Genomic DNA, 144,179 nt, shown 5'->3' with positions numbered 1-144,179 from the left:
GATTATTAATTTTAGCCACAAACAAACCAGAATGATAGAAAACATCCAAGCTGTGATCTACCTTGTGCAGCTTGTTCAGAAAGGTGGGTTTCTCATACAGGCAAGTCTGAGCCTGAGCAACACAGATGGACACAGACCTAGGACACAGATCAGACTCCACAGTGAGTTACAGTGATTATGCTGGCTTCATTTTCAGGTAGACAAAATCCATCCTTTCTCAGTCTACACATAAATCTATATTTAATACTGTGTGGAAATTAGGGTTGAGCGCTGTAGCATTATCTAACATTAGACAGTATTCATGTTGAAAATGGAAGAACATTTACTGCCAAATTCAGACAGCTGCTATCCTTGTATCAAGTCTTTATCATTTATAGCCAAAACCATGAATTTAAATTTTTTGTAACTGTTGAAATTTGAACATTTAGGTGAACATTTCAGGTGAACATTTGAACATTTTAGGTGAACAGTGTTAATCTTCTTAACACTGCCCTTAGTCTTAAACTGGAGCATTTTATGTAATTATATACCAAGAAGCACATGGTTTGTCAGCTTTTTCATTCCCTCAAATAGTTACCTAGTATCAATTTATATTTAATTTTCTTTCTTTCCATCTCCATAAGAATTTCTACTAAATTTCCTTCAGAAGTTGGTAGAGCATTATATATATTTGAAGTTTAAAACTTCATTTATTTCTAATTTTAAATATAGTTTTTATTACTCCATAGTTGAAACATTTATATGTAAGAAATACATTGGCTTTTCAGTAGGCTGTACTACATTATTCACTTTCATATAAATACAGAAGTGTAAGGCATTTCTGCCTTGCAAGTATTTGTTTATATTTAAAGAGTAATTTTAAGATATTAGGATTTTGAGGACAAATTTTAGCTATGGACTAGCTGTTTGCTAAGAAATGCTCCATCTCCTAAGCAGGCAAGTCTGCTGTTTCATGGTAAGAATTTTATTTAATTCTGTATAGATTCCTATAACACAGTTACAATGTGAACATTAAAGGTCACACTGAAATTTAGTAGGGAGATGAGAAATGAAATAATAAATAGAAACATGCATTAAGGTGATGGAACTGAGTTAATTCTTAGTGTAGTACTAAATGACTGTGTCTTTCTATAGAGTCTGTTTTACTGGCAGCTTAGTAGTTTCTTGGTTTCACTTGCAAGTAAGATGATTTCCTTAAAGGAACATACAATTAAACAAATCTTTTGGATAGTAACTGAACATATTTTTAATCCTCTAATATCTCCCATCTATCTGTGTTGAGAGTACTGATAATTTCTTTTTCATTTAATCTCAATGCAAAGTATTTCACATATTAGCAAGCTAAATTTGCTTGGGCTGCTTGGTATGGTGCTGTAGTCATTGAAGTCATTCATGCATATGCCATGCACATGGTGCATCTACCAGCACCATGGTAGAAGAATATCAGGATTTGCTGAAAAACAGTCTAGTACTTACCTGCTAATTGTCATCTCTCAACTGTTACTTGACTATGTGATCACTTCTAGTCTGTCAGAACTCACCTGCTTGGCTTTGCAAATAAAATGGAGTAAGAGCTCTCACCATCAATATTGCCTCTTGGCTGAGGCCTCTGCTTCTTAAAAGCTGCTTAGCTGCTACCCTGCCAGCTCCCAGATGTTCATTTTGTGGAAAAATAAACAAACAAACAAACAAACACCTCACAAAGTAAAGTAAAACAAAAACAATTAATTTAAACTACTATTAAATATTTTAAACTATCAAATGTTAAGGAAGTTGCGTCTTAATTTCCCTTAGATCTTAGTTTTCATCCAGTCTAGAAGGAAGAAACTTAAGAAATATAGACATATCTTCAGCATAACTGTGAGACACTGACAGGAAGAGTTAGAGAGAGTGCGGAGAGTGAGTCATTAAATCAAGGAGACATACCCTCACATGCAGAGATAGGCATGTATACATATATATATACATATACTTTTTAAATAGCTGTAGCTTAATAGAGTTGCTTTGGAAATCTGCAATGATATGGTAAAGGTTTGTCATTTTTGTTTGTACTTCGTCATGTTTGTACTTTGAAGAAAATAGACTCAACAAACTAGCATTTCTTTCACGAAACTTTGCTTAGCAGACAAATTGGAGACAAATTACTCTCTCCCAAGATTCACTCTAACCACATTAAATCAAAGAATTGACTTTTCCACTATCTATCAGAAATAGATCCATGGATATAAAGTAAAAGTGAAATTATGACTGTGATCTGGGGCTTAAATTCCTTTGCAACTGCTGAATCAATATTTGTTTATTCAGCCAAAAACTCATATGGGTTCAATACAAAAAGAGCAAATTACTGTATTTACACTCAATAAGAGCTACAGCAACTTCATAGAGTCATGCCCCCATGTTTCTTTACGTATTTTTCATCTTAAATTTTATTTAACTCCTGTTTAGATAGAATGACAACTAATCAAAAGATACGCCTGGTTCCAGAATGAGTAAATTTTATCTTACTGAAATCCTTAGGGTATTATTGCTTACAGTGAAAACAGGATCATATCCAATATTTTTAATAATTTTGTAAACCTCATATTCAATTGTAAGTATCTAGAGCAATTTTATTGGATTGACCATGATAAACATTAAGCTAAATTTTACTGACAGGAATTGATTGCTTTGGTCTTCATCACACAATTGCAACATTAGTACTTGAGGAGAAAATACAACCTATATCAGTCTAGTTATTTAAATTACTTGCTGCGTTTCCATCTTGATCCTGTACAGAACTACTCCAACTGGGTCAACAGAAACCTTTTCTATGTTGTCATCCACATTTGTTTTTGATACTATGCTGGGCATTTAGCTTTCGTGTAGTAACAAGTATGAATGTGATACTAACAATTAGAATATCAACCAACTAATCCAGAAAAATAAATTTAAAAACTATAGGATAGCAATTTAATTATGTGAAATGTATTAAAATTCTTCTATTTAGATGCACCGTCCTATGCATGCTTTTGCATTGGTGTCAAAAGGACACATTCGAACCTGCTTATTTCTCTCCTGCTTAGTAAAGTGAATATTCCAGCAATATGAAGAGATTAAGTCTACATGTCAAGAAGTTAAACTAATATCTTATGTATATTTGGAGTAAAGAGCATGCAAAAGTGAAGTTTAACCTGGGAAACAAACAAAAAAAGGGAAATCAAATCAGGAGATAACAGTAATTCAAAACATACTTTCTTTTAATGCAAACTCAATACCTTTAAACTAACTGATCCAAAGAAAAGACCTTTTCATTAAGGATTATCTGTCTCTTTTACAGAGACATTATTGAAGATTAATGAATTTAATGAAAAACCCCATGTAAGCATCAAATTAAGAATTCTGTTGCTAGGACAGGTCAGCTGACTTCCTTCAGTTAAATCACATTGTTGCCTTATACATGTAATCCCAAGCAGATGACCATATTGTTTAATGAGGAACAGTTACATCTGAATGGCTATCTCATAAAAAGATTTGGCCTGTGTATCCAGGCAAGTAAGAAAGTAAAAGTAAAAACATTTACTGAATTGCTGCTGATCTTTAGAGAATTTGGTGGTAGAAAAATGTTTAAAACAAACTGTAAAGGAACTCTTATTTATTTCTGTATTTCTGAGATATTGTGCTGTTTTTCTTAGGATATAACTGTGTACATATATATATATGTATTTCCTATCACAGTTCATATTTTTATTTTGATTCAGTTCCAAAAACGACTGTCGGAACTGTTTTTCTTCCCCGCTTATTTATTTTGGAATTGAACTGAGTGCTAGTGAAGGTGACAGCAATCATCCAGGAGGGCTGAAATCTTCCAGTACCGCACGACCAGTGAAGTGTGCTTCCACAGATAAACTACACTCCTGCTCAAATGTCTGTTTTATCTTTGGAAAGCGGTTACTTGCACTTAAATTTACTTGAAAGAGAAGATTGGTTTGTCAGCAATGGCAATTGAAATTAAAGTGTTAAAGCAGAAACCTGTACAGCTGTAGCTGATTCAGCCTGTGGATGGCCCACCACCAGAAGGGTGACCTCTGAATGGGCATAGCAGTCTAATAAAACTAGCTTTCAGTGTATCTATGTATCTGTTATAAAACCTAATTTCACCCAAAGTGCTGAAAATTATTCTTGTTATGTTACTTGGACAAAAATCTTTACTGTCTGAGATGGAACTTTTTAAAATTAGGATCTGGCTTGTACTGTTCCCTCAGAATGGGTGTCTTTGCTTTTTTCCAACTCATATGAGTAAATAACATGAACCCTGCTAAGGCTCCAAATACTTTTTCTCAGCACGGGCATGATTTACTGCCATGGCCTAGCTGTGGTCAATGGAAACCAGGAACAATGAAGGAAAACCTGTCGGTAAACATAATTTCATTCTGATAATTTTGAATAATGCATTGAATGTATTTCATTAGAAAAATTAAAGCCTAACTTTATACCATGTCATAAGAATTACTCAAACTTCATAAAATCATAATGACTCAAAAGCTTATATGTAGCTTGGGAATATAATATACATTAAACCTAATACAATAATACTGGAGCTGTTTTTTCTGTCTATTTTAGTTTTTAAATAACGAAAGATTTCACCTACCAAAAGTCAGAAGAAAGAAGGGAATTGAAGAGAAACATTTCACCCTCAGCTGAACTTTCATACTTTTCTGGCATCAAGTTATCCCCTTAATTGCCTGGGAATTTCCTCAGGGGCTTAATATTATTTATTTTTAGTCCATACAATTCTCAAAAATCCAGATGTTTGAGGTAATGCGCTATTGACCCTAATCTTCAGTATCAACAGATATGTTGCATTGATTTCGGTAAGTCCAAATGGTCTTTTTCCTTTACTCCCTTTTGTAGTAGCAGAAAATCAGTTACGGCTAGATTATTTTTGTATTTGTTTTTTTAGCAACTGCAGAAACATGTACTACATAGCATTAAATTTATATCATTGCATTAACAGTGCTTAAATGAATCCAATTATTCTCCTATTTCAGAAGCCCAAATAAGACAATAACCTCAAGCTTATTTTTTAAAATTCTCTGTCTTCTGCAAATACCTTTTACCAATGTGCCAGCACAGAACATAGAAATAGTCTGTATAATGTATCCAAATAATTTGTATAATGTATCCAAAATAGTTTAGATATTTTACTGTGATATTTAAATACCTGTTATTGTCCATTACAGCAAAAACTATTGAATACCTACTTCTAGCTACTACCTACTACCTATTGAATCCTAACTTCTCAGCAAGCATAAGAGAATAGTGAAATAGATCTCTGGGAATTAATTTTAAGTTATGCACATACCTTTGTGTAGTCAGACCATCACTTTCAGAGATGAGACAGACTGCATTTTGATAAAAATGTGTCTGCAACTCTTGGGCTGTGTTTTACTCATGTATATTGAAACTATATTCAGTAAAGCAGAGGTCATACACATAGTTGAAAACTCTGCAAATAGGTTAGGCAAACACTGGGAAGCAATGCAGAAAAAGTAATTTTCTCAAATGATTTTTTCAATGCCTTAATTCATAACTTTAATTCAGATGTTTACTAGGCAGGCATTTGGCACTTTTAAATATCCCTCTAAAAGCTGATGTTTTGACAATCTTGAGATACTCCAAAAAATCTCAGATCAAGCTTGCTGTTTGGCCTAGGCCAAAATGCTTTCAATCTATAAGCCATTCAGATGAAAGTAATCTGATTTTACCAAAACATCTACAGAAGAGCAGGAGTCACAAAAAAATAAAGAAATAGTCCCTCCCAAGGGACGTGGTACTGTTTTCCGCTGTATCTGGGGAATCTCTTGCACTAAATTCCGATAGAAATTTGTATGAAGTATGTTTAGCATAGCTACCAAATGGATAAACTTTCAAAAGGTTTAATGTGACACAAATCAAATTTTTTACATCTTATTAAGTCTGTAGTGACAGTAAAGTTTATCCACCCAAATAGCTATTACATATTTGATTTTCTTCTCAGCATTTCTTGGAAATACGTGTTCTTACAGAAATCATTAACTCTATTTCTGATGATTCAAGTCTATGCTAGCTATAGTCATTTAAAGTGTATGTTAGAACTAGAACATACAAAAGCAACAGTGGATAGATAGATATATCTAAAGATAGATATAAAGGTAATGCAGCATAATTTTTGACTGTTTTCTTCAATGATTTGTGCCTTCATCCTTTCTTGAAATCAAAGATTCTGATGAAAAAACTCCTTCAATTACTTGTAGTATAAACTAAAAATTATCTAAAAATAATTGTGCAAACACTTTTTTATTTTTTTTCCCATCAGCTTTATGGTAAGTTGGAAAGAAAAAGAACCAAACAATATTGGATATTTAAACTGAAATAAGTAGTCAAGGCATCTGATTTCATTGTTATTATAATTATAATTATTATTAATTATTATTTTTAAATCTGTGTGAAACTTGAAGCTAATTAAAAATTCCATATTATATTTAGATTTTTGGAGAGCTTTTTACTGGGACAATTTCTTAAAATTGCCTCGAATTCATAGAAAATTTCTGATACATTGATGCTACAGCTTTCAAGATAGTTGCTAACAAATGCCTTTTGTAGGTCTACTTGTAAGCTTTAGAAAAATGCTTTCAGTAAACTTATCCTATTATTATGACTGTTCTGTGTTGCCAGGTCGGAATAGTAGTGAGGTTTCTTTTGTACTGGTAAAGGCTGACCACAGACCATGACAACAGCATACAGTCCTTCTTGTACAGTGATAGCAAGGATTTTCCTCTGCATTAAATGCTAATTATGCCAATTATTATGCTTGTAGTCAATATGCCTATTGACTATGTACACATATAAATGTATGTGCCTCTATATGTGAACATACCATATATATAGTGTGTTAACGTTTTTTTCATTGGCAATATAAATATTTTTCTATTTGTCTTTTGAGCAGAAACAAAGGAAAATGATACATATTCTCCAATATAGCATATCACATGTAAAAATAGCTTGGTGATTTACAGTATCAGTTGTTAAAATAATTGAAAAGAAATGTGTTGTTTTTTTTTTTTTTTTTGTTTGCTTTGTTTTTGTTTTTGTTTTTTTTTTTGAAACCATTTTAACATGTGGACAACATTCATGGATTTTTTCTTAAGTGGCCCTTAGTGTTTGGCATGAGGTGGGTGTTTCAACAACACGTGATAATACTGTGTTTCCCAAGCTTCAGTATTAACCCCATTTATGACAGGAGCAAATAGTAGTGAATGACAGTATGCTGGCCATCTGAAAAAGTCAGTGCTCAAAAGGTTAAAGAAAGAATAAAGGGTTAATGTTGCACGCTCTTGCGCTGTATGCAGTGTTTTTGGAACATTATTCAAAGGCTAAGCCTGTCCCCTACTAATTTTTTTAAACAAAGCCTGCAGTACTTGAACCTGTCTACTTCAACCCTTGATTAATGTTGTTAACTGCTATTCTAGCTCTCTCCTCGTAGCTGCCAGATGGAATGCTGAAGATTATTCTGCATCACTTAATTGGAGTTTATAATTAAAAAATGGTGAGTGCTATGGACTACGTTTTGCCCCTTTGATCCCTACCCAGATAAACAAGCTTCTCTAATCAGTAATTCCCCCGTGTCCTCTTTCAGAGATTGTCTGAGATCATATGTCACTGATGTCTAGAGTATACATTAATATTACGTCATTTACAGAAGTGTAGAAACAAATTCTGGTCATACATGCTGTTTCCCTTTCAAAAATGTAATCCCACACTTAGAAATATAACTATTCATATGGCTTCCTGTGCATGCCTCCCACAAACATGCAGAAATATACTCCCTCTGCAGAAAAATAATAATATATGCCAAACTATACATATGGGTCCTATACAGCCAGTTCCAGGACATATTTTTATAGTTCAGTTAAGGACAATTTAGAGAAGTGACTTTCTGCATCATTTTTCATGTGCTTTTTCTTGTTTTTAAACAGGCTGACATCAGGACGAGGTTCTTCATCGAGAGGGTGGTTGCATACTGGAACAGGCTCCCCAGTGAAGTAGTCACTGCACCAAGCCTGTCTGAATTTAAGAAGTGATTGGACTGTGCACTTAGTCACATAGTCTAAACTTTTGGGTAGACCTGTGTGGTGCCAGGAGTTGGACTTGATGATCCTTATGGGTCCCTTCCAATTCAGGATATTCTATGATTCTATGATTTTGGAGGACAGCCAAACTGATCAAGGGCAATTATACCTCTGCTTCCATTTGTGAAAGTAGTCAAAACGGATATGTGCATGCACAGGAACATCTATGTATGTGGACAAAAGCTTGAACAGGGATTTTAAAGAACACTTCCTATGTTTGTCTATGTAAGAAATGACACTGCAGTGAGAGACATTCTACAGAGGGGATCATGCAACATGCATTAGTTATAACAAAGTGGTCCAGACCTCTGTTCCTCTTCTGAAAACACAGTGCAATCCACAAAACCTCCTAAAAGCCTTCTAACACACATATGATCTTCAGCACGACAAGCTCTTACCACCTAAAACATGCTCATTCAGAAAGAGAGATGAAAATATGAAAGATGTTGTCATTGGCCTTTAATCCTGCAGTAGCAAAAAGGCTGATAGACTGTAATTCTGAGGTGAGGTAGATCAACTACTGAAAAAAAGAAAAAAAAGCAGCTTCATAACCCAAACCTGCCACTGATTCCTCTTACTGTTTCCTGAGGTGAAATTGTCGAAGGTGACAGAAGGAGTCCAATGTGCTAATGCCTGCCTGAAGTTGAAGCACTTGCATAGTATGGCAGTGGGGAAGAGTCCTCTGTCTAAGACTGATCTTTTTAAAAAAGATCTAAATCTACTTTATTTTCTTAAACAAATTGTATTAAATGCAGAGACCTACCTGGATTTGTTTGGCATATGGTTATTCTGTTCTAATGTGTAGCAAACCATCAAATAGCAGATCCTGAGAAAGCAAAAAAAGAAAAATGATACTACTGTAATATTAGTGTGCAGATTATTTTTAAACTAAATGTTATATTCTTTGGAGGGAAAGAACAGAAAGTCACTTTTGTAAACAAAGCAAAAACCACAGAAATAAAATTTGGATACATTTTGCAGTGGCAAATGATTAGCTATTTAATTACATAATGAAGAGAAACCTTTTCCCTTAAGGTTCTGTCATGAAATCACTTTGTAATGACTATATTTTGTTGTGATTCACTTTAAAATGCTTTGGAAATATGACACAATGTGATAGTTTTTCTTTTGTTAATCAGGCTTATGATTGTTAAAAAACTTAACTGCCATATTTATTCCAGAAGCATTTTTTTTTCTTCTACATTTGCATCATACTAATTCACCTCTTTTATAGTTTGTTCTATTACTTAAGAAAAAGAAGTACTTCCAAAGAAGTGAGAGATGAACTGCTCAGTGGCATATGGAACAGCAGAAGCTATGGAAAGGTTGACCACTTATTTGTAATCTCAGAAGAAAGACTAGGTAAGTACTTACATGCCCAGTGCAAGCTTGACCTCTGTCCCTCAGCCCTTGGTCATGAGGGCTGAGGAAACAACCATCAGCTCTTGTATATTTCACAGTGTCAGCAGATGACAAGGAATTATCCAATACCAGCATTTTCCTGGAAAAGAAAAGAAAATGGTCCTGGAAGGAGTTCCCTGTGATATACAAATCACTAAGAAGCTATCTAAGTACCTAGGGTAGAGGTAGCAAACCTCGTCAACGCTGTGCCTATAGGCTTCTACAAACCGCAGTGAAGTATTACCCCAAAATAGATATACCTTTACACATTTAGGGCCCGTAACTGATTCTATTGTTCTTATGATACAGTATAAAAAGAAAAAAAATAATCCTAGAATGCCGAAATGATGATACTTATAGCTTAATAATAGTGTTTTCAAGGAAAGGTATTCAGCTTTCATCTATAATATTTAGTGTTGTTGAAATATAATGATTAGATACTTGAAATTCAAGTCTTTATGTGTAATTAAGCTTAATCCATAAATTATAATCCATGAAGGTAATAAAAACAGTCATTCTGAAAATCGACTAACAGAGCCCATAATTTTCTGCAGTAACTGTGTTCTGTAACAGCAGCACACAAAAGTCAAAATGCTGTTTGTTAAGAAATTCTGCTCATCTTTGCCCATATTAAAATAAATTACTTGACAAAAGTCACTCTCATGTTACACATGTGGTTTATTTGCCAAGTTATTCCAGTAACTGGAAAACTAAATAAAAAGAAAAAGAAATCAGAAACACACAACGACTACTCCTAATCCTCCCTTGGACAGAGTTTATGTAAATAGCCAAGATCCTAACTAGAAGCAGACTTTTCCTCCTGAAATTACTATTATTTCACCATTTTATATTTTTCTCTGAGTAGCTCTGCTTGGAAATAAAACTCAGTACTAACCTACACTTAGCAAAAAGAGTGTTTCCTTGTAACTAGGGTGTTTCATTCCAATTTAGGCCAGAGCTATGACTGAAGTACTTTTTGATTTAATTCACTGCTTTTCCTGCTAATCATCTGTCCTCATATATATATATATATATATATATATATTTTTTTTTTTTTTCCTTTAACTTTTGCAGTCAGTAAAATACAGTTTTATAACAAAGAGAATATGAAGAAGGAAAACTGGAAGTGTGTTTATTTGGTGAGTCTATCACCCATAACTTAAATGGGAACGCTGTGCATTTTTTTCCCACTGTTTTGTAAGAAGCAAGAACACACTATAGTACTGGGGTTGTTCTTTGTAAATGATGAAAATGAAACAACTTAATGAATAGTTTAGTCAAAAATAGTTTCCTAGGCTATAATCATGGCATACAAAGAAATCAATGTGCCTCCTTTGCTCCTCCTGCAGAATTAATGGATTTGTGGCACAGCACTACCCTCTGGAAGTCATTATGGCAAATTGTGTCAGTGCTTATTAAATTGCAATGTATAAACAAATGTTTGATTATAATACAACATCTCCTTCACACGTCATATATTGTATTTTTATTTTTAGAATATACAGGTTAAAATTTTAAACTGAGTGTTGCTTACAAGCTCATTAAAGTTATTCATATGAATGAATCATTCTTGACATACATAGAATTAAGTTTCAGATGGGCATATGCAAAAAGTAGAGTTGTATGTTTAAACTCACACCATTTAGTAGGTATGGTTAAACACCCAGACTAATTAAAATCAATGTGTGTTTTTTTCTCCAAAGTCATCGAGACAGGATTTCACACATAATACTTCAGTATAACAAAACCATAAGTAGATGTGCAGAAACATTTAAAAATACTTTGCTGAATTAGGTTTAAAGCACATGCATGATACTCTCTATGTATAAACTTCAAAGGAGAGGGGCTTAACAGGAATGCTATGTGAATTATGAGGTGTTTACAGTTGACACTCTCTTTGTCTCTGATGACTTGGATTATCTGATTCTAGACTGTTTCCAGTTACAATCACATTTTTATGGTGATCCCCAAAACGAAAATAAGCAATACAGTTTTGTCAGATCTGTGATCCATAATAATCCTTGTAATCCTTGCCTTAGCTAGGACCTTAAGAGGTGTGGCTTTCTGAAAACTTCTACGGGATGCATACGAGGTTCTGACTTTATGAAACTTTTCCAGAAGAGGTGAGATAGGTGAGATTCAAGAATTTTGTCTTGCTCTTTTCTTCAAAAAAAAAAATAAAAAAAAAATTAAACTGCTGACAAACATGTCTCACCTGTTTGAACAGAACAGCTGGCACATTACCTTGGGGTGCAAGCCATGGAGAATCAGGCTGAAACAGATGTGGTCAATGATCTGCCACAGCATTCCTATTGTATTCAGGACTCCAGACTCAGGCAGTACAACATAGATGACAGCCTCTGTAACAGAATGAAAAACTACATGGAGCTAAAAGAATTTTAAAAATTCTTGTTCCAACATAACTAAGGAGAAAAAAAAAAAAAAAAAAAGAAGAAGAAGAAAAAAAGAGGTCACTGTGTAGTAATGATTGTAATGATTGATCAAATTGTCATATTGATTAAATTTTCCTGTCCTCAGTATTTTTTATACACCATAAGAAACATGTTTACTTTGCTCATTATAATATGATATGCACAAATCTTTTATTTAAAATCCCTCAGTAAAGCTTCTGCATAATTAAAGTTCCCAATGCTTAAATAATCTTTCTGCACAATTATACAAAGCAAGTCTAGAATGGTGCAGTCTACTTTGCTGTGAGAATTAGAACAAAACACTGCAAGACTAAACTTTTTTTTTAAAAAGGCTGTGATGAAATACATTTTTTAGTAAGACATTTCTTTGTCTAAAGTATTTTAAAAATGCTGCTTTTTTATTTTAGAATAACAATATAATTTCTATTTTTCTTACATTACTCAGTGGTAGCTTTTAAAGAATTTTAATGTCTAACATTTACTTTTTACTATTTGTACCTGTGTTCTTATACTGTGTTATGCTGTTACAGATAAACAAAGGGGCTCAATGCACTATCATAACTGTTCTTTATATGAAAATCAAGTTCTGCAAGAACTTCAGCTTTTGCAAACCCTTCCAAAGATTAAACATAAAAACTAGAAAAACATGCATTTTGCTATTTGGAGATGTGCTTTTTAACACTATAATTGTTACAATACATAAATTCTGTAAGCTGCTAAGAAAATAACTGTTATAATCCTAGATCTTGAATGCCAGAAAATAAAAACAGAAAACATGCTTTTTGACACTTGCAATCACTAGTTCCTGTTTTCCTTTTGATAGATAGTAATTTAAATCTGTGGTGGAAAACGTCATATTAGTGGCCTCATATCTACATTTTTAATCAGAAAATGTTTCTTCATCAACTTTTTATTCAGTGAGTTTGCTGGAAAGAAAGAAAATGGACACACTCCTTGCTGTAAGACTGCCTTTTCCTTTCTGCTAGAGAATTTTCAGAATCCTTTATCCGAAGAATTAATCTGTTCATTCTGCTGTCTAACAGATTGGTTGCATTTCTCACAAAACAGTTATAGGAAAAAATCAGAAAATAAAAATTATTTAAGTGAGAGTATTTATCACACTGTTTTGAGCTGATTTCCTTTAATTTGCAGAAAGGGCTGAGCATTGCAAAAGAGATTAATAATTTAAAAGTCACACTAACATGTGCTATGAGGCAAGCAACAGCTTGCAATACAAATGTTGACCCATCTGAACTTTGACTTCAATATAGTATTTGTTTTGCAAGGCAGAAAGAAAAGATCTGGCCCATGGTTTTCAGTTGCAACTTTCTGCCTTGGCAATTTGTTGGTCCTCATTGCTTCCTCTTGTTAAAGAGAATTTGTAAGAAAATATGGTTCTGGGTTGAGGGTGGTTGGATACCACAAAGGAATCTGACACAAAGGACAGGAAAAAATGCATGAATACACTTGGAGGTTAACACTACTAGAAATTGGCTAATTCTTTCTGGTTAGATTGCTGTCATTTGCAGTAAAGCATCTGCCTACTGCTGTAAAATTACAGGAAAGCAAGACCTGTTGTCGAGACCAGCCAATTAGAGTTATGTCTGCCTCTGTAGGGTGCTTGCATAAAAGGCTGAGCCATTTTCACAGATAATCCATTTATAAATCACTGTAATAAAATGGCCATCTTGACAGCAGTTCTGTAGCATTCTTTCACGTGTTCCAGTTGTATCTAGGCAACAGAAACATGTTAGATAAAAGCTGAGGTGGGGATGTATGGGTAAGGGTTCTTGCACATTTTCAGTGACTAGGGTGGAAAGGGCAAAGGACTAAAGATAGAGTATTGATTAACATTTGAATCTATTAACATATTATTATTATTATTTAATACTAAATGTGACATAAGTAATGTATTCAGAAATTTGGAAAAGTATTTTAAACGAATAGCTAATGATAAAATTACATTGCTATTTGTATATATATATATGTTTTTTTTTTTTTTTATTTTTTTTTTCCCTTCTCTCTTCCACTCATCCTCTCTGCTACTTTCTCTAATTTTGGTTGAATATTGAGTTTATGGTAAGTTCAGCCCACTGTATTACCTAAGACTGTAGGACCAGATGGCAGAAATTCAGGTACACACTATCCAGCTGTTAGCAAAGGTGTTTCGGTTTCCTACACATTATGGAATACTAATTATAAACACCTTAGAACAAGCACAAAAGCAATTTTTCAAGCACTATTATAGTGAAAAATGATGACAAGCATATCCCTTCTTGAAGGAAAAACTTTTGCAACTTCTCTGTTTTATCACAGAGGCAATTCAAAATCAATGGGAATTTGTTCTCTTATCCACATATTCTTATGCAAAACACAGTATCAGGCTTCACTATCATATAACACAGTATAGAAATCCCAGTCCTAAGGATGAAGCTAGTGGCAGTGTTACATGCCAGCATATAAGATATACCCACTTAAAATATTTACTCCGGGTATTTTAGACACCAGTTATATTTAGTTCAGTATGAGGAGAATGAAAACTTATTTTCTAATTTTGAGAAACAGTTCTTATGCAAATAAATAAATAAATACGTAGTGAAGTACTTGTAATACTATGCATGCTGAAAATAGTACGTTTATTTAGATTGCTATTAAATAGCCTTCTTTCATATTAAATAACCTTTCCATATATAAATGATAATAAACCAAAGAAAGTACCTATATGATGCAATTCACCTGCATCCTTTAGAAAAGAAAATAAGAAATTTAATCCCCTGTGCAATACTATAGCACACTCAGAACTGTAAGGGAATATTGCCTACCATGACGTATACAGCCTAATACCTGTGAAATGAAAAGAGTCTTCAAAAACTGCTAAACCTCAGCAGAATCTCAGCTCAGCAGGGAGCAAACCCAAGAGCTCTCTTGGAGGTGTCTCTTCAACTTTAAGACACTCACTCTCCAGACATGTATCACTGCATATTACTGCTAAACTGTTGAAAATACATTTAGTTCTTATTTTATCTAGTATATTAAAACATTATGTGGATTAGAGAGCAATTTCCGTAACCTGACTTTGGCACCAGATTCTAATAGCATTTTAGCTGCCTGGTTTTGGAGTGAAAGACAGAAAAAAGGTTTCGGATCAGATCCTGCCTGTGGCTACAGAGAGCAAGCTGGAGGGTTGAGATTTAGTTGGCAAAATTAAACCAGCTAATCAAAAAGTGCTGAAGCAGCATAAGTACAAAAAAGGCTGTTCATACTGTAGGAAGTGTGCTGTTCCATTTCTAATGTCTACAAAACTTTTAGCTATACATCCCTTGAACTTTTCTCATAAAAATGCAACCTAATTAAGTACTTGTGCTTTCATGTACTCTTTGTATTTTAAGCAGAGCATTTTAACTGGCTGGGTCAAACCTGCAGTTCAAGCCCAAAACAAGGGTTTTAAAAATGCAAGGTTGCACACAAAATACAAAAAATAAAATAAATAGTGTAAAATACAATTCTACAAAAGACATTGGAGAAGAATGGTGGCATGAATTCCTGTTAATATAAACATGTGAAATTATCTGCAAAAAGGACAATAGGAATGGGCTTTACTACATTTTTCATGCCTTTTTTTTTTCTTCAATAGTTTAAATTCTTGAGCAAAACAGGAATTGTGCTATATTGGTTAAGAGACAATACAAGGCTGTTGCTGTACATTGTGATGTTCAGTGAAGCATATCTTTGCACTTACATTTTCCTTTCAGAAAAACTCCAAGGCTGAGTTAAATGCCCTAAACATAGGTGCTGATAGCCATTTCAGATGCCCTGACATATCCCTAGACTAAAGCTGTTGATCCAAAATGGCATACATCTTCTACAAGTTCTGCATCATACATGCCAGATCCTTGTTGATGTTTCAGATCAATGGGATATCCAACGTATAACCTATGATAAGGCATATGCATTGATCCCTGAATTTTGTATGGGTTTCCTTCATGAAATGTATCCCATATATTAAATTTAAATATATAGTTATTATATATAGTTATAAATATAATAACCATTACATATACAGTTATAGCTACCATGTGCTACAGAAAAGTGCAAACAGTACTCAACAGCATGAACAAAAAATTACAGAAAGAACAAGAAATACCAAACATGGAAAATCAGAGGAACTGCTAGAAACAATCTTTCAGAAATGTAAAAAGTATGGTTACATATCTTTAAAATATTCACTGAAGAAATAAGACTCAAAAATTGAATTATATGTGGGTAATTTCTGAATAGAAGCACAGAAATATAGTACTTGCAATGAAAAGTCTCAGTTGATATATCAGATAGATATTAGCTGTCTGAACACTTTATATGTTTACAGCCTGTTTTTCATGAACACTGACACAAAGTATTAGTTTCATTCCTTTCTTGTCTTGTCAAACTATTTGCTTATTTTTTAAAGTAAGCAAATAACTATTGTCAATCATATGAATTGAGTATCTAATTACGTACAAGCAGGTTTTAAACAGCAAAATATGATCATGTCAAAAAAAGGTTGCTAAACTACCAGTTTTGTCAAAGTCATGATTTGAATATCCTCTCATAGATATCCCAGCAATACATGTCTTCCTATGTCTTGGGTGATGTGATTTCCCCTGTGAGCCTCACAAATGGAGAAAAAAAAAAAAAGCTAGGATTTTTTTCTTTAAAGGTTTCCAGTAAAAAACATAAACAACAACAACAAGATTTAGAACTGTTTTGTCCACATTTCTGCTTTCAATTCAGTGTCAAAATCTGTTCCAAGTGCTTCCTGTTTATTTTAGTGGTTAATAGGAGAAACACAATATTTCTACTTTTTTTTTTCTTTTCTTTTTTACTGAGGACCTCTATTCAACAACTTTTCTTACAGACTTGTTTTTCTGAGCTCTAAAATAAATTGGTTCCTGAGCTCCAGTTCATCCAGTCATCCATCGTGCAACAGCACCACAGACCAGTTCCATTCAAAGTAACATTAACAACTTTTTTTGTCTCCAATAAGACTCTGTATTGCTTGTAATTGACAATATTTCTAATGTTTTCTTGCTGCCATAGCACTTAAAAAGAAGGCCCGGAAAAGCTCAAGTTGGTGCCGGCTGCTTTGTCTACCTGGGTAAGACAAGCAATGATGGAAATGCTAATGGCAGCTCCTTATTCCTCACTCAGGAAGGGAAGGGAAGATCTCAGAGGAGCACAGCATGCCAGGGATGATGTGATATTTTATCATGGTCTGTGAGTGACAGGCAGAGAGTCATTGGCTTCTACTTTTACCACTAATATGAAAGCATCCACACACAAAGCTGAGAGCACATTCAAGGTATGTCAAGGAGTAATAAAGCTCAGAGAGAAAGAATGTGAGCGACGTGTTGTTGCGTTACTTCTCCCAGGTAGTGCTTAGTTTGTTATGAGAGTTTGGCTAAGCAGCACTTGGTCTTGATTTCTGTTTACCAGCTTCTTATTTTTCCAGGACATTTTTCAATGCTTTGGATAAAACTTTCTTCTTTAAAACAAACTATAGTAAACCTAAAATAATTGAAAAAAATTGGGAGGAAAATGGTGAAAAAATTAACTTAATACATTTTAAATATTTTGTGTTATCGGATTGAGAATTGGCATACAGTCCCATACAGAAGGGACAAAATGAAGCATAATCTCTAGGGCTCCTTAACTAGGCAAGAGTTTCAGTCCATATACTATTAAACAAAATAACGCACGTCAGCTGTGCTGGTCTGGCATACACTCTGCAATAGAGAGAGAAACACCCTGATGATATTTTAAAGCACCACATGTGAAATGAGTCTCCTTCCTGTCTTAATCATAGAATCATAGAATCATAGAATATCCTGAGTTGGAAGGGACCCTTAAGGATCATCAAGTCCAACTCTTGACACCGCACAGGTCTACCCAAAAGTTCAGACCATGTGACTAAGCGCACAGTCCAATCTCTTCTTAAATTCAGTCAGGCTCGGTGCAGTGACCACTTCCCTGGGGAGCCTGTTCCAGTGTGCAACCACCCTCTCTGTGAAGAACTTCCTCCTGATGTCAAGCCTAAATTTCCCCTGCCTCAGCTTAACCCCGTTCCCGTGGGTCCTGTCACTGGTGTTAAAGGAGAAAAGGTCTCCTGCCTCTCGACACCCCCTTACGAGGAAGTTGTAGACTGCGATGAGGTCTCCCCTCAGCCTCCTCTTCTCCAGGCTGAACAGGCCCAGTGCCCTCAGCCGTTCCTCGTACGTCTTCCCCTCCAGGCCTTTCACCATCTTCGTAGCCCTCCTCTGGACACTCTCCAACAGTTTCATGTCCTTTTTATACTGTGGTGCCCAGAACTGCACACAGTACTTGAGGTGAGGCCGCACCAGCGCAGAATAGAGCGGGACAATCACCTCCCTTGACCTACTAGCGATGCCGTGCTTGATGCACCCCAGGACACGGTTGGCCCTCCTGGCTGCCAGGGCACACTGCTGGCTCATATTCAGCTTGCTGTCTACCACGACCCCCAGATCCCTCTCTTCTAGGCTGCTCTCCAGCGTCTCATCGCCCAGTCTGTACGTGCAGCCGGGGTTTCCCCGTCCCAGGTGCAGGACCCGGCACTTGCTCTTACTGAACTTCATGCGGTTGGTGATCGCCCAGCTCTCCAACCTATCCAGATCCCTCTGCAAGGCCTTTCCACCCTCATTCGAGTCCACAACTCCTCCAAGTTTGGTGTCATCAGCAAACTTGCTCAAAATACCTTCTATTCCTACATCCAGATCGTTTATAAAAATATTGAAAAGTACCGGCCCTAAAATGGAGCCTTGAGGGACCCCACTGGTGACCTCCCGCCAGCCTGTCGCAGCCCCATTTACCATAACCCTTTGGGCCCTGCCCGTTAGCCAATTGCTCACCCATCGTATGATGTTTTTATTTAGCTGTATGGTGGACATTTTGTCCAGTAGGATCCTATGGGAAACCGTGTCAAAAGCCTTGCTGAAGTCCAAAAAAATCACATCAGCTGGTTTCCCTTGGTCCACCATACGGGTGATCTTATCATAAAAGGAAATCAGGTTAGTTAGGCAGGACCTACCCTTCACAAACCCATGCTGGCTGGGACCAATGACTGCTTTGTCCCCCAGGTGCGCCTCAATAAGTTCGAGAACCATCTTCTCCATGATTTTACCAGGCACTGACGTGAGATTGACAGGCCTGTAATTGCTAGGGTCTTCTTTCTGACCCTTCTTGAAAATCAGCACAACATTTGCCAGCTTCCAGTCTACCGGGACCTCTCCAGACTCCCAGGATCATTGAAAAATAATTGAGGTTCCGCGATGACGTCCGCCAGCTCTTTTCAGCACCCTTTTCAGCACCCTGATGATATTTTAAAGCACCACATGTGAAATGAGTCTCCTTTCTGTCTTCTGCACTCCTTTTTATTTATTATTCCAGCCAGTAACAGCATTGTCCTAGGCCAGTGAGTCATTAAGACACTCACTGTTCCCCACCATTTAGTCCAGTTGGAGCAAGGGAAACCGACACACCTGACTTTTTCTGGAGTGCATGCCCACAGATCTGGCTTGGATCCAGAGCACGATTCCAGTTCAGCACAAATTCTGTTAATCTCTTGGGAGCTGAAGGTGCCTCCCTAGACAGCTGACATATTTCAGGCCACTGATATCATTATTTGGAGGTACTTGTTGGTGTCTGCCTAAGATAATATTTGCAACATGGTGCATCTAGCCAAGAAATTTCCTTTCAACAAAGCATCAAATACTTGAAGTGAAGTAACGCACATAAAAGAGATAGGTTTTAACAACTGTTCTGCCTTGAGTTTACATGTTTGAATATAAATGTTATAGGCTGCTGATTAGCTCTCTGATTAGATACTACTGACTTGTGTCATTTTGGAAATCTGATACACCATAAATTTCTGAGCATTAAAGAGAGAATCACCTCTCACTTTTTGGAAGCAATAATTCTTGTCAATAGGGGTCTTTATAAAAGATGAGTGTGCAAGAAAAGGCTGAATTGGCAGTAGTCTATTAAATCTTTCAGAAATAGTGTATTTCCCTTAGTTTAAATCCATGCAATCACTTCCAATCCAGGCCAAACAGGAAAAAAAAAAAAAAAAAAAAAAAGAAAAACACACACACACACTAAAACGTCAAGCTATTATGTTAACATTTTCCAGTTTCAGGTCTTTATCAACTTTCTGAGACAATGACCAAATCGAGCTTTCATGTCTGAACATGGCTAGTGGGATACAGTTGGTATAGCACTACTGTCAGACATTCGGATCATTCTTTACCAAGCATAGAGAAAAATGTCAGCTGAGTTGTTCACACAGAACTTGACATTTGGGTAAGTGAATATAACCTTCAGATCTGGCTTTCCTTTAACAGGCAGCAGAAAAATAAAAAACTAATGGAGACAGGCAAAGCAGAGTTTGAAATAATCATCGCACAATATCTTCTTAGTAGTCCAGATCCTGCCTACACAGTCCAATCTATGTATTTGCACCAGGAGCTATATGTCACCTTATAGAAAGAGTATTATTATTATTTTAAAATAGAGAGCAACATGGTGTACTTTTCAACTCCAGTCTAGGGAGGTTGTGATCTCTAAATAGGTTCTACCAGTAAGTGATAAACCTGTATCAATTACCCACAAATGCAGGACATGCAGAACATGGAGGATATGTTCTTTGCCTCTCTGCATGATAGTGGTACTCTGGCACTCTCCAAAGAGGAGATGCTTCTGCCTTACAGTGTGTAATTATCTGCCCCAGAGTCTGTAAGCTGGTAAGCTTAGCTTCACCACCTATAATGTACCCTGAGAATTATATTACTAAATTCATAATGTAAATAGTATTGAAGAGTGATAAAAATCCACCAGTGCAGTTTTCCAAGTCTGAAGCACCAAACTGCATTGTCCCCAAAGTTCTGTTGTCTCAAGAGACTAAGTAGACGCAAAAAGTGGGGAAAAAAGGGTGTGTGGGGGTAGGGAGGAGTGCTATTATCAGCAGTGACACTTGCTAGTGCTTTGGAAGAATGCTATTAAAAAAAAAAAAAAGCATGCACAGAGGACAATACTTTATAGTAGGTTTGTTTCTGTAATTTAGATAATTACAACTCATTTTCTTGGAACGCTTTAATAATTTGTATTACATCTTTGATGGGGTTTAGTGTTAGAAGTTATAAAAACAAAGCCTGGGAACTAAATGTCAGTTAATATCTACTTTGTCCATAAAACTTTTGATAAGACTTTATTTGAGGATTCCTCGATGATACAATTATTTTATTCTCAGAAACTCACTTTAATTACTCAATTCATTCGTTTCTTTAGCCTTCTTTCTCACATATTTTTTGCTAGTACAATTCCAAAAAAAAAAAGTCTTTACTAAGGTTTATGATAGCAATAATAGGATTATGGACATAAACCAGTAATACCAAATCTTATTCCCCTAGAAAAATCACAGAAATGCTACCAAAATCAAGTAAGAGTAAAATACTGATCAAAATTTATTCCACTAAAATACATACTCTCAGCCACTACCATTTTTGGGTGAAGGTGAGAGCACAGCACCTTATAGCGGGGCTCCACAGCCTGCACGACAAATCTACAAATAATTTTCAGGATTCTTGTCAGCAGTAAAGGTTGGGTGATCTTGAGCACTATTGAAAATTATGTTCACTAACTGAGATTTAAGCTTTTGAAAATCTTAAATGTTCAATATATTCAAGAAAGTTCAAACAGATATGCTTTTCCATAGCTTTTCTCCAAAGTAGCAGTGTACTTTCTGTTAAAGATTTACCCTATGGAAAATACCGTCTTGCTTTTACTATAATTTTCCATTCAGAAGAAAAAAAAAAGACTTTGCTGATGATAGTAAATTCTGCTATGTAACCTCACAGACCATGATATAGATCACTTCACCATGCAATCAAAAGAACTTCCTCTGCAAAATAATCCCTAACCAAAATATTAAATCAAAAAACCATCTCTTTTCATGCATGACTGACCAAATAATCTGGCCTCCATTTAGCAATGACATAATCATACAGAATCTACCAGTAAATAAATAAAAACTTCTGTCCTACCAGGCACTGAAATCATCATGAATCAGTCTTTCTCTGGAGTTTTCAACATCTAGGGACAGGAAGACCAGAAAAACTCATTAAGGGCAATTCTGCTATTCAGCAAACAAGAAAAATATCAGATTGGTCAAACCAAATATGAAAGAAACAACAAATCCTGGAGCAATATTGCATATATACTAATGGTTTAAATTCTCAGTGAAATTAAATCTAAATGACTCATTATTTTTCAAACTATATCTCCTCCAGACTGAAAAGACAATTGGTTAATAAGGAATAAATCTATTCATAACACATGTAACAACATAAAGCAAAGAAACAAAAAACACAAAACATCCTGCACAATAGGAGCTGTATATCCACCTAACTTTATGACATGAGGTTATTTCAGAATTATAGCAATCTTTTCTCAGAAAACTATGTCATTAATTACAGAACAAAGATATCATAATCTTTGGCCACATATTGTAGCCTGTAGCATCTCCTTTAAATCAAATAGACATTGCTCACTTACATTTCTCACTGTTTTTTGTTTCATTTTATTATTTTTATTTATATGGTGGTCTGACACTATTTCTTTCTGACTAGTCATATTTTAGTCTCCCTGTATAATTCTGTTGAATTATTTCTTTGAAACAGAAAAAAAAAAATCTAAGATATTTCATTTAAATACTATCCAAACATTCACTTTTTTGTTTTATAGTAATACATTCAGTTGCGTTTCCTACTTTCTATATCAGGAAGAGAAATGAAACAAAGCACCTTATTTTCCTTTGCTTCTTTTCTGCTTAGCTCATGAGCTTTGAATATTAGACTTTGTGTTCTCGGCTCTAGAGAACTAGGACAAAGTACGTATATGATGACGTAATCTTCCAAATCTGACTGAATTATTCCAGAAATGACAAATGTTAAGTTTAGACCTTTCATTTGGGTTATATTTTACTTCAACTTCTCTTGGTGGAGATGAGGTTTAAAGAGCATTTGTATTTCTTTTCCTCTTTAAAAGTTGCTATTGCTTTCGTAACACTGCTTGTGTAACGTTGCTATAGCATGACTAAATCAGCCTTTTCAATCAGTAGTTTCAGAGACATGTAAAGCCCACTTGGCTTTAAAGAAAGGTACGTTTTATTATTATTATAGACCACAATATGACTCGGATACTTTGTTTTGTATGTTGCCTGTTAATATAAATTTCTCTGTAATCATTGAAAAATCATCGAGCAACATTTAAAATACATATTTTCCTGAAGCCATAAAAATCTAATTCTTGATACTGAGTTGCTCTAAAAATTTCTCTGAAAACTCAGAATGAAATAACTTTTGCTTATAGTGTATTCTATCTTTAACCACTAACAATTGACTTATTTCATCCTGCAGAAAAATCAATGTCATTTAGAGCAGTAAACCAAACAGTCAAGGCCTTAGCAAACATTCCTAGTTCCTAAACCTGTTAGGGGCAGCAACTGATGAACTCGCAGAACACAACCAATGCTCAACTCTGTGGACAGAGTAGAAGTTTTCATTTTGTATCAGAAGGTCTAACTCTGGAGATAGTCTGAGCTGAATTGCCATGAACCAAGAAAAATGATTGACTTTTTGTTTGTATCTTTGTTCTACTGTTGTCCCTTACGTAGGACATCAGTAAGAAAGCATTTAAAGCATCTAAATAACCACATCCAAACCTCCCAACCAGTTAACATTGAATTTAAGACAAATGGTTATATTTTATCAGCTGATGATTAGAAAATCATCATTAGCAAATCAAACATATATTATCTATGTGTTATCTATCCATTGGCAAAATTGCACAGACATGCATATCCCTGTATACAGAGAGGAAAATACAGATATGATGGTATGATATACTGAAGTTGACAATGACAGGCTGTCCACTCTTGAATAAATACAATTTTTTAAAATAATATTTTAGGATGCTTCAGGACTAGAAATTTACAACATTGCATTGGCAAAAGCCAATGTGTAATGCTGACCATGTTCTACACCTGCCACAGACTAGGGAGGAGAGCTGCCTATGTCAGTGTGCCAGGCAATACATTTTACTCTTCATGCTAATTTACCAAGAACTTATACTAATACTGAAAATTTTATCTTAGTGTCCAAACCTAATTTAATTTTTAATTCATTCAGTTTGTGCCTCTTCCTCTGTATCATATACACCTCTTGTAGCACCTCTTTATGTGCCTGAAGGTCAGAATTACTTATCCCCTTACATTTCTTTAGACTAAGGACCCCCCAGTTCTCAGAAGCTTTCCTCGCAGTTCATGTCTTAAATCTCTGATTTTTCACATTGTTTTCTCCTGGTTGCTCTCCAATTGACAACTCTCTTGTCATTATTCCTTTTTGGGCCATATTAATTCTAAGAAAAATGGTCTCACATAGCTTAAAGACAACTATTATTTGTGCATCTCTTTGAAACATGTATATATATTTTCCATATATATATATATATATATATACATATATACACGCACACAATATAAATGCACTACCAAATTTTTATCAGCAGAATGGTTCAGTCCTTAATTTCAAGGTCTAGAAGGACTCTAAAAAAAGTACAATTGTAGCCATACATATTAATCTGGAGACCTAGTTCCAACCATTGAACAAGAACATCTAGAAGTTAGTCTGATCTTTTGGAGTGTTCCTTGGTGTACAGTTATAATACAGCCACATGTGTGGTTCCCCCTCAATATTATTTTATGTGAGCAGCAAAGATGTCTGCGCATTTTTTCCTTATGAACTCTAGAAATGAACAAACTGCTGCTCAGGTTAATGAGAACCATGTTTTGAACCCACTAAATAGTAAAAACTTGCTGAAGTATTTGAAAAAAATTTCTGAGTATCTCAAGTCTCAACTGAAATTACTGCGTGCTCAAGATTATTTATTTCTGCTGCAGTTTGCTAGATATAAAAGAGAAACACTGAAGTTGTGCCAGGATTCATAAATTGATAATGAATATCTGTTAAACATATCTGATATTTTTTTTCATGCTCTGACTCTTCAAATCCTGTTTTCTGAAATTTTGGAGGCGTTGAAATTAAATTTCAAAGAGAAGCCTGGAAGCAAAAATCCCAAACTCTATGGAGCCAGTAGGCAGATTAAGAAAAAAAAAAAAAGTCCAAATTTTCTAAACCTATTCTGCAATCTCCACAACTAATTCTTGGATTTAAATGCTTGCAGCTATCAGTTCTACCTTCTGCTGCAAAATACTTTACAAATGTTACAACAAAAATGTTGTGACACAAAGATGCTAAAGAGGAAATTAATCACTGTGTTCAGTGTGGAGTTCAAATGGTGTGTGATAAACAAGATCAGCAGTTGCATATTTAGCAACAACAAAAAGATGCTTTCAGTGCATATCAGTAAAAAGAAATATACAGCTAACTGTTAAGTAAGTAAAGTTTTTGCAGTAAGCAAAAGGAAGAATACCAGAAAACTTAGAAGATGATTAGGTAATAAATGACACTTTACACTATGTGCATAGATAGTGGGAGTCAAATTAAATTTATATCTGACATCCAGTGCTAGGTGTAAAAGTTGTCTATGATTACACTACGATTAAGCATTAGGTGCTCTGAGTGTCCACTCTGTTCAAGGCAGTATCATTCAAAACCAATGTAGTGCCAGCAGTGTGATTTAATGATGATATTAAAAGGACAATATTTTATTTTTTATTTATTTATTTTTTATGAATATTATCCCCAAAATAAATTTTAAAAAGTTACATGAGAAGTTTTCAGTAAAAGCTACTGGAGGACTAAGATCACAGGAGATAACATTCTGTAAAATTAAATCCTTATAAAGAGTTTGAGATGAGGTGTAAAGTCATTTGGAGGTATTCTCATTTTCTGTTCTATGTGCCAGAAAACACACAGCAAAGAAGTTCAGATGTGCTTCAAATAAGATTTAATTACTTTCACAGTAGAATAAAGGTATTAAAATATGTTCAAGGATTATTAAGAAATGAACATTTAAGCAGGTACCAGTTTTAGCTACAAATCATGAATTTCATGAAAAAGGCAGCAAAGCAAAAATATCTCTCATAAATAATATAATGCCATTCTAAATTTCTATAATATACTAGGTTTACAGCAAATTAAAGCTTGTTCTGGAAGACTTGCTTAGATCTATAGTCACTAGAGGTCAGTATTAGAGTTTTGAATCTTTCAGGTCTGCTGCCTATTAATATTTTCTTCTGTATGATTTAAATATTAAAAGTTCTCTCCATTTAAATAATTCACATTTGGATAATGGTACTTGAATATATATATATTCATATATATATATATATATATACACATATGAACAAGGGTATTCTTCAGAAGAATAAGTTCAGGAAATCTTAGTTAAAAGTACCGTTTAGGAGATAATTTTAAAATAGTTAATTTACTGCAGTTCAACCAGAAAATTTAATAGTGACAGGTTTATTCTAATAACCCCAGCAATAAGGATATTGACATGAGCTGCCCTCATAAGCAGCAAAAACTACCTTGATACTATGCAGCTCTCTCATTCAAGCCATAACCCACCTGAAAATAAATAAAAACCAGATAGTCGCTAGTTCTTGAGATGCTTAGATACTAACTCATCAGAAGTCCTTAACAAAACAGAATGAGGAAAGATGATAGATACTCAGAAAAAAAATTGTATATTGAAAAATAATGGTGAAAGAAGTTTTTTTTTACATGCTGTCTGGACCTTGCCTAATATCTATCATCACTTTGACCAACATTACAGTAATTAGCATGTAGGATGTGCTGCAGAGCAGTCACAGTTGCTGCCTCCACACCAGATTTCTGGCAAAGATGTTGCCTCTTTCTTCTATTTCCATTTCCAGTAGAACATTTGTTTGGGTAATGACTAAGTGAAAATAAAATTAAAAAATATACATTATATTATATTATATTATATTATATTGTATTATATTATATTATATTATATAAATAAATAAATCCACCTTTTAAAGTATTTTCCTTTTAGAAATGGAAACACAAGAAGACAGGGAGTTACTGGGTCTGATCAAAATCTCAGGTACATCCAAGTATCTCTCCCTGTCTCTCACTCAGGTGACCTGACAGTTCAAGCCATCAACCTACCATCACAGTGGTCATGAACACCAGGCAGGGTGGCTGAGAACAGATGTGGCATCACAGGTCAAGAATGAACCACATGAGCACCAGCACACCAGAAAAACACACGCAAACCAAGGGAAATCAAATGTGGAGGTGTGAGGATAAGAGAACATCTATATATTCATTCAAGTGACAGGTGAGCTAAGACTGGGGTCAGGATAAAGGTCAAACTTTCTGTTTACAAAGAACGTGTTGTGAATCCATGTGGGCTTGAGGCTGGAGTTAGGATTCAGAGTTCAAAGAACAGAAACAAAATTTCAGAAGTGATTATGATCATTGAACAAATTCCCTGCCTGAGAAGGGCAAACACCATCAGCAGTTAAAGCATAAACCAGGTCTGAGCTGGAAGTTCCCTAATTACTGCCAGCTGCCACATTGGAATCCAAAGATGTCACATGAGCAGATTTTGAGTGCTGAAGAAAAAGATGCAGGTGCTCTCTAAAAATGTACTGTTCTGTGAGACAATTTACAGAAGAAAGAGGTCTCTTTCACCTCCAAGGCCTCCTTGGATGGTCTGTATCCATGTTTTACCTTGTTTATGTAGGATAAAAGACTCTATGAACAAGAAGATATTCGTATGTTTTGGTGGTGGTTTTATCTGTTTGTTTTTTTTACTTCCTCCTCTTTTCTGTACTTGCAATGAACCATTATCCAGCTATTGACAATATTTGTCAGGTTTCTGACTTCCCCTTTCAGCACTAAATTCATGTTAATTTTCCTACCAGGAAAAGCAAACAACCTCAAAAAGAAAAGCAACACAAAGCCCACAGCTAGCATCAGAGGCACTCCAGGTGCCCAGTATTACTTTGTGGGTCTGTCATGCCTTTCATGAGACAGTGTCAGGAAACTGTGCACTTAATTATTAAGCTCAGCCAATGCATGAGTTCTAAACCTGCTGTATTTATTCAGTATATGACTTAATGACATGCCACAGGCTGAACCCAGACATCTTAGTATCCTGTTCAAAGTTTCCACACTGTCAGTCCCTTCCTCCCGAAGTGCTATATTTCTTTCTCCTTTTTTTTTTTTTTGCCCATTTAAACTTAGGATAAGAATATAAAATTATTGAAACTAAAACTGTTTATGTTGCTGGAAAATTAAATCCTGCCCAATTTTTGTTATGTCTCTAAACAACAAAGGGAGAACTTTATGAAGAAGTCCTTTTACAAGAAAAAGATTCAGCCAGATGCACTCGGTTTGCATAACAACTGTTTTATGTGCTTATGCTCTCAAACAACAAATGCTTAAAAATCATAAATCTAAGAATTAATTCCATTTTCACAATAGTGGAAAATGAATCTCTTCTTACAAAGGACGAGAAGAGCCACAGAGTCTGAATGCACACAGCTAAAAGAAATGAATGGATGTCTCACCCATTCATAAATTCTTTGTGCGGCAAATCTAGTGAAGAAGGAAATTTAGAGAAGGAACATATTCACAGATGAAGAGCAAAGAGACAAAACATGCAAGGAAACTAAAAATATTCTGTCACAAAACACTCCTGATTGCAGAAAATGTAATCCCATAATCAGAGATTTGCAATCCTCATGGCTGGCATAAAAACATTACATTTCTATTGAAGACCAGAGTTCATAGCAAAGCATTTTGTGTATACAAATATAATTGTATATGCATTCAGCAAATGTTAATGCAATTCTAAGAAGAATTAAAGCCAGACAGTGTGGTGAATATAAAGGTCAATCAGAGTTACATTAAAAATATTCTCTTCCAGCTTTTATCCATTCAGCATCCAGGAGAGATCATTATGACTTGGAATGAAAAGAAAGAGAAGGTATGGGGGGCAATCATTTCTTCTTACCAGAAGAGCTGGTGGCAAGAAAAAAACTGCTAAATGGCTTTATTTGCAGAAAAATGAAAGTAAGAGAACAGCTGTGCTAAAAGACTGTTTGTCTTTGTTATTAAACAAAGCATAATCACTATACATGGTGGATGTAGAGAGCAAATAACCAAAGTAAGGCCTTGTGCAAGCCTGTGCTCATTTCCAAACCATTTTCCCATTTCATGTCTGTTCATTTAAGGCTCCTGTTTCCAACAGAACTATCATTCCTCTCACAGTAAATAGATTTTTCACTTTAATAAATTCAACGGTTGACACTACTTCAGCAATGATTTTACCCTGTAGTAACATTTTTGCCTTCTGGTTAACCCTTGCTACATAAGATTAAAAAAAAAAAAAAGTTTATCTTTTTTTTTTTTTTTTTAAATCTCCTTTTTCTTGTTCTTGAGTTTGAATAACATTACCTTGCTTCAAATATATATATATATATATATATATATTATTTAATTACAGGGTTGAAATTATGGTGACAGTAGTTGCAGAAATAGACACATCAAGATCAATAGTCAATTTGATCTGGAGAAGCTTTCTTCTTTTGTGCAATGTCAGATAAAAAAGAATATCCATGGTTACAGCTATTAATATTTATATCACTCTCCAAAAGGAGAGAAAAATGCTAGACAACAGAAGACGACATTGATTTCAGGTGTACAGGGCATTGTGCAGAATTAAGAAGATGGGACCTTATGATGGGACTGAGACCAGTTTTCTACTGTTCTTAAAGCCCACAAAATTGACTGAGTTAAGTTTGTTTGTTTTGATGCAGAACTTCCAATACTTAGTGTTAAAAAGGCTTCTTTCAGTTTTCTGTCTCCAAAGCACTGTGAAACCTTCTGGAGGAGGTGCTGCGAGGGCACGATATGGGAACATCAGATGGCCAATGCTCAACCCATTTGCATCACAGATTTTCCTCCCTAGCGTGGTCTGAAGCTTCCTTCAAGTGAAAGAGTAAATTTGCTTTCTCATGTTACCTTGTGCTGAAGTGCAAGTTCAGGTCCACAGTCACAGGCACACAGCATAGATGAGTCTAAATGACTACAGATCATAGATGACTATACATGACGGGATGAAAGCATGAAAGAAGGCAAAACTAGAGAATGGGTTCACCTACATTTGCTTGGCTTCAAGTTCAGGTCGGGCTCTTTCACTAGAGGTGGAAGTGCCCATGCCCCCCCCACCCCCCCCAAACTTTCCTGAGGGTCATCTCAGTAAAGTCCTGCCCCTAGAAACACTTATCTTGCACTAAGAAGAGACAGTAGTATCAGGCACGTGACAGCACAAAGGCCAATGTACTGTACCTGCCTGCTGAGATTCCCAGCAATGTTTGAGCTGCCACCAGGATTAGGTCTTCTAGAGGGAAGATTTTACATACATTTACTTTTCTTTTCTTTTTTTTTTTTTTTTTTTTTTTAAACACATCTACACAGAAAATCTGACAAAGGCTGTCATATCATAATATCAATAGCTCTAGAAGAGTGGTAGAATGGAAGACTGGCACAAGATCAGATAAACATCCTGAATCCAAAGTTGTTGACCTTGAGTATTAGTGAGTACAGCTGAGGGCTGACAAATAGACAAAAAACTTTTTTTTTTTTTTTTTTTTTCCAGGAAAGACAAGATGTAAATTCTGCTCATTGAGTGATTTCTTTGTATGAAACCTCTCTTTTACAAAATGTTTTGCCCCTGGGGGGTGTTGTTGGAGAACTGCACTGGACAGATGGCACCAGATATTTGAAAGATACACCTGCCTTATTGCCTTCTTACTAACATCTACCTATACCAAGAACAGGATGCACAGTCTTTGAAAATTGTCCTTTTAGTACGTAGATCTTAGCAATAGTAATGAACACATAGGATAGATGTGTCTATGTCAACAAATAAGCAATGAGCACAAGAATATGTGTACTAATGGTACACGTATGGCGGTTATTTATACATCCTCTAACATAACCTTCTATAATTTCCAAGTGTGTTTTAGGATGGTAGTTACAATACCATCACTGATGCTACCTCTTTCCTTGGCAGGACTGCAGAATAGGCAGTTCTGGTTTAAGCAACATACAGATCAGCAATTAAGAGCATTATCCCAACAACTTCTGCTTCTATAGGAGCTGCATCATCTGTTGGATTTTGTGCATTGATTCAGCTTCTGTGACAACCAAGCAGAAATGACACGTTTTAGATGCACAAATGCAGTACATATATCACAAGCTCAGATGGCAAAAGTAGACAGCCAAGGCAAAAATGGCTTGTTGTATTTACAAATATACATCAAGCCTAGAATATAAATAAATCATTCACAGCAGATACCTGCCTTGCTCCTTCCACCCCAAAATCTCATTCTGCATCAATAAAAGCCTAATTCTCAGTAAGAATTGATTCTTCCTCCAAGAACTGATTCCAATAAGAGAGATTAAGCTGAAGGAAAATTCTCTGCATAGTCACCTCAGCGTCTCTCCAGTGACTACTGAATTAGAAGACTAACAATGCATTTCAACCTTTCTGGGAAAAATCAAATCTCACCTGAACATGGAGAAATACTTGTAGAACTAGGAGTAACAGGGCCATCTTATGTCTTCTGACATAACAGTATATTAAGTTAGGGCAGAATAGAAATGAGTTGGAAATGATAAGGGAAACAGCAGGAAAGGAGACAAGAGCAGCAAAAAAGAAACACCATTAGGAGACAAACTAGAAGTTGGTGACAGACGGGAGATTTGTTTCTGTTGTTGCAATGAGGAATGACAGGATGGTGGGAGGTGAAGGGGAGATGTGGACTGTGAGAAGACCGAGTGCGGCTAATGCTGGCTGCTCTCCAGGAAAGTAGCCATAGGGAGTGTCACCAGTCCCAACAACCCTAATGCTGAGAATAACTAAAAATAAAATAAAATCAAGCTTCAGCGACGCTATTTTATTCAGGAAATCACAAAAAATAATTGGCATTTGGGAGTCTAATAGATTTAACAACACACAGCAGTGCCGTATGTAAATTATGAAAAGATGAGCTTTTCCATTTAAGAATGATTTTTAGTTGTTGATGTAGAATGGATACTACTCTAGTACAACAATGGGGAAAAGAGAGCATTTATTTTCTCTCTCACCTTTGTAATTGAAATCTCAAACTTTAAGCTGCCAGTTTATTAATTAATTAGTCTAGCTTGTAATTTTAGCTAGTCTATTTATACTGTCATTTCTTGTTCATGTTTTGCACTTTGTGCTACTTGAAAATTTACAGCAAATCTGGGCTCATGGGCACCAAATATTGCCGCTAGTCCTTTAAAATTAAGATTTGGGTAGCTTTCAAAATCAGTGGCCAGATGTCAAATCAGGGGCCAGGAAGTTTTTATTAACGAGTCAGAAAAGACCAAGGATTCTTTTCTTATGGCTTGGGAGAGTAAATGGTTATTTATTTAATCAGCTCCTCTGACCACAACATACTATTTCTTAGCTTTTCAGAAGGCTTTCCTACTTTAAAGGGCAAGGAAAGAAGTGACCTCCAAAGTTTTAAAAGATAGATGAATACATTTAAGTCTCCAACTACTTCCTAACTTATTTTCTAAAGGTTTTTTTTTTTTTTTTTTTTAAATTCCAAATATATTACATTAGGAAACCAATGTAAGAACTATATAGATCGCTGTTAAACAAGAATCAAAATCTTCAATCTTTATTTCAATACTTCTATTTCAATGGAACTTCATTAAATTCTGAACTCAACAATTCATTTTCTTACATAGAATTCTTAGATAATCATCTCATTTGTTATAAATAGCTTAGGTATACCTGGAAAATATCAGCATTCATTTTCAAAACCTGTCTTATTTTGGCTAGGATTTGGCTTACACGGCTCTCAAAGACTATCTGTAAATTTCTCAGATCAAGGTTTTTCACGATGATAAATGCTCTTACTACATATATCATCCATTTTAAGAAGCGCTGAACTCTCTAAGGAGAAAGATGTGTTTTGACTTGAACTCACAAAAATAGTGAACAGAAAGCCACTTGTCACATTGGCAAAGCTTGGCTAATATTTGTTTAAATTAAATTAACTGTAATGACTTTCGTCTATCATACTTAAGCTGGCACTGTACAGGTAATAGAAATTTTCTTTTTGTTTTCATGAGAGGTAGAGAAAATTAATCCTAATTATTTTAAATGGAACTGTGCTGACTGTTTAATATGCTAGTACTTCAGCAAAACACCTACTCAACATATTGCACATTAAAAAAGTTACCATTCTTTATAGGGCCAGTACTGTAGCATTTGGAGAGAAAGACAGATAACTGTGCAGGGGTACAAACTATCAAACTTCTCTACATTTAGAAGGTGTAGAAAAGAGATCAAGGGAGTGGGTGTACCGGATGGGTAACATTAACTTTATTAGTTTGGGCAATTTTCTATATTTTATGAAAAATGCCACTAGTCATCAATTTACAACATAGAGAAAATGGTAGAAAAACCTGATTGAGACCAAATATATAGTATATTTAATATACTTATGATAATCAGCTTGTTTAGAAAATATTTAGATTACATTACGACACCTCTTTTCAAAATGAGTTCTCTTCAAACAATCTGCTAACAGACTCCAATAGTAATCATACTCCTAAAAATAATTATTATACACTTTTTGTATAACCTTTTAAGCTTCTCAATTAGCATTAGTACTTGGGTAACTAGAAATAAATGACTTCCTTAAACAGTGACATTCTACGATTGCCTTCTAGATGTAACACAATTGATACTCACTGGGAAGCAGTGAACATACTCTGGGTGGGAAATACAAAATCACAAGTATGCCTACATGCAGGGTGGCCTTTACAGTGCTACCATGACACTTTCTAGGGTTGCTGTGGTTTTAATGGGAAGCACAACCTACATATACTGAGATAATAAAAACACATGTTGGCTCACAGGCTTTTTAAAATCATATTAATGATGGTACATACTACCTAGAAAATGCTCATAAATTTGTCCTACTGCTTACCTGATGTTGCTTCCCAGTACACGCTTGAGAATTATGAACTATAATGTTCATAATCTGCTTTCATCATTTTAAAAAGTTGATTTGATTTGCTTTATGGTTTGCAATTGCCATTTATGAGATAGTTAGACTGGCTCTTAATTGACTCTGCTGTTTTTCTTTCTACTTAAGGTGATTTGAATTCATTTTTTTTTCCTGCTTAAAACAGATGATGAAAATAAAAGAAGCCCATGAATTTATGCATGTGAAGATCTTGTATTGTATGACTTGCCTTAAAGACATTCTTATTAATGTCATTACATGTATTGCAACATCCATACTCCTTTTCTTCAACTCTAATATACAATTGCCTTTTAATAAATCTGTGATTTGGTCTTAATAATACCAGTAACTATTGCATCTTTTCACTGGCTTTTTCATATACTTTCCTCAGTGGCTGTGCTGGAAATCATGTGCAAAGTAATAACATTGTATGGGAAGAGAAACACAGCCAGGTGTATTGCTTTCAGGCTCAACGATGTTTTCTTGCTGATAGGTTCTATTGCCTGACAACAGGCAGTTTAAAACAACCATTCTTGTTTTGAATTGCAACTGAACTGTCCTGAATACAGTCTCTTATTGCAGAAAAAAAACACATTGACAGAAGTTTGCTTAGATTAATACTTATGAAATGGTACAAAAAAAGGAAGCAGTTATTTTTTCTCTGACTTAGGAAAGATCCTGAACTTGTAAATATGAAACAGAATATAGCTTCCTCTGAAATTAATAAAAAATGAGCTCATTTCTCCATCTACTGCAGCAAAGATTATTTAACTGAAAGAGAAGAAATGGACCTTCTCCGACAATAAAAAACCTGGTAATTTTCTCCTATAAAATGATGAAACATCTGGCACTCGATTCCGCATCTGTCAAAATATTTTGACAGTTTTAAAGGCAAAGATAAGCCAGTTCAAGACACACCAAGAAGAATAAAATCTGTTCTGTTCTCGCAGCTGGTGGTGTTGGGATAACTCAAGTGAGTTATTTAAAAGCATGTTGGAACTTAGGAAAGCTGCAGAAGTACTTTGTATTTCCATATGAATACGGCATATCTGTGTGAGCCTGTTCTTCTTGTAATTTGTTTAATATTGATCAGACTTCTTGTGACAAAACACCCCTAATGGGTAGAAGAAGAAAAAACTACTTGCTTGAGAACTTCTGCTATTCTTTCAAGAAACAGAAGTTATGTTTCTTTCAAGATTTCTTGAAAGAAACATTACTGCATTTAATATCTAATAATTATTTTCATGTTAAGGAATTTTTACTGAGAATTCCATATGTGTTTGTACAGACAGAGGAAGAGAAATCGAAAGTAGTCCAACAATAAAAGCACACAGACTGACACAAAAAATCAGTTCTTCCATAAAAGGAGCTGCATTTTAGTACTTCATATCAAATTATCACAGAGTAATTCTAACTATGAAAAAAATATATTTTAAAATGTCTTTTCTGAGTACAGGAGCAATAAACACACAACAGTGATGTAGCATATAAAATCATGGACATACCTGCTCTGACAACAGATTACTGTGGATCTAATAACATGACAAAAAAGCCTCTGAAAAAACTAGAGCAACCCCATGCCCATCCAATCCTTTGATTTTTTTTCCAACATCTGGAGTGTTAGAACAATGTTTTACATGACACAAAACAGCACTGACACCACCAACTGCTTTAATATCAGCCATCAAAAATAGCTATTAGACTGACCTATTAAAACCATCTGACCAAGCAGAATTCACGGTCAGATTATCAGCTTTACTATAGAAAACAGACTTTGCAAACACGTTAAACTCCATCACTTAAAGTTTCTTACAATTCTTCCTATTATTTTATGTTGACATTTGTCATATAAATCACAGACTGGGGAAAAGGTGTCAGATGCTGGTATCTTGTTTCCAATGTGTTCTCAAAGTTTGTATTTCCATTTTACCATGTAGTTTGAAAAATATGAATCTTGGATCTTATATATGTGAAAATTATAAAAGTCACAGCAGTTGAAAAGTAATTTTTTTTTTCCATAGTATATGAATACCAGACATTGAATACGTTAAATAAATGTAAAGAGAGAGACTAATCAATTTCTAACATTTCAAATGATTGCTATTTTTAGGTTTAGAACAGCAAAACATAGCACCAATATAAACGTAACATTCAAGATAGCAAGAGATATTAAACTTCCAAGAAACATTGCTATAAAGCCTTCCCAGGTCCTTAATAAAAACATTCATCTGATCTCCAAAATGTTAAGATATTGCACACAAAGTTCATTGGTAAAAAGACTTTTCTAACTTTTCCTCTTTTTCACTCCATCATTTGTCACTTCAGTTCTACTAACAGAAAAGCATTGCTGTCCAATGTCTTTAGCATAATTAGAATTATTGAAAAATCAGGTCTCATGCTGCTCATGTTTTCTTTATGCCATTTTATAACCATCTGCTATTTGTACTGTTTTGTGCTATATTTTCCTCTGTTAATTAGAAACAGTGATGGTTAGGTTGTTGTTAATTAGAAACAGTGACAAGTAAGGTGGTATCTTTCTTGTATCGCTGGAAAGTCTTCCAGACTTTAGTGATGTATCTCTCTTTTTTCTAAACTCTCCAGGATGCATTAAATACTATTCTTTTTCACCTGACTATCATTGCAAACCTCAAGACAAATCATTTGATATTAAAATCAGATAGTAAAAAGAAGGTCTATTTTCTTCAACCATTCGATAAATTAATTGTGTAAAAAATGTATTTTAGAGATCTTTAAGAGTAGGTAGGACCAAGCTTGCTGTAACATAGAAAACTGCTGAGTTTTCATGACTTGTCCCAACCTGCTAGATGCAAAGGGACACGTTCAATGTTTTTGTTTGTTTTGTGTGTGTGTGTCCTTTTTGTATTTGTTTGTTTTTAAAAAACATTTTGTTTGTAGTCTATCTTACATATTAACGCTGAGCTTTCTCTCAATTGCAGTCAATTAAACTTATATTGTCATTAAACCTACTACTCTCTCTCTCTCTCATTCTTTTAAAAGTTGTTCTTACTGTGGCAGAAGGTCAATTTATAAGCACCTCAAAGCTCTGGCTGACTCAGTTTCCCATCACAAACAACTTGTTCCAAATTCAATGTTACACAATGCAATCATAGTTAAATCAATAGGTTATTATGGATTTTGTCAGTAATGAGTAAAATTACTGAGTAAAGTCAGTTTTGGTTCTGACTTTACCATGCTGCCATTTGAAAGTTTATTTAGATCAGATTCTGAAAGTATATACAAATTCCAAAAATTTAATGATAACAGATCTACTATTGCTGAATGTGGCCACAATAAATTACAGTTTCAGAAATCATAAAATGTTCCTGTCTTGCAGGATTTAATCTATTGAATTAGTGAATCATAGGAGAATTCAGGAGGACAGAAGGAGGTACAGGGCTGAAGGGAGCACACTGGGATGTCCCCAAGATAGTGGGAAAATCTGAAAATGAACCCAGTATTTCACAGAACAGTGAAATTCTTACTTGCTTAGGTCTAGGAGAAAGTATAGGAGAGTCAGAATTGATATACAATTACTCTTGTTGTGTTTCTCAGCAGAACATATTCTACAACTGTAATACCTTGTTTGTGTGTATGAGCTGATCTTTGCACAGATAATGTAAGCATCTGCACTGCAGTTCCCTATGCTTCCAGATCTGTTGCCAGTTCCAAGATATGGACACAATTTCTGCTGCTTCTTGTTGTCTTCCCTATTTTTTCATTCTAAATTTTTTTTTCCTTAAACTTCTATTATATCTTCCACAAAGCTCAAAAGTAAATGGAGGAAAAGTTTAAAATAATTCCATTTAAAAACTGACAAGTTCACATCTTCCCCTGCAATTTGTGTCACTGATTTTTTTCAATTCACAAGTCAGTGATAAAGCACAGAGTGATTTGAGCTATGGAAGCTCTGGACTAGTGCTGTAACAGCTGGCTCATTCTTCTTCTGCAAGGCAGTACCATAATTGGTAATTATAAAGTCAAGAACTAGATTTTCACATTGATTTTGTTTTCTTAGGACAGATCAGATCTTCTACGTATTTTTAATTCCAACACTATTCCATATAGTTCCGCCTTATTAAGGAATAGACGTTCAGTCCAAAATTACATTCATTTAATTTCCATTGATTGCAACCCTTATTTGTCTAACAGACAGGTCAGAGAGGCTCTGTTCATTTTACTGGGGACTGTTTAGAGGGACAAAAGACAATTCAACTGATTTTTTCCTTGACTGCTGGTTGCCAACTGCAGGTTCTACAGATTATTTTTCCTGCAGTATGTAGTAGGAAGTGCACATAAACAATCATTTTTGAGCACGCTGAGAAATTTTGCCATCTGGCAAATAACTCACCCACTACCATTCTCAGTTGGATTTCACTACATAAAGATACAGAATTCCAAAACCCATAACTCATCCCTTAGAATTAACTATCCCCATGAAAACTGCTTTAAATTATTTCTCCCATGAGTAAATTACAAACATTTTGCACAGAAATCAATATCTGATTATGTGTGTACACACACATTCATCTTTGGATGTCTCTGAAAATAAATAGAGATGTTATTTGGGCAAGAGAAAGATGTCAACAGGTTTACTGCAACAACATTAAGAAAGCCTCAGTGACTCACATGGCATCTGGCACAGTGTTACTGAGCTGCCTGTCAGAACCCAGGGTGACTTGATGAGCTGAATGACACTGGGGCAAAAAGGAGTGTACTGTCTCAGGCTAGGCTTACTGACCAAAGCATTATAACAGCCACTGATGGCAGGGGAACAGCATAGACCTGGTTTATGAGAAGTCTGAACTGATGGGATAAAACAGAAAAAAAGAATTATGATAAGCAAAATGAGTCAATGTTTTTACAGTTCTGCATATATTATGTTAAATAGATAACAATAGTTTTGTAACATTAAGACATACTTTTTGCTTAAAACAATGTTTTTGCCTAGTTGAAAAAGATCTAGCCAGTAAAACAATGAAAACCAAGAGACAAAAGTGTCAGTGACATTGCTATTTCTAACCTAGACTGATTTGTTTTGATAGAAAACTGTTTACCCTGGCTGGATAATGTTCTTTATGGCTATGTTCGAACTAAAGCTGCTAATTTAAAGTGACATAACATTAAGGTCTAATTCAAAATGGTGCCATTAAAGAGCAGAGCTGGACGTTCTAAAAAAAGATTGTTTGACAGAGGTTTACTGATGAGTGACCCTACCTCATCTCATTTACGAATGAAAATTGATCTAGTTTAAAAAGTAAATTGGCTTTCATGGCTCTGTATGATACAAACAAAAGAAACTGTGTGGTTAACACACAGTGTACTGTGTATACCAGTCTAACCATCAAAGAAGGCATATTTTGATATATATATTTTTTAATGTATTCTTTAATTCACCTTGTTGGATTTCACCTTGTGCATTTTCAACCTTTTTTAGTCTGCTTTCCTCCCCTTTGGCTGACTGCAATTGTTGAATTTTCTGCCAAGAAAAAAGAGTGTTATCTAAAGAATGTGTTATTTCTCTTCATAATTTCTAATTTATGACCTCTTTCTTGAAACAGTTTAAAGCTAATCAAGTATTTATATTATTATCTATATGCTTGACTTGCATATGATTATAAACCACGTGAAAATTAATGAATTACTTTTAACAGATTTCTAACATAGCACACATTTTTTCTAGAATAATTCATGAAGGTTTCTATAACCTGGAAGTGAATTTTGAACAGCAGATCATGTCTGACAATGTCCTAAAGATAGATCTCAGACCTAAATTCTATCTTCATCAGTGAATCTACAAGCTACAAGAATTTCAAGAATGTACAAGAATTTCAAGTCTTTATCTTTGTGGGTGCCTTTAGTTCCTCGCATAGGTCAACCCAGATATGTTCAGTTCAAACTATAAGGTTTTGAAAAACTAGATCCAAGCACGGCAGCTTGAATTCTTCTCTACCAACAATACGTTTTCAGATTTGGGAACATTGCATGAGACAGCATAGCAAACTGACCTTATGAACAATAACAAATTACATATTAGCCATTCTTCACCTAGTCACACACTTATTTAATTTGTCCATTATCCTGCTACATCTCCTGACTCTACACCGTCAAAGAGGTTTGTGCTTTAGCTAGTATAAAATCTTCCTTTTCTATATTTTTCCCACCTTATTTAATTAATGAAAAATTATTGAAATATAACAGAAAAAATAAATCAGATCCAACTAGAAATATACAAAATTGCAGATTAGCTCTGATTAAAGAGCAGCATGACACATGGATTACAAAAGACTTAGTCACACAGTAATATGAAAGTATCTGATCTAAAATTGGATAAATCATCAACTGCCAAGTATTTGGGAATGAAAGCTTTATGAGACGGGACTCAAGGTGCTTCCTATCTGTGTCTTGACCCACTGTGAAAGGAATGATCAATTCACCCTCACAGCCTTGAGTGCTATTACACACAAGACAGAGATCTATATTCAGTCATAGTGTTATGAGAATAGTATTAGCTGTGCAATCACTGTAACATTTAACTACTTTCTATTCCCAATTGCACTGCCTTTTAAAAATATTTATTTATTTAGATTTATCAATGTTTTCAACAATCAAGACATCAACAATTAAGATGATGTCTTACAGGCATCATCTTGCAACATCCTGAGGAAACTTCATGATTCTTTGAAGAACAGTGTATTGGAAATGAAAAATAAGATCAAGAGTCTGAACAGATAAATATAGGTGTGTAATAGATTATCCAATAGCTATCAGAATGGCTGTTTTATTCTTAACATTTTATAGACTAGATGCACTTACCTTCAATAATATTTTTCACATGGATTCTTTGATGAATAATGAATCAGGCACAATTATAATCTTTCTTGTAGAGTTCAAAAAGTTTCTGATACCTACCTTTTAAGTCTCCTTCACAGTCACATATAATAAAACTTCAGCTTTCAGTATCAATTGTCTTTTTTTTTTTTCTTTCCACTGGCATCTGTCAAAATTTTTATGAGATCTGTATTTTCTATGCCGAAGTACTGTCATTCGATGAACTACAAAACACAATAATGCGTGAATGGGCTATTTGAGTATCTTGAATATTCAGAATATATAGCATCATATGAATATTTCAAATATTAATTTAAGAGATTGCCTTTAAAAAGATGAAATAAAAATCTACAAAATAGTCATCTGTGTGTTTCTATGTGTATTTTTTCTGTACATCACTCAGATTATGTAAATTGACAACTAGTTTGTGGTTTATCTTCTCCAAACTTGATATTTACCCCCAAAATATCATTATTCAAAAATAATTACAGTCCTCTGGTAAGCTGCCCTCCATACATCTTTTAGGTATATCAGAGAGAAACATTCTTTTTTTTTTTTTTTTCTCTAAAACTCAATCTTTCCAATAAAAAAAAAAATTCTATTCAATTTTGAGAATGCTTAACTCAAAAGATATGTACAATATCCAAATCCCATTCATGTACAATATTCAAATTGCTTCAGAAAAAAACAACACATACACACATAAATATAGCATGTAAAAGAAAACAAAACAAACAAAAACCAACAACAAAACAGTTCAAAGCATTGATCTAATAGATTACTGAAAAGAAACAAGTTGGATTGACACAAAAATGTTGACTGGTTTCAAGTTCATGCAAATGACGATAGCCATTTAGAACAGCAAGAGAAAAAGTCAGAAAGAAAACAAGCATAAATGTAATGATGATAATTGGCAGTGAGGCAAAAGTGAAATATATCCCATGTTCACAGATCTTAGTCATTTCCATCTAAAATGCCATGGATAATATAACAAAATATATATTTTTTCAGATTTTAAGAGCAAGGTATTCATGGCAGAAAATGCACTGTCAATGATCATTATACCATCATAATTTTTGATAGATTATTTTACTACTAAGAACAAGAGCTATAAGATAAATATACCAAAACATTAACCTGTGGAAAGAAATTATGAAGTTTTCCAGAGATAACCACAGCAAAGTAATCTCTTACAGCCTGTGGAGTAGCAGTGGAATTCAGCATAAGAGAAGGACCGTATGTCCAAATTATTAATTTGTGCTTCTTTTAGAGCACTTGTTATGCATTAAGTAGTTTAGTTTTTCAAACTCCTGCATTGTTGGGAAATAAATGCTACATAGAAACCACATTTCTAACCTTCCTCCATATATTTCTTATGTCCTCATAATTAATAAGTGGTTATTGCCTTCCTTTGATCTATTTAACAAATACCTAGAATCCTAGAGCAGCAATATCTTTTAAAGGAAGCTGCCAGAAAATTGTCTTTGGGTCTTTGAACATGTCTGAGAAGCAGCTGCAATGCCATTACTGTTGGCCACTGAAGAGGTGTTTCCAGAAGGCAGGATATTTCCTCTTCCAAATCAAACAACAGCATGATTATTATATATCATGTGGGTGGTCATCAAGTATTTGGAAAGCAAATATAGCTGAACAATGTTTCTGAAGTGATTTTGGAGCCATGTTCCTTCCAAAATACACCACTCTGTCAGTGCGGAACTGAATTGGACTTCAAACACTTCTAAAATATTCGTGGATATCTTTGGAAGGCTCTCTATTCTTTGTCTAAAATACACTTTTTTTTTTTTTCTTTTTTTTTTCTATTTATCAGCAAATGAACAGACAAAACTAGCAGGTTAATAAGGCCTATTCTATTATGAATTGAGGATAAGACACATTTGAAATTGACAGTTTATTTTTCCCCCTCCATTCCATTCAGCTTGAAAATGGATTCAGAATAGATTATTTTAAATGCACATTTCTTTCATCACAGAAGTGAAATGAATATATTATTGTACAAAAACTGGACAACATGAAAATTTTGCCTCAATAAACATACAAAACCAGAAGTTTCTATTTATTTTTTTAATAACAGCATTTCTTATGGAAGCATAACAAAAAAGTAGCTTACAATGCTACTTGATACTTGTGAGCAAGGGGAATTTCATTTTTTCAGGTTTGAGACCATTTAACATCAAAATTAGTGTTTATTAATATATTATATAATTCTGAAGTCATTTGGGAAAAAAATAATTGTGCAAATCAAGCATTTAATAGAACATCTGACATACAGAAAAGCCATTTGAAAGTATGCTGTAAGAATCAGTCTTACAGCTTTTGTAAATTCAAAAAAATGGAAGCTTAACTTATCAAACAGTTTTTTGTTTGTTTTAAATCTTTAAGGGGACTCAGTTGTGATACCCTGTACGAAGAACCCATCTAAAGAATTAAATCTAATTCCTGTATTTTAAGCAAAGACAGAAGTAAAATATCTCTGTCAAGCCATTTCTAGCTGTATCCAGAAAAAAAGCTATGAAAACATATGCCCCCATTTAAACTGTCAAAAGATTTTAGAAATTGTTTAAATCATAACCAACATTCTTAACAAAATAAGCATCAGTGTGCTTCCCATACAGACAGATCAGTAGTAGTAAAGTAAGTATAGACTCTTAGCCCAAAGATTATTAATAAAAATATCGCAAGTATTTTGAATATTGAATTTTCAGGACTTCCTTTTTCTGTATTTTTTTTTTTTTCATTTATGTCTGTCTATAGTCACAAGAGAATAAATATTCACATCATCTGGTAAGCAGTTTTATAAAATAATTATGTCTGTATATATATACCTATATACACATCCCAGTGCACTTCCCAATGAAATTCTTAATAGGACAGAGACTATTATCAATATTATAGTCTATCACACAGATTTTAAAGTTACTGCTTGAATGGCATACACTGGATAATATCTGAACCTTTATGATCAAACTAAAAAGTCCATAAAAATATGGCATACTTTTTTTTGCAAAATACTTAATACTTTACACTGCCAGAAGCAGCAGACATTAAGTATAGCATACAAGAGACATTAGGAAAAGAATTTTACACTGTCTTCACAATGGAAACCTCCCAGATATGTAGGGTTTGATAAACCAATATTCAAAGAAAAAGACAGAAGATGTTCATAAATTATTAAAACCACCGAGATTCAGAAAGTACAATTAGACTATCCCATGATATTTCCACATGAAAATGCATGAAGTTAAGGTTCTGAAAATGAAATTCAAGTTAACAAAATGTAGTTCAATATAAAATTTTAAATGTAGTGCCCTATTTCAGCTTATGAAAAATTACATATTCATATACAATTTCAGTTTTGATTATAACATTGTAATGCATCATATAAATGAAATTTACAGCCTGAGTGATATACATCAGTTACCCTAAATGGTCAATAAATTGTCCATTAGTACTTAATTAAAAATAACCAACCCAACTTCAACAAAATGTATATGGATTGCTACTGAGGGCTGTTCTAAGAGTTAAAAATTTACTTAAACATACATTTCCTCACTGTTACCTAAAAGATATGCCAATCACGCAAGAAAGCATTGTTAGGTTTTTAATACCCAGCTTCAATGGTATGATAGCATTCCTTTTTAGAGTTCCTTTCTAAACATGATAAGCCTGGAGATTCTAAATGTCAATCACAGTCCATCATGTGTAAAACCAACTCTCTGGTTTTATTTTTTTTTCCCCCAGTTGGTATAGTGGTGACAAGAAACCATGATCAACACTTCATGAATCCCACAGAGCTAGGAATAGATGAGCTTGCAGCAAGTATAAATTGATAATTAACTCTCTCCAAATTGTCTAACTCATTCAGACCAGTGAACCCTTACAGTGTTAAATATCTTAAATTTCCATACTCATTTTGTCCCTTGACAATCTTAGAGGAGTTTATTGCAAACAAGGGATGTGATTAACTAATGCTGCAAAGAATACTGAGGTTATCAGCAACAGCAATTCTGAGGAAACCAGTTAAATTGGTATTTAGAGTGCCACATGATTTTCTAATTGTTTATCCTAATAGCAAAGACTGGACAATGTTATAGCATATGCAGTTAATTCTCAGTGGCATGCTTTTGTTTTGCATCATTGCCTGCTTACTTAGCTGTTAGCAAGTAACAGAGAAAAAAAGAAACAACATGGGAAAAAATATTATATACCCAACAAAACAGAGAATCTTAAGCTAGGCTTTGCCTTGAGCCAGAGACTGAGAGCCTTGATTTAGTCTGTTTAAAACCAAATGAACAGGATAAAAAAAAAAAAAAAAATATTTATATCCATGCATGTACTTGAGTTACGTTCATAGTAATTTAGTAATTTCTGAATTATTCAAGCTAAAAATACCTTAACCTTAATTCTGAACCTATTGAGTCTTCTGACTATTAAGTAATATTAAAAGATAACATGTCTGAACACTTGCAGAGCAGAAAATTACAAAATATACTAGTTACAGATGTGTTGCATACTTATGTTATGACAACATACTCATTTACTAAGACAAGTGAGTTGACTTTCAGAAAATTGTAATGAACATCTCTGCCAGTTAAGCATGACCTTTGAAAGAAGGCATGTGGCCTTTAATCTTCAAGACTATATGTTGAAAGGTAATTAAAGAAAAAAGGAAGAAATGGGTGTCACTAACATGACAGCTATTGAGGAAGATGTAAATAAACATTTGCGGCTGACAGTAGAAATATAAAGTTTAACATTTGAGGACTTCTTAATGATGTGAAGTAAAATGTCTCTCTGTGTATCCTCTAAGCTGCATCACTGTAATATCAGAAAAAGGTTTTAAAGTCAACTTAATAATTTGGAAAATTTTTGTTTATTCAGAAGGAAGCACAACAGAAGCATTCTTAATTCACTGGCCTTGGGATGTGAAAACACATGAATGATTCTGAAAAGGCCATGAATTAATTTTGAAGAAATAAACAGAAAATGGATAGGTTGAAACTCAGGTAATAGGGATAATGGTATTAGGAAGTTAGGCCCTCCAAGGGAAGAGCAGTATCTTCTATTATAGGAGCTTTTCAATATCTTTTTAGATCAGCATTCCAGAATTTTCAGTTTAATTACTGACTGCACAGCAACTTTAAGCACAACAACTGGCTGGTTGTGCTTGAAGTGGTAATTTTGTTCAAGAAAGTACTGGTAGTCTGCCTCCTGGAAAGAAAGCAATTCTGTTTTCACAAAAGTCTATGGAAATTTGCCATGCACAATATCAAAATAGCTGGGTCTGTCACAGAATTTCAAGGTTGGAAGAGACCTCAAGATCATCATGTCTTTGTAAGAGATTCTGAAAAGCCTAATAAATCAAGGCATTTTGTTTCTTCCTTACTGCGGAATAGCCTAGACTTGGACTTACTGTCCTCCAGTCACAATGCAAGTCTCAGAATCTGGTATTAGTTTTCATGCTGAACTACTGCTTTGACTTCAGTAATTTGCTTTCAAGTTTTACACTAACATAACTTTAGAATTCCTTTATCAATAGTCAAACTTCATAGAGGTATTTTCACTTTCACGTTATCTCTCTAAATAATATTCACGGATAGTATGGTACATCAGAAGCATTGATTAATAATCTCATATCTTTACAAGCAAATGATAAGAGCTGACAGAAAAGAGCTGAATAAAAATGACTAACTGCATGTGGAGATATTCACAAATAAATTCCAATATAAAACAAAAAGAGGAAAAAGAGAAAATATAGTCACTGGACCAGATCCTGGAGTGCTATACCAACGAATAGATCAGAAGCGGCCCACTTGTATTCACTGTCACATCCAGCACCAAGAGACCAACAAAATGCCACTATGAAATACACAAAATAAATACAGGTGCAGGCTTTAATATATAGCTTTGATATGAACCAAACAACTCCCTGATGTGTTTTGAGAGTTACAAACCTTTAGATGATTATTCATGAAGTGGTTGTATCTATCATTTTGTTCCATTTAATGTAGACATGTATTGTGCTTATTTTCCAGGGCAGTTCATTTCAAAACCTTAGGTTTTGAACATTTATGTTATAAATATAATCACATAGTGCGATATTGCCAATTTTGTTACTCAGATGAGAAAAAAGGCTATGAGACAGATAAGGACATCCAGATAGCCTGCAAAATTCTGAAAGCCCACCAGGGAAACAGAATAGTGCTAAAAATACATTTCTGGTATTCCAAAGTGAAATGTTTCGAAGTTCTAAGAAATACCAAGTGGCCACTTGTTTTTGGATCAAGTATTGCCTTACCAGCATTCAGCACAGCATGAGCACTGAAAACACGAAAAGGAAAGAAGAAATAAAAGGAACACATAAAGGTAGAGAGGCGTGGGGGAGGCGGAGGAAGCAACAGTTCCTGTGCAGTGCTTGCTTTTTCTCTAAAATACAGCCACTCCATGTACTCTAGTCAATTAACTGTCAGTAATCATCTTCAGCAGCTGGACAAACAGCAGCACAATTTAACAAGATCATCTAGAGATGTTTCACTGAAAGAGATTTCAATTTCCAAATAGATAATCAGATTCTTCCATTTATGCAGATCATGCAGCATGATTTTTTTTTTTCATGCTTCATTCCAGGACAAGAAATATTTATAAAAGAAAATAATCTCACTGTCAGTCTCATGAAGTCTCACTACCTGTCCCAGATATCTTTGGAAGTGAAACATCTGTCTGATTGGTTTCCAATATTCAATTTACCTTAAATAATCTTGTAAAGCTTATAAAAAGACCAGGCACACATTCTCCTCTCCAGAAGCTACCCACAGACTGTTCTAATTGGCTGAAGATATACTCTGGATTCACTTCCCCAGTGACTCCTACTAGTAGCCTATTTAAAATAGTTTGGGGAGAAAGTTAATGCACCCCTGAACTGCTAGAGCTTACTTGCCTAGATTTCAGGCAGAAGCCTGGAATAGAGCAAGACTCATCTTAAAATTCCCTTAAAGATGATTGCCTCATTTCAGCAAAAATTTTATTTTGGAGCAGAAACAAGGTGCAAGATAAAATCTGTATTTTGACTGTTTTTTTGTTTGATTGTTTGTTTTGTTTTGTTCTTTAACAGACAAGGAACTAATTGTCTGTTCTGATGTGGATTTAGTCCTTTTGTAGCTGTATTTTTAAGTTATCTGTAACAAGGAGACAAATTTAAGGTTGATATTATTCAATCAGCACCACATAGCTTCTGTGAGAAATACAGAGCCTGAATTGCTGCCAGACTAGATGTCATTGGTATAACCTGTACTGTAGCTTTGTAGTTCTAATCAGCATTCAACAACAACAGGACATTTCCTGCATTTTCTCTATAGATGGTCTGGTTGGAATTATAAAAGTAAGCACTCACAGAAATCTGTGTTCTTGTAAGCAAAAAGAACACACATTTTTACACATGAAGCATTTTGTTAAGATATCGAACGAAATTTACAAAATGAGTTAACCCATTTTCAGCAATAAGCCTCACCAAGATGATCAATGAAACCATACCCCATGCGTCTGCATTAAAAAGCTTTAAAGAATCTAGTGCAGCACATGTTGAGATCTTGTGACCACTGGTTTGGCCAAAACTTAAGAGTGAACAAGTGGTACTGGACAGAATGCAGCTTCACTTGGAGACTGACAGATGTTTCACCGTGTGAGAGTAGTTTGGCAGAAGAGAACTCAGCCCACAGAGTACTGTTCCACAGACTGCATTTTAAGAAGCGCTACGCTTCCAACAGCTCCAAGAAATCACTTGGAAAACAACAAAAAGCTACATTTGCTTATTTTCTTACACTTCCCACAAACAGTATACGTAAGAATACTAAGGTAGAAAAGGCTTTTATATTGATTGTTTTTCCCTCTTTATATTTGACAGCTGGAGTGTTAAAACAGAATTCTGAGTAAATTAAAGCAATAACAAAATTACACAGGGCAGCTGTTTCAGCTATTTCCACAGAGCAATGCTCTTTAGAAGAGCTAATGAATCTAATGGAATCTAACAGACACTGCCAAAGCAGCAATAAGTGATTTAAAATGTAGGGGAAGGTCTTATATAAACAGCTTCACCAAGCACTAAATGAAGTAATGCAAAACTCTTGGGGCTTCTCACTTTTAGAAAAAAAAAAAGAAAAAAATCAAATAGATCTCTGTTAATTTATTACAATGATGTGCACAGGCTCTCTGCAGTACAGGACCTGACAGAATTTCTATTATACCTTTCATTATTGAAGTTTTTGTAACTTAGCTAATTACAAATTTGCTTGAGGCTGTAGCTTGCTTTCACTTACTGCCTACTTAATCCTCATTTCCCATACCATACAAATTTTGAAATGATTTTTTTGTTTATTCTTTGTAAAGGAATGAACATGAGAAATTTGTTCAGCTACTGAACTTCTGGGCTTTTCCGTTTTGCTTTAAAATACTGCTTACAAACATTGACATGTGGGAAGTACTGCACTGTAAATCATTCAAATGTGACAAATTGGTTTTCTTTACTGGGGGAGGAAGTAATGATCCTCATCCAGCCAGCTTTCAATTTGCAATTTGGGGAATAGGCCTGTGGTATGCTCTAGTTTCCTTAAGGGGCCTGAATGTTTGTTTTATAGCACACTGTTGAGTTTTTTTTCCATTTCTTGCAGGGTCTATTGGGTGCAGGGACCCCACTGCTTAGGTTGATTCTGGGGACCATACGCTTCAGCATCTTAGAAAAGTCCCTCGCAGTCCTAGCACTGATCAGAACCTGAACAGTACTAATTTTAAAAGTAATTAGGTCCTGTTAGACTCCTGTTGAGACTCTCAATATTGCTAAATGCTCTTTAAAGCTCCTCCCAAACACATTCCACATACTACCTTCACTGGATGTAGACATCTGGCTCCTTCCTCTCTACATAGGGCTGCCAAAACAATTTGGTTTCCTGAGTGGAGTTCTTGCCGAGAGATGAACTGTCCCCTTATCTTGCTCAAAGGAAGCCAAAACTTAGCCTTCTGGTTTGATGGGCTGTGAACATTGAAACCAAAAACTCTAAAATGAAAAGTCAGATTTAAAAAGCCTACTTCACTGATGCATGCAGATCTTCCTTAGGAATAATTGGAAGTCCTAATAACCATTTTTCATGAAAGAATCCTTACTTCAGTGGGAGCTAAGAGTACTGTGCGCCTTCACAGATCATGGTTTGCCATTGCTAATACTCCCAGTCTGCTGGTCTGGAAGTCCCACGAATGCAGGCTCTCTAACAAAAACAAGAGAGAAATCTGATACTTTCACTCATCTTTGTGCCAGATAAATCACTTATTTCCTTCTAGGTCAAGATTTTTCTTTCTGATTTGTATTCAAACAAATAAATAACATTATTTTCTTACAATTATAGACATTTTTTAAACAGTCTTAAGTGAGGTGTTTCATGTCACATGTAGGAAAGCTCAATGATTTCAAATATAAAGGATGGAATTTAAAGGTAGCTTTTCCTTTTTAGCTTAAATTTTTATGCAGCTAGGTTTAACTCAGTGTATTTACATTTCTTGGACAGAATTTATAGTATTTAATTTAGGCTGTTCAAGTACAAAATAACTGGATCTGAGTACAAAATACGCTTGCACGCATTGCACTTTTATTACCTTTTTCATCAGAAAGACTCATGGCTGTATTTTTTACAAATTAGTTTCATTCATTTTTCAAAGTAAAGCTACTAACAAATTAGTTTCATTCATTTTTGAAGTAAAGCTACTATTGTGCTCAGATTTAGACACTGACTAGTTCTACAATCTAACACACACAAAACTAAAAGAGAAAACAACCCTCTTTAATGTTTAAGATTAGACAATGTATATCAAAAAGGCAGATGTGTTGTCCCATTGACTTCTGAATCATATTGACAATTGTTCTCTATAATACATAATAATCTCAGCATATACTACAAGTTGTGGCCCTGGGCCACATGTAAAACATGTGAAAGACAGGCTTAGTTGCCATGTAAATACAGGAAAATTATGTGCATGTCTAAGTAATTTTGTAAGCAAGGTTTAGAACTTTGATTAGTATCTGAACAGCTATAACCTGCAACATGCTAATCAGATGTCAATTACTTGCTAAAATACTAACATTTATAATATTAATTGAAACTAAACTTACTATAATGATTTATTATTCCTAGTTTTCAAACTCTTTATTATCTCACCCATAGAACCACGGTCATGATGAAAATGGTTCTATTAAATTAACCTCTTAAATGGGGATGCTGAGAACATATATTCAAGAACTGTGCAGTTCAAAATATACATGTATACTTTTATAACAAAGCTAATCTGATACAGCATCTCAATTTCATTTTGCCTGAGAAGTAGGAAGTGAGTAAATACATCAATATAGAATATTAGTATACAATGCATTCACAGAATGTACTTCAGATTTCAGTACTGCGGAGAAGTGATGTCTGGCTGTTTCTGACATGATGAAATCACTTGCATGTGTGTTACTGAACTTTTTTGTGGTCTGATAAAATTATAATTTATTTTTTTTTTAATTATTATTTAAAGGAGGTTGGTTGAACAGAAGAATTTTTAGCATGTGCCAAGTAATCTATAGTTTCAATAATTGAAATAGATTACTTTGACTTCTGTATTAAAATTCATATTTTCATGTCAGTGTTATATAATAACTATTATATAACCACATATAAAAGTTCCTAATGATTTAGATAAATAATATAGATATGATTTAGATAAATAGTATAGATATAATTTAGATAATATGAAACAGAAAAAGACAAATTTTAATACACTACTTTAAACTGATTTTTTTTTCTGAAATAAAAATTACAATATATATTTTTTAATCTGGGTAATGGGTATGGGGGGTCTTTCAATTTCCATATTTGAAATGATATTCTCTGCTTCACTCCCAGTCCAGATATTATTTTATGCTAAACGTGTACCTTACTTTTACTGTAATTTTGCAGTTATACACACTGGAGCTTGCTCTCTTGCAGCATAAGATAGAACATACTGGCAGCACAGGCTTTTCCTCATGCCAGCTACTGAAAGTTGGGCCCCAAAGGGACTACATACAGATCAATGAATAGCTGAGGCAGCCTAGTCTCCCTGAATTTCTCTGTTCCCCCCCCAGTCATTGCCTCTAGTGCCAGCAACCAGTATATGAGTCTGCTTCTGCATTTCTAGACAATCCCCATTTTCTGGGTAAACCATCTTGAGGCCAGTTTATTAATGATGCTCTGCAGACTGGCCTCAGCAAAACCCTGGACAAACATGCTAAATAAACATGTTCTCTTTTGTAGCTAAAAGCTCAAAATATCTCATTGCATTGCAATGTTCTTGCACTTAAAATTCAAGGATTAAGTTGAGCACACATGCAATGCCATTGACCTCAGCAGACAAACACCACAAGTCACTTTGTTTATTGGATCTATGCATCTTCTTCCCTCCCTCACTTAATTTACCTCTGTAGAAAGCCAAACCTTTTTTTTTTTTTTCTTTAAGGTCTGATGAAAACCTAACGGGCTCCCTATTAACTTCAATGCGCTTTCGATGTGGCTTTTAATGGGAAGGGCCCTGTAAAATTTGCACAATGGACAGCTTCCTGCTTATCAAGTACATTTTCTTAGTAACTAACCAGTCAAGTATAAAACGTTAACAATTGGTTAAAAATAATATGAGCCCTTGTAGGAAGCGACATTTACAATGCAAGCTGATTAATAAACTGGCAGTGTCTTTCCACAGGGTAGCCACCCTTCTGGTTATGACAGATTAAGGAATGGTCCTGAAACCGCTGTCAGTGACGGTATTATGTTCTGAAGATGGACATATAATGACATTTTTATAGAAGCATTGGTACAGAGATCTTGAAAAGTGTTCTAGATCTTAAAAACACTGTAAGAAGATGTCAAAAGTGGCCAATTTTCCCCATCCTCTCTGAAAAATATCATAAACCCATTGCCGTGGTTGTTAGTAGGAAAAACTGTACGTGAGAACTATCAAACTTCTCCTGTTAGAATGGACAAAACACAAGCTAGTGAGTACTGAGCTAATTTAAAAATCTAATCCTGATTAGTTAAGGCTGGATTTTCTATTGAACATCAGCTATAGCAAAATCATATTCCTTAGTTTAGAAATGACCAAATAAAACACAAAAGATCAACAACTTCAAGTTTACTGATTAATACTGGGATATTCTGGATATTCTCCTGTCCAGTAGACCATATTTAATGATGACATGACTTTCTGAAATAATGATAAAGCAGCAAGAAATAGGATTTTGCTTTTTCTTTGTTTTTCTTTCTCTTACAAGGAATGTGCTGTTTCACCCAGATCTCATTGACCAGAAAAGCAAAGAATTTAAATTAGGTGTGTAGTTCTCAGAGCTACGAATGTTTTTTATTTTTTTTTCCCCAGGAAAAAAAGTTTTGATCCACAACAAAGGGGCTGTTATTCTGAAATCATATACAACTTTAAAAATGGAACCAGTCTTAATTGAATACATAATTATTTTACAGCTTCAATATTTCTTCATTTGTAAATTCTGTAAAAATACATGACTCAAATCATTCTCCTGCAAATGCTGATATTTTCACCTGAAGTGGTGTAGTCACACGGAATCTACTCAGAGACATTATGTCTAAAAATATATAAACAATGCACTGCATTACATGTTCCAAGGAATGTCAGAGTAACTGTGGATACAAGTAAATCCAAAGACTGCTGAGAAACCATAAGATTTACATTAATTTGCAATGTGCTATCTCCTCACTGACATGCTTCTCTCCTTTCACTGTTGACTATTTACCACCTTAAGCCAGAGATTACCAGAGGGGGAGACTGAAAGTGTAGGAAATTTGTGAAAAATAATATGTAGAGCTGAATATTCAGCACAAAGGGGGGGAGAGGGAGGAGAACAAAACAAACAAACAAACAAACAACAACAAAAAAATACCACCACCAAAACAGAAAAAAAAACAAAAAATAAACAATACAAGGAAGTTGATCATATAAACAACGACTAAAGATGAAGGAGATGATGAAGAGGTTTAATTCTTGCAGACTCCAAACATTATTTTGACAGTTCATCTAACATGTCGTAGAAAAAGATGTTCAGACAAACTCTTACAGTTGTTCTGTTGTTCTTAGAAGCTATAAAGTTTAAAATATTATTGAAATAAAAGTATTCATTTAATTATAGCACAAATCCAAGTGAGAAAAGGTAATTTGAAAATCTAGGAAGACTGCAGTCTTCGAGAGAAACTTACACCAAAGATATTTGTAAAAAGAACAAAGCATTTATAAGTAAGCAACTGTACTTCTATTAAGTATATGCTGAATCCAGTATTCTCCTGTGTTTAGTTTATTTATTGCAATTCTTTTGCATTTGTCCTCATTTATTATACTAAACATCATATGTATGCAGTGGGATTTTTAAATGGCTTCTGCCCAAGAGCAATCATTATATAAAGATATATAAAGATATATATAGATATTTCATTACCTTAGGGTAATGAAATATCTATAGCACCTTCTTACATTTAAGGGAGATGTCAACAGACACTGTCTCTTGTAAAAATGAATTTTCTTTCTGTCCGAGACGGAAACAAATGTTGCCCCTGGATATCAGCATTAATCAAGGACCACTATCAGGGAGTTAAAAAATGACAGGGCAAACCAAGAGGAAAAACAAACAAACAAAAACCACTAAATTGTGATCATCTAAGCTTTGCTATCAGGATGTGAGTGACATCAAGAGGGACACTGGAACAATGTTAGTTTCCAAACCAGCATTTCTTACTGGACCCAGTCAGATGCTCAAAAGTAGATTCAAATGGCAACAGTTTTAATGGTGTATACAGGGGTTTTGTGCTGGCACTGGCCTTTGTTTCCACCCCAGCTGCTCCAGAGACTCCTCAAACTCCCAGGACACATTTCATCTGGGGATTTGTGCAAGTCAGTGGCTCAGCACAGTCAGCCTGCATGATCATAACACTGGCAAAAAGGCATATGGAAGCCACATGCTACCAATATATATAAATGAGCAACCTTATATAGTTGAATTTTTCTAGTCCAAACACCATTTTTCATGAAGTTCTACAGGATTAATGGGTGGATCTAGCTTTTGCTGTTCTTGTCTGTGCCCACAATTCTGGTGCAAATCTAGAAGTATCTGAGTGATACACAAAGTGGAATAATTATAGAGGATTATTTGTTATGAAATGAAAGTTATATAATGAGTTCAAACTTTTAAATTACTTACTTTCATATTACTCTTTTCAAACTTTTCTTACTTTATTTGAAAAATCACACATGTATTTATATTCATTCAAACTGACACATGTAATATGCAAATGTTCTGAAGTAGGCTCCCCAGCTAACTCTTTGCCCTTTGCAAGTTACATTTCTCAGCAATGTGTAAATGAGATGCAAAGCATAAAAACAGTTTGTTTGTGAAACAGAGAAAAGAATGTGCACAACAACTGTGTAGATGGCCAATATTTTACGTCCTCAGCATTTCAAGAGACACCACTTAAGAAACTGATTTAAAGAGTTCTCAAGGTAGTTTTGAGAAGTTTTTGAAACCAATAACACCACTACAAATACACACACACATTTCTGTGTTCATAACAGAATGAATAAATGGGAAATGTGTACAAATAAAGTAAAATCAAAGTAAGCAAAAGTGTGGTAGGCTATCATCTCCATTGATATTAAAATATCAGATGATAAGAAGTACACACAAAAGTTTAGTCTTTAGTCGTGTATAATGGAATGTGCAAACAGAAAAATATAGAAAAAAATAGAAATCTGTCCATTAAAAAACTATGTCCAAGAGCACTTCTCCTAAGGATTATTGGAGGAGCTGAACAGACTCTTGGCTGAATTTCATTCATGGATACAGACACATACAGAGTCCATTTTTCTGTTTGGCAACAGTCTTTGAAAAACTTGGGAGCAGTGGTTGGTAGCAGTCTGATGGCAGATCTGCAGAAAGCAGCCTTGATCCTTTTGTATTTACATATGGGAGAGGATAAACTGAAATACAATAGACAATGAAAATACCTGCATAATACACAGATTTTTAATGTTCTGCTTCGTTTTCTGCTTGCTCAGGAGAAATGTGGAAAGATAAAATCTGTCTATCAAGAGGGAGAAAGACTTTGGTGCATCAAGGAGACCAAATGCAAGAACAAAAAGTCACACCAAATATCCTTCCCTAAGCACAACTGCATTCAGGCTGTACTGGGAAGTGTTACAGTAAAGCAGGCTGAAAAATCTTAGAGAGAGGTGACATATGTGAAGCCTTGTTTTCGTATTGTGCACTGAAGCTATGATGGAGCATGACAGTGGGGGCAATAAGTAGCTAAATAACGGCAGGATACCTGTATTATGCCAGAGGTCTACCAGAAAACCCATACGCAACTGCCAGTTCAAATGGTGAATGCCAAAACAACACTTAAACACCTCAATCTCAGTGCCTGGTTGAATTAATTACTACCATTTTCATGCTTATTTAGCTTATAAATAGACAAGTAAAAAGTACGTGACTGAGGATGAAAACCAAGAGGAGAATGCATGTCATCAGATATAAACAATTAATTGCATATGAAGGACTGATGTAGGCTTTAATTTCAGTTTAGGTTTATGAATCTAGTACATACAGTTGGGTTATCATTACCAAGATAACATGTTTTGTTATTATCCATGCTATGTACCATATTCCCCTAGACCAAAACAACCCCCCCCAAGCCCTACAAAGTGCAGCTGTGCAAATGTAAAGGCAGAAGGGATTTGATTTATGCAGAAGATAAGTTAAAAAATGGACTTTGGAGTCCTAACAGTGACCAGTGGAAGAGGTACACACTGGACTGAGTTGCCAACACTTCATTTAGAGACGAAGTCCCTTTGTAGTCCATATAGCTTACAAATATTACTTCTGTTTTCAGATTTCTAAATATATTCTTCTAGTTTGGGGAAGAAGGTTCACAATGTGACTATCTGCACCATATATGTTATTTTATATTTGTTTTTATATAGTGCAGTTAAGATTATGGATAGTGACAGAAAAATAATAAAAATTACAAATGTTTTAATGTTGAAAATTATATGATAAGTTTTCTAGCAACTTTTGTTGTCTATATTTCATTCCCTTCAAGCATTAATTTAAGCAAAGATTCAAAGCCCAGAGCTCATCTATCATTAATAATTTTTTGGAACCGGCAATTACTAATATGTGCACAGTACTATTTTACTTTATCAAAATGTCCTTTTAAAATTAGTCTGTCTGCAGTTCCTGATGTGCAAATTAAGCATCTAATTTATCTTGCCCAGTCTTCTGGGATGACTTGATCAGTCCTACATTACCAGGCAGCCAGAGAGTGAAAGTTAAATGTAAAGCAGCAATCTCTCTTAAAATCTATGACAGGAAGCAACAGCAACCAAGCAGAAGATCAGAGGTCACTGGCCTCAGCACACAGTGAGAAAAATGAGAATATTCCTAGTCTAAAATCAACTCGTGAAGAGGGGAAGGGAACAACAAGAACCACAGAAGAGGGCTGACAAAAGTATAATCTATCCTCGATTCTGGGGCTACCTTGTTCATCCAAACTCTTTCTTTTTTATGCAGAGGGACACACATTCCTCTGAATATAGATACATTTTTCGCTGGGGCTATACTGTGCAGTATAATGGAAACTGTATAAACTCCTTGCTATAGTAACTGCTTTCACAGAGAAAAGTATGTTTGGAGTTACACTACACAAGTATTACCTCAAATTAAAAAGACTACATTGTCCATAGAGGTTTGGTATCAAATTTAAATAAAAAGTAAACAGATCTATTTTGTATTACTCCCCACAATATCACATCGTTTCTCACAAAACACTTACGAATGTAATTCCAGTGTGTGCAATTGCACAAGATAATGATTTGCTTAGCTATTAAAACCTGATAAAATATAAAATAGCTATAATAATTCTTCAAGAGCATTTAATATGTTGGGTGTTTCATTACTGCTTTCAAAATTCTTGGTATTTTATGTTTGTTCACAGATTGAAATGCCCTATATTCAGCTCCTCATGCTGTTGAATTGGAGGTATATTAGAGATAAAACTTTAATAAACAATTTCTGAGGAATATGTTTGAACAACATTTGCACTGACCTGGCACTTTGATTGAGTTTAGAGACAATAATCAGCAAATTTAAGATGCTTGAAAACTGTGCTGCCTGTCAGATATTTCTATTAGAATATTTACTTTCTGTTTTCTTTTCATGTCAAAATCTCCACTGTGTTTTGTCCACCTTTTCCTGAGAGATTATTTGAGAAAATAATATTGTCATTTTGGTTCCTATCCAAAATATAATGAAGCTATCCAGTAATACTATTTGAGAACTAAGAGAAGCTGGTGCTGAGCGAAGTTGGCACTGTAACTTCTTCAAAATGTGGTTCATTTATTCAGAAGTCTAAACGGATATCATTGGGTCCTCATCTCTTTCATGGAGTTTTCTCTTTCCCAACACTCACCATGAAATATAAATCATTTGGAGCTGTTCATTTAGCTATATTAGAAAATGTTTGGCAGCAATGACTCCTGAAAACAATGCATTGGGCAGCAAAGAGAAAGATTCTAAAGCTGCATCTATGAAGATTAGGATGGGAGAATAAGTGCATCCTAAACTACTCATTATCTCAGTACATTTGATTTTTATGCTTCCCACATCAAGGCCTCTCTAAAGTGGACTATGTTTCCAGGGGCTTGAAAATATGACAGTTAAAAATTCTCAAACTTACAGCTATGATATCACAGTCTACCCTGAAAGGAATCAGTCATATCATTACCTCCCTTACCTTCATTTGAGATACGAGTCTAATTAAATGCTGTTTAGCTTGATTTAATTAGGCTATTTTACTGTCTGATGGACATTCCTAATTTATTCCTCAGTATTTGGAACTGGCTACTTCATCTAGCGAGCTATTTTTGAAAGAAACAAAATGCTGCAGCTTTAATCAACGCTTTTCTATGTGAGAGGCACAAAAACACACACATACAAAATTCCCAAGTCAAAAAGTAATATGAACAATTCTGTTGCCACTCTACTACAAAGCAAGGATAACATGTGTGTGGTGATGTGTGGTGATGTTATCTAATCCAGCCATGCATAATGTCAGCTGGAGGGAAAAGCTAAGACACTATATAGTAGGTCAGGCAAAGTTCATAAAGAATTCAGTTGGAAGTCTCCTACCTATTAGTACCATTGATATTTCAGTATGAATTATCACAACATGAAGCTAAATGAGGTATTTTAAAAATTAGCACATTTTTACATCTATATGAAAGTCTAGGTGAGTCAAATATAAAGCTGGATAAAAAGCAATGTATATTAGAGCTAAAAAAAACCACAAACATAAAACTATGCTCTTGAAAATGACAGTACATTATGTACATCATAGATGAAGACAAAAGATCAAGATGGTGGGCTAAGTTATAGACAATATACTCAGAAGTTGTTATAGTTAGACTTACTTTAAACCCAGCATTTGTGTGCAGAAAAAAAAATCAATTTCTTTTGTTTACTTGTTTTATGTTGCTTTCTAAATGTTTTAGTGAAAGGCTTCAAGCTGAGAACTCAAGAGAACTGCAGCCCCACTAACTTCTAAGACCATGGGCGATACTACTTTTTATCTATGCATTTCAACTTACTCAAGATTCAGCCTATCTGCAAGCTTCTTCCAGCTTTCTGCAGCAATAGTTTGATCCTATCTTGTGAAATGGCATCGATCCCCTTCCAGTTCTGTTTTCTTTTTGTTCTTTCTTTCCTTTAAACTCTGAAACACAAAGAAAGTAAAACAGTACCATCCCATATGAAACCATTTTTATACTGATTTCCTCAATGTCATGTCTGACTATCTTCTCTTAAACAGCACACCAGAGCGGTTTATTCTCTCATCCTTTCATTAGGAGGAATACCTAATCTAATCCCAAAATGTAGGAGGAATCTTTTTTTTTATTTGTTTTTCCTGATTTACATATTTCAGTATATTTATGTTAAATAAAGCAAAAACAAAAAAGAATAGAAATTAGAAAAAAGTGACTTGCAACAGTCCTTACATCTTTATATAGTCCTTATATAAGGACTATATCCTTACGTAGTCCTGATGTGATCCACTGTCTTGGTGAAAATACTAAAAAGTTCAGGCTTTGGAATAAATACGCCTTACAGCTGTTTTGAGTGCACACTGTGTCAGACCAACATAAAATGGGTTGCAACCTTGATAGTAGTTAATCCCTAAAATTTCAGACAGGCCTACTTGTGCTAGTCTACTAGTGAAAAGTCAGAAATACTATTATTATTGTTTCTATGATTTTTAAGCGCTGATAGCTTCAGTATATCTAAACACTGCACCTCAGAGATAGCATAAGGCCTACAAAAAACTAATGTATACTAGAAAGCATTAAACCACACACCCAAGTATCTTCTGGATCCAAGAATCAACACTGAATACAGAAATATTCCAAAACTATGGACTGAACTAAGCAAGTGTGGATAGATGCATTCGAACAAAGGAAATGTTGAGCTAGGTAGTTCTAGAATTTTCCGTACACTTCTTGGTCCATGTCCATTTTACAGATTAATTAATTTACCTATTACTGAGATCATACTTCAGCCAAGCTCTTTGTCTATTGCTCACAGAGACGTGACCAAGTATACCTATATATCTGCTAAATATTCATGGCATGAGTTCATGTTATCTGACTTCTTTTCCCAACATACTTTGAAAGAGCTGAGGAAAACAAACAAACCAAAAAAAAACAAACAACAAAACAAACAAACAAGAAAACAAAAAACTAAAGCCATCAAGTTGGATATCTATCTGGCTGTGGCAAGTGCATTTGCTCAGCATTCCTTTTTGGCTTACTCTGCATGGTTTCTTTTTCCATCCCAGGCGCTATCCCTAAGGTGCTTGTCTAAGAGTCTTGAAATCAGACTAAGAGGTTCTGCTATTATTCTGAACTTGCACTCCAGGTAGTCAGAGATGAAGGCTGATGAAGGTGATCTTTGAGTTCCATCTCCAATGTTTCTTTATTCTCGGTTCTCCAGAAATTCATATCAGAGAGGTTTTAAATGCCCTGCCTCATTATTATCAAATCTCTGCACACTGTGAGTGCAACTGTTTTCACTTTCTGAAAGTGCCTTAGGTCTTCCAGCCTCTGACAAAACACCATGTGGAGTTATTTTCTCTCTTTTGCCTAGTTAAGAAGTTATTGATTGCCACTTGCACTTTGAAGCAGATAGCTTTCTTTTGCCCACATTTGCATTCCTTTTGTATTTCAGCCTCTACTTCTCTTCCTACTGATACTCTTGACATTTAAAAAGTGTGTATTGGTGTCAAGGTCAGCATCCTTTGCTGGACGCTGCCACAATGACTTCTCACATGTCTTTAACTATGTCCTTATATAGTCCAAAGTAATTTCAACCAATGACTGGAAAACCATCATAAAAAAAAATCCTGCGAGCTTTTTATGATATGGTCTTTAGTCAGTACTTATGTTACTGGCATGCTGTTGGTATTTGGTCAGTACCTCCTCCCAGATTTTGTTTGTTTGTTTTATCTCTGTTTTTCAGAATCAAATGCTTGTTAACTATCATTGTTTTTTGGAGGTATTCTTCCAAATCTGATGTGAGCTTTAAGATAAGGTCATTCACAATTTCCTCTTGCCTTTGAGTTTACCAGAATTTCCCTTCTGGCATTTCCAGCCTGTATGATTAAGGCTGTTGAGTAGAAACACTCATATCTACCAGGACATGAACAAATGAGCTGACATCTCTTTAGGTCACTGAATTTGCTAATTATGTCATGATGTGAGCTGTACAGTGCAACTAATAAAGTGATAACAACAATAAGAACAAACCAAACAAGGAAATGTGCTTTTTTTTTTTTTTCCTTTTTTTTTTTTTTCAATTTTTTTCAAGATCAGTGATCTACAAGCTGAGACACTCCTCTAGGTTGCCTATGGCAAGGTTCAGATTTAGCACCTGTATAAATTTAAAAAGGAAGATTATGGTGTACCAGAACAACCACAAAGTATCCGTATGTAAACTTTGCTGCCCAAGAGATAAATAGAACAGGAAATCCTAGAGATGGAGACCTTGTGGCTTCCGTGAATATAAGTTTTGAAATTTTCTTCTGTTCCAGCCAGAATTTATCTACCTTTAAGATTGTCTTGACCCTTTATTACAAGCAGTCCAAAATAGCCTTGTTTCATTTAATACAAGGTGATGAGCTGGTTTCAAATTTAAAGGTCTATTAATCTATAAGTTAAAGTGCAACGAAGGATATCAGTGCAATTTTTTTTTGAAAGCTTAGCAATATAGTGTCCATATCTCACAGTTAGCTGTCTGTAGTTACATGGGAAGCAGTTAGTGTATTAAGTTCCTTAAAACAGAATTTCAATGATGTTTTATTACTTTCAGCAGACATGCTGAATTGATTAAATTCACAAGCTACATAAATGGTTTCTGACAGCTAGTAACTATACACTGCAAGGACAAAAGCTTGTTAGGAATAAACTCTAAAGCAATACAAACTGATAGCAAAAGGCCTTTTGTTAATCTAGAGTAGAATGACTTTAGATTTTTTCCCTTTAGAAAGCAAGAACAAACTGCTGGAACTTTTCACATGAAAGATGCCACCTGCTTTTCAGGCTCTTTACCGGTGTGTAACAGATTTGAATGTACGTTACATAAAGATTCCACAAGAAAATACAATCATTTTCTTCATTAATAGGTTCCAGAAGAAATCAGAACATATTTCACTTTCATTTGTGTGATTACTGAAGCACTGTGAGAAGACAACTCTAAATAAAGTATAGGTCACACTCCATGAACTAGCAACAGGTGAAGACCAATTGAACTTTATAACATAAAAACAAATCACGATGCTCAGAAGCACTATAACACTTTGATCCCAGGAGAAAAGAGCAAGCTAATTGTATATATAAAGTGGCATTATTGTGTCAGTCCAAGAGGGACTGAATGGCTATGCACGATATGCCAAAGCTACATAGGCATCAATCAGTCAGTTATGCTTCAGAACACTCACACACAGCCCGGTGTGCAAAGCAGCATATTTAAGTCAACTAGAATTTATGTCAAGTAAAAAAAGACTAAATTTAAAAATCTGTCTAAAGCAATGTTTCAAGATTTTTTTTTTCAATGTTATTATCTCCCACAGCCAAGCACCGTCTTGCAACTTTATTTAAATAGGTAGATCTTTGAGATAACAGAAGTCAAACAGCCATGGTGATTCTGGTTCCATGTGGCTTTGTTTTCATGGAAAGCACTATGATGAGCAAAACATAAGCACCTGACTAATGTTATAATTGAATTCTCTATCATTTGGTTCATTGGTTGCACACTGGAGCAGGCTCCCCAGGGACGTAGTCACTGCACCAAGCCTATCTGAATTTAAAAAGCGATTTGACTACGCTCTTAGTCACATGGTCTAAACTTTTGGGTAGACCTGTGCGGTGCCAGGAGTTGATGATCCTCATGGGTCCCTTCCAACTCGGGATATTCTTTGATTCTATGATTTTTCAGCAAATACTTAAAAAAGATGGAAGCTTTTTCTTTAAACATGTACACAGGGAGTGGTTTTACTTCGTTTAAATCTCACAGGATAAAAAAAAAAGCTAGTGAGAGACAAACTCCATGAAAACTCATTAGGAAAACAAACAGTATAGTGGAAACAGAAGTGATATTTAAAGTAAAGTGAAATGCAATAGAAAAAAAAATGTAGTCAGTGAATATACTTTTTGTTCTTATTAGTAATCTAAAAAATAATATAATATTTATGTTAAAAACATCTGTGATTCTACTTAAAAAGTTTTTCCACACATCATCATACAGTTAGGAAGAAAAATACTATTCTAAATTCCCCAAAAACATAAATCATAGCTCAAATTCATGTCCAATCTGAAAACACTTATTGGAAATATTTTGTCTCTATTTCAGCAATGGATGAAACTCATAAAAAAATATCAAATCACTACATTTATGAAGAGGAAGACAATATTATTGTTTTTAACAGGAACAAAAATATTCAGCACGTGGTGTAAAAGAATTAGAGATTTGGCTTCTGAAATGACATCAGATTACAATGGATAAGGACATTGTATTTAATATTTTCCCTCAACCTGTATGTACACGCACAGTTTTCTACCTATAGTCCTAAGAGAGCTGACCTCAGAATTCCCCAAGGCATGCCCACGGGACAGATCAGAGATGGAGCACCAAGTATGAAGGCTGTTCTCTTGGGATTTGTGTTGATGACTGTAGAGTTAGTTTTAATCCCAAAGGCTGTGTGCAGCAACATTTTTTTTCAGTATTATTTAAATTATATGATCCAGGAGATTAAAAACAAAAAAAACATTCACACACATAGTAAGAGTAGGGACAATATAATGAAGTGATATCTGCTCAATTGAAAATGAGTGAAAGAGAAAATGTAACATTTAAAATGCAGTAAGCATTGCAAAATGCCCAAAATACACAAATGTGTACCATATTTTTTAAAGAACAAAAAGAAGGTAAGGAAAAGAAGACTCCGATACCAGCAGTAGATCTTTCTGTAGTCCATTTAGCATAATGGTGCAGATAAGAATATCCAGTACAGACAAAAATATCAAATGAACTTTAGCTATGACTCAGCTGAATTTCATCCAAGCAGCTTTACACTGCATGTCAAAGCTGTATAGATGCGTTAAATGTAGTGATGAAGTGCTGCAAGAGCACTGTAACCAATAGCCACAAAAGATTTTTTATTATATATATATTTTTTTAATTTGAGCACTGCAGGCTGTATATTACCAAACTATCCCACTTTGCAACTCATAAATGACAAAGTTTCAGAGAGCCAACTGTACTTTTTCTGCAAATGAGGGTCTCTGTAGAGAAACAAACAAAAATGACCTTCTTAAAAGAAACCTGCTTTTACCATGCAGGAATAAGTTCTTATTTCCCATAGTAAGTGCATTCCAATTTTTAAACAATATCATTATCTTGAAATAGCATTATTAGAATTTGACATTATGTACCTAAGAGCCACATAATTTAGTATGACCTTCAGATGTGCATGATTATTTTCATGGCAGAACGCTGTATACTGAAGCCTTAATTAGTTATCTAGCAGTATTACAAAACCCCAGTACTAAAGAACAGAGTAAAAAAAATTGTAGCTGGCAGGAATGATCCTGCATTTTGTTGCTTTATATTTTATCTGTACAATATTCCCCATTCCCTCATCCAGAAGAAAAGTAAAACCAAATTCATCACACTTTTCCACCATTTTATCAGCTCAACTCATGCTATCATGAAAAGGAAGTTTCAGCTGTATTTTTATAACTTCCAAAGCATTTAAGCCAGATGCACTTCATGCCTAACCATTCCTGAAAAAAACTTCAGAAATGCCACCACTGTTACTGAACTAGAGAAGTGGTTTAACAAGTCCATGCCCTTACACTCACACTTACATTCACATCAACAGGTTGTCCTGTAACTGGTAAGACTCCTGCTGTTACTGAGTCAAAGACATAGGCACTCTAAGATAAAACTAGTTTTATAGCCTGCATACAATTTCTATTATTCTAGCACTGAGTTATAATCTACATTCTTAGAAAAAAATCTTAAAAGCATAGTCTTTCAAAAAGGAAAACAATCTCTAAATAACTTTGAAAAATTTGATTTATAGGCAGAAGAGAGAAAAAAAAAAGCAAAAAAAACCTGTCTAGCCCCAATCATTGCTTCTCCTTAGTAATTTTTCAAGCATTACTCCACTGAAGAAATAATTTATTTAAAATAAAAAAAATAAAAAAATAGGAGTTGTTCTTCCCATACTAGTAAGACTTGCTAAACACACATGACTACAAAGGCTGGCTCTGGATATTTATGTTTGGTTCACATGACACAAATTTAAAGGCAATCATTACAGTATCATTTTGCCAAGAGCTTACTGTACTCTTCAAATTGAAGTGAAAGGTCTGTGATGAAAGGTGTCTGAAAATTTCAAGAACTAACTGGTAAGTGTAATTGTAGTGAAACCCTTGAGAAGTCAAAGAAGGGAAAATGAATTAAGCCAGACCTTCTTTGGGCAGGCTCTTGATTTCTTGAGTTTTCAAATTAGATCAAGGTCACATCAAGAGCAAAAATCTTGCTCTATATAAAAATCTACTCACAGTATGTAAAAACTTAAACTTACTCCAATCAAACAAGATAACCTGGCCATGGAAAATTAAATAAACAAATTCTTGTTGTTTCTTTAGGTGCTTTTCTTAGAGTACAACAAAGGTGTGTTCCTACAGTAAATATTTAGACCAGGATATCTTTCTCCATACTGTTTCATACCAAATGTTAAGAAGAGTTAGGTTACCTAAACTGTAAAATACTGGTAGCCTCCTGGATTCTGTAACCACATCCCAGATGAGGTTAGAATGTTTTAAAATGTCCCAGGTAGTGGTTAATAACGAGATGTTAGGCATTCATGCTTGAAATTGTGGGTCATTTTTGATTAAACATCTTGCAGAGGAAATAAGGCATGGCATTTTCAAAGTGAGTTTGTAGCATGATGTGCAAGTGCATAAAAGCTAAAGTTATTAGAGGTGATATATATAACTAACAGGAAGGGACAAGGGAAAACCTGTTCAGCTAAACTGATACTTAACTGAATACTGTTCAAAACTCATAAAGTATATTCTGTCCAGAGAACAGAGATAATCCTCTTATAGAATGCTGGTTTAGTTTCTATGCTCAGATTAGGACTAGAAACAGATTTTTGTTTGTTTCTGAAGCTAGAAAAAGCTACAAATTTAAAAACACGGGAATTTTAAAAGATGCTATAGGCACGGAATTCCAGAGATTTTTATTTTTATTTTTTTGTGGGTAGAGTTGGTTCTTTTTATTTTATTTTATTTTTCTTCCCAGAAACAATATCAGAGAAAGAAAAGTTTTATAATTAAGGCATAAAATATCAGATGCTTAGTCTCAATAATGACTCATAATTCCTGAATTAACCAAACATTCAGGGACTAATTGTTTGTTTGTTTAACCTTATTTTCTGCAGTTAAAAGAATGAGAATATACTCTCTATTAAAGGTGGGGAGGGGCAAAAAAATACTTCAACTCAAGTTTCTTAACTTTCACAAGATTACAGGATGAAGCCAACACTTCATGGAAAAAAAGCAGCTCACCAGTAGTACCAGCAGTAGAAATACAGGCCTTATTTAATTCAGCCCAACAATTGTATACATGAAGAGAAGAAATACAAATGCAAACACAGCTGACACATTTAATAGAAATTATCTGATATATACCCCAAGACTGTATTTCACAGCAAGAATGTAAAATCTTTTAGATGTTATGTTCCCATCCAATGCTGAGGGATCCAAACACATGAATGTGTGGGGTCTTTCCACACTGCCTGTAGGTGCACTATGCAAAAGACCATAGTGCATCCAGCACTATGCTTCCAGCATCCACCGTTACCTCTGCTGTGTGTTAGCCATGCCTAATCTGCATGTGTAGATGAAAGCCAAGTATGCACCATGCCCTCCATGGGAGGAAAACTACAACACATCACATGACATGTAGCCCATGGTTCAGATGATCAGTACCACTGGACATGCTATAAATCGTACTAAGGAATCAGGACAAAAAACTGAACCAGGGATGGATAATCAGGGACTGGGAATGGAACACACTTGTAACAAGTAAAAGTGAGCTTAAATACTTATTTGAAGATCCCTTGGTGATACAAGAAGTAAAGAAAGCTGTGATCACAGTTATAGTCTTGCTGGGCCTCCTTTTTATCTTATTTTGTTTTAATTAAAAATATAATAATCCGCTGTGCTATTGACTCAGAATCAGTCGTTTTGGACCTCCATATGTTTAACCATGGCTAAGAATGGTCAAGATAAATATTTATAAAAAAAATATGCAAGTACAAGCTGTGACAGATCATAAAAGATAACTACTTGTATTTGGCAGATTAATTTTATCTGTCTTCAGCCTGCATCTATGGTATAGGTTCTATTATAGAACTAATCTTTAATACAATTTCATGTCTGTTCAGTATTACCAGCATGTGTGATTGCAGTTAACTTTCTCAGCGAACATCACAAGTCCTGCTAGAGCTGGCAGGCAATACAATCAAGTCCATCATGTCTGCTCAAGGGGCTAAATAAAAAGTAGATTAACTTTTGCAGATACTCCAAATGTGTTTTTGGATTTTATTCTTTATCCTATATCTTATTTCTTCTGGTAGAAGAAACTTCTAAATAAAGATGTTGCAGAATTGTGAAGCTATGAATTCTGATCTCCTGAGCAATTTGCATGGGTACACTGATTGAGATGGTGACATAAGAAGTGAAAACCCTTATCTTGTTTATGCTGTTTTGTTTAGGAATTTCATAAAAGCTATAACATTCACATCCATTGAATATGAAGTTTTGCGTACTATGAACAAGTAATAAAAAGATATATCCAAATACATTTGAAAATACATTTGAATTTAAATTCTATACCTACTATTTTCTTAAAGCACAATGGCCCATAAATGAGAACTGGAGATTTGCAAGCCTACCGCCTCATATCATTAGTACACCTTTGTTCACAAAATGTCACAAATGGGATTTTTAAAAAGATCTATTATTTTACAAAAAACAAATGGCTTGAGCTAGCTCAAAGAAGATTACATGTGACTGATTTTATGCTTTATGATTTCTAATTGCTTCAGCTATCCCCAGTCCATCTTAACTGAATAATATCATTTAAATATTTTAGGTAGTTTTCTTTTAACAGGCTCTTAGACTTAATGTTTCTGCCTTGCTTCAGGACAACATCTTTTAATTGCTTTAAATTATCAGTGATGTCTCTAGCATTTTCACTGAACATGGATTGATTTCAATTAACTTTCTCACGCGTTAGCATAAAAGCAGTCTTATTCAATTTGCCCTAATTAGATCACACAACCTCTTGAAGCTAAAGCAATGACAGTCATTAGAAGGTTGTACAGAGAGAGAGAGAGAGAAAATATCAAGGTTGTTTACTGCATAGTTAGTCCTTTTGTAATTTTGAAACTGCAAGTAGAGTCTGTTCCTGTAATGGTATGAAGGATTTAAAATGAAATCCAGAATTAATTTAGGATGTATGGAAATTCACAGGTTCAAATTTCCTGTAAAAATCAGGTTGATGATTATTATTTTTTTCCGTATTAACAAAGATCAACTTTTGCACTGCTGGCAATAACACACCTGCAGCACTGTTAGCTGCACAAGTCACTGTTTCCCCATCTTTCACTGTATAGAGAAAGATATTAGTAACTACTCTAATAGATTGTTACACAGGGAAGATAGAAGACAACTTTAATGATGTGTGGTTGTAATCTTCCTTCAGTTTATTTTGCTTTGGAAATTTTCTCCTTCCTCAACTGCAAGCCACACAAAATAGGACTGACAAAAGACACCTCTACACAGAAACTTTAGCTGGCTACTGAAGTTAGTGGGCATGAGGTAGAAAAGGTTATGTTTGCTGTGTCCCAGCTGCTAGGGAAAGGGACATAACACAAATTTTAGACAGGTTCCTACAAGGGAGAAAAAAAAAAAAAAAAAAAAAAAGCTTGGCAGCATTAGATGGAGGGGAAAAAAATAAAAAATAAAAAGAGGACAGGTCATTGTAATAATGACCTCTAGGACCTCTAGTAAACAGATCCAAGGGATCATGAAACTGCACAGAGTCATTAAGTCTGGTCCTCAACTATCACCAGAATTATGGAAAAGCTGCTAGTCTACAACCTCAGAAACAATTACTGCTTTTCTCTTACATTTCAAAAACTACAATCAACCCTGAAAGGGAAAATACATTTATGATTTCCAATTCAAAGGGATAGCAGATACAGAAAAAGAAAAGTGGAGAGCAAGACAGAAGAAAGGAGAGCACCTTCGGTATCACCTCAGTGTTCAATAATCCTACAAATTTACTCAGAAATGTAGAAGATAACAAGTTTCTTTATTTTCTGGGGAGACTAAAAGAGTTGCAGCATCTCTCCCTGACTTCAGTACTGACCAGGTAGAGAGTGTTCAATGTTGCTGTTCCTTATGCAAATATTTATAAATTAGTCTGTTTTGGAGCACTGTGTAGGCTGGATTCAAAACTAGGTTCAGAATCAGGGAACTACCGCTAGCTACAACACTTAAAAAGACTTTTTTATGTACTATAAGTACTACAAAAAAAAAGAGCCAAATTTAATCCTTTTAGGCCTGGGGGGCTGAGTCAGATGTCTTATAAGACTCAAGTATAATATGCATTATGGCAAAGCTGTGATCCTTTTATGTACTCCTCAGACATGAAAATGCATCCAGTGGGCCAGTAGCTTTCTGTTACTAGTTTACGTTCAGCTTTTATAGACAATGCATGTAACTCCACAGTCATTTAATTAAATATTACAATGTTGCAAAGCTATAGAGGTGTAAATGTTCATTCCATTGAAATCATATGAAAAATTATGTTCCACTGTATTTAGAGTTCATAAGGGACAAAATTTTACACTCACAGGCATCCAAAAGTAGCTAAAATACCATTTATCAATTTTCTGACATAAATGAATTAAATAAAGCCAGATTACACATTAATGCATTTGAGTAAGTAGGAGCAAATATTTATCCATTATTTAATCATAATAACCTGTTTCCAAATAAAATTTATCCAATGAAAATCTTCCTAGAGTGAATTCTCCAGTGCTGGCACCTCTTGAACCTGCCAGAGCAACAAAGTTATGGACCAGTAATTAGCAAAGCAGCTCTGCCAACTTGTGATATTTCAAATGAAATCAGAGTTATTTGTGACTTTTTCTAGATCATGCAGCTTCCATCAGCGTAAATGGTGATTGCATCTGCTCTGTGGGTCACAATCTGGTTAACACTACATATTACAGTTCAGTTCTAGAAAAAATAATGCTGTCTCCAGACTCCCACTTAGGTGCTAACATTTCTGTAATCAGACATAGAGCATGTCAGATCCAATATGAAAACTTCTATCTTTTGTTTAATTGGATTGGTCAGTGGAGCAAGAACAAGGAGTATGCTGAATTTGGCAGAAGCAGTTTAGATATGTATTTTAATCCATTTTAGAAGAGTCATACCAGTATGATTCTGTGTGTTGACTTACTTGAGAATAAGACAGACCAGAAAAATTTTCGGTTAAGAATTTTCTTGGAGCTTGCCACATCTCTATCAGCATCCCTCTCACATACAGCACAAACATCAATAGCATTAAGTCCTAATACTTCTGTAAATGTGATGGGTTCCAAATGTGTGTAGCTTATTGGAAAGCAGAGGCATTTCTCACCCCCGATTTACAGCAATGCTGTCAATATCAGCATTGTGTATTTAAACTCCATTTTTCACTGAAAATGTTATGAAACTTCAGTTTTAGAAGACTGATTGTCTGAATGAGGGTGTATTAACCTTCCATTTACTAAAGAAAACTTGGGTTATGCCCTGCAAAGCACTCTAGCAAAATCATGCTGCTGGCCTAGGAAACAAAAGTTTATTATTATGTTTGAAGTCTTATTAGGTTTGAAATCTGGAGGTAGCTTTCTGTAGCCCTGCTTTCTTTTTCAGTTCTTCCTTTTTTTTCTGTAGAATTTGCTCCTCAAATCCCACACTAAATATTATTCCTTTAAATCAGCCAGAGAATCCTTTTCAGTGCAGTTAAGTTTGCATCTTTGACTTTGTTAGAGCTACATGATTTATGTCTTCGCCAAGACGATGGAATGCTCTTGAAGCCAGGTACATCAAAGAAATATTTAATCTCCAGAATATTTTTCACAGACTCTAAGCTTTGGTACTCCTCTTCTCAGCATTTTTATTGGTGATAGGGCAGCAGCTACCTTCACTGATACTATTTTCCTGTGTCCTGTATGGCCTCTGGAGAGCAATGAGTAGGTTGTAAACTAGTTGTCTTTTCTCCAGGAAAGGACCCACTTGCTCACAATATGGGGAAGAACAGAGAATATGGTTACTACTTTTATGTCTGGATGAAAGGATCCAATCTCTTCTTCCCTGTCAGAATATTTATAAAACTATCCTGGAAACAGATTCTGTCTGTTACATAAAAAATGATGGAAAGGTTTGCAAACTAATTATTTGGTGGTTGAACTTAAACATTCAGTCAGTTTCTAAATGCATAATTACAGTGGTGGACACCCACAGTGGTTTAGAAACAAACTCCTTGAACTTCTGTTTTAGTCAGCCTATATCTCAATGTCCTTCTGAGGCAGTCACTGAAAGTAATATGTCCAATTTCTTATAATTCATCTAACAGAATTCTCTGAAAAATATTAGTAAGTTACTTGACTATTTAAAGACTTGAAATATTCTAATACTTTTACTGGGGTTGTGGGTAACAGACTATCTTAATTGTTTCAGGAGGTAAGAGGAAGTCACTGGAAGTAGATGACAAAACTTTCCTAAAATTTGCGTTGACAACGCAAACTAGTATAACAGAGTTAGTTGGTAAGCATTCTACATGTAAATACAGAAGTTTTAAAAGTACTAAAAGTACATATTAAAATTACATGGGATTTACTCTGTCGCTGTGTCATGAAATACAGGGACGGAAAGAATACATTTAACAGGTGATAATAGTAGTGCAAACAGTGGTCCAGTTTGAAATAAAAAGAACACAGTTCTTTCACTAAACCTTCATACCAAAAGTTAATTTAAATCATGTCATATTTCTGAAGGCACTCTTGCAAATGTAATAAGCTTTGCAACCCCTACATATTCACAAGCAAAGATAAATAGGATACTCTGTGTATTACACAGTATTACAACAGAAAAAGAAAAAAGAAGAAACCAAGGAAATTTGTGCACCTGGTAATTGTTTGTTGCTTTCCAACCTCTGGATATAATTGAAAGGTCTTTTTAAAGATTTACAATTTATTCCTAAAATTTCACTGTTCAAAAATGTAGAATGAATGATAATTTCAGGCTTAGGTGGAATTAGTACTTCCTTATGTCAGTAATGTTCCCATTTCCCCCTTTCCTTGACGTTCCATTATTATTTAATCTCTTAGTTTTTAACTCTCTCAGAGACACGGTGTCATTCTTTGTAAGAATGAAAAATAAATTTATTCAGCTACAGTTTCTCAGTCCATTTAGGACAATTCCCTACAGCATATGGTCACTAATGATTTATCTACTTGTATTTTATAATGTAATTCCATTATTTTCTTTGGATCACCTAATTAAATTTGGTGTGTGAGAATAATCTAGGCATCTTAGAGTTTGTATTTCAGTGGCCTGTAAAGGACTTTCGATGGACAGCATGTGCTCACACAACTGCCCACTCCCAGCAGATTTTATAGCTGGAGTTACAGTAAAATACCACAAAGTAGATTAAACAATGACCTAATCAGGGAATTGGGAAAAATGCCACCATAGTCAAATGAGCTTATCTGGTTGCACAGAGAGCTTTAGCCATGTCTTTTCAAATCACTAACCACTGTCAGCTGGAAGTGTCTGTGAGATGTATTTATTTGCTGTACACTATGTAGTTCTGCAATACTTCAAAATAAGGAAAAGTCCTTACTGACTTCTAGAGGTGTTCATTCCACTTGCACGATAGAAAAGAGAGAATTATTCGGCTGTTGCTTACTTTTTTTTTTTGGGGGGTGGGGTGGGGGAGGGGGTCATCTTGTCCTTTGCATTTTGTTACCACTACCCAAAGCAAGCATTATGATGCTGATACATTAGAGCTAGATATATAGAGCTGATATATTAGCTGCAAAATATTTTGGGTATGTTATGACACTTACATAAGAAATGCGGAAATTCATAGCTACAAAGAACTGGAAACTTCTTACTAGTTTTCTACACCACACTCCCAGTTCTGATGTATAAAGGATACCAAAAGAACCTAAGAGGCTCAGAAAAAATATGGGGTGAGGGCAGGACTCTTGGCAGATGTTGATACAGAAGTACATAGATATCATTCAATGTGTTCCTATGCTTCTTACTCAGCTGGATATGTTTGTGACACAGTGATTATTTTTTAATTACCTTCAGAGTGGTAATCAAAACAAACTGACTTATCTGGTGATCATATAACAGGGATAGCACAGGACAATTAATTTGATTTCAAAGCAAAACAAGCTACTACTGCATCAAGCAACTGTGAATACCAGAACAATGTGCCTACCTTTTACTAGAGCAAAAAGTCATGTTTTCTTTTTTTTTTTCCTTATCTCAAATTTAAGACCCAATTCTCTCTGCAATTTATATATAATTTTATATCAAATGAATCCAATATCATAATCTGTATTGATTTCTACTTAAACAGGGTTTTAAGTATTCTGTTAATGAAACATGCCCAAGTGAGATGGCTAAAAATTCTTTCTTTCACTGATAAGACGTGGCATAAGCAGATGAAGTTTAAGTTAAACTGCTAACAACACTATTTCAGTTAGAATAGACTCCTAGCAAATACAGGTTTTTCTTATGTCTATTAATTCTTCAATCTTTCCAATTGAAATTTATGGAAGGCATAGCTCCCAAGTAAATTGAAGTCAAAGATCAGTTGTTTTTAACTTCTTGGGAAACAATAGGATAAGTATTGTGGAGGAATCGTTAAGTGAGGCGGGACATTTGAATGTTGAGCAGTTGGGAGACAATGGGCTGGTGAAGCACCGTACTCAACTCACATGAGCCTTGGCACGTACACCGCTGGCTGAGAGCCAATCAGGCTCAAGGACACGATGCCCTTGGGCCATCGGGAAAGTCCCTAAGGTGGGACAAGTAGCCAAAAGAAGGAGGACCAGACTGAAAAGCCCGGGAAGTGTTAACCAATCCTGAGCTTAGTTTCTGCAATATGTATGAGTTGATTATGTTCAAACTAGATAAAAGGCGACTGAGCTATCCATTAAAGTTGAAGTTCACTGTTCACTCATATTGATGTGCTGGGTCTTCCTTCCGTCGGCAACAAGTATCTTTATAGTGAAAGCACCAAGCTCCTAGTTGATGACCTATCTGCTTCTTTTAATTTCAAGCAACCTACCCAGATCAGAAGTCATAGCTGTACATATAGCTTCCAAGCATCCCACTGGATAGTTAGTGAAATTTAAAATTTGTGTATAGAAAAGGTGAGAAAAGTTTTGGATAGGTTGCTGGGAAGACATACATCAGTAGCATGCAGTCTTGGCTTACCAGACAAACTCTCTGCTTGTACAGGTATGGTACTTTTGGTACGTTCTGCTTGTTTTCTTGCCAATTATAGTGAATTCTAAAATAAGATAATTATATGGAAAATTAAAGGTTAGTGTGATTTCTTCTAGGCAATAATCATAACATGATACAGACATCTAATTTCAGCTCCTCAAGTACTTGAATTTTCTAAGTTAGCTAATTGGATTTAGAAAATCTAAGTACCCATATCATATCTGCAATTATAAGTTACAAAAGAAGCAATTTACTCTCCCCCCCCCCCCCCCCAGTAAGGGTCTTTATTTCAGCATCTTGTTAGAAGATGCATCATGCCAAAGCCAGTCTATGCAAGTAGAGGCTGCAAAGCATGAAACCCACAGTTTTTGAAATCCAGTACTTTATCTCTGAGTAAGGCCTGAAACATGGTTTATAGCTACAAGGACAAAAATCTAGTAACTCTCAGTTTGATCAAAATCTAGAAAAGCAGTACGAAGTGCAAAACTATGAAAACTCCAAGAACATACTTTCTCATGGGTTTGCATGGTTTTGACTATTTTAGCATAAAGATGATTCCATATAAATTAAGCAGTTAAAAACAAAGGGAAAAAAAAAAAGGAATTACAAGAACCTGCCTTTCTCTTCTCTTAAAGATGCAAACTTGCCTCTCTAAAAATGACAGTATTATTATTATAAACTATATATTTTCATAGACTTTAAATAGATGTCTGAGATCCTGAAACATCTCAGAGGCAGAAAATACACTTGGATGAACATGCTCAATCTATGGAAAAGTTGTATTCAGTGCCATCTAGTGAAATTTAATTAATAAGAACAAATAGGAGCAATTAAAACCAAAGATTCCCAAGATTCCTTAAATCCCCAAATGAAAGCTGTCCTTAATTTATTTTATCTTATGCCATAAAGTCTACAGTGGGGAATCTGGTGGAATCTTAAAAACTATTAATATAACATGTTTATTCATGGTAACAAATGGGGAATCTTAGCCATTTTTCCAGCTCTCCATCATATTATGCCACTCAAATCATAAAAAAATATTTATGAATTATAAAGTAAAACTTCATTAAATAGAACTGTTACTTTTCTTTTTTTTTTTTTTTTGGCATGGATCATAAACAGTCTGGATTTCAGTACAGTCAAGGATTCTCAGTACTGCAAGATATTATTCTCCCTCCTATTTTTCTTTTTCCAATTCAAACAACTCACAGTAACTAGGTAGAAATGTGGAAGCATTCTGGCAACCTGGATTACATCAATGTTTTTTGCAAAAAAGCAGTAAATAACACATTTAAACAAAAAATGCAGCACAGACTTTTTCACAGCTATCATATGTCACATTAGATTACTATTAAGTTGCTAAGTCACTATGAAGTTGCACCTAACAAGTAAAGTTCCTTGCATTTACAGTATAAGCACCATTTATATTTTTGTTTAGTAACAAACTCTGAGAAAGTCGTATACAGAAATTTCAAGCAGTTTGCTTAAATCTGTGGAATCTGAGGGTTGAAAATCTCTCTCTCACTTTCCCCATACATATATTTTACTGAAATTTGTGTTCTGTCACACATCCAGCCTTAACTGAGTGGATTGCACCTTTGCTTTATAACTATTTGTCTTTGAAAATCTATCCTGACTATTTTGTAAGGTGTGACTTAATATGATATGTTGCCTGAATTACTGAAATCTGAAAAAACATTAACAAATATTTTAAAATATTAAAAAATACTGAAAAAATATCTGACTGCACATTTAAAAATAAATAAGTGTACTTTGCTGATTCATTTTCCAAATACTTTTCAACATGTCACTAAAAGGATAGAACAAAACAATAAGGAAAAAGAGAAAATACTTAAAATACTTTCTATATGAAATTGCCTCCTTTGTGGTTATCCTCAGATGTTTTAATACCTTAATTATGTCTTTTGCACCTTCGTACAGTCAGATGTGCTTTCAAAAAAAGCTGGAGCAGTTAAAGCCACAAAGCTAGTCTCCTGGTGCTGGCATGGTAGCTACCTGTATGAGCACCTCTAATCCGTTTCAGAGGGAAACAAAGCAGTTGAACTTTAAAACACAGCCAAGATTAAAGCTGGCAACCCCTTTACCCACTACAAATTGTTCTACAAATAAGGATCTGATTACATCTTTGTTGATTCAGCAGTTATTTCTTCTTACATCTGATACTAATCACCCATTGCAAATGATAAAGCAAACAAAATGACTTGCCAACTGCATCACCCCTGATCATTCCTGCTGTGTTCCAATTCGTTCTTCTTGGGAATGTCATTCTGCTGAATGGATGAATTAAAAAAATCAGATCTCATGCCAGCCACCTTAACAGCTGGAAGAACTTAAAGACTGAAAAAAAAAACTAGAAAGAAAAATAGAGAAAAAAAGCCAAATATGAATTTTCCCATTTGCACATATTCAGTTATAAACCCAGGCTTGATTTTTAAATTATTAGTGTATTTTGGTTTATGTATTATTTTTTTATGGCATATGTTCATAAAATGCATTTCCCAACTATTTTCACAGTTACTTACAGTCTCCTTCAACATCATCTTGTTCCTTTAGGCACTTCAAACATATTTTATTTATCCTAACCTCCAGCCCTTTTCTTTTTATTCTTCACCTTTGTATTTCTTACCAGGTATTTTTACACTTATTTGTCTTTATTCTTTAATCTTTCTACTTCTCCTTTGGTCTGGATATTTTACACCTTATAGATGTCTCTTTCTGACCCTTTATTTTTCATCTACATTGGATCATTTTTTTTGGTCATCGTATATTCACTGCTAGATGAAATACCTTCATTTATCTTTCAACACTTTCCATTTCCTTTCTACATCTTTGTTACATTGATTTGTCTCACCTTCTACTATAATAAGATCAGATGAAATTCAACTATCCTTTTACTCCATTTTGTTTCATTTCAGTCCAAAATACAAACTTAAGATTAATGTACATAGTATTTTGAGCTTCCTTAATATAATCACTTAATACATTGCCATCAGTGATGTCCTCCTATTCATTGTTAACAGTATATGGATAACATTATTTATGCTTGTTTTATTTCTAAATCAAAGAGATGATCAAATACAACAAATCTTCATTCTTGTGTAACAAATTATGTTAACAATCAACACAAAAATGTTAATAGAACTAAACACAGAATAAGCCACATTTATGTGCTTAATTTGCACAGCCTTGACAATCATTTGCAGGCATGTCAATGACCATGAATATAAACTCTGGAAGACAATCATTGGTTTGCATGAAATTGTTGGAAGACTACACTGAGGTTTCTTTATAATAAATTTCTCTCAACCATTTACTAGAGACCATGCATAAGTTTTCACTATACATATTTTAAAAGTTCTAAAAGATGTTGAAGATAAAAATGTGGACTGTAGGTTAAAAATCTCTATCATTTTCTGCTAGTTTTCCCCTTGTCTGAGCTCAATACTTTGGTCTTCTGCAATAACAACACAGCAGCAGAGTAGGAAGCCTTTTTGAGGCTAACACATGACATGGAAGCAAGTGACAGGGAACCGCATAGCAAAATTACATCAACTGGAAAAATCAAAAAGCTTCCTAGAAGATGCTCAGCATCACCTACTATTTTTATTAACAATATTTCTGGTTCTTTTTAGTTTTGAGCCATTATTGAGAATTCATCAACTTCAGCAGTAGCAGAAGTGTGATTTATATGGAAATTTAGATACATTTTTAGTAAGATCACAGCAATATTATCAAATTCTGAACCCAGCAGTGTACTAGAAAGTTAAACCATATTGGAAGAGAATATTTACCTTCTACGTTAAAGTATTACAGTTATACATTTAACTTTATCAACATCTCATCACCACCATTCAGTCATCCAGTTTGACCTGATCCTTCAGGAAATGTTATTCTTCTGCGAGGTTTTCTTTAACCTAAGTAATTTTCTGTTATCAACAGCATTCACCAACCCATGCACCAAATCGATAATAAATATACTGAAGAATGTCAGGCCTTATGCTGTTACCAGGGGCAGCCATTACCAACTGCTTTCTACTCTCAGAAAACTATCTGCAGTTTTCAAGAAAGAAGGTCTTTTAAACCAGGTTGCCTGTCTGGTATGTCATACTGACATAACTCAATGCAAGTCACATAATTACATCATGCAACTCTATATTATTTGACATGGCTGAGGCTACATATCACAGTATAAAAGATCAGCTGGAAAATTTATATATATATTTTTTTCCCCAAAAGGAAAGGGGAAAGGAGGGGGTGAACTCTCACAATCTTTATATTTTCATCCCTAGTCTCTGGAGAGAGAGAAAAGAACAGTTTGTCTACAGCATTGATTTTTATATATGTAACTCACATACCAAATTGACAGTGTCTTCACTACAACCTGAATCTAAAGCTTCTTGGGAAATGGTCTGGTATCATGATCAGATTTCTGTTCAGATCTCAACATACTCTCAGGACTATATAAATATATATAAAATATGTATATTATACTACATTAGATTAAACCTATTAGATTAAACCTGTGTGAACTACTGCACCTCCTTACAAGGCTGAAACCTTGTATACTAAAATATCTGTGATTTCTCATGCAATTCCTTTCAAAACAAATGTGTTTAAAATAAATTACAATGCTAACAAAAGCAGTATTTTGATATATTTACTTGCATCATTGTAAAATCAGTAATGATATGATGTTCTGTTGCAATTAATACGACATTAGTGGAGCATATTGCAGTTTCCCATCTATTAACAGGAGGATTAAGAACTATGAGATAGATTTTATACATTATGGTTCACTTACAGTTATACTACCTGCAGTCTCTTTTGGTTTGCAAAAATCTATGATTATCCTTGCACTAAGGCATCAGGAGATACAAAAAAAGGAACTAACTCATTGGCAGTTATTTACAAAGCACTGAATTCAGCATTCAGAGGAGACACTAACTTAATGAAGGCAAGGAATATTGTCACTGTATGGAGAATGGGAATATGGAAGTCAAGCATGGACTGGTATGAGATGAAAGTGAGAAAAGATTACAAAGAGCAATTTATAATAATAACCAGACTCAGCTGAAGCTGAACCATGAATTGACATGGACGTTCCCAGATGGGCAGATGGTAAATTTGATTGACTGCTATAGTTAGTTTTTAAGACAGATTAATATGGGTTATCACAACTCACAACAAAGAGCTCAGCACCAACAGCAAGATGAGAAGCCCTACACAGACATTTATAACACATACAAAAATACTATATTAGGGAAAGTATTATAGAGAAATGAATAAGAGATGACAGAAACTGAAGGCTGTGTCTAGAACTGGGTGGTTTGCAATTGCATGTTTTACATAGCAGAGGTAAAGGGAACAAACTGACCTGTTTGTCTTTTGACTTCACACTAGTTACAAGAATACAAGTAGCTGTCTAGTTACTTAGTAAATAATATAATTGCTGTTACTTCTTTATCTTAGTCTTTGGTTTTAAAAATAGCATGTTAACATTATAAAATTTATTTAAAATAAAAAAGTTAATATTATAAAATATCCAACATTACTCTTCTTGAAAATAGACACAGTTGAATGATTGGCAACCAAATGCCACACAAAAGGAAAATTTGCAGCTTAAACAGCCAAACTGTTAGGAAGACTGTCACTTGAGTGAGCTGCCAGGCTACAGAGTACCATAAAAACCTTTAAGGTCCATGTGGAATACATACGGACCCCTAGTCCAATCCCCTTTCTATAACCAAAAGTAGTACATATCTCATTCAGGCAGTTCTTATCTTCTTTGGAATCAATTATTAGTTAGAAGTAGAAAGTTAACTGAATGAATGAGCAGCCTTAATGCTACTCATTGGTTGGTGGATGATCAGAGCCCCACAGACATGGGGACATTTAGGGATTTCAGAATGGAACAGACACTTAATCTTCAACAGATATTCTGCACTTATCTTGGCCAGTGAGTGGCACGCAGGGATGAGTAGAGAAGACAGCATTACAGGATGAAAATATCAGCTTGCAGAGCTACAGGAAAGCAATCTACTGGTGTGAGGAGGACATAAAATAAAATCAAAGTTCCCCAAAACAGGACAATCAGCTATTTGCATTCAGGTGCATGCCAGCCTGTAATGAGGAAAACAGAAAAGTTTTAATTTTGTTTTTTATCCAGTTTCCAGGAGCAAGAAGTAAGGCCTAAAATCTAAAAGCTTGGATGCATGGACACAATATTGTGTTCGCCTCTGGGTAGCAGCCAATCCCCTTGAGATGCACAAGTGCACAAGTAGGTGGAGATTCTGAGCTGGCACAGAATGCCTGAAAGACACAGCCAATACCCCTTCTGTGCTCTTTAACAGCCAAGAAATGTGCGTCTGAACAATGCTTGTATTCCAATGAAAAATGATTTTCAGATCCAGGAGCTTCTGGATGTACTGGGAAACAAGACACTGTTTCTACATGTGGGATGCAGTCACTCTGAATAACAGCTGTGAGATAATAGTCAATTAATTATTCCAGCATCTACCTGATGCTTATGGCAGTAGCCATAATTGCTACCTAATTGCTGCTGTTACAGATACCAACTACCTAAAATATGAAAGAAGCAAATAATTCTATTTTTACTTTTTTAGGCAAACAGACAAGACAGATAGCTAAGGAATAAGTTATAACATGTTATTATTATTATTTTTTTTTTTTTTCCCCAGAAGCAGAGGCTAATGTGACCTCAGCAAAAGGCTGGGTATGATCTGCAAAGGTGGTGTATAAGATGTATCCTTTTTTACAGTGTAGGACTAATTAAAGAAAATGTCATTACTGGGTCTGCAGCTGGGACAGCCTCTTGTCAAATTCAGCAGGGACTGGAGCAAGTTCAAAAAAAATCACTCAAGCTTGGTGCATTCAATTAGACTACATTTGAGGTCAAGAATAGTTTAGCACTGAGGAAAGTAACTTACTGAAGAAATACAACTCTGTTCATCAGTGCATTCAGAAAGCATTTTGGGAGAAACATGCTTATCTGCATGACTAGAGATTATGACTGCCACATACATGAATCCATATATATATATATATATTTTTTTTTTGCTTCCAATGCTAAAAATGTTTTAGAAAGTGAGAGATCTTGCTAGTAAATATTTCAGTACAGTAGTCTGGCAGTGGAAGGGTTGAAAGAGTAATATGATTTAGCTTGTTCTCTCACAATCTCATTTAAAAAGTTAAAGAAATGCAAATGTCTACTTCCTTAAAATATTCTAAAAATCAAAATTATATAAAAAAAAAAAACACAACAAAACAAAAAAAGTCTTTATTATTCAACAAAAATATATAGTGAAGAATTTTCCAAATGAAAAGAATGTGAAACCTGTCATAGTAATAAATATTGAAAGAACATATTTCACGGGATTTATTTTCAGAAATTAAAATAATTCCCTTTTATTCAAAAAACATTTTACATCACCTTTTTACTAAAAGAAAAAAAAAAGTTAGATTCAATAGTTTGAGTTCATTAGTATAATCTATATTGCGATTATTTTCCATGCAAACTACATGTATTATGCCTTGCAAAAAGAAAACAAACTTTAATTATCTTTAACAAGTACCACAGACTTAAATTTGTGTTTCCTTATTAATATAGGAAAGAAGCTGTATCTAGAAAGAACCTTTTAGAACAGTGATTTGCAGAATTAAGAACTTATCCAGCCTTCCTTCTGTACACTTTAAGCTTTTCTTTGGGTTAATAATCAAGATGCACTGTAGAGTCAGTTTTCACCCCCTTTACAGGAGGCAACAAGCACAGCACATTTCCTAGTTGATATTTACCTCTTTCTCAGATCATATATTTTTCATTTGATTTTTGGAAGAATCCCTTTTATGTAAAGGGATATTCCTTCCATGGACGAACACCCATTAACGTCAAGTACATGCAAGTTTATTGTGACAAGATTTTCAAAAGCAAGTGATGGGTAGAAAACCTTGAAGGAACTACACTCATGTCCTTGTCTGTACAGTTTTTCTTTAGTTATGACAGAAGGAGCATACAAATGTGTACTGCACTGATTTTTTCAAAAAGCTTTCTTTTTCATTTTTCTGAATACAGAAACCCTGTTTGTCATTAAAAATGTAAAGACCCTTATGTTTTTGTCAGTTAAAGAAGAAAATGAAAGGAATTGCTTTTATAACAACCTGGTGTAGTAAGAGTCATCCAGTTAAGGAACTGCCAAAATACATGAGATTAAAGCAGATGCAGCTTGACATAACTTGTCATTAAAAATATATGCGGACAATATCAGCACATGTCAAAACAGTAAAATGTTTGATAAGTGCAACTTATTTAAAAAATCCCAGTACACTTGCCAGTTTCCTACTGCCTTGCAAAATTGAAAAGAAAGAAAGGGAGAGTAAAACTCATTTTTTACTACAGGATTTCACAGAAACTGAAGATTTGACTAACTGTGGTGCAATAAAGAACAAAAAAAAAAAAAAAAAAAGAAAGGGATATGCAAATAGCTGATATGGTATTCACCATTGGAGGATACTTATCCTATTTCTAAATTATGCAGAGCTGAAAGCATGGAAATATTGAAACCAAAGTTTTCTCTTTCTTTAAAAAGAAAAGTTTAAAGTCAGTTTTATCCTGATGAAAAGTGGGAATGACATGGAAATATCCAAGAGTTTCAAGGAGCAATAAACTAATTACCTGGGATTCAGATGTGCTCTGGAACATGCTGCAAGCCTCTTAGGCAAGGACAAGATATGGCAGACGACATAGAGATCAGCAGAACTGAAAATTCTCAGTTTTCCACAGCTCAGGACCTTCTCCTAAGAAACTGCGATGATGTCTGAAAAAAATGAGCATCTATGAATATTATGTCAAGACATTTCATGGTCAGCAATTTATTACTTCTAAATGTAAATTTTGGTTTAACAAACCTTACAGACACTTACAGAATTGTTGTTAGTCCGTGCTTAAAACAATAAAAGCTTCAGAAAACAGTGTGATTTCTGGATGTGCCAATTTTGCATCTTGCCTAAGCCCTAAAATCAGTAAGAATCATTGTTCAGTAGACCTATGGAAGTCTATTTGACCACAATGCCTCACAGAAAGTTATTGATTTTTTGTTGAGGCTACCATACTCTCCTAAAGAGTGACAATGCTAAAAGGATTTCAATTTTTAATTTTAAGGATTTTAATGGAGGGTTTGCGTACAGAACAAAGTTCTCAGAAGTGGCTTATATATATATATACACAGATAATTATATATACAAATAATTGAAATAATTAAAATTGAATGTACCAAGAAGACAAAGTCCATAACTTTTTACAGTGACACAAAGATCTATTTTTAGTGGGACAACACCTCTTCAGTACAGGAAGCATATAAAAAGATTTTTATAGTCGTGCTTTGGGTTCTCCTAATGGCATTCAGTATTTGCTAATAGAAGCAAACAAAATGATTATCATCTAGAGTAACTTTTGTTATCAAGCATTATCAAATTAGTGACTAATATTTCTAACGTAAATAAATATTATTAGTTTTCAATATGAAAAATTTACATAGATAATGGAATGACTATGAAAACATTGTCTTAGGACAGTTAAAATCTGTGTTACATTTAGCAAAACTGTGAACATGGATATTTATTTTTCTAGAACAACAAGAATAACCAACTTATTATGAATATAAAATGAAGCAAGTAGTGAAGAACATTTCTAATCGATAATCATTCTGGAATTAATTTGTGTAAAACTGTCCTTTTCATCTTCTATTTCCAGTAAGTTTTGAATTTAATGGAAGAAGTTCAATCCATTAATCAACATCCCAGTATTTGGTAAAAGGTATAGGAACAGTTCACAAAAGTGTATGGCAAACAATCTAAGGCTTTTCAAAAGAAAGCAGCTTATGTGAAAGAAGAAAAAGATGAAAAATAATAAATAAAACTACCAGCCATAAGCTTAAATCTTTCTTTCAGCAAGACAGATTCAGAAAACACAGAAGACCTTCTTTACTTCAATGTGTAGAAGAGAACATGAAGGAAAATTTTGCCCCAATATTTCAAAATAAGATGGTTTTAAAACAGTCTTACAATTTAATTTCCCCTCTAGTCTGTCTCCCACTTTTTGGATTAAAGTTGTCTACATTCTTCAGAGCTATCTGCAGAGTACTGAACACATAATATGAACCTTGTGAAAGAAAGCAACTAAAAAGTTGCTCCTATGGTCTGTTTGTTAAAATATTTTATGTATGCTCACATTTGCTAAGTGTGCTTAGACCTATTAAAGCAAGGTGTATTGTGTTCAGAATACTAACAAGGCCAGTTGACCTTCAAAAAAATACCCTGCTCAAGTTTGGCAAAACATGGTACATTAATATAATAATTATCACTCAAATTATGTTTTTCTATGCATATACAAGTTCTTCCTATTTTCCCATTTATTTTTATACACTAATTTCTTTCCAATGCAACATGCCTGTACATAAAAATGTCTCATACTCCCTTATGTTGGCTTATTAATTGCAAGTTTACACTAATTGGAATGCAGCTTTCTTATCCCTGAATTGTATTTTTTCCATATTTTCTTAATTTCCAGTATATCTAATTGAAATATTTTTGCTCTGTTAGAGCCTATTTTAAATTATTCTTGTTTCTTGCAGGAAGTAAGACTTCATGGTTGTTGAGCTAAAATGGAAGACACTCTTAAAAAGAAAGCACAAGAGAACCATTCACAGATCTATGAAGAGCCTTTTTTTTTTTTTTTTTTGCAATGATCAAGCCAGTGATATTCAACTGCCTAACTTCGAGTTAATTAATTAAATTTAGGCACTCAGCAGTTTTGAGAATCCAAACTACTGTGTCGCCTTTTCCCTTATCTCTTGAAATTTGAGATAAACACAATCTTCTCTTTCTCTAGGGCAGACACGTATCCAAAATATCTTGAATTCATTACTTGGAAAAAGCTACAGACCTGCAATTTTCAACCTGTAGGACACTAACATGGAATAGAGCAGTGCCAGCTTACTCAGATGTGCCCATATCCTTCATACCATGACAATGGAGATGGAGCTGATCTTGGTTTCTTTGCCAATTCAGTTCCCCATCTTCCCCAAATAAACAACCAGAAATTGTGCCAGGTGCCTCAAGCTACATATTTTTGTGATTTAAACACTGACTTCAGAGGAACAGGACTGAGATAATTCTCTTACAGTGATGATAATCCATCAACTATGATGACAGGGAAGACCTTTTGGACCAATAAAAGCTTTTTTTTGAGCCACATTTTTAGCACTAACAGAAAAAGAAATGTTATATATATTTTTCCTTGCCAATCGCATAAGCCATTTGGTCCTCCAGAATTTCAGAATTACCAAGTACAGTTCAAAGTTATGAAAACATATTATTCTCACAGTCTCATTTTGCATGGGCTGATTAGAATTATTTGACCCCCAAACTACTCAGTTTTTGATCAAATAATGGACTTCAATTAATAGCAAACCATTAGAAGTACTGCTCAAAATGAATTTCAGTTCTCTAAGTATTTTGAAGTCACAGAAATCAGTTAGGTCAAGGTTCTCCAAGGCCAAGGAACGTTTATTGCAGATAGAGACTGTGGGTATGTATCTACTCCCACAGTCATCATAAGAGGTTTGCCTTCTAGTTCAACAAGAAGCGCACTGGAATCCTTCAGAGATGACTACGCTGCTACATGGTGAACAGTGGAACCAGTTTTGTCACATTAAGAAACAATTTGATCTTGGGCTAAACCTTTTCAGGAAAATACATAAGATTTACAGAAATAGCTCAATGTCAGCTGAAAGTCAGTACAAGTTGATCTGATATTTAAATTCTCTTCCCCCAGTAGTTAGAATTAAAGGCAATATTAATGTTTTTACTGAGGACTAATTCACAGGCACAAAATCCATTGACTTCCAGGTTAATGCTCCTCATCTTGTGTGCAATGGTGCCAGGATTGCAGGTAGCATATGTACTGTCCCTGTACAGTGTGCAAGGCATAAAGCTCATGAGTAAAACAATGTTAGTGGGGACCTACCCCACTAGTCTTTGTGCAAGAGCTGCCCCTTTTTAGGATAACACCTAACAATTAGATTTTCACTACTGGCTCAGTAACGCTGTATAGAACTACGAGTTATTCTAAATTATCCTATGAGTTAACTAATAGTTATTCTGAAATCCCTCACTCACCACAGTCTTACCACCTTACTAAGAACTATGAACATGGATCTCACAGTTCTGTGGACAAATAATCCTCAATTTTAATACTATTTACCATTTGTCCAATTATCAATGGTAACCATTTCAGAAGAGTACATCAAGCATAATCAAGATGACTGGACTTTGTTTCTACAGTGCTTGGAACAGTATTACCTGTACCGTTAAGTGCTATGGTGGCCCTGTCTGTCTGCATACTATAAAGGAGGGTAAAGGCAGAGGGAATGGTCTATAAAGTTTCAATGATTCAAAATCATTCTGGTGTAATGACTTCTCTCATCTCTCCACAAAGCCACACAATTCATTGAGGGTAATGATAACACAGTGAGAAAATTAAGTGCTCCTTCTGAATGAGCCAGAAGCTAAAAATACTTACACAACCAGCAATTACTTCTCACGTTTCTCATAAAAACTAGGATTATTACAAGACTTTCCCTAAACTAAAAACATAGGAAATAGCTCCTATTATTAGTATAAACCCCCCAAATCTGATAGAACTGAAATATTTAATAGAAGAGAGAGTCTGAGAGATAAATGCACATACAGAGTATAGATCGGTGCTGCACCTGTTTGACCTTAGGGCACAATTACTGTTTCTTCAGGGAAAAGTATATAGCAGCACAAAAATAAGGCCAGTCTTTAAACTTACCTTAAGAAAACTCTCTCTATCTATGGCTAAGATACTAAGTGTTTTCTATTTGTTTGTTCCTCCCTCCTCCCCCTCCCCCCCCCCCCCCCCTTTATTATATTATGAGACAATTCCAGGTTACAATTTTAGTTGGATTATGTACTTGTAACTGAAATCTAAAATTTTTCTTCAGGTTGAAACTTGGCACACTAGATCTCAGTCTGACAGCAACTTTTTTTTTCTCTCTCTCTTTTTTTTTTTTTAGTAACAAAAAATCCATAAGATTTTTTAAGGCTGCTAAAGTCAAGCTTTAAGATTCAAAGCTTCAAGACTACAGAGTATTCTATTTAGACATACACAGAGTAAGTATGAATCCTAGTTCTTCCATGAGACACGCATACTTCTCCACCTCCTGTATGAACAGAAGCAGGGCACCACATATGTGAGGACAACATGCATTGTTTCTTACAGTCTGGATATAGTTTTCATGGTTATTACCACTTATTTGTTGTCACAGAGGGAACATTAAAAGGTGAATTGGAAGAAATGCTACAAGATTCTACTTCAGATAAAGAACTGTTAGCTGTATTCAGGTTGGCTTAAAAATAGTTTGCATTATATAGATTTATGGGAAGCTAAAACTAAGGAAGAAAGATAATCAGAGATTCCAGTCATAGACATTTTTCATTGATGGAACTTTGCAGTGTCTAAAATAGTTCAATACTTACTTCAGTAGGACTCCAAATGCTTGGAAGCTGAGCAGAATGCGGTAGGAGATTACAAAAAACTTGTTTGAAAAGATGAAAGGCCTGCTGAAGATTTGTGCCATGAGCACTATTTTCTATTTCTTAGTTTCATTCTGAGAACATTATGAACTACTGTATTAAAATTTTAGACACTCACTGAGATGGATTTATCAAGGTTGATCAATCAACCTTGCTGGACCATGCCTTTTGGAAAATGTGAGCATTTTTTTGAAAAGAATCTTCATGGGCATATGCACATAAAAGAGTGAGAGCATAAACTGCCAAGCTGCTATTTACTGAACAATCACCCTGCTGTTGACTAAAAAAATATGTAGAAAACAATTTATTTATTTATTGGGGGGGTGGGGAGGGTGAGGAGGGAGAGGGGGAGGTGCTGCTGGTGGTGAATGGAAAGGCATCAGAGTGATTTGTTCAATATAAAATTTATTCTGATTTTTATATATGAGTTAAGCTTAGGCATACATAGCTCATGTAAGAATGGGCCTGAATAGTGTATTTCATCTAGCTATAAGCTGGGTATATTGAACCATTCCTGATATTAATAACAACTCCTAGAGGCAGGCAAGGGCATCTGTTCAAGTCCCAAGGTGTGAAGCTTTGATTGCTTGCAGATACATTGCTGTAAAATGGAGTTATTACAGGGACACTCAGTTAATTTGAATACTCATCTGTGAGAGAAAAACTAGGAATTGCTTTGGATAGTATAATCAAAAGGTTTTGGACCAGTTGCATACTCATATAGAGCATACAGATAAGAAACCTGCTAGACCAATGTTGTTTTTCCAGAGTATCCACTCCTGAATCTCTACCCTTTATTAGCTCTCCAGAGGATATCATGCATGTCATCATCGCTGATATATGAAGCTCAAGCAAACTTGTAAACTAATAAACACATTCAATTTATATAGAGAGAGATGGATATACATAAAAATCTATATATACATACACCTGTGCAATTAATAAGATTAACGCTTCGTGTAGTAATTACATATCTACTGTGGAATGCTAATCTTAAGAAGAGTACTTATTACGTTGCTTGATGTATTTGATTAATTCAGTATAGATAAACATTACAATTATAACACAGTTGTAAGGTTTATAATGCTTTTTTTTTTTTTTTTCCTGGAGGAATTCCAAAGTACTCCTTATAATTTAAACAAATGCCTCAAAAGCATATGCATACCGCATGCTTTGTAACATATTTTGAGTAAAGAAAAGACTAAATAAAAATTTAATGCTGCATTACAGAGGAAACTGGAAATGAGCTACATTTCTCTGTCAATACATTTCTGAGCTCAGCTTTAATATTAATGTTTTTAATAAAGATGGAGAAGAGAGATGCTTTTTCAGGTAGAAAAAGAAAAAGAAAAAGAGAAAGAAAATAAAAAGAAAAAGGAAAAAGAAAAGAAAAAAGAAAAGAAAAAGAAAGAAAAGGAAATAAGGTAAATGATAAAAACAAAACAAATAGTTGAGAAATTTAGACAATAATTTAGTGGTAGGTATTCTCCATTAATTTGCTTTCATGGCATACCATACTCAGAAACTTGATTAGATGAACCTTATCCATGCTCATCTGTCATTCAGCAAACAGAAATATTCATTTCATTGTTTTGTACTTCAGCTGGTTGTAAATTCTCAAGTTCTGTATATCTTCTGTACATGGTTGAAATGCCTTGGTCCCATGTCTATGAAAGGATTTATAACACCTATAGCAAGATTCTAGTAAATTTTTTAGTTTGCAAGCCTAACAGTGCAATTTACATTCTTCATCACAGGAACATTTGCAAAACTCTGAGCGTGCAAGTTTCCTCTAGAAGGGGTTCAAAGTGCCCACTTGTTCTACATCTGCCCTTACTCAAGTCTTTTGACAACTTTAAAGGGGTAAGGATGCCAGTGCTCCTAAGCTGACTCAGGACACTGATCCCTTTCACAACAAAATCAGAAAAAAAAGTGATTTGTTTTTCACCTCCTTGACCTGTCATGATAGCTCAAGTGTTCGAGCTGGTGCAAGGGAGAGAGAAAAGCTATCCTGAGAATAAGACAATCCTGACAATCCAGACAATCCTGAATGCCTGTAAGGCAATCCTGACATATTTCTCAAATTTCCTTGGAATGCATCTCACACATGCCAAATTCAATAAGAGTATTCAACTTTATGCCTCATGCACACAGACACTATTGAATTCTGCTAAGGCACAATGACCAGTGCTTATTAAAAAAGTGATAGGCAGAGAGGAAAGAGGAGGAAATTAAAGATGCACATTTACAAGAGACAGAAGATAGGTTAGTACATGTACATTTCTTGTTTTTTTTTAATCAGGTAAACAAATTTTCTCTCAGAGTCCATATGAGAGAGTCTCAGTACCTATGCAAATGTTTTTTGTTAATAATAAAGTATTTGTTTTATTAATCATAATGTATTCTTGCATTATTATGTTATTATAAACTTGCCTTACTCTTTATTAAAATGTAAGAAATGTTTTTTTCATATTTAGTCTGCTTGGAAAACATAATTTTTCATTATTTATTTTATTGAATTAGATGTTCAAGCTACTAAACTCCAGGTAATTTAGCTTAGTATCACGTAGACTTGAGTCAGCTCTTAAAATGTACATGGTTTTGTTATAAATTTGTACAGTGCATATCCACACATACCCTTTGGAATCTCTCTTTTCTAATTTTCCTCTCTACAACATTTTTCTGTATTGTATTTCAAACAAATATGGCTGTTTAGTGAAAATCATGTTTTCTATAAAATATTTACTTGTTTATCTGAAATAGTCTGAAAAAGGGTCTATGAAAAAATTACCTTATAAACAGAAGAGTGACTGTAGAGTATCATAAATATAAGCTGTAAAAAGATTTCTTCTACTGTAGTGGCTTTTAAGAAAAAAGGTTGTGAGTAAATTTAATCAAAATATGTTTTCTATTTTCTCATAATTACTCACAGTAATCTCATGTTACTGAAAATATGCCTAGTACTTTCCTAAAAACAATAATGTTAAATACACAAAATACGCACCAAAATACTAGGGTACATTAAAATCAACAAAGATTTATGTCTAAAATTTGCTCTGAATTTTGCTACCTGGAGAAAAGTGCACACAGAGCTGTTCCCTTTTACCACTAAATAAAAATGCTTGGAATTAAGAAAGATAAAGTTAGTCAGTACTCAATAAACTTAAAATATTCCTTCCACTATGTTTTAACATCATTTAAGTTTTACATCAGTGTTCCTTGAAATGTTTACATGGAAGTAAAAGTTCCGTTGTTCCATTGCTGTCTCAGTACTCGCAAAAAGACACCTAGAGAGTTGTCATAATGCAGCTAATACCCTAAATAAATCACACAAGTCACTGACTATTAAACATATGCTGGTAACTTATCAATTGAGTGCATGGACTCTCATAGGCACATATATCAATATTAATTTATCAGAAAAAAATTATGAGGAAACTGCTCGAAGAACACTGTCAGATGTGCATAATATTTATTTATTTTGTGTTCTAGTTAAAAAGGCTCTAGTTTGTCACTACCTGGATTGAAGGATAAAACAGAAGGATATTTGACATTGTGTTCATGTACTAGGAAAAGAGGAAAGGGGAGAGGGGAGAATAGTTTTTTTCCACTTTCTTCCTATGAAAGGAACCTAAAGCAATAACACAAAAATCAGCTAGTCTCAGAGCTTGACCTGAGTGCTGCAATGATGCAGATTAAGACACTGCCAGTATTTTGCAGTACTGCCTATGATCCCCTGTGTCAGACTTTGGGACAGTCTGACAAACTGCAAAGGAGGCAACCAGCCCTAGACATCATTCCACAGCTCTGTGGGCTCTTCCCATTCATTTTCTTCACCGTTGGGCCAGCAAACAACTAAAATATTTACTTTCACAGTCTTCCTCTCATCCAAAACACATAATTATCTCACACATGAAGAAAGCTTTTAATAAGAAACTTTGAAGAAAAAGAGAAGGAGGTGGTTGAAGATATCTGCCTGGTAAGTGGAAGTTTTCATTCCTTTTTCATTGAGAAAATGGAGATTTTAAATAATAAGATGTTATAACAACTAGCAGTTAACACTTCTGTGCAGATGAAGGTTTATTTATTTATTTATTTATTTATTTATTTTTAACAGATACGTTATGGCATATTCAGACTTGAAAAATTGAAAACTGAGCAATTTAATACTAAAGAAATTCATCTTCATTACTATTCTTAATACTATTTTTGCATTAGAAGGTGTATAGATACCACTAGCAGCTGACTGATATGTTAATTGATCTGCATACCCTTTCCAAAGAAGCTTAGCTACCCACAGTGGATTGGACTGGTCAGGCATTGCATCCAGGCAAGCAAAAGAAAAAAAAAAAAGTAAAGAAAAAAAAATACAGTATGCAGACCTGAACAGGAGAACAACTTGTTCAGGTCTGCATACGTACGTACCTTGAACGTACCTTGGTATTTCCCACTAAATGACTGAAAAAATTGGTGGTGAGTGGAAAGGAAAGCGGGGATGAAATCTTTCATCTTGGGAAATGACTATATATTAAATTAATTATTATCCCAAGTATTTTGATAATTACAACTGTAGTTTCTAAGATAAATTCCACTAAAATACTTGGCAAAATAGCGACACACTACAAAGCGTTGCTTCGGTTCCACAATACATCTTCAAAATTTAGGAAGTTACTTTTACATGCCTAAACCACATATACTAAAGCATGAGACCCATACTTACGTCCCATAGGGTAAATAACTGTGATAAGTAAAACAGACCCAGCAAATCTCTTCTGTTCACTGCAACCACACAATTAATTTGTGTATGTTCTCTTAAGGGACACATTTGCTCAGTGCTCTGTGCTATGAAGCATTCACAGAAAAACAAAAACTAATAGAACTTCCTAAGTCTTGTACACAAAAAGTGTACTTTGTTTCTCCCTACAGCTTCTTAAATTTACCACCTTGGAGGAAAAGACATGATCAATAATTACCTGCAAGAACTCCAAAAGGAATTTTGTGCAGCACAGGAGGGAGCTAAGGGGAAGATAAAGGCAAACATCAAGGTACCTGGAAGCAGAAGTGATTTAAAGGGTCAAGAGATGGACCAGGAGAAGCCAGAGGGGCTTTCTCCAGCTCTGCTGGAGAACATGTCACAGTCTTACAAACATGTTCCTGGTACGTGAGAAGAGTGTTAAACACAGGAGGTAAGCTATCCTGCTTTCACCAAGGGAATAAACTATCATAAATTACTCAGCACTGACTACAGAGGAAAACCAGGTAGATACTGTTAAGCAGCAGACATGGAATGAAATCTCTGTCTCACCCACTGAAATGAGGTCTGTCCTTTTTCTAAGAAGCCACAGAAGCTCAGCACCTTGCACAGCTATATGCAAGATGAATACATTTTCCTAAATCTTACTACAGCCAATGAGGAAAAAGACTACTTTTTACCTTAATTGCAAGGTAAAAATAAGGGATTAATCTCCTCTGAAGACAAAAAGTTGCCTTCATCCATGCTTCTCAGCCACAATCTCTTTATAAATGAAAATTAGTTTATTATATAATTTATTATGAAAATGAACAAACTGATACATAACACCTTACAAAAGAAAAAAAAAAAAACACAACAAAAACATAATAAACCATTAAGCAAAACATGCTATAGTCTTCAAAAATGGAAACAGCATTTCAAAGCTAAACATAAATTGAGAACAATCGCTCTGTTATTTTACCAACTGTATCAGCTAAATATTAAAATTGCTTGTAAATCTTATCCTGCCTATACACTTAAACCATCCTAGTAAATTATTATTGTGTTAGTTTCACCTTTAATATCTTCCTATTAGTAAAAGGAGCTGGTCCCTACCAGCAAGAATATTGCTGTTATGCATATGTATTTTATATACATATATATACATACCTATACATACACACATGGCAAAGGAGTAAGAATAGCAAAATAACAGGACTCCATGAAATGCAGAAGTAATGAACTAAAAAAACATCACTAACAGTAAGAATGAATGCTGTTTAGTTTTAATGGAGATTGTATGCACTTACCCTGTTAACTGAACATAGCACAGATTCTGAGAAGAATTACACTAGTGAACTTCAAGATGGGGTTAATGCTGTTATCTTTTCATTTCTATTGAGGTATTACCAGTTCTTGATTCCCAGATACTACAAACAAATCCATATTCTAATTTCTTCCATGTCAGTAAGGATTAAGGTACATGTTACAAAAACAACAGATTTATATGGACTAACTGGCTCATAATCTAACCCTGAAAAATATAACCTATACAAGTATCCATATTATTTCTATCAATAAATTTGCTGTTGCATGTTCTTAAAAATATCCAAATGACAACAATAATGACGATTATTGCTTGAATCTCACTGAAATAAAAAGTAAAAAGAAGCAAAACCAGATGAAATCCTCCCACATTTCACTTTTTACATCAAAATAACACTCAGAAAATTGGTACCTGGAAATTTCTGTGTTATTATTAGCCAGTTAATAAGTAACCTCAAAACATTTTAAGTTACTGGTATTTATTAATACAGGTAAAGTAACTACAAGCATCAACAAATTTTGCATTATCACTCCAAAATATAGGGTCCCTCTTCTGATGTAAAAGATGTATAAAATGCATGCAAATTAAAGGCTACAGCCATGGAATCATAAACATCAGAAATGAAAGTGACCTCTTGAGTTCAGCTACTGCAATGAGACCTGATTTTATTTATTTTGAGTGAAATCTGTTCTTAACACGCATGGACATAGCTCTCTGATTAACATATCTCCTCCCACACAAACTCGCATGCTAAGTGAAGGAAGAAATGTAAAGGATTAAAAAGACAGGCAAACAGAGGTAACAACTGAAATCTGACAGAAAAAAAAAATCCATTGTACCCTTAATCACTTCCTTACAGTGTAGAATTACTCCCAGAAAAGCCTTTGCAACTTTCTTCAGAGATGAGATGGGCTTTGCAACACATTAGTTTGTCAAATGGTTGCTCAAGCAAAGACAGATTATTTTTTATTTTATCTATACACACTGTTAGTACAATAGCATAATGCATACCTTCCTGAGATAAGAAGAAAAATATACGATGATGTAAGAGACCAGTGCTGGTCAGTTCTGAAAAAAAAAAAAAAAAAAAAAAAAAAAAAAAAAAAAAAAAAAAGATTTATAAAATGTGGTAGCTCAGCACTTCCCAGCCACTCACTTGCTCTCCCCAGGTGGGATGTGGGTGAGAATAGGAAAGGTAAAAGTGTGAGAATTCATGGGTTGAGATAAAGACAGCTTACTAGGTAAGCAAAAGCTGTGTGCACAAGGAAAGCAAATCAAGGAATTAATTTGCTGCTTCCCATCAGCAGGCAGGTGTTTGGTCATGTCCAGTAAAGCAGGGCTCGTCATACATAATGGTATCTTGGGAAGATAGACACCATCACTCCAAATGTCCCTCCCTTCTCCTTCTTTATCCCAGCTTTTACTCTGGAGCACGGAACAGCCCTTGACTCTGTGTAAGCACTGCTCAGCAACAAATAAAAACACCAGTGTATTATCATCACTATTTTCATCAGAAATCTAAAACACAGCATCATATGAGCCTCTATCAAGAAAATTATCCCAGTCAAAAGCATAAGAACCATCTTTCAGTACATTTATTCATATAGAGGAGGATGCATTATCCAACTAATCTTACTACCACATATGAATGTGTGATTTGAAGTTCACACACATTCGATGACATAATTTCGCACAGCAAGACATTTGGTGTTATCAGAGTCAGTTTGCCAGTCTGAGTTTCTAGTGAACCTATCAGTCTTTCTGAACTGACCTTTGGGAAACCTCTGTCCTTCTATCCCCCTTAACTAGACGAATGTAAACCAGAGGGACCAGACTCCCCAGCACTTTGTGGATTACCCACTAAAATGAACAGGAAATGCTATGTGCTGGTGTGGAGAGACTTGCCAGGTGCAGTTTGCTAAAGCTCTGTGCTGGCTGAATACACTGAACCCATTGTATTTTTAGCATAATGAACATGAATTTTGTGCAGACCCAGAAACGAAAGAGACACAAGACTGGGATATCCATATATCTGCCCCTATTACATCAGTAAAAAAACAGAAGATTTCATAAGATTTTCACACACAGGTTCATAAGATTTCCAAAACCTTGTGTTGTTAATGGTAGATATTATCTTTTTCCATAGATACCAGCTTTCCTATGTTCATATATTGAAGGCAAAAAGAAGAAAATGACTTCAACAGTAAAAGATTCTATCTGAATTTAAAAAAATTACTACAAGCTATTACTCAACAAATCTGGAATAAGCCAGACCCTGATCACAGCTGGGCATGTAGTTATAGACAAATTTAGCTTTACTATGCAGAAAAATAGTCTTAATCACTTCTTTATTTGTTAAAAATTCAGAAATGATCTCTTCTCTCCCTGGCTTTGTTGTTAACCCTAACAGTAACCTTAATCAGCTACTTTTGCACTGCAGTGGTTTTAGTGCTTTTGAAAGCTTTATTGCTACATTAAAACAGACAGTTGAAGACACTGAGTTATAGAACACTAGCGTCTTTCTCTTATAATTATTGGCTTGGGGACAGAAATTAGAGTGGAGATTATTACAGTCATTATGATTTTCAATGAAATATCATGTTTTCTTTCTCTTTCAACCTCAAATTTTAAGATGATTTGCTGCAGTTTCAGTTTTGTTCAAGAGGCTGCTTCCAGTCAAAGGTTATGGAGTAATAGAGTTCAAGAAGATGTAAGACAGACTTGTAATTTACTAAGTCTAGAGATAAACAATTAAATTTATTTATTTTTTTAACTGCCCCAGACAAATTTCACTATATTCATAAGAGCAGCCAACTGAATGAGACAGAACCATTTATCTGAAAATACCCAAAAAGTAGTGCCTAGGGAATAGTATGAGAACAGGAAATGCTTATGAAATGCCTTCCCTAGTACTTTTATGTACTCCTGCCTCTTTCAATTGAGGGACTTCCAGGTCAGATATGGTTTTCCATACCAGGTTTCATCTGACCTTATTTTGCTTCTAATTATTTCAGCAGTACTGCAAATTTTGAGATGAAACTCTACAAACCCTTACTACTGCAATGTCTACTATTCGATGTTAAACAAAAAAAGCTGCTTTCGAAGTTCAGTGTGAGATAACTTTTGGTAGACCACATTTTTTTATGCAAACCTGAGAAGACCTTTAAGTAAAATAACCTTCATTAACAAACCAGATTCTAAAGAGTCAGATGAAATAATTTTGACGTCAATAACAAATGATTTTTGGTTAGTATTTCAATGAAACATCTTGAATTTCACTAGCTATCCCTTCCACTCCCTAAACACCAGTCTCCTGGTCTCTACAGTCTCCTCTTGGTTCCATCTTACTCATTTAGATCCTGCCTGTTTCCATGACATTTAGGATGATCGGTTATGAAGATTGTATCTACTCATCACTACAGTCTATCAATACTTTCCATTGTAGATAAGAAGAAATTAAGAACTGCCCTCTAGGGAAAAAAAAAAAATGTTTTATTTCCTTTAGTTGTAACAATGTTTACAAATGTGTCTTCAACAATTACTTACAACATAAGTACCTTTCAACATAAAAACAGATCTTGCAGTTCAAGGTTTTCTTGGTTTTACAAGAATCAGTACAATGCAGAAATTTTATAATCAGAAAAATCAGCCTTCAGAGGAGAATTTTCATTACAATATCAAAGTTTCAAATAAATCTCAATGGTTGCTTAGATTTAAAGTACTCCGACTTCAAGAGAAATTAATCATTTCAGAGGAGCATTACATAGAAGATAAACGAATGGTTGTTTCCATGTTTCTCCCAGTCTTTAAAACTTATTTGGGATAAATAATCTTGTGGGCAGAGTAAAGAAATAAAAACAAACAAACAAACAAACAAACAAACAAACAAACAAACTCCTCTATCTCATTTTGCATAAATGAATTGAGAGGAATAGGAAATGTTATTATGATATGTTAAGCATGTGCCTGTAGGAGCTAATTCTACTAAAATTATTGGTACATACTTAAAAGAAAATGCAATAGCTCATTTCAGCAGGAAGCAGAAATATCTAGTACTGAAGGAAGTATGTACATTTTACTCAGGAGACCAATCTACTTTGAAATGAATTATTTAAAATCAAGGAAAAATATATGTAAGACAGCCCTTCTAAAAGCTACATTTATCATAGATTCTCTACTGGAATCCCACAGCAAAATATCCCACAAAGAGGAGGGACCAAAAGCAGACAACTTAACAGCTAATGGAGCTCTAGCAAAGTCATATCTACAAGATTTTGTGAATAATTGAAGAGACAAAATGGAATAAAAAGTATTCTGGAAGGACTGCTTGAAGTCTGATAAATTCAATGCTTTAACTGGATTGATATAATTCTACAAGGCTTTTGAAAGCAGCAGGCTTTTCCTGTCATAATACAAAGGATTAAACAGTAAAATTACATGTACAGATGTATACAGACATGTTCCTGCATACATATTGAAAGGAAATCTATCTGATCCATTCCTACTGTTATGTGAACTAAAAAAAAAATTGCATTAAGGAGGAAAAGAGATGGCGTGAGATGGTATGAAAGGACTTCAAGTGAGAAGCAACTGAGAAGCCGTTTTGGAGGGACTGAACAAGATGCAAAGAAAGTTTCACCACACAATGGCGCCACAGTTAATGTGAATTGCACCCTTATATATAACACTACAGCCAAAGATAATGTGTAAGTGGAAATCTCCAAGGTTAATCTCAGGACTGTCTTAGGTAAAGTGAGATGTATACACTTTGATAGATTAACGCGTATGTGATCCAGGCACTATTCCATAGAATAGGGAAAGTCTAAGGAAGGGAAGAAAACCCACCATGATGTTTACTGCAGGACTTCCATTGAATAGTTTTAATTAAGAAGGCTGTAAAAAGAGAACCACCTCTGGTTTTAGTATAATAGCTCAGATGGAGTATTTAGAAAAGGATCTCAGAAGTTGTTTATATCAACAATAAATTTCTGAATCACTGTATGGGCAGAAGATGCTTTGTATTCCTGCACCAGATGAAGAAAGGGAAGGCAAGATGGTCAAAGTTCCCTTAATATTACAAACAATGGAAATAATGCTGAGGGGTCTTCCAGATTTACATCAATCTTACTACGTTCATTCATAAGGAATATCTTCTGCCTTGATATCACATAATACTCTTTATAGGTGTCTGAGAAAAATGGTTTATAGACAACAGAAAAAATAAACATGATTTGAAAAATATGACATTAAAATAAAAGATTAGAAAAATGAGAAGATTAATGGGCTATACTAGATGACAAATTAGAAAGAATAATCTACTGTCAAGATAAAATCAAAATAACCTAATAAATCCTTTTGCAACTACGATAATTTTGTACAAAAGTATTTCATTAAGAAATAATTTTTCAGTGTTTTCAGTGTGACAGGAAAGAAAGCATCCCCTAAGAGCTCAACAAGGAGCTTTATAACAAGCTGGAGATCCAGGAGGACCACTGACTAATTCTTCTCATTTGGCAGATTTTATGAAGCTGAGGATGCTTATCTACCTTACAAAATGAAAAATGGGGCTAGGTTGAGTAAGTTTGCCAAAAAGGTGACACTTACGAAGTCTATCCTTTGTACAAAAACTGTAAGGTATAAACATGCAATGCAGCTTTGATGTATTTATCTTATATTACAACATGTTCTTACATGTGGAGGATTCATATGAAATACTTCATCATCACTGCATTCTACATCATTATAGACAATAGTATTCAGAATGACTGTTATTTTGAAATTAACTCTGAGCACTTCTTGGTTTTGTTTCACCTAGACCATCCAGTCTGTAGTCAGAAGAGAAAGCAAGGAAAGTCAGTAACTACATAAGAATTGCCCATTTGATGAGGAAAAGAAAAATGATACACAAAACATTTACAGAACAGCTTAGTTCACATGAAATATTATTTAAGTCTTGTCTTCCAAATAGAAAGCTGACAAAACTGTATCAGTGAATGTTATGGCAGTGCAAATTCCATTACATTTTAAAAAAAAGTATTTATAATCATTCTTTGCAATAGTTTTTAAAACCTTACAGGCCCACCCCAGACAATCTCTGGGAAAATTTATATAATACAGCTAATATTACAATGTCTTAAAAATATTAGCTTGCTGGACAAATATGTACTTTTGGATAAACAGCACCTGACCTTACAACAGCCATTCTTCTAAATGTTACAGCACTACTAATATCGTTTCAATTAAATAAAAATTAAAGCTGAGAAAATATCACAAAAGGGTAATCTAATATTTGATCGTTAATGTGCTTATGTAAAGTGATATTTACAACAGCATTTTGTGAACTGGACAATTTCTCTTAAAAAAAATGTAGTTTTAATAAATTTTAGTACAGTGCACTTTCGTGGTCTGCATGTTATCCTCAGAAGGGTTGTCAAGCTTCATCTAAGATCAGTTCCTCAGTCTTGAGGATGAAGCTTTCTAACTGAACAAACTTGCATCTTTAGATCAGACTGAAAATTTCCTTTACTGGCCTCTCAAACTGGACAGAATATAACATAGGAGATTATCATGGTATCACTGAAATTAATTTCATGATCTTTAAGGGACCGATTACTTGCTTCCCTTCCCAAATACCTAGATGAGCAATACTCAAAACCACTGAAATCCTTGAAAACCAGCAGTTATGCCCATATACCTCGCAACTGAGAATAACTTACACAGATTAACTGGTTGTCTTCAAACAATATCCATTCCATTAAAGATAGATATACTAAATAGGGGAAAAAATAAAGAGAATGGTTGGTAGAACTGATTACCAGTGTTGGTGCTTCAGGAAATGAGGCAAATTTCTTTGCCTGTCTCTCCCTGTACTCGGCTCTGGTGAGGCCGCACCTCGAGTACTGTGTTCAGTTTTGGGCCCCTCGCTACAAGAAGGACATCGAGGTGCTTGAGCAGGTCTAAAGAAGGGCGACGAAGCTGGTAAGGGGCCTGGAGAGCAAGTCCTATGAGGAGCGGCTGAGGGAGCTGGGCTTGTTCAGCCTAGAGAAGAGGAGGCTCAGGGGTGACCTTATTGCTCTGTATAAGTACATTAAAGGAGGCTGTAGCGAGGTGGGGGTTGGCCTGTTCTCCCATGTGCCTGGTGACAGGACGAGGGGGAATGGGCTAAAGTTACGCCAGGGGAGTTTTAGGTTAGATGTTAGGAAGAATTTCTTTACTGAAAGGGTTGTGAGGCACTGGAACGGGCTGCCCAGGGAGGTGGTGGAGTCACCATCCCTGGAAGTCTTCAAAAGACGTTTAGATGTAGAGCTTAGGGATATGGTTTAGTGGGGACTGTTAGTGTTAGGTTAGAGGTTGGACTCGATGATCTTGAGGTCTCTTCCAACCTAGAAATTCTGTGATTCTGTGATTCTGTTCCTGCATAGTCTAAGCACAGATGGCCATGTGAGCTTTGGTGTGCTGAGACACAGCTAGCTGCTACCAGTCTGCAGGGTAAGTGCAAGAAGAAACATAAACTACTAGTTTCTAAAGAATCACAATACTTTTATGACCTGTAGATACCTTTTCCTCTTATGCATCCAACTTAATTCTTTGAGTTACAGTAAGGCTTATATCTGCTCCTTAAGAGAATTATCTTCTTGAAATTAATTATATTCCAACAAAGCATTATTTTTTACTATGTGTTCTTAAGAATTTTCATTTGGTTATATAGATAGCCCAATTACTCAGATCAAAATAGAACTGTGTTTTGCTCTAAAGTTCCACAGAAAATGTAAGTTTAACATCATTACAATTAAAATAAAATGCTAGAATAAGCCTTTGTATCACTAAGGTCTACAGAACTTTCAGACAGCAACCTTGATCTCTTTGCGTATTGAAGGTAATGATATACCATTTCTATCTAACGTTTGCATCTCAAAGAGTTTCTGTTCATAACAAACGAAATAGATCTCCTTAGAAAGGCCTGCCTTCGTGTATTACGTTACTTGGTGGGCAGCCAGATGTTCTGTTCTACTAGAACACAGAGCATGCTGGCAACATGAACGTGTGCTTCAGAAATCAACATTCAAATGAGTAGGAAAGAATCTAATTAGACAGCAAGATATTAATTACCAGTATCCAGCTGAGAAAGCAGAGCTTTCCTTACTGCCAATATATAGCTGTTACAGTAAAGACTTATAAGTTTTTCTTGTGAAGCTTTCATTAAATAAATAATGTTAGCTTACAATATTGTTTACTTATAAATAGTAACGAACTTAGAAAAAATCATAACAGTCAAGGATACTAATATTTGCCTTTTTCATACATCATTCTCATTGATATGAACTAAGGACACATTATGTCCCTAAAGATTTCCTGCATTAACATCTCTGAATTTTTTGAAATTAAAATTTACAGCATATGATGGAACAATTTGCCAGAGTTGGCCAGACACCACTTAGGCTTAAAAAAAAAAAAAAGAAAAAAGAAAAAAAAAGTTTAGGATTTCCCAAGCCTTCAAAAACCATTATTGTGGGATATAATCAGGTATTTCTGAAAGCACAACTCTGTAACTGAAGTTTTCTTAAAATCCAACCTTTCTCCATTTGTCATCAAGGGAAGATGTATATATAGGGCCTGAGCTTAACAAGCTGTAGTTTATATTTTAACAGAAATGAAGATGACTCATCTACTTTACTAAAAAGGACAGTGAAATCTGAAAATGATTTTGACTTCACTGGAAGGATAGCAGGCACCATTTTCCCTTATGTAGAAATGATGACTAAGCTTATCCTTTGTACAGTGGAATGGATTTTATCTCTTCTTTTACACCAAGGGAGTCATGGCAAATACAGAAAAATTTATTCAGGAAGATAATGAGAGATTATAAGAAAGTACTGTCTTCCAGATAGCAGAGAACAGTAGAACTTAACCTCATCGAAATCTTAAGCATCATCTTTGAATTATCTTGGATGCCCAAGAAGCCTTTTTTGTGTTCCTAACGCAATGTAGTTCTGATATAATACAACATACACAGCTTTTCCTTACATTTTTAAACAAACAAAAAAAATGGGTTAGCCTAAATTCACTTTTTTTTTTTTTTTTTTTAATTTTAATTTTCCTCTTTTACAGACAAAGCAAACACACTGAGAAAGTAAAAGGAAGGTTTCACAGACAGGAAGAGCACTCCCTGTTGATCACTCACAGCAGATACAACACCCACATAAAGAGAAGGGTACTTAGCCAAGAATAGATGGCAAGTGCTCTCCTGTGACCATGGAATTGCATATATTTAGGATCCTTTTGCTTTATGTAGTTTATCAAACCTTCAGCTGCTAGTTTCTGAAACATCAGAGCTTTGTCACCCTCAGTTCAGTGGTGAGTCCTGCATAGTCTGTCTTGATCATTTAAATATGCAGATTTGTTCTCATTTAGTCAATTGTTTCCTATGTTTTATACTGTCAGACAATCTTTCTTCTGTCAAGACTACTAGCAAATTCTCTCTTTAGCATTTTCAAAGGCAAGAATGAAACTCCAGCTTCAGGTGAAGAATGAAGCAGCTTGTGGGAGTGCCAAGTTAATTAGAGCCAATTATAACTTGATTGACTTACCTTGGCATTAGAGTGACTAGGAATGTGTTAGATGGAAATTTTGCATCTATACACATTTGTGATTTATAGGAAGCTGTTTCACGGATTGCAAGGCTCATTCCATCTGCTAATTAAAAGAAGAGTGTCCAATTTAGGTTAGAAACTGTTTTCTTATCCTTGAAGAAACTGTCAAATAGTGTCAGAAAGACCAACCCTCACAAGCACAGCTGTTCTGCTTTTTCATGCCTCCCTTCCCCACCCCCTATCTTTTTTTTTCTTTGCATCGTCTCCCCAAATACTTTATAATTCTGAGCTGTATCTTAGACTGAAAACTGAAGTTGTTTCAGCATTCCTCACATAAACCTACCTTTAGGAAAAAAAAAAAAAAAAGGAATAAAAATCTAGTCATAATGAATAGAAAACCTATCAATTCTTTGGAGCAATCACACTTCTGGGGCTCTATAAAATATTAACAACTGTGACAACTTTCAGTATGTTTGTCATTTAGTCTTCATCTTCCATGTTCTTATCCATAAAACTGTTCATAATGTTTAGACTGTGGCTTTGTTTTAAGTAGTAAACCCTGGAATTCCTAACATGGCTTCGTCACATAGAATAATTCCTCTGATCTCACCTCACTCACAGAAGCAATTCTCATCGATGATAGTAATTCAATTCCCTTCAGAGAAGTAGGCAGTTTTTGATCCTCATTAGTCAATGGTGAGGATCAACTAACACAGGTCAGAAGGAATGTAAGTTGTTTTTAATAGGCAATAGATATTGAACGTAATTGTAGTAATAAACCCCGATTGTAAATGCATCAAGGGCAATATTGAGAATATGCTGTGGTTATTTTATTTTTATTTTTATTTATTTTTATTTTTTCTTATTATTACCTGCATCTTTCTATTTTCCCTGCTTTCTATTCAAGTTGCCTAATATTTCCTTTGCTATTCTGGTTTAGTGCTTTTAAATTCTGTCTTTTTACACTTAATCCATCTTTCTTTTCACTGACGGTTTTATTTGATTGGATTTATTTGAAAAACTAAGACCACTACTATTCTGTTGCTTTACATAATATACCTGCAATTTACTGCCATAAGATGAATTTGCTATAGTGAAACTTTCTGAGAAGATTCTAATGGTTTTTTTCCACATAGTAGTTTAATGTGAAATAATTTTCTAAGATTAATTTTATGCATCATTTAGATGAGTTAAATCCCAAGTAAGGCAGCCCTTAGCTTAATTATTCTAAATCATTCCATAACTTTTATGTAACATAATAAATGTGGACTTTATTTGCTTCTGGGGAAATAGTTAAATTTTGCATACATTCATAACTAACCGAAGTACAAAGTAATTAAAGCTTTTCAGTGCTTTCTGATAAGCATTACCACGACATAGCAATTAAGCCCTCAAAAAATCACTAAGAAGATGCATGAAATTACAGTCTTTTAAAATCAGTATTAAAATGTGGAATCTGTTTAACTTTTTGTAGTGTACATGTGTGTGTATCCCAGGTGATGCCTGGAAATAAATGTATCAAAGTTCTAACAAAAAGGAACTCCTAAGTTTGGCTCCAGAGAATGGTTTTCAAAAGTTTAAATACAGTTTTCACCATTGGCAGCAGGAAAGATTACAGAATCTGTCATCTTGATGAATTCCCAGAATTGCTGCCCATTCTAAATATCCAATTTACCATTTTGCACACACAAAGTCTGCTAATGCTGCCCTGAGTATGCATAAATGGTGTCTGAAGCAGCTTTGGAAGCTCACACTATCTGGATGGGTGGCAGAAAGATCATAAGGTATTTCACATAGCAGTTACATTGATGGCAGCTCTAAGAATGATACAGCTATTGAGTGCAAGGTTGTATCTCACAGACTACAACTGGCAAGAACAGGTTTCAAGAAGCAAACATGTTACCCTGGGTTCTTTAATTATATATAATAAAATTAAAAATAAATATTAATAATATATTATATATAAGGAAAATCTCTTTTTTAATTGTTAAGGACTATGTAGAATTCATTTAAAAATCATGTCTAAAATGCTAAAATTTTAGAATGACATTGATAACAACCAGGCTTGGCAGCATGGCTTGTTATCATTATCCTTGCTTCTAGGAGCTAAACACAGTAGCCATGTACGTCATTAATTTCAGCAAAACTGGGATTATTCTCAGACATTAGAAAAAAAGGCAGTGCATTGCTGTGTCAGTCTTTGTTTTTTCCACTTTTCTCAATAGCATCCATACTGCTGTACCAAATTCACCTTGATGGCATGCCAGGCCCCTTCTGGCATTAGTGTGGTAAAACTATTTTAAAATATTGGTTCTATGCCATAATTAGCACATAAAGTAAGAAAGAATCCAAAGTGTAAGACAAATCCTTAGTGTCTCCATGTCTCATGTCTATTACTTGAGTAATGCTTCAGTGCCTCTGAACTGGATTAGACTGTCAACTATCTCTCTTTATTTATTTATTTATTTATTTATTTATTTATTTATTTATTTATTTATTTAACCAGTATTCAAGCATTACAAACCAGGACTAATTCAGAAATAAGCTGAGCCTTATTTTGGGGGTAGTGAAACACACCAATATCATTAATACCTCATTTCTTTACACTCATATTTATATAAAAGACCATGACACCATAAAAGGTAACCAAAAGCAGCAGTTCACAAAGTTTCACAAGTTTCTCATCACTAATGTAAATTTAGACTGAAATCTTCCTTGCTTCCTTTTAAGACTAGGCATATATTATAAGTCCTCCCCTCTGCCCCTTTTCTGAAAGTGTCCTACTCCTGAATACCCGTCACACTCCTCCTTTTTGCATTGAAAAAAATAGTTTGGGCTGAAGTAGCAGTTAGCGAGCACAGTACCAGAATAAAAAACAACAACAACAAAACCCACACCAGATTAACTGCAATTCTTTCAGAGATGTAAGGCTAACAGATCTTTAGCATTTATAGAAATGTTTCCAAGCCACTAACACTAAAAGATTATTGAAACAGAAAATATCATCCTTCTATTCTCAGTACTGCCTTGCTGAATAAAAGATATGTATTCTCATTTTAGCATTATTAAAAAAAAAAAAAAAAAAAAAAAAAAAGACTAGTAGACTAGTAAATGACTAAATGAAAGTAGTATCCAGAAGTAATACACACACGAACATAGAACAGGTTTGATCAGAAACATACATAAACACCTACAATGTCAGAAAATTAGACTTGAAAATTATGTATTACAGATCTTCATTTCACCAGTGGTGGAAACATTTTTGAAAGAAAATAGCATTCTGTGAATGCCTCTGATATTACTTCAGCTTCATATAACTGCAAAAAGTATATACATTATATGACTTAATGAAAGGATATAACAACTGTGCTGTTAAATGTACAGTACAGTGCAAGTTTGGTCCATCTTGTAGCCAATAAAAACATGAAATACTGAAAAGGTCATCCATTTCAACCCTCTCCCACAAAATTAGCAAAGAAGAGAAGAGCAGTAAACAAAGAAGAAAAGTAAAATTTTCAGTAATCCATTTATAGAATATTGAAAAGGTCACAACAATATTGTATACTCTCTTAATTCTTTGAATATACGAGGCTTTAAAATTCCAATATCTCACTGAAGGTTGTAATGAGAACATAACAGAAATGTGAACCTATTATTTTGACAGTGATTTTAATGAGAATGTGAAATGCTATAAACTTAATGTACTTGAAGTGAATCTGTCATCTTATATTTATATAATGATATAAATAAAAATAATATACATAGGCACATGTATAGACGAATAGATACCACAGATTTTATCTATAAAAAACAGTGTTGCAGAAACACTTTGCTTTCAATTCTAGCTCATAAGATAAAATACAGTTTAATAAAAAGTCTTAAAAAGACTTTTGAACACTGAAGTGTTTCTTTCCTCATATTCTTTGCTACCTTACTGTAGGTCTGCAATTTTGTGACTCAATTAAACCCATTTATGAAATGATAACAGATCCCTCCGCTAGATGATTTTTGTACAGATCAACACTTAAAGTTGCATAATATTCAGTTCCTCCATTTTTATTTGCATCCTATTTATCTTTAGGGATTCGTATATCTGTAGTGTATCGTGTCTACATTCATTTCTTGAAGACTTTTACAGTTTGGGAGTTTTAGAAGATGGTGGAAGATTAAGAAATGTAGTTTAGAATGAATCCAGAAAAGGGCCATGAAGATGACTAGGGGGCTAGAGCACCTCTCCTATGAAGAAAGGCTGAGGGAGTTGGGGTTTTTCAGCATGGAGAAGAAAAGGCTCTGGGGAGACCTTTTAGTACCTAGAGAGGGCCTATAGGAAAGCTGGGGATGGACTCTCTCAGGGAGTGTAGTGACAAGACAGAGGAGAATGGTCTTAAACCAAAAAAGGGTAGATTTAGATCGGATATTTGTAATAAATTCTTTATTCAGAAGGTGATGAAGCACTGGAAGAGGTTGTGCAGAGAAGTTATGGATGCCCCATCCCTGGAAGTGTTCAAGACCAGGTTGGATGGAGCTTTGAGCAACCTGTTCTAATTAATGCAAGGTGTCCCAGCCTGTGGCAAGTGGTCTTTAAAGTCCCTTCTGTCCAAAACCATTCTGTGATTCTATGATTAATGATCTGTTTAGATGGCCTTTGCAGCTAGAATTCACTAATGAGTTTGGGCAAAATGACTTTTCCTCTGCTTTCATATTAATAAATCTATTATTTAGATGATGCTCAACTCTGTGGCAACTCTTAGTGTTAGACAAATTCCATTAAGAAGTTCATAGAACATTACAGTTACATAGAACATACAGTACAGACAGTTACAGAGACTAGCAATAAACTGCTTGTTTAGCCTTACCTGAGGCCAAGATTATTTTTAATTTTAAAGTAAACAGCTAGTGTTGCAATCACATAGCAGAATTAAATGAAAAAGAGACACTGTCACTTACAGACAGTAACTGGCTCCTACTTTTATACAAAGGCACATACTGTGGAAGCCTCATTTTCATTATGGTTAGGTAAAGAAGATACTCATTCAAAAATTCTTAACCTTCTATATTTAGTAAATTGATTAGAAAAATGACATAGCTAACAGGATAAATGTGATCATTTAAATAGCATGAGCCTCTCATTTATACTTTTCATGATTATATTGCTTTTATTTTCTGACAAGGTGACACATACAAGTACCCAAGCTACAATCCTGTAAATTTGGCTTCAAGTCCAAATTGAAAGCCTAATGAATATCACTCAGATTGACTTCCTATTCTTGAATGGAGCCATCTCAAAGCAATCATTCCATACTGATGGAATCATACCATGCTAAAGGTATGACTGATTAAAAAAAAATAATCTTCAAATACCTGAGGTATGATTTTATTTTTTGTCTCCAGAAACAGTGAATTTATGGTATTTGGCAAAAACTAAGCACAAAACAAATATGAGTGAATGTAAGTAGAAAATTAACTTGAGCACTTACTCCCCCAAAGGTTGTTTTGAATGCACACAAGTCTACAAACATTTGTCTTTACTGTTTCCTTCTCTCATAAGTATTCCTAAATAAATTACTCTTAAAGAAAGTCTACGTAACAAATTTCACCACACTAGAAGAATACTCATGACTAGAGCACTTCTCTAATTTTTCTCTCTATATGTTTTACAATTTGTGGTCTTCCCTTGCAGAGTCCTTTTTATGAATTTGACATCTGACATTACAAATGTAAGATTATTTGACTAAGCATTTGTTCATATTATATTTCTATCTCTTTTTCAATTATAATCTTGTTTCTACTGAGGATATCTGATTTTCCCCTCTCTTCATTACAACTTAAAATTCACTTTTCATTTCCATTCTCAGTGCTTACCTGAAATTGCTATTCATGCAATCATTCTTGGCCTGTATCCTTGCTTGCTCAAAAGTCTACATAAGCCCAATGCAAATGAATTTTAAGAACAGCCAAAGAAATTCCTTGGACATTCTGAATAGACATGTAAAAAATACTATCTTGCAGTATTCACTCTGTGATATTTGTAATCATTCTAAGACTACTAATGTGTTAATCACATTGATCCACAATATAAAAACTGCCAGGGGTGATTATTTATTGAGATAGAGAGCCACTGTATTTGAAACAAGAATAAAAGGATGGTGAAGATTTTTGCCTCTTTACAAATGTTTCTGTGACAAATTTCTTCCGCAGCCATAAAGTAGTGCATTAATGGATATGTGCAAGGAAGCTTTTCCAATTTCTCTCTGCATTATATATGTCTTCACTGTCATTAGTTCTCCACTTTGATGAATATTAAAATTTAAAACAAAAGACTTCCTCCTTGTTTTAACCTTGAAGTTATCTATTACTGTTGTGCTGATGGATAAGCCTTTGAAAAAACTGTTCAGATGAACTTTTGGGTTAAATGTGTGAGAAACAACTGCTAAAGAAAAGCTGTTGTAGCACTGTTCCATCCTTGATTTATTCTGTGGAATAAGGAATACTTAGAAGTGTAAGTCAAACCAAGGAAAAAAGTATTAGGTCTCCTTCCTGTCAAAGCACATAGTTTGACTAGTAAAGACCTTTTTCCACCCAAAGTTCTTTTATTTAAGTTTCTCTTCTAAATCCAAGCCTAGACAATAAGAATCTACACAGGAACAATTATGAGGGGATGTAAGCAGCACAGCAAATGATCTGAAGTTGAATTTGGTAGTTAAAAAAAAAAAGAAAAAAGTATTAAGTCAAAACAGGGAGAACAAGAAAAAAAGAAAGAATGAGCTCTTGCCAGATCTAAAATGTTTTTCCTGGAGGAGGAATTTTATTCCTTTATTAGTGGAAAATAGGAAATCCAAGAAAATCTGTATTTAAAGAATCTGCAGAAAAAAAAATATTCCAACAACCTTATACCTTCATTCCCTTATTTTTGTACATGGGGTTATCTGCAAATAAACGTAAATTAAACGTAAATTAATCTTAAACATACTATGCCCTTTCAAAACAGTTTGACTCAGTGTCTCATTCTAAAGTCTCACCTATTCTACTTTCCAAAAGGTAGCAAAAATACTAGCAAAAATAAGACTATCTACTTTCCTGCATTTCTCTCTCTTGAAAGTCCAGAATTATTTCTGAATTTGACAGTATACAGATGATAATAAATATAAACATCTATAAACATCTAAATGTAGCCTTAAATATAATGTAATAAGACACAGGTTCTAGCTGGGTTTGAAGTTCCTTTGACTCTTCTGCACAAAATCTGTTATCCATCCAAAGAAGCTTGCTTCTTTGCAAAACAAAACGTTTAAGACAACAAAAAGCAGCAGTCAAAAGTCATTATGACAAGCTATAATCAAATATCATCTTTTAGTTACTCAGGTATTTCAGTCACAGTTAAATTTTGAATTAAATGCTGCCTTCACAGAATCACAGAATCACAGAATTTCTAGGTTGGAAGAGACCTCAAGATCATCGAGTCCAACCTCTAACCTAACACTAACAGTCCCCACTAAACCATATCTCTAAGCTCTACATCTAAACGTCTTTTGAAGACTTCCAGGGATGGTGACTCCACCACCTCCCTGGGCAGCCCGTTCCAGTGCCTAACAACCCTTTCAGTAAAGAAGTTCATAAGTTTCATGTTTCTCAAGAAAGTCCCTGATGACCAAGATACAGAAAAGAAGTCTGACAGTGCAATAAAATAAAAGCAACTAAATAGGCATGTGTAGACCTATGGTAAAAATATCACGGATCATTGCATACTTTGTTAGCTATGGAGATGAAAACTGCCACGAATATATCAAAATATTTGAATATCCACAATTTTCTTTAAAAAATGTTTGCAGCAGGTTTACAAATAAACAGACTACCACGTTATTCATAATAAGCCATACATGTCACCAAGAAAGTGCTAAGTTTCTCTTTTAAGAACACTTGCTAGAAAGTTTTCCCTTTTCCTATAGGAAATAAGAAGACCAATGATGTATATAGAAATGCTTGACTTAGCTTTACTTATTAAGTACATTGTGGTGTTACCTAACAAAATATATAAGTTAAGCATGACTATGGTCACAAGCCTTGAACTTAAATATGTTTTTCCAGTATAGAAAAAATTACATTTTTTGTACAACATCAGTAGAAATGGTTGCTCCTCTGAACAAGTAGTGAAACTGAACTTTTCACTGACTGAAAACAAACAAACAAACTTGAATTTACAAGAATCTACTGGATCTCTAATATTAGACAAGTACAATTACTGGGTCATTCTCTATAGAATTCATTTATAGATGGAAGAATTCCTCTATTTTCTCACTACAAGTTATATAAGTGAAATTTACCTGTCAGATTATTCAAAATTAACCATAAAGAATGATTGGAATTTGGATGTGGAGCTGGAATCATTCACAGAACTACTAGTAGAATACTAATGAGAAATGTAAGCTGTGACAAAAAAAAAAAAAAAGAGGAATATCTCTATTATTATTGATTACTTCATTTCAGTACCCATTGGGCATTGCACCTACTTAACAAAGCTACAGGAACACTAGAAGTGCATTGGTTCCACAGCTAAAAATTGTCAATGTAAAAACAAAAGCTGAGCCCAAAACAAACATTATTATGGTTGCCTATAGTTCTTTCATAGCACATGCAAAACATGCTAATATTGGCATTATAAAAAATAAATAAATAAATAAATTAGAATAATTTTTACTTGCTAAACAAATTCTACTTTAAAAGCACACTAAACAGCTTCTTTGGCATAAGCACAGAAAGAACTACAACATTTTTATAGCAATCATTTTTATTCTCACAAATGACTGTCTGTACTTCATTTTGTGAATAAATTCAAAGAGATGTATGAAATAATGCTGCAAATTGTTGTGTGCATATGTAGAAGCTCTCCCAGAATATAAGAGTGAAGGAAAAGTTGAAAAATGATAATAATAACACTCTAAAAACCACAAATAAGATTTAATAGTACCTTAGTCTGAATTATCTGATGCACTGAAAAATATATGCAATGCTTACTTCACTTTCAGTGCCTGTTGCTTTTTTTAATAACCTGAAGAAGATATATAAAATTTCTAGAACATATATATATATATTTTAAATCTCATTTACCATTCTCTCTTAAAACTACCCAGTAAAGTTACACTTATTAGATTTAACAGCATGTATCACATCCAAGTATATGCAACTTATAATTTTAAATGCAAATATTTACTATAAGCATAGCTGCTGAGAAAAAGAGGGAGGGAAGGAGATTAAATCAACTCTTAGCCTCTAAGCACTGTTCTGACAACTACATCCTGCAAGATACCAACCATTGCCCCCAGTTTGGTAAACTTTGTTAAAGAGATTTACTTTTCTCCTGCCGCAAATGTTATAGCCTTGACTAATGGAGATGCATTTAAAGACACAGAAAAGGTTTGTGCAAAATCTCATAAATCTTCAACTGTGGCAGCCAGAGAAAGAGATTAGACTTCTATTCTGCACATCTGAGAGTTAAACAGTTTAAACTACTTAGATATTCTGTTACCAGATTTACTTTTAAAACAATTTCCTGATCTATTATTCATTTATTTATTTATTTTCCCAAAGCCTAAATTACATTTGCTCCTTTGGTTATTAGCAGTCCTTCTAACTTTTGTTTATCTGTCTAAACCAACAGGCATTGCTTTCACCAGTAAATAATATCCTTTCTCTCGTTCTTCTGTTTGCTGAAAAGCTGACTCATCTCACTGAGGTCTAGGCAACTATATCACGCTAATAGACCACTCCACTTATTCAACGATGTTTGGTTTTTAAGAAAGAGAGCCTGCAACTTTTCCTGTTGGGATTTGTCTTTAGGCACCTACAAAATGATGTGTTTTGCTCTGCACATGGCTATATGTGTTTATGTATTCTTCCTCTCCCCCACACCCCCATTTTCTTCAAGTTCCTACTCATAAGAAAAGTTATTCTTATAAATTTCTGTCCATAGTGTGACCTTCCATGCCCAAACATATACTTGTCTAGTCAATGCTTCATTTTTACTTGAAAAGATCTATTATATATTACCTAATATTGTAAAGCAAGAGAAGGCCTTGCCTAAATCACAATTTCTGTGTTTTGGCAGAAATAATGCTATCTGTGATGAAATTCATTTCAACAATACTACTCTTGTCAGAACTGTAAGAACACAGAAGGAATTCTATACAATAAATATTCTTCTGAACTTCTAAAGAAAGTGGAAGTAAACACAGACTTCCTACACAGCACCAGGCACATCATGGGTTTTCTAAGTACCGAATCACCTTTACACCCACGTTTCCCAGTGAGCTCAGAACATGATGCTCAAATGTTTGGACATAAATGACTAGTAAAAGTTTTGACCGTATAATTTTTTTTATTTTTAATCAAAACAGCAAACAAGTGCCCCCCATCCTGATCGTCACTTATCATCCACTCTTATTGCAAGATGGTAAGTATACAGAAAATCTGTTCATTTTAATTTTGTCAGGACTGCTTATCCCACTAAAACATTCAATTTCTTTGGTGCAGAAGTTTCACTGAATTTTCTACTCCACCTTTCTCTCATAAAAAAAAAATAATAAAAAATTAATATGCTTATAAGACACTATCACAATTTTGGCTGACAAAGACATCAGAGTCATTACAAAAAACAATGGCCTTACAATGATATTCCATGCAAAACTAAATTTATTCACTGCAAGATTAGATTATTTTTTTTTCCCCTCAGATACTCATGTACTCTTGGAAACAACCTGAGAACAGTTTGAGTACAAGAGTTCTTGGAGGTTTCCGTGAGCTGTAAGTAGGAGCTGAATCAAAGAAAAGAAGTTTCTCTTCACAGCAGAAACCTTTAGATCTAATATAAGGTTATAATAATCTTATTCTGATTTATTTGGTACTTGATGCAGTAAGATGGATATGAATGTGTTTTCCCACACTTTTACTACAGCAGATGTTACCCTAGTTTTAGTTGTTATTCAAAATCTTAAGGTCTATTTTATTTAAACTGTACTAGGTTTATGAAAGCAATACAGACTGTGAGTTGTCCATGGACCATCTCCCAGGGAAGCCAGTTCCTAGGCCAGCTTCTTTTTGTTATGGAACAATCCCAAATACAACCTAAGAAATAGCTATAATCTAGTGCACTCTTCATGTGCATTCTTCTCATGTGGCAAGTCTTAATCTTGTTCATTGCTTACTCACGGGATAGTACATTAAGAAGTTGTTTTTTTTATTTTCCACCTCCAAGAAATCTAACAGCAATGATGAATACAGAGGCCAAAGGTCCCTTGGATAATTCTCTGAACCTGCAGGCTATTGCTCCTTGCCATCATGCAAAGATTGTGTGTATGATCTATTGCAGATAAGATGCATGCAAAAACAATTCATGTGCATGACTGTTTAAACAAACTTGAATCTATAGTCACCATTAATAATGACAGCCACCACATGGAGGTGCCTAAGGCATTCTTCACAAAGGTCAGTCACAAAGCACATTCCAATTCACTGCTTTTTACTTTTGCCGTTGCCTTCTAGCACAAATCCAATTACTTCTGTTTTGTATGTCAGTATCTTCATCAGCAACACACAGCAGAAAGCAAAATATACACAGGTGACACTTTCTTAGCTGTAGGCAGATCTGATTAATAATGCAGGGCTGAAATCAACTTCCTTCTTCATGTCAGGAAGACTTCCTATGTAGCAAAAAATTCCCTTTCTAATGCTGTTAATTAACATTGCAACCATCACTGAGCATGCTGAAATCTAACGCACTTGTTAGGCTCTAGTAGCCATCCATCCATGTCCTATTATCCCTGTAAATATAATTACATATGATTTGATATTAACAACCACATATTTATCTATTTAGATAGGAAATGCACCTACTGCTGTAGTACTAGCTAGTCAGAAACGTTCCTGTTTACTTCAGTAAGGTTGCATGTATATAAGTAAGAGGATTTTAAATATAAGTTCATAACTTAAAAACATGACATTTGAAAACACTTGTGATTTTGAACAATACTGAGAAAAATGATTAATACTGAAAATGTTTCTTCTTCTTGCTAGCCACATTTCTCACATATACAGCCATAACGAATTAAAACATCCATCGGTATAAACAAGTTGTTAAACAAAGCTCCAGTTAAAATTAACAAGCGAGGAACGTTATTTCAAGCACACTGAAATTACTGTCAATGTTTAAAAAGTTCTAATGCCAATAAGTGAGATCCTGTGGTTTTTCTTACTCCATGTACAGACCTGCATATGAAGCATCAGATTACTGGACTGATTAATAGAACAATAACAGCAAAATGAATTATTATTTTTTTTAAAGTTCATTTTATAGTATCAGATAAGTATAAAAATCCAAGCCATAGGGAAAAAACAAACAAAAAAGGCATGGAAAAAAATCTGGATGGCAAAACAATCCAACTGGTTTCAATCATGACAGCATTATTGGTGCCCTCAATGGAGCCACCCGCTCACCCGATCTGCAGATTTTCTCTAGCTCTCTGCATGCACAGGTATAAGCCAATCAGTTGCCACACAGCAAAAATGTATGCAACAAGTTATCATGCTTCGCAACCAAACAAGCTTGGCATTTAAAAGATTAATTGCTTATCCACAAATGCAGAAAATAAAGGCCTATTAAAAAACCCCTATATCCACAAATACCGTTTTGCATGATTTTCTTCAGGTCTTTGGCCTTCTCATTTACATAAATTTATGCAGAATCAGAATTGTGATTCCCAATTTCCACAGCCTGTCATTACATAATTAAATATATATATATGTATATGTATATATATGTATATGTATATATACGTATATATTTTTTTTTCCTGAACTGGGTGTGAAATGCTAGTTGTCTTCCTTGATTTCACACTGGTTAAGTGGAGCAAACATGTTTTGGTTCATCCTTTTCTTATTTTCTAATTTTAGACTTTTCCAGTTCACATAACAATCTTCAAGAAACAGGTACATTCAAATTAATATATTTGCATCATGTTCCTGATTTTTTCCCAAAGATATGAACTTCCAGTTTTAAACCGTACCCTCAGTTAAGAGCTTAGATTGTCAGCATTATGCAAGCCAAGATAAATTATAAAACACACTGTTAACAGTGAATAACTACTCCTAGAGTAGCATTTTGTTAAAACTTAGTAAACCTGAATACTTCCTTCCTGAAAGACTGTGTACTGAACTATATGTCCCCCAAAACATTTGTGTGTATACTTAAATACACACACACACACACACATATATATTCTTAAGCAAAAAGTGTTTTAGGATGAAAAGGTTAAAACATCCAAGAGAGCATTTGCGCACTACTTAGTACTTAGATGTATTTACTAGCTTAGATGGTACCACTTTAGTTTTTGGTGCTAGCCTGAACTATCTTAGAAGTACTTGCTTTGACGGTACCACTTCAGTTTTTGGCACTATCCTCTAAACTCAAGGTCACACCATCCTTGTCAAAGCTCAAGCAGCATGGGTAGATCAAGATTATTACACTATTCATGAAATATGTATTAACACATTCCCTTGGACAAATTACAAGTGGAAATTATCTGCAAGTGAGCAGATGGACTGTAATATTTTGAAATAGAAGTGGTACAGGTTATAAGAATATGGGATCCCCACAAGTACATACATCTGCTAATATTCATACATCTAGGGTGGAGTTTTGAAACTACTTTTGAATTTCAATAGTAGTGGAAATCAGAAGACAATTTGACCTGAGCAATGCAGAACAATCCCATCCCAATAGATTAAAATATCTCAGAATTATAAATTGTGGTGGAATGTTGGGAAATTACAATAAATTCCTTTATGTTTTTCTAGCTAGCAGTTCTTATTTCCTGTATATATATTTTCAATAAGCTATTAGAAAAGAAGGAAAGTTTTCTAAAGTTTCTAAAATTTAATTGAAATATTTGTAATATTCCAAAATACATAATTATCATCACATATTTTTTAGCAATATAGAAAAGTGAATTTGAAGACCTACTCTAAGAATAATATTCCATTCATTAATGTAATGAGTTACATTATATCATCTAATTATTTTAGAGGCTGTTTATAAAACTTCCTCCAATGTACAAAAAATATTTTGAAAAGCTTATGTAAGCCTTATGTAAGAGTTTACAATAACATCACCAGCAAATAATGTATTTTCCCTTGGAAAATGTTGTTACAATAAATGTGCTTTATCAATAATGTACCATGAGAAACCCACTGTGTCTTGATTTAAATTCTTAAACTCATTTATTATTGACCAGATCTAGGATTAAAAAAAAAAAATTACTTGAAGCTGCATATGGCTACATTTGAAATAAGTTTTATATCTCTTCATATTCAAGCCATGCTGTTTATTTCACATATAAAAATAGAAGAAAAACACCTGCATTGTCTTACTCCCAAGATGAGGTCGGAATTCCTAACTTTAAGAATAAAATGTGTTAAATATCAGGCAGTATATATTAAATGCATAACCTGAACAGTCTTTATTTTTTACACTGCTACAAACAATCTGCAATTATAAATTAATAAATTACTTACATTAAAGTTATATTTTAATTTGCATCTCTTCTTTGGCTATTTAAAGAGTTAACATGTTGGATCAAGCTCATCTTGTAGTTCTGGTATTATATCCAAGATGAAATGAAAATAAGTGTTTCAAAGACATGTGTTGCATGTCCTGTATAAACCAAAACTGTGTAGTTTGGTTTACCAGTCTGCAATAACAACTACCTAATGTTTGACTTGGGCTGAAGACCAATGTTTGTAACAGAAAATATTTTGGAAGAGGTTTTAAACCTTACAATTCTGTACAAATGTTAACCTCTCTTCCACTGAGAAACGCATTGTTTACTATTACTCTGACTACAAATATCGGAGCTCCATCTAAGGATAAATTATTTTATATGTATTCCAAGCTAAAACTCAGTATTAGAACATCAGTATTTAATAGCAATTAACTTACAGCTATTAGAAACAAATAAAACATACACAGAAAGTTAAAATGCCCATAAAATTTCTTTCTGTTGCTGTTAACACTTTTCTCCAAGTTTAGTAATTTTATAGCAAAAGAAAATGCTAGGTAATGTGTAATTATATTTTGTGCATCTGTAACTGATGCACAAAACCGTGATAATTTGTTATATTGCATTTTTAGTAGGTATATAATACAATTCAATGAAGCAATTGAAATTAAAAATGTATATGCAAGACTTTAGTACTCAAAAGAGAACCCTAACTAAAACAAATCATGGTGTTGAAAATTTAAAGAGTTGCAATTACAGTGCCTTGGTGCTACTCAGATAATCCAAGGTTGTGAAACAGAGCCGCTGCAGTCATTTTTAGACGAGGGTTGAACATCCCAATGAGCGCTTTGAGGATGTAAAATCATGAGCAGACATTAGACATTTCATTCTTTAATTCTACTCTACATATGCAAGTTCAGACATAGTTCTTCCATTGAGTTTCCTAGGCTTATTATAACTGGATGTAACTCTTCAGGTCTATGTCTCCTGTTCTTTTACTTGAGTTGTAACTTGCCCTCCCATTCCTGCAAAACCTCTTCAGTGAGCTGATATTTTGCAACTGTGATCAATACAACCACAAGAAAGCTAGTTTCCTTTCTGAAATACCATATTCACAGTTCTGCTCCTTCTGTGCTCCTATTGGACCACAGACGGATCAGGCTGACAGAGGGCTGGGGTAACTCTGGACTAGAAAAACGAGATAACTTTATTTTCTGAGAGATTTTAGTCTTCACACGAAACCAATTTCACAGGCAGGTAAAATAGAAAAGTTGAGTTCTACAAACTACCAAAACACTACAGCTGGGATTTAACTGTCAAGATATACACACCTATAGCTCTGCTAGTCTTCTCAACTGCTGTAGAGTTGGAGAAAAATAGGTACCTTCTACAGCATGATTCATGTCATCCTGAAGTGAGTATCTTAGAATAAGACAAAGAGTCCCTACTTTTCAACTATAAAGGCAGCCTAAGGGACTAGTTCAAATGACATCTATTTCTCAAGTGACACCTACTTTATGAACATCTTCAGTTACACAAGATTACTCCAGTTCCAAAAATCAAAATTTTTCCGTGATCCAGATCAATAGCTTTCACCTTTCAAAGAAAGGTATTGGATCCATAACAATTTGAAGACTGAAGTACTTTATAGCCATACAACAGAGCACATCTGTAGGTATGCCTATTCCTTTTGATTACACGTATACATTATAGTATTTAAGCTCTTTTTTTTTTTTTTTTTGCCAGTGACAGACTAATTAATAGTGTAACCATATAAAACAATACTAAATCTGAAAGATAATGTTTCTTAATTAGAAAAATAAAAACCAAGCCTAAAAACTAAAAACAAACAAACAAAACCCACAAAGAACAAAACCAATCAGCATTCCCCAGGCTGTGATACTGTTTGAATGTCCAGGAATATAGCATATTGTCATAAATATTTTGAATGTTTTTTACTTTTTTGTGCACAGAACATGATTACAAACAGTCAAGATACAGTAGCTCAAAGAACACTTTATTAAGGCTTTATTAAGGATTAGTCTAGGCTACTTATAGCTGATACATAGCATTACTCTTTTTGAAGCTGTACCATAAGCAGCTCAGTAAGGCACATGTGAAAAGCTATTGCAAAGGAAAGTTTTTCTTTTTACAACATTGTCATCAAAATTTACTGGTATATAAAAAGTTCTAATTTGACAATAAGTTTTCTGCCTTTTTTACGGTATGCGATATATTATACAAATTACATTCACAGAGGAACTGGAAACACAATAATTAACAACTTAAAGATCTTCTAAATGCCAACTCTATTTCATGGGCTGACCAAGAACATTAAAAAGTCATGAAAGATGTTAGAGAACATATTCCCCAAGATTAAATTATTCCTGAAGGAAAGATTAAAGCAGTTTACAAGCCTGTATCTACTGCAAGAATATAGTCATGGAAAAAAGCCAACCAAAAAGGCAACACAAATTACAAGGATGAAAAAAAGAACGTACTACAGCACAGTCAAACAATTTCTGATACATTCCCCCTTTATTGGTTGATATGTAAATTCAATAATGAGGTAAGTATAAGTTTGGTTTTTTTTTTTAAGTGTAAGAAACATGAAGCGAATATTTGTTTTTTTAATCTTTTCAAAGAAAGTTTTCACTGCCTCCTCTATCCATACACCTTTAAGCCTTGCCAAAAAATAACAACAATAAATAAATAAAAAGGAGTTGTGTATCTGCCATTTTCCCTTAGAGTAATAGAGAGCCCTCCTGGAACAAACATCAGCATCATTGGCCAAACACAACAGCCGCAGCCTAATGCAACTAGTTAGTTCCAAGATTATTGGCAGCTAACTGGCCTATCAATTACAGGGGTAATAACTCATCCAGAAAATACAAAGCATTCAATAAAAGAAAGAAGCACAGATGCAGGACTATATGAGGGACAAAAACTAGATCATATTTGTTTTCTATGCAAACCTCATTACTGTCTTCCAGGTGTTCCTTTTGCTTACTTGACTTTAACAAATCACCACAGTCTGTTAGTAGATGTTCACATGAATAAAAATATTTGCTTTTACTCTAGCAAAATCTTACTTGAGTAATGACAAGTATTTACTGATATAGAATTTTGTGAACTTCTTACAAGTGAAAGTTGAACTCCTTCAAAGTCAATCACGGCTTACTTTTTACTCCATGTTAGTTAACAAACTGGGAAAATCATGTTGAAAATGAAATGCTTTCTTCATTAGGCTGCCTGAGCTTTCTTGAAGAAACAAAATAGTATAGTAGGAGTAAATATTGTTATGCCTAATAACAGTCTTACTAAATAAATAAATAAATAAATATCAATTACAATTTACCTAGTAATTACTAGGTAATTACTAGTAATTACCTAGAAAACTTGGACTAGCTTTTTCACACTCAGTCACTCAGTCTGAAAGAAAAGAAAGTTATTGGTAATACAAACTTTTGCTAGCTTCATGTAATTGAAGCTATGTTAAATACTAGCTTCTAGCGTTCCAGTGAACAAAATGGTCATTTGCTAATTGTATACCCTTATGTTGCTGATAAATAATGACTGCCAGTGAAGTGATTCAGCACAGAGAGTGCACAATTCACCCATCTTTCCCTCATTTGCAGAAGTGAATCTGTTTTACTCTCTATCCTCCTTGTGCAGGATACTAGACACCCCTGGGAAATACCCTGTGAACCTTTCTTGTACACAATTAAGGAAGGCCCCAGAAAACACTCCTGTGAAACAAGCATCTCTACAAACATTCTCATAATGGATGTAAGTAGAACAGTAACCACCAGCTTATTTGAAAGGATCCTCCCTTCCTGTTCCTGAACCAGTCTTTGAAAAACACCTGTGTGCATTTCTTATTCATTATTCATCACTGGGGAAAAAATATGGCCTCTGTTTCCTCAAATAAAAAACTGAAATTATGATATGGTTGCTTGTTTTTCCTGAGAAATCTTGCACATATGGAATGTCTTCCCACCTCTGAGGTCCCTTGGTTTGTTCAGCCCAGAGCACAGGAGACTTGAGGGGAGGCCTCATGGTGGCCTGCAGCTTACTCATGACGGAAGCGGAGGGGCAGGCCCTGAGCTCTGCTCTCTGGGGACAGCAACAGTACCCGAAGAAACCCGATCTTTCTGATCTTTTTCATCCCTTAACGTTATAACCCCAAACTAAAAGGTATACTGACACTGACAAATTCTGTAATAGTAACCGTAACACTCTTTTCTACTTACCTTTTAAACATGAAATACTAAAATCCATGCTAAATAATCTCACACCCATATGATGATGGAAACTTGTCATTCTTCAGGAGAGTAAGGCAGGCAGCTGGGCTGGGAACAACTGCAGCCATCCAATCTCAGCCTATCTTGGTATCTGATTTTAATCTACTTATATGCATGTTTTTCCAATACTTTAGATGAACACATTATGGCCTCTGGCACGTTTGGAATGATTACTTACCAAGACTTTCCCTTAAAAATAAAAAGGGAGAGGAGGGAACCACAAAGGTAGAACTTTTTGCATCCCTTTCTTGCTGTATGTGATAAATATTCCCAGTACTGGCTATGTTAAAAAAAAATCTACATTCTTCAAAAATAAATCCCCATGCAGCTGTCCACTTCACAGTGAAGGAAGGTTCTATGCCTATTCGGAGATGACCTTACAATGCATCTGACAATCTTTCTTAAATTCCACACAGCAGTAGTAGGCAGATGACATTCCTCTTAGCTCCAGGAAGTACAGGAGCTGAAATCCTGTTTAAATGCTGCAGAGAACGTAAGCACTCTTCTACTTCTACCTCTTCTCTAGAGTTGGATTTAATTTTACCTCTTTTCTATGGCTTCTACAATGGGCAAGCAGTGTGTATTCCAAACAGGGACTTTTCTCATTTAAGAGTCACTGAGAATGGTCAAAATTTTGTTCTTTAATCAATCAGTCTCTGCCACCTTTCCTGTCTACTGATATAATAAATGTCAGAAAATATTACCTTCAAATATACTGAAGTGAAGGAAAATCAGCAGCCATTGAGTTTATCTATGCTGACGTCCATTTCCACACTATATTTTCCAAGCTCTGCAGACACATTGCTGTGAAAATGATATTGTTATTGTTTGCCCTCCCTGACTAATGTTTAAAGCCATGATCACTATAATAGCACCAACGCTGTATAGAAAACAATGTAGATCAGCACTCTCTCAGTACTGGTGACAACTGAAAGAATAATTACCTTAATTTACCCACTGTCAGAGATATGCACACTTTATAATAACTGTAAGCATATATTCTGAAAAACATTTCTAACTCACAAGACAAAATCTTTGTTATGCCCTATGAATTAATTTCTCCAGCTGAGGTATGCACATGTATGTTCTACTTCTGACTTTTTAGTTCAAAGATACAATTACTTAGATATATGCCTGTAAATTATCACAATTCAGTAACATTTTATGAATCAAGAAATGTTACAAACTAAGCAGATAATGAAGATATTAGTATTTTGCCTGGAAAAAAGACTGACTAGTAATGCACAGAGTCCTGATATCCTACAGAGAGTTCTGAGATCAGCATTAAACAAGAGACTAGATCCATAGTAACTGGTAATTCTAGAGAATGAAACACATAGCCTGGAGTTAGTTATTTTGGATCTTTCATAGGAGATGTAACAAGGGATTTAAAACAGCATAGTAGCAGGTAAATCAGCTAACAAGTTGTATTGAAGAGGACTGCGTGAGTGCCAGATAGGAAAATCAAAACTACTCAGTCTTGCTGCTGCAGCTTCTTTGTCCTCCCCAACTAGTGTTTGTAACTATGATGTGGCTACTGTACGTACTTTGAAATCAGTTGATTGTGGATTATTTTCCATGATTCCCAAACATATGCATTTCCTCCAAAGAGGCAAAAGGTGCAAGTGTTCCACAGCTGTGATTTTTGTTGAGCTCATTGTGTAAGTCAAGGTCTGTTTTGTTGGGCATTGTGACACTGAGCCACTTCAGAAAAAATAACAAGGATCAGTGACTAGTCCAGCTATGCAGGCACCAAACCTTTTAGCTTTGAGAAGCAGTTAGAGGAACACTCAACAGAAGCGTGAATGCTCTACAACCTCATAGTCTTAAACATCACAAACAATATTGACTTAAACATTTACCAGCCTACATGGAAGAGATATACCCACACAGATTCTTTATAGTAGTACTGGAAAATGTACGGGTATACTAATTTAGACACCCTACTCTGAAAATCACCACTATGTTGGACAGTCTGTATCATATAATCTTCAAAAACAAGCTCAAGAAAACTGCTTAAATGGTCAAAATGAGGCTTTCCTTTCTGCTAATATTTAACTTACAGAACTTTTTGTTCATAGCACATTTTGTTTTCCCTATTGTCTCTGCACATATTTGTCATTAAGTACAGCAGTTCATCCATTTTGATTATATTCAGATCTCCACTCATCACCACACCTATCTAATCTGATTAGCATAAAGTGATGAACATTACTGTCATTAAATATGACTAAAAGGCCTATCAGCTGAATAACCTTACTTGACAAATAAGGATATTTAAGAAAAAAAAATCTGTTCTTTTCTACCATGAGCTCCTTAAGATTTCATGTTCAAATAATCACCGTACAAAACGGCAAGGGATAAATTATCAGTATGATATTTCAGGAATTTGATTCAGAGCCTCTTGTAATAAAATAGCCTTAAAATCACTCACTAACATGTCTAAAACACATAAACAATCTGTGGAAATTATTTCAAAAGAGAGGCTGTATCTAGAAAAAACAATACTAATTTTCAGAGTCATGGGTGAGGCAAATATCATGAGCCCATGGGAATCTAGGCCCAAGCACCTCCTCCCTGTCCTCTCCCTCTGCCCTTGGTGCTCACGGGACTGACTGTTTCTCCCTTTTTTTTCCTCAGTACCTGGGAAACATTTTCACCTTCTTAAATGTTTTCACGGTTTGGCTGGTGGCCTCAGCTGTGGTGTCTGTGTCAGTTGGGGAACCGGCTGGAACTGGCTGTATCCAGCACAGAGTAGCCTCTGTCTCCTCACAGAGGCCACCCCACAGCCCTCACTAACAAAACTGCACTGGGGTGCCCAATATATATTCCCCAATGATAAACACTAACCAAGACAAAGTAATGACTTCTAGCCTTTTTTGCCATTGCCATTGCCATTTTTGCCATTGCCTTAACAAAGGGACAGTAGTTTAGTTGCAAAAGTGCTGGCAGCTCTGCTCACTTCTAGTGAAGCTGGCCTGCCTGTGCAAATGGCGGACAGGCAGAATTACCAGTTGTTTATGTGCTTAAAGATGAAGAGAGGCAACACAGCTTTCAAGGATTTTTAAACACCGAAATTCTCACCATTTTAAAACTCTCTATTCGTCGTTTATATGTAAATGCACATAAAAGTTTTTGCTATTTTAGACATGCAACGTAACTTTTAAAAATGAAGGTATAGTTTTGATAAATGCAAAGACTGGGTAAGATAAACAAGAAGGTATGAGGGTAAAAGCACTGTAGAATTTAATTTACTGAAATGAATAAAGAATGTAGGTTTATGGTTATCAAGAATAGGTCTATTTAAAGATAAATACAAATGAAATAATTAAAATATTAAATTGGAAAGTGAGATGATCTTGCCTCCCACAAGAACGGGGGAAAAAAATCATTAATTTGCATATGAAGAATGTTTTGATTGCCACAACATAAGAATTCCCTTGTTAAGATGTGAGAATAATACATTTAAGGCCATATGAATGGTCATGTCTTTTAGCTACTTTCATTAGCAATTGTTTAAAAGAATCAATTTAATTTTTATTTTTTTTTTTAAGGCACATTAGATGACAGACACCCCCAAACAGAATCTGGAAAAATATTCTGAACATAAAGCACCTGAACTGATTTTATGTATGAATGCTTGAGCTAGCAAATAAAAGTTATATTTTAGATTCAGGGAAATCACATTCATAGAGAGCAAGGATTTGAGCAATTTTAAGATATTACAACCCTGAGTCAGCAAAGCAGTTAAACAGAGAAAATCAACACTGGTTTCAATCTGCTGAAATACATGACTTAAAGTTCTCTTGGTGTAAGTGTGATCACTGGGATTGTTCATAGATGCTTAGCTGAACAGAAGTCTTTATTAGGAATTTTAGGGACAACAATTTGGACAGAATCCTTAAAATGATGAAACTTAGTAAAAAGAAGTTTTACTCATAGGAAGCTTCCTCCTTGAAGGATATACACTTAAAATACCATTTCATTTTAAGGTTGATAAAAGGGACATACCCTTTATAAGTCAAATATTTACTGTGTATGATAAAAAATCCATGCAAAATGGCAGTCTGAAATGTAATCCCAATGAAAGTATATCGGAGTAAAAATGGATACAGGTCCAGATAACTGTTGAGATTAGTTATGAATTCACAAAAAAAAAACCCTCCCCAAAAGCAATAGCAAGCTCACCAGTGAGGAAGCCATGCTGTGAAATTGGACAAATATAGATGAACCAAGTTTTATGTTAGTAACATTATCTGTATAAAATTAGTTCATCTGAATATATGATTACTGTATCATTTCATATAATTCAGATGAAAGAGAGACTCAGATGACCAACTTTTTATTTGAAGTCTCCCTGTGTTTGCTAAATGAGGGTCGTAGATTAAAAAACAAACAAACAAAAAACTTCAAAGTCTATTCAGCATATAATAAGACTTAAGTTCTAGCATCAGATGCCAGACTCAAATTTTGTTATATGCACATTTTAACTGACCCAGAACAAGAATCAAAATTCTGTTCTGCACAGCTGGTGCAATGTAATATTCTTTTACTACCAAGAAATATGTGTGAACGCAAAAAGAACTCAATGACTTATTAATATTGTTCCTTTAACATTTAGACTTTTATGAGGACATCCAGAAATTTCAATAGAAGTATAATAAAAAGTTTTATATTTGGCATATTACAGAATAGTAAATGTAACAGGCTAACCTTAAGCAAAGATGAAGGATGCAGATATTCTGGCTTCATCTGCTCAGACTTCCTACTGTGTTACTCACACGTATTTGCTCCAAGTTAGGATGCTAAACTCACTTTAAAGTGAGTTTTTATTTTGATTCTTTTTCTTTTTCTTTTCTTTTTTTTTTTTTTTTTGTCCTGAATCCAAAGCTAATAAAAAATTAGAAGGTTTTTTTTTTTTTTTTTGTTTGTTTGTTTGTTTTTTATTTTCTTTTTACTCTCCCAAAATACAGAAACACAGCCAAGGGGAATGTAGGACATGATAAAAGAAGGTTTGAGATTTCCTACTTCTAACCACTCTATCACCAATCTATTAAAAGAATATTTATTATGCTATTTACAGCACCCTGTGCATTATATTTAGGGTGTATTAAAGTGCTTTGCAATGTTCAGTCCAAGATTTAAGAAACCTGTAAATGAAAGAGGACCATAATTATATATTTAATTTCTCTCTCTCTCTCTTCTCTCTCTCTTCTCTCTCTCTTTTTTTTTTTTTTTTTTTTTTTTTGTAGTTTTGAAGGTCTGTTTTATGTTCTTCCTTCCCTGTAAGCTGGAAATATAATAATTTGGCAGAGGCCAGAGAGTATTTTTACATGGTCAAGTGATACTCAAATCCATTCAGTGAATTTAGCACTCATTGAGAAAAAAAAAAAGAAAAAAAAAAAAAGAAAAAAGCAATGTCTTTATCATCACTTCAGTTATTAAGACTGCCTATCTACCATTGATGGCCATGCTGGATACTATTACAGTGCTTAACTCTTGTTTGGAATGACATGAGGATAGGACCAGGAGAATTAAGTGCCAAAACTTAAGTGCCCAGACTGAAAGTAAAAAAGTCTTAAGTCCAGATAGGTTTTATTGTGTTTTATTGCTAGAATGTGTGTCCAGAAATATGCAAAGAACTCTGATTTGTTGAGTGTCTTGGCTTTTACTAAAATCAGTAGCACATCTTTCATAATTGGGTCTGGGGCCAAGTCCTTCTTAATTTGATGAGTTTATTTTAAACAATGTACTGCAAAAGTTAAATTCATCATAGTCATTATTAATTGTTCATTTTCTGTTTAACATTAATAACAGTGTTTAGCATAAAAGTATTTAAAAAATGAATTGCAGGGAAAAAACCCTCTATATTATATGTGGAAGAGAATATAGGTAATAGCTAAAAAAACAACAACAACAACAAAACAACCTTTTCTAATTGTTGATGTATAAAAACTATCACATACTGTAAATAAAAAGATATAACTACTCCCCTCTACTGTTTTCTCAGAGATTTCAGTGTTGGAGATCGATTGATTGCTCTATCTATCTATCTATCTATCTATTTCTATTTATTTATTTATTTATTTATTTATTTATATGTTTAAAACAACTGATTTATGAGTCTGGCTCCCAGTCTAGGCAGATACTGCTGAGTCACAAAATAAATTGGTGAAAAATGTAAAAGATGATATTCAAAATTCTAATTAATCTGAATGTGTCACATGCAAAAAAGTTATTTCTCTCTGCATTGTAATAAGTAAATAAATTAAAGCTTATAAGAAAATCCTACCTTTAAATCCTTTTTTTACTTTCAGTTTTCAGTCTCAGATTTGGCAATCAGTTACCATAGCAGATGCATCCTAATGACCCATTGCTGATTTCAGTGGGTCTTCAATATGAACTGGCTTCCTGTATCATGGCTAGAGCTGCACCTATAACAAATATTTCACTTTACTATCCATTTCAGCAAATGAAAATGTAAGAACGTAAACATATGTATTTGTGTCAATGAGCAGTATCTACAACAAGCTACATGAGTTTCTCCAGTATGTTAGCATGCACCATTCATTAAAATTGTCTATGTTCTCTTGCACATGCCATTGCAGACTGCAGATGTGCTTGAGCTTAGATTTTATGCAAGAAAATTTAAAATATATCTGCAAAGTGAAAAGCAACAATAAAAATATTTACATAAAGCATAAGTTAATGATTTAAATAAATAATGAGGCTATAATAATACTGTTAAATCTTTCTAAGAGGTACTTATCTTCAGAGCTGTAAATGTCTGTGCAGCTTTTAGTAAAAAGGCAAAGAGTGAGAAAACAATATAGACATTGAGAACTTTGGATACTGGTTAGTTCACTTCAGATTTACACTGTAAATTATGACACATGACAGAATATTTTAACTTGATTTTCCTCTAATTTAACTGCTGTTCCTCTCACAATCCTACTGAAGAACACCTATGCATGCATGCTAAAATGAAGGTGCTTTAAGCTAAACTTTCTCACATTGTGTATTAGGTGAAAAAAACAGTATTCATGCCTCTGTGAATCAATAGAGTGTCACTGAAAATATCAAGAGAAAAAAAAAAGAAGTCTTTTCAAACCAGAATATTTTAAGAGGAAGCGGGAGAGAAAGAACGAGAATCATAATCCTTTATGCTCAATGCAGAGCATAGACACAGAGAAGGGTACAGAATGCTGATGACTGCATTTATGTCCCAGGAGCAGTAGTTTGTTCCATGATTACTTATGCTTGCAAAATCCCAGCCCATAAACTGATATTTTCCTAAAAATTGCATTTGATAAGCACTAGATTCCAGTAGTTGTCGCTAAATAACATTGACTCCATTGACCTCCTATAAACATCAATGGAAAAATTTCCAATGACTCCACTGAGAAATTCCTTAGCACTACCCAAGCATAAAGGATGGCACTTCTAAATAATGAAGCTATTGACCTTGAGAGTTGCTAGATATTTTCACCGTACACTTAATATACAATGTAATCTGAACAGTTACTGTAATATTGCCCCATAGCCTTTTATGTATATTTCTGCCACAGTTTATTATTATTATTATTTTTAATTTGAAGCATCCAGTGCAGTCAAAAATTCATATATCTGTTATTGCTTTCACTAATTGGCCTATAATTCCAGCGGGGATTGGTGATGAATGGAAAGAAAGAATTAACAGCAGGAGGTTCTGGTACAGGGCACGAGTGTTCTGTTATATCAGTATCATGCTATTCTCATAATCAAAACACCAGTCAGGTTTTAAATTCAACAAGTATATTATTTCTTTATCATTTTGACCCTATGACAATGTAATGTTTCTCTTAATTTAACTGTACATGATACCTTTACAGGGGTCATGGGAAAAGAATAATCATATTTAAAATATGATTATTTTATATACATCATTCTTGGGCTGATTTTTTTTTTTTTTAATTCATTTTTTGTTTTGCTTTCTCCAATGGACAGTCTCTGTCATTCAACTCAATGAGCTGCTAAGATCCACTGGAAAACGTTAATTCTATTCCTTTGAGGATTATTTTCTCATGGCTGATGATAGAGAAACCTTTTACTGAGCCACATTTGCAGACACCAGCTCATTTTTTAGGACCTATGAACTGATGGATATAGCTATTTATTCTAATAATATAGGCTCACTGAACAGCCAAAATCCAGAAATAATTTCACACTCTAAATTCCATTTAGCATATGGTTAAATAACTGTTGTGGTCAACAGAGATTTTGCACATACAAAGAACATATGATAAGCAAAGCAAGAACAAAGAGCTTTGAAACAAATACCAATTTGTTTGTTTTTCTGCTTTTCATTAGTTGTTAGAGATGAGAATGAAATTACCATGTATAGGACAAAACACATTTCGTGATCCTGGAAGCAGATGGCAATGTAAATGCTGTTAGTAACAGGTGAAAATTGATGATTCATGTAATATGTAACGTGTTACGAAAACATTGAACTTATCCAGTTTAATTGGGTAACATTTACTGTCCTTGAGATTGATGTCCATGGAATGACAATAAACTATATTTAACAAAATGTAAGGAAGGTAAGGTCTCTGCTACAGCTTATGAACCAGTGATGTGATCTAATGACTGATAGTAAACAATCTGTAAAAAACAGTGATCGATCAAGCTGTTTGGTGTCTTCAGTCTTGTTTTCATTCTTTCTTTCATGATCATTACTCCCTGAGGTTTCTTAGAAGCCTGGTTTGATAGTCCTCACTAGTACACTCTTGTGTCAGCTGTTTGAATAATTTAATTTTTATCTTTGTGTCACTGTTGGGAAATAGTAGAAAATGCTATATACTGACATATTTTGATATTGGAAAATTTTCAAATAGAGATTGTGTTCATGGGTTTGTTTGATCATGACAAAATTCATCTGACAGATGAATGAATGCTGCTAGATTTATTATGATAAACACTTTTGACCCTGGATAGAAATAGAACTGCAGCACAGGTTCCCAGTATCCTGAATACCAGAGAACCAAATCATCTGTGTAGTAAACTTTAGATGAATTATGAAAATGTACTTTGCTTGAATACATATATTGAAACACAGGACCTGAACTTTGATATTCTCATGCTATTAGTATTGCTGAAAATACACATTGACGTAGCCATAATACAGTGGTCATAGTTAAATCACTCTTCTGAGGATTTTGTGATTTGTGGACAAAACAATAACTTTTACATGCTATTATCATGAATGTTTTTGAACGAATCACAGCTTTCAGTATTGATCTCACTGCTGTGGACTGCTTCAATTTTGTACTCCTTCCCTTTTCTTAATTATTTTTTTTTCTTTCACTACATTTCAGCCCTTGTTCCCCCCCAACTTCTTCAATTTCATTCCATCCTGCATTTCTTCTTATAAAAATCTCACTCAGGTTTTATATATTTTAGTGTTTTTTTTTTTTGTTTTTGTTTTTGTTTTTTAATGCACTGCTATAGATTTTGCTTGTTCCTGTTTACTACTATATATAGTTATGGATGCAGGTGAAAATGGCTGTCACTCAGCCCACATTTAGAGTCGGGCTTTGCTTAAAGTCTATGCAGGTGGGCAGCCAGAAATTATTTGTTGGCAAGTATTGTGTCGGAGACTGTCACAAACTGACATAGTAATAAGCTTATTTCCACCCAAATGAGCTCATTACCTCCCCCTCATCCCAACTTTAGGATTATTCATGTATCACTTAAAGTACTCTGTGTTTGTTTCTGATCACCCTTTGGAGATTTTTAAATTTACAGCCATTGCCCTGTATAAGCAAAAAGTTGAGGGTAATTGGTAATATCTCAGATCTGGGTAAAGTGTCTGCCAGTCACTTAACTTTTGTGCAATATCTGACATACAGTAGTGAATCAGTCTTTCATTTCACCTAACATAATGATAAGATGTCATCAATAACTAAATGTAGTATTTTATCAACTCTATCTAGCGACAGTAAATTGATTTTGAACTGCAGGATGTCAAGGCTTAAAAGACAATAAAGCTTAAAGCTTTCACAGATTTGTAAGTGGATTGAGAGGTGATCTCAGGGCAACAGCAGGGTACAAAGAGTGGACAAGGGCAAAGTGTGTCTTTAAAAAAACATCTTGACTTAGAAAAAAAGGAGTATATGCATCACGAAACCATCAACTGGAACGAAGATGTAGGACCAGAATTCAAAGTAAACAGAAAGACTCTGAACAACATTTCCTAGTATTGACAAGATATTAATGATTACACATTAACATAACATATTAATATAATATATTATAAAGATGCTAGTCTTTCTAATAAAACTGCAGTCTCTCTCTTTTCCCCAACCAGTCATGAGCTTTATTCAAGAAATGGTAACTTGGCAAATAATACAAATACATTCAATTATAAAACAAGGAAACAATCTCACTTTCTTTGATATGCATAGCAAACTAATTAGCTGCTGTAGCGGGATTTTGCATGTTTATTTCCTGTTTAATAAAAAGCTGACACAGCGGTCATTAGCATCTTAGGATGTACTCAGATTAATATGCAAAGCATACAAAAATTATCATAATAATTATGTTAGAACAAACAGGATACAAAATGTTTAGATGAATTTAACTCAGTAAATAAATCCATCTTTACATTAACACACTAACACAGACAGTTGCAACATTTTCCATCATGTAATATACTCTAATAAATTAAATACATCTTGGATTTGTCCTCACATAGTGCTCAATTTAAGATTATCAACTCTACTAAGAAACTAGCTCTCCAAAAAGAGAAATCTCTAATGTTGTACAATATATTTTTTTCTCCCTAGAATGCTTTTGGCAATTCCCAAGTCCTCACATAGGGAATAAAGAGGAGAAGGTGAAAGTAGCCTCCTAATAGGTACGAGGCTTAAATGACAGAAATAAGAGGAAACGTAGGAGTATCCTGAAGAAAGAAAGAAAGAAAAAAGACTGGAGGAAGGATGCACAGGACATGCAACATGCAACTGAAGTCCTTTCGTTGGGATGTTTGGAACATTTCCAGTGTTCTTCCCTTATACAAAGCATTGGATTACCAAAAGAGAAGGTTCATCTGCTTCTCCGAGGAGAGACAGACCATCCAATCTACCCTTGGAGTTCTTAGACAGTTAATTTGATTTAAATCTAAAGAAACATTAGCTCATTTATGTCTTTTCATTTATGTTTTTAAGCATCTTATTTTGTTCCAAACATAAAATAAAATGCGTGAAAGTATGATTAAGGTTGCCCAGGTAAAAATCACCAACTTTGAAATCTAACCATAGCTTTTCACCAGCACAAAGCTTTCCCTTTTATAACAGCAAGAAATACACTGAGGGAAAAAAATTAATATATATATATATGTGTATGTATATATATATATATATATGTATGTATACAATGCCAACTCAATGTTGGAATTCTAGAGCAAATTTAGTATTGTTTTGTAATTTCACTTGGTTTTCTTTAAGTAAGAAGTAAGGAATGGGGGAGTGGAACTACCAATGGAAATTCATGATCATCTTTCTTTGCCTGCAGTTTTGTCCAAGGTTTTTATGTGTTTCTTGGTTGTGTTCCTTCCAGCTTCTGTAATAGGCATTCCTGTTTTCCCCAGACTCAGGTGAAAGTGCTATGCAATAATTTTTTAAAATGAAGTTTAGCATTCTTGCTCACCTACTTATAAAACCTTTTCCCCAAATGTTACTTTACTTTTTTAGTTTCAATCCTTTTCATTCCAGAAGTATAAGAATGATGAGAGACCATGATGAGAAGTAGCTCACTGGAATGAAAAGTGCAGCTAGATGTGTGAGCACTGGAACTATTTTCACTTTCTTCACATATAGGCTACACTTATTAATTAATAATCAGATCTGTTTTATCTTTCAGTGAAAACTCACTTTCAAGGATAATCTTTCAAACTGTTCCTCTTAACTTTCCAGATACCTCTTTTACAGAAAAAAATCTTGCTTTGTGGCCACTGTGTAGCATGACCTTGTATTCACTGGCGACAAGACCCCAAATTGGCCAGAGTTTTGAGGTGAAACTATCTAGAACTTCCATCATTACTACACCAAAGATGAATCAATATTCTGAGTCTTTAACTTAAAAAAAAATAAACCCTTTAGCTTTTTATTATAATAAAAACACAAGAGCAACCAGAGATATCAAAAAGAATAAAAGGCTTTCATACACCAATCTTCCCTATCTATTGTGAGCTTGCAGGCTTTCATTTGCAGGCTTCATTTTGTTCCACTCAAAGACTAAGAACAAAAGCAAAGTTTGTGCAGTTTCATCTGGTTCCCCTCAGGAAAATCTTTTCACCTCCTCTGCAGTTCCTTGTTTTCTCATGGCAGTGCCCCAGCCCCGTAGTGTGATCTGTACAGCCTTTGCTACAGCAAGTGCTCCTGGAAGGAAGAAATAACCCCCCCTTGCCTGCACATCCTTTTTTTTTTTTTTTTTTTTTTTTCTTTTCATAAACAGAAGTAACACAATTGTGGAAGAAAAATAAAAAGGAAAACACACTCAAAACAAACCAAAAACATGAAATCCTACAATAAAAAGTACACAGTGACACTTCCCAAGCAGCTTCTTGTAAATTTGAAATAATAGCAAGTCATGACATTTTCATACATTCTGGCTTTTCTGAAGTGACTCATAGAGCATTCTATTTGATATATTCCAATATGGATATGTTACAATAAAAGATTAATGCGGTTTTAAATCTAGTCTGCTGATCCTGGATCAAAAGATCTCTCTCTACTGGTCTTGATGTCAAGATGTTCCTAATAACTGTATATTTCATGATTTTAAAACAGACTTTTTCCTTCAGACAACACTCTGCATAGCTGGCAGCAATGTCTTAAGTTTGTATGCAAGACACCTTTTATATATTTATTTGTTTTATGGAGGTAAGTGGTTCACGAGTAATAATGGCTTATAGATATCAAGAGCCACATTTCTATCTGAACCATGCAAGGTGGTGTGTAGCTCCTACCTGCCAAGCTGATGTTAGTTATGCACGTGCACAGCAAAGGAAGTTAACCGTACTTGTAAACTAGCTGTTAAAACAAACGTGTTTCTGAATTTAAGCCCCTTATATAAATATATATATATATTAAATCTGCAGATTTTTTTCGTGGTAACAAAAATTTTAATCTTGGGACTTTATTAGTTTTTCCCACAATAGATAAGCTTTATTTCATACTCGTCTGAGGGTTGTATTGAGCCAATTAAGCTATAAGGACTGTTAGTTGAGAAGATTCCATTCAACAATTAAGTCATCTTTGAGAGGTTTTTTCATCATCTTTTTCAGAGAGGTTTAAGGAATAGAGCCATAGGCTCTATGTCAACTTGATTCAATATAGATAGCTATACTGAGCATGTGACTAATGCTTAATGCGTGTTTACTAAAATCTGCCTTCCAGAATAAAATCCAGGTTTGCTATACTAATAATCACACACAATTTCTCACCTCTGTTCTCCTTCTGTTATGTGACCTTTTTTTTTTTTTTTTTTCCCAATTATCAGTTGAGGAATATGAGCTATTGAGCTCTGACATTTTTGCTACAGTGATTTAAGATGTTCATGCTTAAATTCCCTTCTGGCACCCAACTCAAAGATGGCAAAATACAACAAAAAAACAGAACCACCCTGGTTTTGCTCAAAACACACATCTTAATTCCCCTTTTAATTTATTCTGCTGGAACGTGAGACGCTCAGTAAAACCAGCCTATAAATACTATAACTCATACTGAAATACCTCATCTGTCTTGGTAGTAACTAATTATTGATTTTATGTAAGAACTATTTAATTAACCAGATACCTGGGAATAATAAACTGGTAAATGCAGAGGGAAAACTCTATAGATACTCATTAAAATTGCCTCCATATGGAAGCTTCTTCAACCTTTTGTTTTTTTGCATCTTCAGTAAGACACTCCTCTTGTCACTTGGTAGTGTTTCTGATGTGCAGCATGTTGAATGCTTATTTTAGATTGCTGACATTTCTGAGAACAGTTGGTTTGATATACATGTACTAACAAAACAGAGTTGGTGAAAGATTAATATTTTGTTGGCAAAGGTCAGTTGCGCGATAATGGCTTTTAGTTACCCAGAAAAACTTTTTAAGGAAGGTTACAGTAAATTAACCTAACTCCTGTCTGTCAATCAATATACAACCTCATGACATCTTTGCTCTTTGATAAACTGTTACAGTTCAGCATGTATTATACTACGCTATAAAAGAGTTAGAAGGAAAAAGTTTCTCACATGGACAGATTTAGATTCATTGGCAATTTACCCAAAGAGTGGTAAGCTTTATTTAGAAGAAGAGTCACAAATGTGCAGGTCAAGGGACAGTATCTAGGTGGGTGTCAGTAGTTTATGACTATAACAGTGTAGAACACAAGGATAAAAGATTTTATGTTAATACAGTCAAGACAGAGTTTGGTGAGAAACTTTTTTTAAAAAAATTCTCTGTTTCTCATTGCCAAACACTCACACATATTCACTCCTCTTTTTCTCAAAGAGGGCACTGATTCAGCAAAACACTTAACCATCTTCTTGGTGGTGGGAGGTGCTTAGGCTGTAACACTAAATGCATACAAAGATGCATCCTTGCACATACTTTATTCACTTATATTAATCTGCAGGATATGGAAAGTTTTGCTTGACTAACAATATCGTGTCCACATTGTCCCCCATACTTTTCAGGAAGAGGGAAAAAAAAATAGAAAAACGCCTTGTCCTTAACTCACTTCAGGCAGTACTCAAGGAAGGTTTCAGTAAATGGAAGAGCAGGGAAGGTGACTCTTCCTTCACGTGATGCACCATGAAGCACCATCAAAAACATGTCCTGATCCAGCCTGGTGTTGTTGCTCTGACTATCACTCATCCAGGAAGTTGCCAAGAGACCAAGATAGCTCACAACAGTAAAGCATTTGCTATTATTGATAATCATCATCCACAAGCTAAGTAGACCCAAAATATAAAAGAGATGCAATAATGGTACCCCTCATCTCATCCCCACAGAGACAGGAACTATGACATTAATGTTTAAAAACCACAGTAATATTCAAAACTCATTTGTTTAGGCATGAAGACATGAATACACTTTTTGTCCTTTTCACCTAGCCTGTTGTCTTTTTTTTTTTTTTCCCAAAACCCAGAAGCCTTGATTTCATCCTGTGTATCATTAAGATGTCAAAAGCAAATGTCTTGAAAATAAAATAGACCTAAGTGAAAGGAAGAATAAGAAAACACATTTCTCACATCGGTTTCCAAAATTGTTTACAGTTTGAGGGATGGGAACCCAAGAACTAAATTAGTTAAAACTCAATATTTCAATTTTTCTAAACATTTTAACATTTCAAAAGTTGATTTTGCTCAGAATTAGAAATGCCTATCTGTATGAAACTTCTGGTATGAAAAATCAGAAGAAGAAATATTATTTTCTATTTTTAACTTTGATAAAATTTCATTTTAAAAATTCACAGTGAACTGCAATTTCATTTAAAAATACTATTGTTTATCTTTTTACAACTTTTATCTCATTGCAGAGATCAACACAAGAGATGCAACACAACCACTAGAAAAACATGATAGAAACTCTAGTCTCAGAACAAAAACTACCATTTGCTGATACAATTCTAACTAGTACCTGATCAATTCACTTTGAAAATCAAAGGATACTGTGAACAGCTCGTCTTCTAATTAGTACGCTAAGGGCTAATCCCTTCTATTTGAGTGTAAAACCTGCCTCACTTGTAGCAACTCTGATCTAGGAAATAAAACAATTAAAATCTTTAATGAATTAAAAATACCAAAAAATCCCAACTATATTGATGGTTAGATGTTAGGAAGAACTTCTTTACTGAAAGGGTTGTTAGACACTGGAACAAGCTGCCCAGGGAAGTGGTGGAGTCACCATCCCTGGAGGTCTTAAAAGACGTTTAGATGTAGAGCTTAGGGATATGGTTTAGTGGGGACTGTTAGCGTTAGGTCAGAGGTTGGACTCAATGATCTTGAGGTCTCTTCCAACCTAGAAATTCTGTGATTCTGTGATTCTGTGATTCTGTGATGTAATTTATGATTATATATGATGTGCAGTTGTGCACTGTATTAAAATGTGAAAATATATACATTATATATATATAATATATATATAAAAATATCAACAGGGCAGTTTCTAATGGAAAAGGTTTCTGTTGCTATCTACCATAGTCATTTTATTGCATTTTATGCTGAATTTCCTTGAGAAAAATCCTTTTTTTCTTTTTTTTTTTTTGTACTTTATTTTTAAATTGAATACTATGTTTCCCACAAACTTCTCTTTTCTTCTCTTAAGACCACTGGAATTTAGATTATAACAAAATACTGTAAATTGAAAAACAAATCAACTTAAAGTTTATGTGTTAATCTTGAGGACTAAAAACATCTGAGGTCTGGTAATCTCCAGAAAAGTATCAGAGTCCCTGCTATGGTCCACAATCATAACAAAAGGTGGATTAAATTGCCTCAATTAACCGAATTCAAAGTCATCATAAGAAATATTATCTGTGTATGTATCATCTTTGTATTGCTGTCCTTTGCCTTTTCCTACTTTTACTAAATAACCACATCACCTAAGGAGAACAGAACCATGCTCCTCTATAATCATGCTATTCTTTTCATTTCAATTCCTTCACCCTTCTAGCTTGTAGCTAGTACTGAGAGGAAGTATTGAGCTACCAAAAATGGCATGTATTTTCTTACTGTATTTTTAATGCTTTTAGGATCGCGTCTACCGAACAAAGATCTTGTCTATCTACCACAACATTGCCAACTCTGGTAGTTATTAAAGAACAAACATCTTTTAGCAACACAGTCCTGTGTAACTTGAAGAAGGACTATAAACAACAGAAAAGAAGGCAACAGTAATGAAAGATGATACTGGAGCTGGAGATTTTTTCAGTTCCTGATTATGACCAAGCAACTCTGGAAAGAAGAGAGATGTGCCTCTTGCCAAGTGAAAAGTTTTATTACATTTTGACATTTTGTTCTATTAAAAAAAAATCACACTACAAATGATTCATCATCAAGGATCTAATTCAGTGGAAAAATAGTAATAAAATAAAAAAAATAGTAATAACCTCCTTCCCCCCCCCCCCCCCCCCCGCCCCACCCACATATTTACATAGCAAAAACCTCAGGTGTAAACTCGAAGGGTTTTACGAATCTGGACTGTTATTTTTTATGAGGTGATCATTCCTTGTTCTCAGTTACCTGGTTATTCTTAATGCTTATATTACTTTCCACCAGTTGGTTATTCTACACTTTTGTATACCAGGTAACAAAAGAGGAGAGAAGCTCTTAGGTGAAACGTTTTCTGTGTCTATTCCAGATATGTGAGAGAGCTAGCATATGAACATCATTTTCTCTTGGGAAAGAATTACTGGGTCAATGCCTTTGCTAGCGAAGAAATCTGAAAGCCATGACTGGAGCATACTGAGTTAAGAACAGAGGACTGCACATCACATTAAAGACATTCGCCTAGCAATTGGGCGAAGACAAAAGCAGCAAAGTAGGGCAACCTATATATATATACACTACATGTCCTCACACGCTTGAGATGTGCTTCTTGGTTTCTTGTATCAGTGACTCAGAAAAACATCAGCTCTGTCAGTAAGCAACTTCTTAGCTATTTTTAAAAATAATCTTCTTACTATGAAGTTTTCAGATTATTATAAGAATTGATATTATATTAATAAAATTATTTACCTTTACCACTGATAATCATACATGTAGGCCTATGCCTCTGTTCTTACAAGATCTCATTTTCTTTCAACTGGGTTTTCCAGAATTGCTTGGGTATTACCTGCACATCATGCTACAGAATTACCTCTGTCAACTGGGGAGACATCCACGGTCACAGTTAGAATGACATAAAAAATTATTTCATAGAAAAGTTAAATGCTGTCTGAATCCTAGTCAAGGCAACTTAAGGTAAAATCAGGCAAGGTTTACAGGCTGTAGATTTGAGCATGAAAATCCTTCAGAGAGCTTCAATTCAGCAGCTGCTAAGCTGTTGTAAAAACCATACCACATAATACTGCTTCTTGCGCAGCATTGGTATAATTATTAGGAACAGAGTAAAAAGAAAATTGCAGAAAAAGAAAAGGGAAATTTATAGTGATAATAAATCCCCTGATATTAGCAAAAAAACAATTAGTTTTGTGCTCCTACAAGTGGCTAAAATAACGTTTCAAAAACTTTTCTGTCTTGAGCTTATATTAATTTAGCAATGAGAAGCATCTTAAAAGCAATACTATTTGTAACTGTTTCTCTTTTATGAAATATAACCAATAGAAATTGCAAAAGCTAATTAGCAAATAATCTAATCAATAGCATTGATTTAGTGTGTATTGTTGCAATGTAGTATTTTTTTTTACTGACTTTTATTAAGACTTCAGGTTGCACAGTTTACATGCCACAGCAATAGTGACAAAATTTAAATTAAGATTAATTACTGACCTTAGTTAGACCACATAAAGATTATCTGCTGTATTATACATCCCCTCTACATTCAACTATGCAAGGCAACACAACAAGCACAGAAATTTAGTAGTAGTGGCTGTTCTAATATTACTATTAATTTCCTAGATCAATTTGAAATTTAAAAACAAATAAGAGTGTAACAAATACATGAATTATTAAAAACTGTTATTAAGGACAACAAATCAGAAAGTTATTTTTGTAGTTACTCAAATGACCTTACAATTCTTCTGCAAACAGCACCAAAATAGCTGATCACTTAAACACATCACTGAAGTGTGGTGACTGTTAGTAAGGTGAAGCAGTAACTAATTGAATAGCAAACTCTAGTATGCTTATGAGGAAAAAAACCACACATCTTCAGGGAGCCCAAATATTTCAAACAAGATATTTCAGACAATAAGATATGAGAATTAATCAAAAGAAATTTGAGCTGCTCTAAAACTGACTGCATGGTAGAAACCTCTGATGAGAGAAAACAAAGGAAAATTACAGGCAAGACTGACAACAAGGATAAACATAATCACAAAAAAAGAAAATTATGACTGGCAATTTATCAAAATGTGGATGTCCAAAAATGTTTTATTTATAAAAAAGAGTAATTTCAGTCAAGAATCCACTACAGTAAAGGTAAAAATAGGAAAGGAAAACAATTAAAATAATAGGAATAGTATCAAGTACATTATTTTTAATATAAACAATAAACAGATAAATAACAACAGAAGTCAATACAACTAGAGAATGATGAAATCCAAAATAAAAACATGAAACCAGATTATAACAAAAACACAGTATAAAGAACAAAGAACTCTTGAAAACAAACATACTACTTTTCTTTGGTAAACCTGAACATACTTGTTCGCCAAATCAAGAACAAGAAAGAAAGATGTTCATGATGACAGTCTACACTTATATCTAAAAGATAAGTGACAAACATTTATTTCATTTATTTATTTGCTGTATATGTTTGTTTTGGGGGAGAAAAAAATGTATTTAGAAAGCAAGGAGAAAGGCTGTCTCTCTTGTGACTTGAGCTACAAGGATGAATCAGTCTTCAAAAGGAAAGTGAAGAGCTCATGTATCTCAAGGAACAGAAATAAAGCCAACCTTTAAAAGAGATGAAAAGGAAGAATCATTCCTCAAGTCATCGGGAAAGCTGTCTGGAGTTTGAGTAATTCAGCAACCCCTTCTTCCAGTCCAAGCTGCCAGACAGTTCAATAAGACTGGAACAACTTTGGACAAGGCTGAGGTTTGTTTTCTATTTTTATTTTTTATTTTGTTTCTTCTCTTTTATCTAGAATTTCCCAAGGTATTTTAATCTCTTCTATGGTCTTGGAATTTTAACTAAGCGCAACTTTAAATACTGGGCTTTTGGCAAGTTACCTTTCCAGAAGAAGAGCAAAGGAGCAAATCCTATCAGGCCTCTGCCTGACAAAGAGCCCTGGCTCATACAGCTGAGACTCAATAAAATACTATTTAGATATCATAGTTTGTTAGGATGAAGTGTTCAACGGAGGAATGACAAACCACTTTCCTTAGTAATGAACTACAGCAGTAATCCTCAGAACATTAACCAACGCTTACCAGGCCTAAATAACTTATGTGAGAAAACTCAGGCATAAAAGTGAAACTTCTGTCAATTATATTTTTATTGGCAGCAATGTGAAAAAATGATGCAATATGAAAGTGTAAAACAATAGTATCAAGTTACTAGACTTTGTTATCATAGTATCTCCCCAGTTGTAGGTATCAAACAACATAAATAGTATGATGTGGAACAAGTAGAATTAAAAATATGAAAACTACGTATAGTCCAAAAAATCTTAGCAAACTCTCTTTCCACTCACTAGAGGTGAGGCGTGAATACACTCCATAACTTAAGAAAGATGACTTAAATGCTGTCATTGCATACTACAAATTCTTTAGTTTAACTTGTTAGTGATTCATTGGTTCTTAGGTATCCTCTGACAGTTGTAGAACATTTCAATTTTATGGGATCACTGACTGTAATTTTCCTCAGTGGAAGAATTTATGCACAGTATCAGTGGCATGACAATTGATAAAATACTATAATTCTTACAGGTAATATTTTGATGCCACTGTCACCTACTTCTAAGAATGCCAGGTACTTTACTCAGCAGGTGAAGTATTTATCCAGAGACTAATGATAGAGCAGCTTACAGTCAAAGGATTGTAATTAATTGGCCATTGAAACAACTCTGAAAAA

At 34.4% G+C, this 144,179-nt stretch overlaps 2 long non-coding RNA genes across 5 annotated transcripts; one reads left to right on the top strand and one right to left on the bottom strand.

The window, feature by feature from the left end:
* Positions 1-39,249: 39,249 nt before the first annotated feature.
* On the bottom strand, positions 39,250-126,549 carry LOC101794071 (uncharacterized). Of its 4 annotated transcripts, XR_011812248.1 has the most exons (7): positions 126,050-126,549; positions 124,111-124,210; positions 83,965-84,106; positions 75,243-75,318; positions 59,688-59,812; positions 41,034-41,176; positions 39,250-39,600 (listed from the first exon to the last, which is right to left on the bottom strand). It is a non-coding gene; the product is annotated as an uncharacterized lncRNA (long non-coding RNA). The 4 variants fall into 4 exon arrangements; XR_011812250.1 differs by lacking the exon at positions 124,111-124,210; XR_011812249.1 differs by lacking the exons at positions 124,111-124,210; positions 126,050-126,549 and adding an exon at positions 104,269-104,547.
* LOC140003482 (uncharacterized) lies at positions 123,614-134,656 on the top strand. Its single transcript, XR_011812252.1, has 2 exons — positions 123,614-123,899; positions 134,233-134,656. It is a non-coding gene; the product is annotated as an uncharacterized lncRNA (long non-coding RNA).
* Positions 134,657-144,179: the final 9,523 nt, after the last annotated feature.

Source organism: Anas platyrhynchos, chromosome 12 (genome assembly GCF_047663525.1).
Source record: "Anas platyrhynchos isolate ZD024472 breed Pekin duck chromosome 12, IASCAAS_PekinDuck_T2T, whole genome shotgun sequence".
Classification (NCBI taxonomy): Eukaryota; Metazoa; Chordata; class Aves; order Anseriformes; family Anatidae; genus Anas; species Anas platyrhynchos.
The sequence above is the reverse complement of the archived record's forward strand: the minus strand, read 5'-3'. Positions and strand labels throughout refer to the sequence as shown.